This window comes from Aotus nancymaae, unplaced genomic scaffold (assembly GCF_030222135.1).
Source record: "Aotus nancymaae isolate 86718 unplaced genomic scaffold, 86718_ANA_hifiasm-v0.15.2.pri h1tg000004l, whole genome shotgun sequence".
NCBI classification, from domain to species: domain Eukaryota; kingdom Metazoa; phylum Chordata; class Mammalia; order Primates; family Aotidae; genus Aotus; species Aotus nancymaae.
This window is the reverse complement of record NW_026988415.1, coordinates 44,876,182-45,020,360: the sequence shown is the minus strand read 5'-3', so window position 1 is coordinate 45,020,360 and position 144,179 is coordinate 44,876,182. Positions and strand designations below refer to the sequence as shown.

Sequence of the window (144,179 nt, the reverse complement as noted above, 5' to 3'; positions counted from 1 at the left end):
GCCACAAAATTACTAAGCTAAAATGAAAAGTCAAACTGGGAACTTCTCAGGGCAAACTTGCCTTCCATTTTATTTAAAGTCATCGCACTACTCAGTGAGATAGATGCATATCTGATTGCCTCCTTTGGAAAAACTTATCAGAAACTCAAAAGAATGCAACCATTTGTCTCTCACCTACTTGTAACTTGGAAGCCCCCTCCCTGCTTTGAGTTTTTCCCACCTTTCTGGATGGAACCAATGTACTTCTTAACTATATTGATTGATGTCTCATGTCTCTCTAAAATATATAAAACCAAGCTGTGCCCCAACCACCTTGGTCACATGTCTTCAGGACTTCCTGAGGCTGTCATGGGAGTGCATCCTCATCTTGGCAAAATAAACTTTCTAAATTAACCGAGACCATCTCAGATATTCAGGGTTCACATTTGGTAACCATGGAGGAATTCTGAGGGGAGATGCCCTTGACCTTTCACAAATCTCTTATTGGTACTTGGTACCAGCATGAACTAACTTTATGGCTCAAACCAATAGGAAAATTTGCTGAAGTCTGAGAGCACATCCTCCAGAGAATCCCTGATCTCTCCAAATCTGGTCAATATCTGGTTTGTTTTGCTGTACATCTCCCTTTTTTTCTTGTGTTTTATTTGCTTCAAACATGAGGAAGGCAAGTTTTTCCTGCTTCCATGGTGATGGAAGGCAGGTAATTCCTTTATGGAGTTTGATCTTGCCTCCAACTGGGAAGATGAGTTTTTTTTCCTGCTTCTAGAATAGTGGAAAACAGTCTTCAGCTTCAGACCCATCCCTAGGTAAGTGACTTAATTGGGGTTTGTCTTGGCTAAAGTTAAGATTAATGACCGGCTAGTCTTAATTTGTCCTTATCATTAGAGCACTCAGTAATCATATAAGTTGTGCAATCATTTGTTTTGCTTAACTGTTTTGTTGTTGTTGTTTGTTTCTGTTTTTGTTGCTGTTTTGGTCTTTTTCTTATTGGGTTTGACCAACTCTATTTGACTTCATCAAATCTGAAGGAAAGTTCCAAATTACGGGGAACAAGGCCTCTAAAGTGGCTCAATTCCCCTACACACACACACACACACACACACACACCACACATATATACACACACAAAAAGTGGTGTGGACGGGGGAGAAAAGGCTAGCAAAAGGAAAAAATAGGAAATATTTTTGATTTTGACTACTTAAGGGACTTTATTTACATAACAAGGCCATCTTTTTTGCTAGCTAGGCCAAACTAAAAGAGCAATGGCTGTCATCCCATGCTGCAGTTCCATAGCTAAGGTCCTGCTTTTTTTTTTTTTTCATGACAACCTAGGTTTAGTTTTTTAATCAATCTCATTCTGGTTTCATACTTGGTACTTCTGAAATAGCTGCAATTTGTCCTAGCTAAAATATGGTAATGAGATGTAAAAGAATTTATTTTTAGAGGAGCTCAATGGTTAAAAGAGCTCAATTAAAAGGCTAATATCCAAGATGTGTGTGTGTGTGTGTGCACATATATGCATATTTGTATTTTAAAAAAACTTGTTTTTGTTTTTTGTTTGTTCTTCTCTCCTAAGACCTTGTCTTTTTTTTGAGCAAAAGTTTTTTCTTCTTCTCAGCTGACTGAATTCTGTTTTCATCTGAATTTTTGACTGAAATAGTTACTGCAACAGAGGCTATGCTTGAATTCTTAAGGAAGAGCATAGTTTATACACTTATAAGTGTCTTTGTTTAGGAAAAAAATGTTTTTAAGTACACTGTAAAAGCATTATGTGGTCTACCCTCATAATAATTCTCCCTTTTTAGAGACCCAGAATTTAGTGTGGGCTCTGCCCACAGTTCAGAGATTCAGATAAAAAAAGATAGTCCCTATCTAAATAAAGTTGGTCTCCTTATACAATTCTATAATAAATTTCTATAATTTTATGTTTGATTTAACATCTATCTTTAATTTCCCTCTAGCATCACCAGACTTTTTCCCACTGTACCTTGAGATTATAAATTTTGTTATCTGATTTTTCATCTAAGAGTTCTTTCCTTGAATATACAGATTTAGGGCTATTTAGTTGACAACTGATAGGATAAGGAAACTGGTTATCCAGAGTTTGCAAGTCTAAGATAGAAAAATAGGAGGTCTGAGGAATCTCTAAGATGTACTTCTATCAGCATGCCTAATAGGTCTGTGTATTTATGTGTTGTGTACACAATGTTTCACTACTGAAAATATATAAAGATATCTAATTAATTGGCTTAAAAAATAAAAGTGCTTGAATGAAATACTTTATCAAGAAAAAGGAAAAGAAAGACTAGTCAACAGCTTTTTCAAGTTTATGTAACTTAATAAAATCTTTAATAAATAAGCTAGCTCTAAAATGATTGGTAAAGTAATATTAGAAATGCCTTAAGAATTTCCAGCATACATTTTTGTTTGCATTTATTAATCAAGCAATTTTATCCTTATCCCTGCCAAATGCTACAAGGTGTCAAGATTTGGTATAGGGGCTACAAAACTATAAACAAAGCCCAAAATGGAATGATCTTTGCTCATGTAATTTTAAATAAATAAGACATTGTTACTGGTTTAATAAAAATAACTGCATCTTGAATTTAGTAAGATTGCAATAACTTCTACTCATGTGGTTTTAGACAGTCTGATCCACAGGCAGTAGAGAGGTTTGTTTTGGAAAAGGACCATTATCATTGTTGTTTCAAAAGTAAACTATAAACCAAATTCCTCCCAAAGTTAGTTCAGCCTACATCCAGAAATAAACAAAAACAGCTTGGAGTTAAAAAACAAGCAGAGTTATTTAGGTCAGATCTTTTTCACTGTCCCAGTTATATTATTTTGTAATGGTGGCTTTATAACTTTAAATGATGACTGTCACGGTTTTCAGAAATAACCTGTGTAAATAATTAAAATAAAATAATTAGGTAAATGTAATGGGATAAATACCTGTAGACAAACTTTAATAATTTAGAATATAAAGTTATATTAAATTAAATAGCAGATATTTTATTTGACTATTCCCCAATAAAATTATATGGTAGAAAAATATTCTTGCTTAAAAATGTGTGTCATTCTTTAAAAAAGTAAACAAGTTTTGTCTAATTCAAAGCTCATTTAAAGGTTATGTATAAAACTAGGTAAAGGAACCAGTAAATAAAAGAGATGTAAAGAAAGTTATAAAAATAAAGAGATTTTTATTATGGTAAGAAAGCTTAAAGAGAAAAAATTTATACAAGAAAGACTCTTGTATGGTAAATTTAGTTCTAAAATAAAATTACTGGTTGTGTAAGAAAGAGATGTTCAGGACAGACTAAAAAGTCTGAGCATGTCATGAATGGTCTGTGTAAGTCACAGTAAGATGATTTAGTTTTAAAGAAAAAAAATCTTTTATATGATCAAGTTGTTTATAATTAAAAGGAAATTATAAAGTTCTTTCTAGAGATTGGGCTTGATGTAAAAAAAGCACTTAGACACGAAATTATTGGTTAGAATAATGAAATTTTCTTAAGGGGTTGATTTACTCTTGATAAATTATAAGAGATTTTAATTTTTTTAACCCATTGTTCAGCTTTTTTTGCATCTTGCCATTTTTTGACCTTTTCTCCCCTTTTAAAAGGCATGTTTTCTTCCAACATAATATTCTGTGCACTTCAGAAAGACATGTTGTCTTCCAACATAATATTCTTTTGCCTTTTGATAACTAGCCTAAAAGATTTTATGTTTTACTGAAATAATTACTATGCTAATATTATAAAGTTTGTTTTCCTTAGGAAAAAATATATTTAAATTTGATGTCAAAGGCATGCTGATTCAAGACCAGCATATGGGCCCCTGTGTCAGATTAGCAAGGTTTTCCTGAAGCATTAACTGACTCCTTATTAAAGGCTATAAAGTTTATAAAAGGCTTATGAAAGTTATATCTTATGGTGAAGATTAAAATTTTATAGATTGCTTATAAAATTTTGAAAAACAAATTTAACTGGCTTTGTGTTGTTTTTATTAGGGCTTATTGTTTGGAAAATTAAGTCTCCTCTCTCAAATAATGAAGGTTTTTGTCTTTTTTGAAATCCTTGAGTTATCATTTTGGTTGAATGAATATTTTATGGTGACCTGTGATCCTATTTTGTGATATCAAGTGTTTTAAACCTTTGATATTTGACAAACTTTCTGAAATCAAATTATAAATTATATCTTTCTTACCTAATTAACCATTTAAGAGATTAGGTTCCCCAAAATCCAAAAGTGACATAATTTGGCTTATTTGATACAAAAATTATACAGGAGGCACTGTCTAATATAAAATGGTGTTTGGCTTTCTTTGGGCTATATTTGTATAAATATGTTATTGGTATGTGTTGCAAAATTATGAGAAACTTGTCATTCTGCTATAAACTAGTGTACATTATCAGTAATAATTATAATTGTTAAAATTATTGTGTGCTGCAGAGATAACAAATTTCCTTGTCAATTGTATATGTGACTATGGTGGCTCTGAAACGTTTTGTCATCCATGGACAATTGTTGTGTTGTTTGGGTCCTCTTTAGGAGGTGGTTTTATAATCAGTTATAGAACTCTAACCCATGCTCTTGAATGCATGTTTCTGATAACTTTGGAGATTATGACATCAGAATACTGGAAAAACTTTCAGGACACATGGAGAGATAAAATGCTCATGAATATCAGCAGAATAAGAATTAACTGCATGGTCTGAACTAATCTTTTTGACTTTATGCTTAAAACGTCGATCCTTTGTTGTGTTTTTCAGTCTTGAAAGTTTCCTTTTGATCTATTGACAGCTTTTAACAATTTGTATACTCCTATGAACAAAATCTAGAGCATATTTGTTTCTTTCTACCTGATTTCTCCAGAATTTGGAAGGCATTTGTGAATATTCTTAACTTATGACAATACAGTTATTTGCATATGTGCAATAAGAATCTGTTTTCATTTGTAATGGGACACAATTGGAGAAACTGGTTATTTTACCAAGACTTTGATTGGAATGGTGTGCTTTCCTTTAAGTAATCACACTTGACTTATAGAGCCAATAAAAGCCCTTGGAAAATCTGGTCTCATACTTTACACAGTCCCTGTACCGGATTTCTGACCTGTGGTGAGTAAAGAATGTCACTTTCTAACAGACCCAGGAGTCCCAGATTTATCTTGGAATCTCAAGAGGAGAGGAATTTCATTCAACTCATAAGTATTTGATTGCACAAATCCATGGTCAAGCTCTGCTTTCAAAAAGTCTTATCTGAGATTCCTTCTATGAAACAAAGTTTCGTCAAAACCAATTTTGAAAAGTCTATCCAAAAAATAATTATTTTCGCTGTACTTTATACAAATAATGTGGTCAAGCATAATAAAGCAAATTGGTACTACCACAATTTGTCATTAGTAAAAATGGGAAACTGGAGAGAAAAATTATGTTTCAAAAAACATGGTACACCTGTTGTTAGATTCCAGTCTTGGTCAGTGTTTTTTAATTTTTATCATTGTCTACAGTTTGGGCTGAATTCTACTTTTTCCTGGCTAAAAGTCTCCAAAATAATATTTTCAATCTTTTTCTTCTTTTTTTCCCTTTTCCCCATTTTATCCTAATTCAAAATAACCAAAAACTAAGCTGTGCTTTCTTAAAGCTCTGAGAACTGACGCTAGACAACTTAAACTTCAGAAGAAAATAACAACAACCTATTTACATATAAAAGCCACTTTCATACCTGCCTATGAATGTATGGGTTTCAGAGTCCATATATTATCATTTTCCAGGATTATCAATTTCCAGGATCATCCTTTTGCTTGTTGTTGATGTTCTCCTTTCCTCCCGCTATTTTCTCTTCATAGAACATGAGACTTCACAACCTCCTAAAAATGAGTTTTCAGGACCTACCCATCTAGGAATAAACTGTCGTAGTCATGAAAGTTCAGATAAAACCCAAGACCAAGGGCCCATTTTCTCCTAAAACTTTTTCTCTCAAAGATTTTTAAAAAGAAAAGGGGGGTAATACGAAAGAAAAATCTTGGGACCCCCAAATTACTAAGCCAAAAGGAAGTCAAGCAGGAACTGCTCAGTACAAACTTGCTTCCCATTCTATTTAGTCACCCTTCTCCTCAGTGAGATAGATGCATATTTTATTGCCTTCATTGGAAAGCCTTATCAGAAACTCAAATGAATGCAGCCATTTATCTTTCACCTATTTGTGATCTGAAAGCCCCCTCCCTGTTTCAAGTTGTTTCTGCCTTTCTGGGTGAAATCAATGTATTTTTTACATACATTGATTGATGTCTCATGTATCCCTGAAATGTACAAAACCAAGCTGTGCCCTCACCACCTTGGGCACATGTCATCAGGACTTCCTGAGGCTGTGTCATGGGTGTCCATCCTCAACCTTGGCAAAATAAATTTTCTAAATTAATTGAGACCATCTCAGATATTCGGGATTCACAAAAGCTATGTGGGGGCAGAGGGAGACAAAGGAAATGTCATACTTGTCAGCATACACACAGTGATACACTCACCCTCATACACACACATACTTTCACATATACTCATACATTCACTGAGTTATATTATCATAATACCAGAATTTTCCCAAGATGTTTTGCTCATTCAACTCACCAGTGTAAATATCCATGTAAAATGTACACTGAACAATACCCTGAACTTTAGTAGTATACAGACACTGAAAAGACGCCATCCACATAGTGTCTATAATTCAAAATATCAGAACACTTTAAATTGATTACATCATATCCATAGGATGGAGTTCTAGGCAGGCAGCCAGCAGAACAAGGTATAATGAAGCCAATGATAAGAAGTAATTTGTTGTCTATTAGATTAGCAACAATTCATATTATTTCAAATTTGTAGAAGAATAGTCACTTTCATACTTCATTGTTACGAATATCAATTAGTAATAGAATTTTGAATGCGATGTGTTAATATGGACATTTTTAGATTGTATTGTTTTGAAAAAAACACTTTCAGACACTTAATATAAAATGCTTACAAAGATATCCACATAAACATAATCAAGACTGTTAGGTATACCATTATTCAGAATAGAAGATAAGGGAAAGGAATTAAATTTCTTAAATAGAGTACTAGTGAAATAAATTTTGTAGCATCCATACAATGAAATGCCTGACCAATGTTAAAAAATAAAATAAAATTCTGTTGTAAAGTAATGTAAAATATTATCATATACATGTATTTACATGGAAAGATGATCATAATTAGGGCAAATGTAGGTTACAAAGATCATAAATGAAATAATTTAATTTTGCTTATGTATACGTCTAGCTATTTCTCCAGAAGTATCAAAGGATTTTTAAAATGATACTTTTGTTTTTCTTACATACAGCTTTCTCTTCAGCTTAGAAGGAGCCTACACTTTCTGTCTGATGACCATCAGTATCCCTGCACACTGGGAATATCCTCTTTTCCACCCAGACTTCCAGAAAGCTCTTTAGGGTGGGTGTGGGTCACAGCCCGCCCTTCCACTTTCATGCTCATTGATGTTTTTTAAGCTGCAGTTGAAGCTTCTGTCACAAGGTGGCACCAATGTACCTCCATTGTCAAACTTGTCTGCAAAGAATTGTATGCAGGAGAAATACAATCCCTCCCTTAAAGCTCTGCTTATGAATCTATGTACAGAATGATTCTAATTCTGTCTTTAAAAAACTGATAGATGTGAAAAAAAAATACTAAAAAAATATTCATAGGCCAGGCGCGGTGGCTTACGCCTGTAATCCCAGCATTTTGGGAGGCCACGGCACGCAGATCATGAAGTCAGGAGTTTGAGACCAGCCTGGCCAATATAGTGAAAGCCTGTATCTACTAAAAACAAAAAAATCAGCTGGACATGGTGGCGGGCACCTGTAATCCCAGCTACTCAAGAGGCTGAGGCAGGAGAATCATTTGAATCGGGGAGGCGGAGGTTGCAGCGAGCTGATATTGCTCCATTGCATTCCAGCCTGGGTGACAGAATGAGACTACATCTCAAAAAAAAAAAAATGTTCATAAGGGCATCCACAGGATGAAACACCAAGTATCTCTAGTGAACTTTGGCACTCGCTAGCAGTCATAGGGCAGTGCAGGGCATGTGAGAGGTGACTGAGAGAACATAGGGGTGGTATTGAAGGGTCTGGGAAGCTGTGTCCATAGTGTCCTGGAGAGAGGATGACTGAGAGGGGGTTAGGGGTCTTGGAAGCCTGTACAGGGGTGAGGTAATGGAGGGTGCATGCCTTGATGTCTAGGACAGACTGCTGTATAGTGTGGACACTTCAGCCTACACTGAATGAATGTGATGTAGATTTGGGGCCAACAGAAAATGTAACTGCTTTACTATACACTTGGATTTTCCAAACAGAATTGCTGTCTTAGTAAACAAACCATTTCTTGGCATTTGTTACTCTGGAAAAGGTGTTTCTTATTATTAAAAAAGAAAAGTGGAGAAGATACCCCTTGGTGGCCAGAGCCAGGATAGCAGCTCTGTGAGTCCTGGACCAGGAGACTCAGCCAGGGGGAGGGAAAAATAGAGGTTTGGATCTTAGGTTACTTATATCAGTCATAAATTTCTGAAATATTTCACCTACCATGAACAATCCCTTTGTGTCCCTCATTTTCTGAGATAAACGTAAGATTGGGAATTCAGTTCTGTCTGAAGTTAAGGTAAAGCTGCACTTGTAAGTGTGTGAGTGATGAGATGCTAAAACTGGAGGAGACATAGAAACACAAAATGTAAATAACACATGTTTACAAGTATTTTCTGTGTTCAATTATTAATAAAATTTTTTCCTCAATATAAAATATAAAATGATATAAAAAGTACAGTGATACATCGAAATTATCTTCCACTTCTCACTAGCCACATTCCCACCCCCAACTCAAGGGGATTTGCTGTCGCTAGGATGGTGCATACTCTCCAGACGCATCCCTGTAGGTGAGGTGCACATGAAGACGTTCACACACACACACATACACACACACATAGTCTTCTCCAAAAGTGCAATCACAGTATTCAACTTCTATTGCAACTATTCTTTTTCACTTAATATTAATTATCAGAATTTATCTTTCCTTGCATCTTATTAGTTCTTGTGTTTTTGGCATATTTTAATATGTCTATTGTTTATATATTATATGTAAATTATCTTTTGAAATTACTTTCTAATCTCTTTCTTTGTAAGTACTCCATTATAGAAGATGACTTTGCAAATGACTTCTCTCTGGTTTTCACACAATTATTAGTGCTTTTTTCTTTTAGAATGTGTTCTTAAATACCAATAATATTGTGACTTAAAATTATGCAGGCCAGAATTTTTTTAAAAAATGTTAAATAGCACCCCTGGGTGTAGTTTCAGAAGCCTCCAGGGAGATTAGACCATTCAGAGCCCAGAGGAGTGAACAGAAAATTGGGAAAACTACAATAATTCCAGAGTTAACTGTTGATCAGTGTAATATTCTGGTTACTCTTAGAGGGACAGAACCAATAGGATGTGTGTGTGTGTGTGTGTGTGTGTGTGTGTGTGTGTGTGTGTATACAGAACTTTGCCCCAGCCCTGCAAAGTATTGTCACCTAGTTGGCATTGTAATTGTGACTTCAAAAGACCATTCCACCATTCTATCAATCCAGCTGCTTAAGGATGATGGGGAGCATTGTAAAAACCAGTGAATTCCATGAACATGAGCCCACTGCTACACTTCTTTAGCTGTAAAGTGAGTGCCTTGGTCAGAGGCAATGCCATGTGGAATAACATGATGGTGGATAAAGCATTCTGTGAGTCCATGGATGGTAACCTCGGCAGAAGCATTGCATGCAGGATAGGCAAACCCATATCTGGAGTGTCTATTCCAGTGAGGACAAACCGCTGCCCTTTCCATGATGGAAGAAGTGCAATATGATCAACTTGTCACAGGTAGGTGGCTGATCACCCCAAGGAATGGTCCCATATCTAGGGCTCAGTGTTAGCCTCTGCTGCTGGCAAATTGGGCACTCAGCAGTGGCCATAGCTGGTCAGCCTTGATGAGTGGAAGTTCATGTTGCTGAGGCCATGAATAATTTCCATCCCTGCCGCCACAGTCACTTTGTTCATGGGTCCATTGGGCAACGACAGAGGTGGCTGGGAAAAGTGTCTGAGTGGTGTGCACAGAACAGATCATTCTATCCACTTGATTATTAAAATCCTCCTCTACTGAGGTCATCCCTTGGTGAACTCTCACATGGGATACAAATATCTTCGTGTTTTTTGACCATGTGGAGACATCCACCCCCATACTTCTTCCCCAGACTTCTTTGTCACCAATTTTCTGATCATGCTTCTTCCCAGTCCCTGACCATCCAGTCACAACATTGGCTTCAGCCCATTAGTCCGTACATAATCACACATCTGGCCATTTCTCCTTCCATGCAAAGTGCAAAGCCAGGTGCACTGCTTGAAGTTCTACCCACTGGGATGATATCCCTTCACCGCTGTCCTTCAGGAATGTCCTCGAAAGGGACAGTAGAGCTGCAGCTGTCTGCTTTCGGATGGTGCCAGCATATCGTGCAGAACCATCTGTGAACCAGGCCCTAGTCTTCTCTTCCTGTCAACTGATCATAGGGAACTCCCCATGAGGCCATCAGGGCAGGCTGGGGGAGAAAAGGCAGGGCACCAGTAGTGGAGACCTTGGGTATTTGAGCCACTTCCTCATGTAATTTACTTGTGCCTTCAGGACCTGCTTGAGCCCGATCACGTATATACAACTTCCAGCTGATGATGGAATACTGCTGTGCACGACCCATTTAATGGCTAGTTGGGTTAGAAAGCACTCAGTTCATGATAGGTAGTTCAGGTCGCATTATGATTTGATGACCTATGGTCAAACGTTCAGTTTCCACCAAAGCCCAATGACAGACCAAGAGCTGTCTCTCAAAAGGAGAGTAGCTATCTGCAGAAGATGGCGGGGCCTTGCTCCAAAATCCTAGAGGACTCCGCTGTGATTCACCTGTGAGAGCCTGACAAAGGTCCCAAACAGCATCCCTATCTGCCACTGACACTTCAAGCACAATTGGATCTGCTGGGTCATATGGCCCAAGTGGCAGAGCAGCTCGCACAGCAGCCTGGACCTGTTCCAGAGCCTTATCTTGTTCTGGACCCCACTCAAAATGGGCAGCCTTTCAGACCACTTGATAAATGGGCTAGAGTAACACATACAAATGAGAAATGTGTTGCCTCCAAAATCCAAATAGGCCCACTAGGCATTGTACCTCTTTCTTGGTTGTAGGAGGAGCTAAATGCAGCAACTTATCATTCACCTTAGAGGCAATCTCCACAGGTCCCACATCACTGGAACCCTAGAAATTTTACTGAGGTAGAGAGATCCTGAATTTTAGTCAGATTTATTTCCTATACTCTGGCATGCAAATGTCTTACCAATAAGCCCAGTTTTTTTGCTACTTCTTCCTCACTGGATCCAATCTGCATAATGTCATCAAATGGACCAGTGTGATATCTTACAGAAGTGAAAAGTGATCAAGGTCTCTCTGAATAAGATTATGATACAAAGCCAGAGAGTGGATATACCTTGAGGTAGGGTAGTAAAGGTACATTGCTGCCCTTTCCAGCTGAAGGCAAATTGCTTCTGGTGGGCCTTATGGACAGGAATGGAGAAAAAGGCATTTGCCAAGTCAATGGATGCATACTAGGTACCAGGAGACATGTTAATTTGCTCAAGCAATGAAACCACATCTGGTACAGCAGATGCAATTGGAGTCACCCCTTGATTAAGCTTACGATAATACACTGTCATTCTCCAAGATTCCTCTGTCTTCTGCACAGGCCATATGGGAGAGTTGAATGGGGATGTGGTGGGAATCACCACTCCTGTCTGTTTCAATACTTTGATGGTGGCACTAATCTCTGCAATTCCTCCAGGGAGGTGATATTGTTTTTGATTTCCTATTTTTCTAGGTAAAGTCAGTTCTAATGGCTTCTATTTAGCCTTTCCTACCATTATAGCCCGCATCCTACCAGTCAGGGAGCCAATGTGGGGGTTCTGCCAGCTGCTAAGTGTGTCTAAGCCAATTATGCATTCTAGCACTAGGGAAATGACCACAGAATGGGTCTGGAGATCCACTGGACTTAGTCAGACCTGAGCTAAAACCTCATTAATTACCTAACCTCCATAAGCCTCTATTTTAACTGGAGGACCATGATGACATTTTGGTTCCCCAAAAATTGACATCAGCTCAGAGCCAGTGTCCAGTAGTCCCCAAAATATCTGATTATTTCCCTTTCCCCAATGCACAGTTACCCTGGTAAAAGGCCAGAGATCTCCTTGGGGAAGGATGGGAGAAAGATTCACGGCATAAATTGTTAGTAATATAGTGGGATCCTTCCTCAAGAGGACCTGGCCTCCCCTTCATTCAAGGGGTCTGGGTCTGTAAAATGGCTCAAGTCTAGAAATTGAGGGGCCATGATTCTGTATCTATAATTTAAACTAGTCTTTTGTCCATTTGACCTAGAAGTTTTCTGTTTGTTTAATTTCAATAGGAATGCAGCAGGCTTCTTATCAATTTCACTTCTAGGAACACAGTGATTAATTAGCCAGTGCCAGAGCTCTACATGAGTCAGACTACTCTGATTGCCGCTTTACCTCTGCTGTCCATTATGGTAACTATCCCCACCTTACTTTTGACGGTTGAGTGCTGCCACTTGGCCCCTGCCACCTTGGTATTCAGTTATATTATTACTGATATTTATGTTAAAATAAGCCAGAATGGGTTTAGGAAACCCTTAGTTCTTAGTGCTGCTGTGACAAATAACAATTTTGTTGGCTTAAGATGATATGCATTAATTCTCTTACAGTTGTGGAAGTCCAAAGTCCAAAAGTAGTTTTATTGGGCTGAAGTAAAGATATTGGAAGAGCTTTGCTTCTTCTGGAGGTTCAAGGAGAGACTCTATTTTCTTACATTTTCCATCTTCTGGAATTTGCATTCCTTACCTTTCTTGGCTCATGGCCTTTTCCTTCATCTTCGAAGTCTGCAGTGTAGCATCTTGCTTCAGTTTTTACATTGCCTTCTTCTTCTGTAGTAAAATCTGTTTCCCTTTCATAAGTATACTTGTTATTACATTTAGGGTCTTCCTGGATAATCCTTGGTAATCTTCCTATCTTAAGATCCTTTACTTAATGACATCTGCAAAGTCCCCTTCTGCCATATAAGGTAAAATTCACAGGTTCCAGGCATTAAGACCTAGATATCTTTGAAGACAATTATTATGCCTGCCACAGATCTCCACTTTTTACTTCCATTTTTGCCATGGTTTTGTCTGGCAGTGTGTGAGACATCCTTATCTTATTCTGGTTCTCAAGGGGAATGATTCCAGCTTCTGCCCATTCAGTATAATGTTGGCTGTAGGTTTGTCGTAGATGGCTCTTGTTATTTTGAGGTACATTCCTTCAATATCTAGTTTATTGAGAGTTTTTAGCATGAACAGGTGTTGAATTTTATAATTTTATCCATAGCCTTTTCTGCATCTATTGAGATGATCATGTGGCTTTTGCTTTTAGTTCTGTTTATGTGATGAATCAAATTTATTGATTTGTGTATATTGAACCAAACTTGCATCCTGGAGATGGACCTTATTTGATCATTGTGTATACCTTTTTTGGTGTGCTGCTGTATTCAGTTTGCCATTATTTTGTTGAGGATTTTTGCATCCATGTTGATTAAGGATATTGGCCTGAAGTTTCCCCTTTTGTGTGTGTCTCTGCCAGGTATTGGTATCACTTAGTGGTTTTATACTGTTAATATATGTCTATATTTATTTTGCCTATGGGAATGATTCTTTAATTTTGCAATAAAAAACAAAAGGTCCCTAGTAAATGGTATGTTTAGTAATGGTTACTTTTCTAAAAAAGTGGATGACAAACATTTAACTTAAAAATATGTTTGTCAACATATACCATGCATCAAGAGAACTGTTATAATATCTTCTTCAAAACTAGTAATTACCTGAGGAACAATGTGTCAATTTAGTGTATGCAAATGCATAAAGTTGTGTTGACTTCTCATTTTCTGAACGTATTTTTAATTTACATAAAATGACATTTCTTTGAACTTAATGATACTAATTTTGAATTCCACATTTTTGTGTACATGTTTTAAAATAGGAGTAATAGTTGTTCAATATGTTGGCTACAATTAGCAAAATAACTTAGCAAGTAATTACTGATGACAGCTTAAAATCACTATCATTAGATGATTTAAACAGAAAGTTTTTAAACTATGATTTGATATTATTTTCATCAAATTCTTGAATAATTATAATTTTATGAAAGTTTATATGGAGGAAATAAAAACACATAGCCTTGAGAATTCAGAAAAAAACTCAACATTGAAGACAGAATTATTGATGATGTGGTGATAATGACCAATACACATATTGATAGAGTAAAGTATCCTAGGAAGATCAAGGTTTTACTGAATGAAGAAAGATTTGTAGCAGAAATATAATCAGAATTGGTTGTGTAACACACATAATTTATAATCGTGTAATCACATTTTGCAAATTAAAATGAAAATAGTGGTTGCTCAGATTTATGTACAAAAATGCACATTATATACACATATGTGCACACATATACACCTACACATATATGTGCATATAAATATACATATGTGTATATATACATATATATGGCACTACACTGGAGAAGCTTAAAAAAATTGGTGATTTTTAGTTTTTGTGGGTGGTGGTTTCACCAATGTGAAAGAAAAGGAAAGAAAAAAAGACGAAGGATGGGAAGGGAAGGAAATAAGAGGACAGGAAAGAAGGGAAGGAAGAGGGACAAGCAGGGATCAATGATAAGGGTGTGATGTGATCCAAGGGCTATGATAAATTTGTGCATCTGAAATTCATGTTTAAGATGTTTTAATGCTTTCTTTTCTAGCTGTCTGAGATTCTCGCTCTATGAAAACTGGTCAAACGTTGTAAGATAAGTTTCACGTGTGGAGAGAGACCAACGGAGGCAACAAGAAGGAAGCTGGTGAAATCAATTTGGGGTACACGGGCTTTGGGGTCCCTCAGGGACGCTCAAGCTCTGATGTCCCATAGACAGTTGATATGAGACACAGAGAGGGGAATAGCCTGGAGATGTAGATCTGGGAGTCATCGGTGTTTGCAGGAAATGAATGAGATCAAACAGGGAGAGACAATCTGAGGACAGAGGAGAGAGGAGGCCCAGGACAGAACCCCAGGAACACCGCCACTCAAGGTGGCAGCTCAGCTTCCTGGCAGGCACCACCACCCCAGTCTCTCTGGAGTCAGGCAGAGACGGTTTTGGAAGCGGGCTCTGGAGTTCTGGGGCTGAGCGCTCTTGGCAAAGTCGGGTATCCTCTCTGATCGGCTGTCACACCTGGCGAAAATGGGCATCAGAGAGAAATGCCCTGCGAGGATGCTTTAAGATACACCAGGTAAAGCACTTAGGGCCAGAACGCCACTCCCTACTCTTCTTCTCTGTGACCCCATTTTGCTACACAAATGCACCCCGACCCCGACCGTCCCCAGCCTCTCGGTCCCTCGGGGATGGATGGTGAGGTGGGTCAGGCAAGGGGGAGCCGAGCTCCGGTGACGCGGCGCTCACGTGATCCGCCGGGCGCCTACGTGGGCACCAGCCCCCGCGCCCTCCCTGCGGTCGGGTCCTGGCGCCCGCGCAGAACCAGCTGTCTGAGCTGCTGGGGCGGCGGGGGAGCAGACAGCGGGCTTCGGCGAGCCGGAGGAGGCACAGGCCTATCCTGAGTACCCGCAGGTCAGTGTGAAGGCGGGGCTGCCGGCGGACCATGGGACAGGGGTGCAGGTGGCTGGCAGTAGGAGTGGGAGGGGGTGGAGAAGGAATCCGAGAGAAGGGTAAGGAGGATGATGTGGAGCGGGTGGGAGCGAGGTAGGGAGAACCCCGAAGCGAGCCTGGCCCGCCTTCTCGACGCCCGCCCCCTTGCACTGAGCCCTCCACTCTATTTTAGTGCTGGAAATGGGGGTGGGGGGAGCGACCCCGCAGTGCGACAGTGAAACGCAGATATTCTGGAAATAACCCCTTCTCACAATTTGCTCCCATGGAAACACCTGACCTCCGCAAAAGCAGGGTGGCGCTGGGACAGGTTGCCTCTGGGAGAAGGGGACACAGAGAGAAACACATCTTGGAAAGCATCCTGGTTTGATGCCCAAAGCCTGGAAAGAAATGGCTGCTGGGGTGCGGGGGAGGTAGGGGAGGAAAACATTGGGTGAGCAGGGCCTGGACTCAGGAAAGGGAGTCCCTGTGAGCCCGCTGAGTGCGCAGCCCCTACCCCTGTCTCCTGTCTGTCTGCAGGTCTGCGTCTGTTGTTCCCAGCGCTCTGCGAGGCCCAAAGAGGAGGAACAACCTGTCCAGAATCCCCGCAGGTCCGTGAAAGCGGGGTGGGGAGGGGGGGGCTGCATGGACAGGGCCTCACAAGGGTTGAGTGTGGAGGGCCCGGCTATGGCCGAATTGGGGCCCCTGCCCATCCCCCACCCACATGAACACGCACCTTACCAGGCTGAACCAGTGCAGAGAAGGTGGCAGGTCCTGCCAGGCAATGGCTGGCTCATGTGTGTGGGAGTAGTGGCGGGCTACGTGGTGGGCAGAAGTCCCTCTTGGAGGCACGTCCAGTTTAGGGGAACCCTCACCAGGGATGAGATGCAACTACTGTCCAGACCTGCATTCCACCCCACACCGTCAGTCTCCCATGTCTCCTCTTTGTCTCCTCTTCCCTCCACCCCCATCCCCCAGGAGAGGAAAAGGAGGGGAAATCTCGACATGGAAAAACTCTACAATGAAAATGAAGGAATGCCTTCTAACCAAGGAAAGATGGAAAATGAAGAACAGCCGCAGGACGGGGGAACGCCAGAAGTAGCTTGTACTCTGGAAGACAAGGATAAGTTAGAAAATGAGAGAAAGGCAGAAAACAAGGGCAAGGCAGGAGATGAGGAAATGTTAAAGGATAAAGAAAAGCCAGAGAGTGAGGAAAAGGCAAAAGAAGAAGTAAAGTCAGAGAAGGAGGGAGAGGCAGAGATGGAGGGAGGATCAGAGAGAGAGAGAAAGCCAGAGAGAGGGGGAAGGTCAGAGGGTGAAGGAGAGCCAGACAGTGAGGGAGAGCCAGGGAGTGAGGGAGAGCCAGACAGTGAGGGAGAGCCAGGGAGTGAGGGAGAGCCAGACAGTGAAACAAGGGCTGCAGGAAAGCGCCCAGCTGAGGATGATGTACCCAGGAAAGCCAAAAGAAAAACCAACAAGGGGTTGGCTCATTACCTCAAGCAATATAAGGAAGCCATACATGATATGAATTTCAGCAATGAGGACATGATAAGAGAATTTGACAACATGGCTAGGGTGGAGGATAAAAGGAGAAAAAGCAAACAGAAGTTGGGGGCGTTTTTGTGGATGCAAAGAAATTTACAGGACCCCTTCTATCCTAGGGGTCCAAGGGAATTCAGGGGTGGCTGCAGGGCCCCACGAAGGGACACTGAAGACATTCCTTATGTGTAGTGTCCCTGGCAGGCATTTGTCAGGTCATATGTTTTACCTGTGGTAATACTTTGCTTTAGGTGTTCTTCCTGCTACCAGTAGCCTTTTGACCCAACTGCCAGTACTTGCTTGCTCTATGTTTCAGTAGCAGATTTTCACACATGTGCATTGCAGAGACGTTATGATTCTTGGAAAAATAAAGCAGCTTATAATATCATCTACAGAATCTGTCTGTTTTTGTTAAATACATGAAGGATTAACAGTAGTTTTCTGAGTTGTGAGATAGCAGGTTATTTCATTTCTTTGTTTTCTTTCTTTCTGCTAATCTATCTTTCCCTAGATAACACAAATCACTTTTCTTACAAAAACAGTAAAATATTTTAAGAAATCGGAACACAGTATGTAAAAAGTGATGAGAATAACTGTTCAGTGAAATTACGAAATTCAGCAGAGACACTTAAAGTTCTTGTTGTCAGAACTTAAAATGATAGGTAAAACTCACATTGCCTACCTGTGGGATTCAACTGGAGAAGTCAACATGGGGTTATTACAGATCCATTGCTCTAATGGACAGTCATGTTGTTTGTCAAATGGAGATAATGCCCTGTTTTTCAGAACTGCTGAGTGGGTTGAATGAGGTACAGAATATATGCGTTGGGTTGACATCTACCTGCTCCCCTGCACTAGAAGAAAAAATAACCCCTCAGACACTTGGAAGAGGACTAGGGTATATCTTACCTGTATCCAGGAATAAGTCTAGGAAACTGAAAGGTGGGTGCCATCCTCTCTTAGACAATGTCATGTCCACTGGGCACTGTGCTCCTTCTCATAAATCTTGCATCTTCCTAAAGCTCCCATTGATACTGATGGGCTGAAGTTCTCAAGGTAACAGGCCCAGTTGATTTCGCTGGAATCTGCAGTGAGCCAAGTCTACTCACCCTATTCCACGACAACTATGAAAATGTGGATAAAGTCCCTTTCCTCATTTTAGTTATACTTGCCCAGTAGAGTAACAACTCAGTGATGCTTCAGCCCCTGGGGAATTTCAGATTTTTAATAAAACAATTATTTCTATGCTTGTTGGTTTGTAAGTGTTTACATACAGCCATCTCTCCACCAAATTCAGATATAGAGGTTGGAGTAAAATTTGAGTGGCACACACTTATCTGTTCTCATCTGTCAGTGCCTTGTATGCTTGACTCATGTTTCCTTAGAGGAAATTCTCTTATAGGAAAGTCCTGCCAGGTCCCACCTTACCAGTTTAACACCCCTACCCACATTTGTAATTTTTAGAGCAATGCTACTCAAATAGTGGTCCATGGACGAGCTGCATCAGCATCACCTGTAAGACAGTTAGAAATGTAGAATCTCAGATTGTCATCCCAGACTTACTGAATCAGAATCTTTTCTGATTTTAACAAGATCTGCAGGTGATTCCTGTGCACCTTAAAGTTTGAGAAGCAAGGTTTATGAGGAAGTTCTTAGCCTCCCCAATTCCACCTTTTCATGATACATGTGCCTAGAAGGATATATACATGTGTTTCATAGGATGCACATCACAGAATATTAAATAGACCTGTGTTTGTCAAACTGAAGTTTCACCTTCCTACATTAGCAGAGTTTAAAACAAATTTGGTAGGTCAAGACTTGCAATATTTTTAAATGAAATCGGATATAGTAGAATCAACCAGAACCAGATAGTAAACATCAGACTGTATGGCAGGTAGGTAGGATTAAAATTGTTTTCTGAAATTTGTATTTCAGTTATGTATATATGAACAATATCTTTCTGACTCTGGGCTGAGGTTTTTTAAAATTAAGAAACATTGGACTCTGCTTGAACAAGCACAACCTGTTCTCTATCCTAGTACCCCTAATGCCTAGCACAGTGCCTGACAAGTAATAGGTTCTTAATAAATTTGTAAATAATAATATCTAAGTCAAGCATTCTTGTCTGAGATCATTCCCTGTCTATATAAATAACTGTGGACTCTATATCTCTAGCAGCATTTACTTGCAGTTCCAAAAGGAACATCATGAAAAAAGATTTGCACCACGATTTTAATCTTATCTCACTTTATTGATGCATTTTAAAGTGTGCTAGTTTGTCACATGTCAGAATCGCCATAGGACTTCATTAAAAATTTGAACTTATAATCTCCACCTCATATCCACTGAGTGGAGCTCTAGGATTTCCATCTTAAACAGGCTGCCTAGGTGACTCTGATTCATGGTAAAGGCTAATCACCACTGATTTATATACTCACTATGATCTTGGTCGTATTAACTGTAAACCATAAGATAAGCAGAAAAAAAGAATTACAGTGTATCTTTTTTGGTGGGGAATGTGAAGGCTTTTCTAAGTTATATAACAAAGGTTAAGAGTAAAAATCCATAATGGCAGGGTTTAATATGTTTATTGCATAGAACCTGAAAGTATCTTTAGAGAAAATCACACCTATAAACAAAGCAAAGTCAAAGTATATCATAGTATAGTGTATTTTTTCCTCCAGATGTCGTGATAACTGTGGCAGCTGAACAGTTCCATTTCTAAAGAAGACTCATGGGACCCCAAATGGTGATGATTGCAAATCTACAGTTTGTTGGAGAAAAATCGGATGCAACATAGCAACAGTGTTAAGGAGAAACATCATAGTCAAAAGCTGTCTCATAGTAAGGGATCTGGGGTGGCCAGGTATGAGCTTTGATTATCCTCCCTCTTTATAATAGTCCTGCAAAGACACACTTCTCTTTTCAGATCAGGAGCCATTAATTTATGCACAGAATACCTTGAAAGCAGAAAACGCAAAATAAAGTCTCAGTCCAGGTTTGGTACATTGCTGGTTATGTAAGCATATCCTTGCTGTGTAGCCAGTCTCAACAGCAGAGCCCTTGGCAATGAGGTTCACTGAGACTAGGTTTAAATGATCAATCTCACTGTTACCAATAAAGCTAACAGGCTGGTAAAAATCACCCCAAATTCCTCAGACCCATGATTATCAAACAGCAGTCTTAATTAATATGTTTTAATCCTTTACCATGGGTCAATGCCATGCAGGTATATTTCTTATTTCAATAGAAAGCTCAGGCAAATTTCAGCCCTGCTGGAGCTCACACTTACAAGACAATATGCTTTTAATCCTCCTCCTTACAATATGCATAAAGCTGCAGGCACGATTTTTAGTGAGTACTATTAGCATGACCCTCTCTCTTTTGTGGATATCTCCCCATCTTCCCATCCCAATTCACTCTCCACTCTTCTTTACCATGCTCTGTCTTTCAAGGGAATCTGTCCTATATGGACCACATCAAAGGGCCCCCTCTTCTTCTGGAAGCCAGCAGTGATGAGTGCAGTCAGGAAATTTTTCTCCCAGCTTGTTGCCTGCAGAGTTGTCAAATGCTGATGAAGTCCCTTCTCCCAGTGTTCCTAGAAGGTGGCCCTCTCCACATAGGCTCTGTATCTCTAACTTTTAGTTACCTCTCTTTCCCTCTGTCTCTCAGGCCTACTTAATTCCACCTTTAGTAGCCATGGTGCATTGCACTATTCATTTTGGTTCTCTAATACCCTTCCTGTACCTTTGTCTATTCTTTTTTATTAAGAACTGCCCTCACATTTTCCACTGCAAATGTACCCCCTATTTCCTGCAAAGCACTTTTCAGGTACATTAACAGATACAGGAAGTCACCCCAGGAATTGGGTTCCTTGTTAATTTGAGGAAGAAAAGAATAACCTAGTGACAATAGGGTTGAGAGCAGTAGGGGGAAGGTGTTAGGAGAAGTTCATAGGTACACGGCGTGTAGTAGTGTCATGATAATTCATACACCACCGGTGGCATGGAATGAAGTGCAAGTGGAATCCAAAGCTTTGAGAAATCAAGTGGCTATGTTACCTAAGTATTAAAACAAAAATAATTACCAAAAAGTTTCTGGAGTCATCTGTGTTCATCTGACAACCCTAGAGAGTATGCATAGAAAAAAGAGGACATTGGAAGCTATGAAAATAGAGCAGAACACATATGTACAGCACCAGAAAGCCTCTAAGATAGGTTTGAAGGAGTCCTTCATCTTAGGGTAGATATAGCTGTGAACCAAGGCTAGGTCCTCATGGTGTTGCAGTTCTGCTGCCAATTAAATGCTCCAAATGCAATCACTTTTACAACAAAGTAAAGACACTAGTAGAGAAGGAGTAAAACTCTGATACATAGGATAGGGGCATTCGTGCAGACATACTCTGAGGCATTAAGGAATTCATTGGTGAGAGGGTCAAGAGCATATTTGAAGATTTCTGTGGGCCCGTGCTTTGTAGGCTGGAGATGATGGTGGAGAATGCTGCAGTAGAATTATCCTACCTCAACTTATACCTCATCTTAACGTGAATTATGGAATCCCAGAGTGGTGGAAATCAGGTGACAGGGCTTAGTAATCTGAGACAAGGTGAGTGCAGCTACCACAATAAGCCACAGGAATTAAATGGTAATTAGTAAATTTTTGGCCCACAGGGATTTGTGGTGATGGCTAATTGGAGCATTCTTTTTTTTTATTGCATTTTAGGTTTTGGGGTACATGTGAAGAACATGCAAGATTGTTGAATAGGTACACACATGGCAGTGTGATTTGCTGCCTTCCTCCCCATCACCTGTATCTGGCATTTCTCCCCATGCTATCTCTCCCCAACTCCCCACCCCTCGCTGTCCCTTCCTTATTTCCCCCCAACAGATCCCAGTGTGTGATGCTTCCCTCCCTGTGTCCATGTGTTCTCATTGTTCAACACCCGCCCATGAGTGAGAATATGTGGTGTTTGATTTTCTGTTCTTGTGTCAGTTTGCTGAGAATGATGGTTTCCAGATTCATCCATGTCCCTACAAAGGACACGAACTCATCATTTTTGATGGATGCACAATACTTTAAAAGGGAATAATTGAGCAGCCTATTGGATGCTGCCTGACACATTCAGGCTGAAAAAAATTCTAGGTCTACTAAAAGTCTAACTCCAGATGCTATGGAATGTTTTTTAAACTTCTTACCCAACTGAGGGGAAGGAAGCGTACCTCTAAGGTATGATCTTGCAGACACTGGTGTATACTGTGAATCTTACATCAAACTTTCCCCAGTGGGACCTACAGACACTTTTCAGAGTTATTGTGCACTAAGGAAAATAAAATACCAAAATATTTTGGGAGTTATTAGCTAAAGGCTCTGAACTGAGGCTAATTTCTGGAGACCTCGAACTGTATCATAATAAATAATCAGATTGGGGAGTTCGTGAGATGATTTGATAGAGGAAATAAGTCAACAACTATTCTATATTTGGAAAGTAGCTCCGGGGTGCTGGCTGGTACCCAGCATCTGACTACGGAATTCCAAGTAACTATGCACCTCGAAATGTTATCATCAACTAGGCACTGTTTAATTCATCAAACCACATAACTAGAAATGCACAGCGGAATTCTATTTTAAGATGAGAATTATATGTAACTGACTGAACTTAAACATGACTGAAAGGCACAAGAAAACTACACAAGCAAGAAGTTCAGACTCTCAAGGTACTGTCTCCTATTGCTTGGCCACCTCTCTACCAACACACATTTGTGACCTAATGGAAAATTTCCGGTAACCAGAGAATAGAACACTGTGGGTCTGGTTTATAGATGAATGTGCATGGCATTCTGGAACCTACTGGAAGAGAAAGGCTGCTATACTACCATCTCACTCAGGAAATACAGCAACAGAGAGAAATCTTCCTAATGGGCAGAAATTTCAATGATATAACTTGTTGTTCACTTGGCATGGAAAGAGAGACAGCCTGATTCATGAGCACATGGGTTGGCTGACTTCTCAGGGACTTGGAAAGAACAAACTTGGAAAATTAGTGATGAGGAGGTTTAGAGGAGAGGTATGTGCATGAAGTGTTCACAAGGTGGACAGAGTGTCAAAACATTGGTTTTTCAATGAAGTCATCACTAAAGGGCATCTATTATGGAATAAGTTCTTTATTAGGAGGACAAGAAAAGTAAGGTTTTCAGCAATGGTAGATTACCTTGTTTCAGAGCAAATTCTCCCATAAAGAACTACTAGAAAAGCTGAACAGAAAACAATCTGTTTTAAAACATTGGGAAGATAACAAAGCACTGGAGACTTGTGTGACCAAATTTTTAAAGAGAAAAGAATTCCGCAGATGTGAAACTTAGACTTGGTAGAACTTTTTGCTTTGAGACATTTGCTGATAGGAAAGTTGAGGATATTAGGCTGATAAATGGTGAAGTTTTCAGCAGTTTCAAGGGGCTGGTACACAGAAATTGAAGTTCAGGTTCCAAGTGAAGTTGGGTCCTGGTATATGTCCTTGATTTTCAGTTGGGACCAGGTAAGGTTATGCTCTAGAAATAAAGATGAATGGAAAATAAACCTGTTTTCACAATTTTTAAAGCCTAGCTTTAAATAAGATCAATCACAACTTGAATTAAGATTTTCTGTTTCTGTCCTAACTGGAGACCTCAGACCTACAGTACATTGACTTAGAAATGACACAATTTGTAAATTTGGAAAGGAGATTTTATTTTTTATAAAGAGTTACAGCCTGCAAGGTGGACATTCTGACAGTCTGGGAAGCATAGCCTCTGGAAGAACCTGGAAACAGGCACTTTGAGGGAGGAAGGGGTAAGACAGGAATTTATGCTGGTTGGGTTGGCTAAGCACACATATTCAACAGGTTATGGGAGGATATATGAATATCATTAAGTGAGTCCTAATGCATGTCTACTGAATAAACATGCATGTTATATATGAACCTCGTTCACCTTGGGGTGGAAACTTAACATTTAAATGTATTACAATAAGTCTCTATAAGTCGAAAGATAAAGCAGGGACATGAAGGTGCTCAAGTTCCGGCCTCTGTAAACTGGCCCAGAACCAGTCCATGGTCAGTGGTCTTATCAGGAGAAAGTTACTGAAATCAGTCTCTTGTCCAATAAAAGCTGTAGTTATGGCTTGTGGAACAGGGAGTCAGTTAGTCAGCATCTGGTAGTGAGATACAATTGTTTTAATATCGCTTATCTCAAGGCCAGTGCTTGTGTAGCTGCTAGAGAAAAAGAAAAACCTTGTAGCAGTTAAAACATAGTTTATTCTTTAAGTGTAGGCATGCATGACTTAAGCCTTACCTGCCATGACCTTAGGTCCTGTTTGTAATTTCATATCTTATTGCCACAGAAATTCCATTCTATTAGCATTATATATATATATACACACATACACACACACATTTATGGTGGTCAGTTGTTTTCTCTAAATTGTAAAAGGGAGGGGGTATAATGAGGAGTGTCTGATCTAGCATCCTGTGACAGCCAGGAACTCAGGTTTTAAGGTTTCTCTGCAGTCCCCTTGGCTAAGAATTGGTCTGTTCAGTCGGTGGGGGACTTGAGACTTTCTTTTTAGTTTACAAGTACAAGAAACTAAGTTTTGCCAAGAGTAATTAGTTTGGTAGTACATTATTTTTTGTCAAGACCCCCACATATGAACTCAGTTTAGCTGACACCTTGATTTTAGCTTTGTGAAACCCTGATCAAGGAATTCAGTTATGAATTCCAAAGTTCTGACCTATAGAACTGTCAGACAATAAGTAGGTATTGTTTGAAGGTGTTACATTTGGTGATATGTTACACAGTAACAGAATATTAATAAAGATTTTGGTACTGAAAGTAGCAAATGCCTAAATATATGAGAGTGGCTGGGGAAACCAGCAGTTGATGGAGGCTGGGAGAATTTTGAGGAACATGATTATCTTTATCTAACTGTAAGTAAAAACATACACCTTAAAGATTCTGCTGGTGAGGGACCAACAGTATGTGAGGAGTATGTTACTAGACACTGGAGGAAAGAAGATCCTTATATGTAGTAGCATGAAAATTAGAGACATAGTTTCCAATAGTTATGTGGAAAGCAGAACTTGCAAGTGATGCACTGGGACATTTAGCTGTGATTATTTCCAAGCAATGTTTTGAAGTGTAGTCTGGTTAGTTCCTGATGCTTATGGCAAAAGATGACGAGAGAGATATATTGAAAGAATAGCTGTTATTTAAAAAGGAACTAAAACTTGAGGACTGGAAAATACTCATCCTATCCAAATGACAAAATATACTAAAATTAAGATATTCCTTCTGAAAGTATGACACAGAGAAAAAGCTGAGGATGTAGTTGTTACAGTCTTTCTCTGAAACCTTAGAAAAATAAGAAAGAGCACTCAGCCACACAAAGGTCATTTTCAAGAGATTGAAAGTATGACTCAAATATTCTCTCAACTAAACTAGAAGAGTCGAGCTTAGATGTCGGAGACAGAGAAATCAGAGATTAAAAACATAAAAAGGATTCCTTGTGCTGCTGCTGCCTTAAAGCTGGAGGGTACCATGTGGCAAGGAATGCACATAGCCTTTAGGAACTGAAAGCAGCCACACTCAGCTATACCAGCAAGAAACAAAAATAGAGAAAGATGATCTCAAAAATATCTGTCAGTGTGAATTTTCTTCAATGGAGTGAAACCTAGTGTAATTTATGCAAGACTCACCTCACAAGGTTTTAAAGAAAACAATTCTGAAAACGACATGAAAGAACTTGAATGCAAATTTTCCCTCAGCGCCTCCAGTGAGAACTCAGTCTGGATGAAATTTTAAATCCTCCTTAAGACATCTAGGACATCTAAAATCTTCATCAGTAATTGTCCAACTAATTCTCTCCATGTCGCTGACCAGACAGTATTTTAGTCATTGCTCATGAGGCAGGGTAGATCCATATCTCCAATCATTAAGTGTTCTATGCAAAATGGACAACCATATGATTCACACAAAATCCTACCCTGAATCCTAGCATGTCTTTTTTCTACTGTTCTGGGTTATCCCTGAGTAGGACTGTAGTGAGGCAGCCATCCACTTACACCTACAATCAATATACCAAGAAGATACATCCAGGAACTGATACATTGTTTTATATCTCTTTTTTTAACTGGTCACAAGGATGAAGAACTCTCCAAAATGCCATATGTGATATATGTTGGTTGAGAGAGAGTCAGTGAGTCTGATCAAACTGCACATGAAATTTACTTGTGGCTTCTTGGCTTACTCAGCTCGGATCTTATAAAGCCATTTGTAATTAATGGTTGAAAGCTGATGTCCACACAAAACTTTATTTTTCAACAGAGTAGACAGCAACACATTCATTAAGAGTAGCTTGTTAGTATGGAAAACTAATACTTCATGGTCAGATGTTAAGTCTCTACTAGTTTTGATAGCAAGCCAGGAGCAGATTCTCAAATGTAGATTAGTTGCCAAGAAAAGAGGGAATGGTTTTGCTTAAAAAACCCTAGAAGCCTATACTTTAATTCTACTATTGGGGCTTTCTAAAACTTTATAGAGTCTCTCTTTCTAGCACAGACACAATACAGTTAAATCTGCAGGATCATGAGGCTCAAGTGTCAGAGAAGCTCCCACTACAGTCTGGAACTACTGTAGATCTTTCTCATGCTCTGGATACCACTTAAAACTGGAAACCATGTGGAGTCCAAGAACAAAATCAGTATGATGTATATTGTCTCTAAAATCTAAGGTCTTAATTCCTTCAAACTAAGTCTAGTAAGATCATCTGCAGGTATGTACTTAACTGCTACTCATCCAGGGCAGCTTACCACTCATGATTTCCCACTCTGGCAGGCATTCTTCTGTTCCTTTGTGAAGCTGTGCTCCCATGGCATATACAGAGCTCTCCAGTGCATCTTCTTCTTTTTTTTTTTTGGTAGAGTCTCGCTCTGTCCAGGCTGGAGTGAAATGGCATGATCTCGGCCCACTGCAACCTCCACCTCCGGGGTTCAAGCAATTCTCCTGCCTCCGCCTCCCAAGTAGCTGGAATTACAGGTGCCAACCACCACGTTCAGCTAACTTTTTGTATTTTTAATAGAGATGAGGTTTCACTGTGTTGGCCAGGGTGGTCTCAAACTCCTGGCCTCAGGTGATCCACCCGCCTCGGCCTCCCAAAGTGCTGGGATTATAGATGTGAGCCAGTTCATCCGGCCCTGGGTCTTTTTATAGCACAGATTCTACAGTTGTTTAGTTTCACTTTCCAGGGGCTGAGAAGTTCCACCCCTTACAGCGCGGGAGCTCTCCTTGGTGCTGCTGAATATGTGTAAGGGAAGCTTTGACTGTGAACTATATATAGTGAACTAATAATCTCTACTGATATTCTACTATATATAGCAGGCCTTGTATAGCCTGTGAAGCTCATAGCTCCCCAGTACTTTCGAGGGTATACGTAAACCCTGTTAGACAATTTAAGTTATTTGTCCAGAGTTATTTAGGTAGACAGGGGCTAAACTTGGAGACTCAGTCATTATTATTTACATTTTTATTAAGTAGTTACTACTTGTCAGTTACTTGTGTAGGCACTAGAAATACAAATATAAAATGGACAGGCTATGCTTTGAGATGCAGAATCCAGTGCAGTCTTTCTCAATTTTCTTACTGCAGCCCACAGTCAGAAATTTATTTTTGTCATAACTCATGGTGCACACACATACACACATAACTGAAACACAAATTTCACAAAAAAAATCACTCTGCTTACAATGCAGTTTGATATTTTCTGTTTGTATTCAACTCTATTCTATCCTATTTCATTTTTCAAAAATTGCCTGTCTTGACTCATTGCATTGATTTCAAGATCTACTTTTCATGGGGGAAGGACAACTTCATTTTGAAAAACATGGGCTTATTTAATAATCTGTGATGTGTGTCTTATATGGCACATATGTTTATCTTTTTAGGCACATATTTTATGTAAAGGTGAGAGTTGGAAGCCTGAAGAGTCTCTTTCTAAGGCGGTGCTTTTCAAACTTCAATGTCATAGGAATCATCTTGGGATCTTGTTAAAATGAAGATTCTAACTCAGTAGGTCTGAGGCAGGACCTGAGAGTCTGCATATCTAATTAGTTCCCAGGTTATCATTACGCAGCTGGTTCATGGACCACAACATGTTCATTACAAAGGATTTAAAATTCAAATGTATTGATGGGTCTGTTGAACTGCCAAAGTGTTACCTGACAAATTTCCTGAGAGTGAACTCAATAGAGAAAAGGGAGTCTGCAGACAAGATACTAACCCATGAGAACAGCACAGTCACTATCGTGCAGGTACTTTTTCCTGGCCTAGCCTGCAATATCTGAGTTTTGTGAGGAGAATACTTACGTATGCAAAACAAATAAGAAATACACATAAATGATCATGTTGCCAAAAAAGAATTTGGAAAGTATTAATAAGAGACCCAAGCAGCACCAAGGTGATATCCATGTGTACCTGGTTACTATAAGTATAAACTGGAGAGAGGGCTTTATCCACTTCTACAAGGGTAAAGGGTTGGTGGACATTGCTCACCAGTGACTCCAGAGAAAATGACTGGGCTTTTACACCATAAATCCTCTATCAGTAAAGGATGTAGGACCTAGGGAAAAAGGGCACAGTGCCCAGCACACATGGCAATATCTAAGAAACAGTGGCATCTACTTCTTAGCTGCCTGGACATATTCCTAGACACGGTGATAATTCCTTCAGCCCTCCCCCGATGTGCCCGATTCCATCAACTTTCCTGCCACTGTATGGGAATAGTGTAGGGGCCATTCCTCCCCTGAGTGCCTGGTGGGGACCAGGTCACAACACAGTTCACATACTCAATACCTCATCTGATCCACCAGACAGTCCTGCGAGGCAAGTATTACTCTTAATTTAGAAATGACAAGCTTGACTCCTACAGCAATAGATCTGTTAGAATTTCCAGGTTTATTCCTCTAGCTTTTAGTCCCAGAGACAATATGAATTTTACCTGTCATCTTGTGTTATGATAACATGAACTTTAAGTGTCTTTATTGCCTTCATAAGCTCACTGAACAGTTCAGTTTCTTATTATGTATTGTTTTCAGCTTTTATTTTTTAGTATGAAAAATATAATCCATATCCTTTAGTAAAGAAAAAGTAGAGATGAGTGAGTAAAGCAAAGAAAAAGAGTCACACATGGGGGTTACATTAGCATTATAGAGGACCCAGGAACATGAGCAACAGTGCCCACTGACCTGGACACACCTAGGGAATACATAGGGATATGCACAGCAGCAGAGGAATGTCATAGAGGTACATATAAAAGAGGTGGTAGGAATCATTTTTGAATACAGGTTAGACCTATTCTTGGCTACCTTTCAGGAATAATCATTGCCTACTTTCTAGTGTGCATGCTTTCAGAGTTTTCTTTGTGCATAAATGCATTATACGAACACTAACGTTTTTATAAAAATGGGCTGATATTGTATATGCGGTTCTGCAAACTGTTTGCTCTTTATTTATTTATTTTACAATGTGTCATGAACTTTTTTTCCATGCACATGGGTGAAAATCCTCTACTAAAATATAGAGCGTTGTAGTTGGGTTAAAGGCTGCTCGTAACGAGATTGACATCTAAGCAAAAGTATCAGCTTAAGGTTAAAGTACTGGGCCTGGCAAATACCTACCAGGGAAAGCAGGGCCGGCAATATTCCCATAAGAGAAGTCAGAATGGAAGGCCAAAGGCATTAAAGATATGAGATATCGTGTAAGCCCCTCTGGCCCCTACCTCCACCCCTCATTCCCCTGACACCCCGTTGGCCCCTTGGGGCGAATGGATCCTGTACATCTCTTTGCATCCAATGAAAACCACCCATTTTCTGTTTCTTCCTTAGCTCCTCCTGAACCCTTGACACATCTCCACATTCTCTCATCATCTCCTCACTGCTCAGATGCCTTCCCTGAAAGTCCTCCTGAGAGTTCTTGTGAGAATCGTCCGTCCCCCTGTCCGTTTTTCTTTTTGCTTTCCGGGGCACATAATCTTCAGCCGGGCGCTTTTCGGCGGCCCGCGGCTGGCTCTCTGGCTTTGCCTGGGAGGCTGGTTTGCCCTCGCCTTGTGGCTTGCCCTCACCTTCGGACTTGCCCTGCTTTTCCTGGCTTCCCTCATCTTCCAGTTGTCCCTCATCACCTGGCTCTCCCTCATCCTCTCGCTTTCCCTCACATTCTGTCTTCCCCTCCACGTCCGGCTTTTCTTCCTCGTCTGACTTTCCTTCATCATCAGGCTCTACTTCATCTTCTGGCTTTCCCTCGTTTTCCAGGTTTCCTTCATTCTTATTGTAGAGTTTTTCCATGTCAAGATTTCTCCTTTTCCTGTCCTGGGAGATGGGAGTGGAGGGAAGAAGAGACAAAGAAGAGACATGGGAGACTGACGGTGTGGGGTGGAATGCAGGTCTGGATAGTACTTGCATCTCACCCGTAGTGAGGGTTCCACTAAGCTGGCTGGGCCTCCAAGAGGGCCTTCTGCCCACCACGTAGCCCGCCACTCCTCCCACACAAGTGAGCCAGCCATTGCCTGGCAGGCCCTGCCACCTTCTCTGCACTGGTTCAGCCTGGTAAGGTGCGTGTTCATGTGGGTAGGGGGATGGGCAGGGGCCCCAATTCGGTCCTGGCCGGGCCCTCCACATTCTCAACCCTTGTGGGCCCCTGTCCATGAACCGCCCCCCGCCCCGCCCCCACGCTTTCACGGACCTGCGGGGATTCTGGACAGGTTCCTCCTTTTCAGTCCTTGCAGAGTGCTGGGAACAACAGACGCGCAGACCTGCGGACAGACAGGAGACAGGGGTAGGGACTGCGCGCTCAGCGGGCTCACAGGGACTCGGATCCCTTTCCTGAGTCCAGGCCCTGCTCACCCAACGTTTTCCTCCCCTACCTCCCCTGCACCCCAGCCGCCATTTCTTTCCAGGCCTCAGGCACCAAACCCGCATGCTTTCCAAACTGCGTTTGTCTCTGTGTCTCCTTCTCCCAGAGGCAACCTGTCCCAGTGCCACCCTGCTTTTGCGGAGGTCAGATGTGTCCACGGGAGCAGATTGTGAGAGGGGGTTATTTCCAGAATATCTGCGTTTCACTGTCGCACTGCGGGGTCGCTCCCTCTAACCCCCATTTCCAGCACTAAAATGGATGGAGGGCTCAGTGCAGGGGGTCGTCCAGAAGGCGGGCCAGGCTCCCTCGCCCCCGCCAGCTCCGCATCACTCTCCTCACCCATCTCCCGGATCCCTTCTCCACCTCCTCCCCACTACTACTGCCAGCCACCTCCACCATTTCCCTGGGTCCGCAGGCACCGCCCACCTTCACACTGACCTGCCTGGACCCCCGGACAGGCCTGTGCCTCCTCTAGCTCGCTCAAGCCGGCTCGCTGCTCCTCCGCCGCCCGGGCAGCTCAGACAGTTGGTTCTGCGCGGGCGCTGGGACTGGACCGCAGGGCGGGCGGGCCGGCGCGGAGGCTGGTGCCCACGTAGGCGCCTGGTCACTCACGTGAGCGCCGCGTCACCGGAGCTCGGCCACCACCACCCCCTTCCCATCCACCTCACCATCTATCCCTTAGGGACCAGGAGGCTGCGGAAGGTGGGAGAGGGTGTGTGTAACAAAGGATGGGGGGGGGGGGCATCAGGAAGAAGAGGAGGAGGGGGTGGCGTTCTGACCCCAAGTACTTTACCTGGCGCATCTCACAGCATCCTCGCAGAGCATCTCTCCTCTCTCTGGTGCCCATTATCGCCAGGTGTGACAGCCGATCAGAGAGGGTACCCGACTTTGCCAAGAGCGCTCAGCCCCAGAACTCCAGAGCCCGCTTTCAAGACAATCTCTGCCTGACTCCAGAGGCTGGGGTGGTGGTGCCTGCCAGGAAGCTGAGCTGCCACCTTGAGTGGCGGTGTTCCTGGGGTTCTGTCCTGGGCCTCCTCTCTCCTCAGTCCTCAAATTGTCTCTCCCTGTTTGATCTCATTCATTTCCTGTAAACACCGATGATTCCCAGATCTACATCTCCAGGCTATTCCCTTCTCCGTGTCTCATATCACCTTTGCCAACTGTCTATCGGACATCGTTGACTGAGGGACCCTGAGGGACACGGTACCCCAAGGCCCTGTACCCCAAATTGATTTCAAAAGCCCCTGCACCCCAAATTGATTTCACCAACTTCCTTCTTGTCATGTCCATTGGCCTCTCCCCACGCTTGAAAGTTACCTTCCAACAGTTGACCAGTTTTCACAGAAAGAGAATGTCAGACAGATAGAAAAGAAAGCATTAAAACATTTTTAATATGAATTTCAGATCCACAAATTCATCATAGTCTTTGGTTCACAACATGCTCTTCTCACTTACTACTGCTCCATCCCCTCCTTTCCCCTCTTCTCTCCTCCCCCACTGTTTATTTTCTTTCGTGGTTTTTCTTTTTCACATTTGTGAAACCACCACTGAACCCAAAGAACTAGAAAATTGCTAATATTCTTGTCACTATAGTATAGTATCATATATTTGGCAAATGATTAAAAATATTTTCTAGTTATTCTAATACATGGATTTCTTCATGGATAGTTTCTAATTATGTCTTTCCTGTGTATGGGCTATGCTTTCTTATTTCCTTACATGCCTCACAAAGTTTTATTGAGATCTGTATATTTTGATTATAATGTATTGACTCTGGAAATTAGATTCTCCCTCTTGGTTGGGTTTTGTTGTTGCTCTCTCATGGGTTATTGTTTACTTGTTTAGTGATTTTTTTAAACCATTTTAGCAAGTTATGTATTCTTTGTCATGTGTGGCCATAAAGTGTGTTTTATTAGTTTATTAGTCAACTGGTGTTTGGATGCTGTTATTTTAAATATCTAAAGCCAACAAAAGAAAACCAATGGGTAAAAACCATATTTTCCCAGTCTTTGCAGATGAGCTCTGAGTTGGAGTACTTTTTTAATGCCTTACACTTTTTTTATGCAGAGCCTGAAACTCAGGCTAAGGTGAATGCTTGCATTTTCTGTGGTCTTTTCTGAATATGTGTCCCACCCTCGGCATACACATGGTCTTCTTGATTTTCCAGTATATATAAAAGTTTTTTTTTTAATGCTCGTTCTTCCACATATCTTGTTTCCCAAACTCTTCCTTCTCAGACTTCTCAGGCTGTTCATTGCTTGTTCTGAGTGTTGTCTTTTGCTGCAGACTTCTGTGGCCAATATCTGTGATTTTAAATGCTGCTGGCAAAAGCCAACTGGAGAGCCAATGCAGCCCAAGACCTGGGAGTGTTCCCAGTCTGGTGTAATAAAAGAAGCCTTAGTGATGAAAGTGCTGCCAGGCAGGCTGAGCGCCATACCACATTTCTGTGAGAATACCGTACAAATCCCTACCACTGGCACTATCTAAACCAGGATAGTGGGCTGTCATCAACAAATCACTACCAATCTGGGGCATAAAGAATGAGAGATAGGCAATTGAAAATTTCTTTCTTATCACAAAGTAGCAGCTTTTATTCCTCACCAAATTTCCCTCTCATTGTTATAATGTTTTGACTAGATTCCAGAGTTCTGAGAAAGTTGGTGGTAACAGTTTTTGCCAGCTCACTAATTGCTCATTATGGAGTCCCAGAGTTCTATACTCCGCCATTTTTAATGATGTTACTTGTGTTTCTATTTCTTTTTAAGTCAGCTGGGTAGGTTGTGTCTTTTTTAGAATTTGTGCTGTTCATCTACTTTGTCTCATTTGTTGTAATGCAGTTGTTAATAGTATTATCTTATAATCTTTTTTTATATCTGTAGAGTTATTAATGATGACCCCTTTTTTATTTCTGATTTTGATAGTTTAAGTTTTCATCTTTTTTTCTTGGTCAGTGTAGCTAAATTTTTTTCAGATTGTTTTTATACATATTTTCAAATAACCAACTTTTAGTTTCATTGATATTCTATTCTGTATTTCATTTATTTCCACTCTAATAGTTACTATTTCCTACCTTTTGATTTCTTTGATTTAAGTTACTCTTCTTTCTCTAGGTTTTTAAGATGAAACTTTACTGATATGGGATTTTTATCCTTTCAAAGTAAACACTTACAGTTACACATTTCTATCTAAATGTTGTTAACTATACCCCATAACTTTTAATGTGTTACTTTTTAAAAAAAAAAAAGTATTTTCTAATTTCTCTCATGATTCCTTCAGGTTGAATGGAAGCATATTGTTTAGTTTCCACATATTTGCAGGATTTTCATATTTCCTTATGTTGTTGATTATGAATTTAATTCCATTATGATCAGGGAATATTATTTTTATAATTTCAATACTTGTAAGTGTATATAGGATTTTATTATGTAGTCTCTTCAGGAGAATGTTTCATGGGTGCTTGACAAGAGTGGGTATGCTTATGTTCTTTGGAGTGTCGTTTACATGTCTGTTATTCTAGTTGGTTTTGTAGTTTGGTTTAAGTCTTCTACCTTGCTGATATTCTTATTTGTTCCATTAATTTTGAATGTGTGGTTTTGAAGTCTCCAATTACTATGTTAGATTGTCTTTATTTTATTCTATTTTTTTCCTACTGTTCTGTAAGTTTTTGCTTTGTGTATTTTGGAAATCTGTTTTATGTTCATATATGTTTATAATTCGTATATCATCCTGATGGATTGGACTGGTTGTTATATAACACGTTTTTTTAATTCTACAATAACTTTTTTGTCTTAATGTCTTTTTCATCGACTCTTTTGGTTATTCTTTACATAGTATATATTTTCCATCGTTTCACATTAATTTTATTTGCTTATTTAAATATATTCTCTTATAGATAGTATATAGTTGGATCATGCCTTTTTTATCTACTCTGCTACTTTCTTCCTTTTGAATGAAGTGGTTAATCAAATTATATTTAATGCAATAATGAATAAGGTAATATTTACACCTGCCATTTTGCTGTTTTCAATTTGTTCTGTATTTTTGTTCCTCTGTTTCTCCACTATTAAATTACTTTTAAAAGGATATTTTCAGTGTACCATTTTAATTATCCTTTTTCTTTACAAAGCTTTAAAATTATTTTCTTAGTGTAGTTGACCTAGGGATTAAAATTAGTATCTTAATTTAAAACAAGTGAATTTGTATCAATTCTAACAATTTTAATGGGATGTAAAACTTTGCTATAATAAATCTTCATTTCCTCTTTCCTCCTTTGTGCTCTAGGAGGAGAAATAGGATGTCATAGAAATTACATCTTAGCCATTACATCTGTAGTGAATATAAGCCCACAACAAACACTGTTTTGTTATCATTGTTTTATGAAGTTTTCTTTCTAATTAAATAAGATAAAAAAAGCTACAGACAAATATATATTTATAACTATTTGTATTAATTTCCTATTGTTGCTGTAACAATTACCACAAACTTAGAGGCTTAAAATAGAAAAAACTTATTATCTTACAATGCTAGAAGTAAGAAATTAAAATACCTCAATGGAATATTAACCAGAGTCAGCAGATATCCACTTCCTCGCTTTTTTTCAACTTCTAGAGCTGAATTTCTTGCATTCCTTGGCTTATGTCCCCCTCATTCAACTTAAAAGCCAGCAGCATGGTATCTTCAAATGTCCCTCTGCATCCATCATCACGTTCTTTTCTTTCTCCTTTGTGTCAAATTTCCCTGTGTCTCCTTATGAGAACACTTGTTCTTCCATTTAGGGCCCACCTAGATAATTTAGGATAATTAAGACACTTAAACATCTCAGGATACATAATGACATCTTTAAAGTCTATTTTTGGCATAAAAGGTGATATTCATAGGTTCCAGGAGTTTGGACATGCATAACTTTTGGAAACCCACTATTCTGCCTACCACACTGTCTTTTATATATATATATATTTGTATATATATATGATACCTATAATATATATGTATATTTTAAGTTTTGGGGTACATCTGCAGATATTGCAGGATTGTTACATAGGTATACACATGCCGTGGTGGTTTGCTGCATCCAACCCCCACTCATCTACATTAGATATTTCTCTTAATGTTATCCCTCCCCAATCCCCCCACACCCTGCTATCCCTCCCCTAGTCCCCCAATCCCCAACAGGCCCCAATGTGTGATGTTCCCCTCCCTGTGTCCATGTGTTCTTATTGTTCAATACCCACTTATGAGTGAGAACATGTGGTGCTTTGTTTTCTGTTCTTGTGTCAGTTTGCTGAGAATGATGGTTTCTGGCTTCATACATGTCCTTGCAAAGCACATGAACTCATCCCTTTTTATGGCTGCATAGTATTCCATGGTGTATATGTGTCACGTTTTCTTTATCCAGTCTATCATTGATGGGCATTTGGGTTGGTTCCAGGTCTTTTCTATAGTAAACAGTGCCACAATGAACATACGTGTGCATGTAGTTTTATAATAAAACAATTTATAATCCTTTGGGCATATACTCAGTAATGGAATTGCTGGGTCAAATGGTATTTCTATTTGTAGGTCCTTGAGGAATTGCCACACTGTCTTCCACAATGGTTGAACTAATTTACACTCCCACCAACAGTGTAAAAGTGTTCCTATTTCTCCACATCCTCTCCAGCATCTGCTGTCTCCAGATTTTTTAATGATTGCCATTCTAACTGGCATGAGATGGTATCTCAATGTGGTTTTGATTTGCATTTCTTTAATGACCAGTGATGATGAACATTTTTTCATATGTTTGTTGGCCTCATATATGTTGATCTTCAATCTCTGATATACTTCCTTCTGCTTAATAGATTCAGCTATTGAAACTTGTGTATGCTTCTCGTGCTGTGTTTTTCAGCTCCATCAAGTCGTTTATGTTCTGCTCTAAGCTTTTTATTCTAGTTAGCATTTCGTCTAATCTTTTTTCAAGGTTGTTAGTTTCTTTGCATTGGGTTAGAATATGTTCCTTTAGTTTAGAGAAGTTTATTATCCACCTTTTGAAGCCTGCTTCTGTCAATTCGTCAAACTCATTCTTTATCCAGTTTTGTTCCCTTGCTGGTGAGGAGTTGTGATCCCTTGGAAGAGAAGAGGCGTTTTGGATTTTGGTGATTTCAGCCTTTTTGCACTGAGTTTCTTCCCATCTTCATGGATTTATCTACCTTTGGTCTTTGAAGTTGGTGAATTTCAGATGGGGTTTCTGAGTGGACATCTTTTCTGTTGACTTTGAAGCTATTTCTTTCTGTTTTTTAGTTTTCATTCTAACAGTCAGGCCCCCCTGCAGCAGAGTCGCTGGAGGTCCAGTCCAGACCGTGCTTGCCTGGGAATCACCCATGAGGGCCGCAGAACAGCAAGGGTTACTGCCTGTTCCTTACTCTGGCAGCTTCCTCCCAGAAGGGTACCCACCAGATGTCAGCCAGAGCTCTCCTGTGTGAGGTGTCTCTCAGGATATACAGGGATCAAGGAGCCACTTGAGGAGGTAATCTGTCCCTTATCAGAGCTCAAGTACTGTGCTGGGAGCTCCATTGCTGCAGAGCTGCTGGGCAGGGACGTTTTAAGTCTGCTGAACTGGAACTCACAACCGCCCCCCTTTTCCCAGGTGCTCTGACCCAGGAAGGTGGAGCTTTATTTTTAAGTCCTTGATGTGCTACTGTCTTCTTTCAGAGATGCCCTGCCCAGCAAGGAGGGAGTCTAGTCACAGTCTGCCCGCAGAGGCCTTGCTGAGCTGCTGCAGGCTCCGCCCAGCTGCTGTGTAAACTTCCTTGCAATTTTGTTTATACAGGCAAGGTTAGAACTGCCTCGGTAATGGTGGACACCCCTCCACCCACTGAGTTCAACTGTCCCAGGTTGAGCTCAAACTTGTGTGCTGGCTGTGAAAATCACAAACCAGCGTGTCTCAGTTTGCTGGTCTTTGTAGGGGTGGGACCTGCAGAGCCAGATCACTTGGCTCCCTGCCTTGAGCACCCTCTTCTTCAGGGGAATGGGTGGTTCTGTCTTGCAGGCATTCCAGATGCTGGCTAAAACGGCCACCCAGTTTTGTGCTGCAAACCCACAGATCTGGTGTTGTCAGCACCAGCAGGAATATCCTGGTCTCTGGGCTGTAAAGACTGTGGGAAAAGCACAGTATCTGAGCCAGAGTGCCAGAGTGTTCAGAAAAGAACCTGATAGCCTTCCTTGGGTAGGAGAGGGAGTTCTCCCATCCCTTGCACTTCCTGGGTGAGGCAGTACCCCACCCTGCCTCAGTTTGCTGTCCTTGGGCTACACCCACTGTCCAATCAGTCCCATTGAGATGAACCTGGTACCTCAGTTGTAGATGCGGAGATCACTCACCTTCTGTGTCACTCTCACTGGGAACTGTGCTCTGGAGCTGTTCCTGTTTGGACATCTTCGGCATCTTCACACTGTCTTTTATATTTACCTATTTAGTTACCTTACCAGTGTTCTTTATTTCTTCATGTGGATTAATGTTACCATCTAGTGTTTTCTAATTTCAGCATGAAGGACACATTGATATTTCTTGTAGGATAGTGCTGCTAGTTAAAAATTGCTCCCTGTTTGTTATTTGGGAGTGTCTTAATTTATCCTTAAAGTTTTAAGGAGCATTTTTTGACTAAAAAGTGTTAGTTAACAGTCTTTTCCCTTCAACTTTCTGAAGCTGTCATCTTACTCTCTTCTTGCCTCCACGATTTCTGATAAGATGTCAGGTGTAGATTCGTGTTTTTCATCAAGTTCAAAAAATATTTTGTCATTATTTCTTCAAATATATTATCCTGCAACTTTTCTTTTTCATCTCTTTATGGAATTCCCTTTGTAGCTATTCTGGTATGCTTCATGGTATACCATGGTTCTCTATGTCTCTATATTTTTCTTTGTTTTTTGTTCCTTATAATCTTCATTTACCTATCCTCAAGCTCACTATCTTTCTTCATTCACTTCAAACCCATTATTGAACTGCTCTAACAAATTTTTGATTCCAGTTACTTTCTATTCAATGGGGAAAAGGTAGTCTTTTCCACAAATGGTATTGGATATTCTCATGCAAAAGAATGAAGTTGTACTATTATCTCACATCGTTTATAAAAAATTAACTAAAAGTGAATCAAAGACCTTAATGTAAAATCTAAAAATATGAAAACATTGGAAGAAACATAGGAGAAAGGTTAATGACACTGGCCTTGGCTGTTGCTTCTTCAATATGACACACAAAGTATAGGCAGCAAAACAGTAGAAATTGATCAATATTTAATACTTTTGTGCATCACAGGACAGTGTCAAGAGAATGAAAAGGCAACTTACAGGACAAAAGAAAATATTTGCAGATTTGTATCTGATGAGGGATTAAAATACACGTAGAACCTAATTTAAAAATGGGCAAAGAAATTGAATCCACATTTCTCCACAGATATACAAATGGCCAATGAGCACATGAAAAGATACCCAACATCACTAATCAATAAGGAAATGTAAATCAAGAGCACAGTGAGATACTACTTCATGACCATTAGGATCACTGTTATCAAAAAAAAAACAAAACAATAAGTGTTGGTGAGTGCTGTGGTCTAAGTTTGTTCCCACCAAAATATATGGTGATATTTCATCCCCATTGTGGTGGTGTTGGGACATGAGGCCTAGTGGTAGATATCTGGATAATGGGGATGGAACTCTCATGAATGGCTTGGTGCTACTCTGGAGGTAGTGAGTTCACACTCTGATGAGACTGGATTAGTTATCACTGGAACAGGTTAGTTCCATAGAAAGTGGGTTGTTATAAAGCCAGGACGCCCTTTGTGGTTTATCTCTTTGTGTATCTCAGCTTTCCCTTTGAACTTTCCTGCAATATTTTGACCTAGTACATGGCCTGCAATAGAGGAAGAGCAGATGTGGGTGCCATGCTTCTTGTATTTCCCAGCCCACAGAACCATGAGCTAAATAAACCTCTTTTCTTTATAAGTTACCCATCCTCAGGTATTCTGGTTTAGCAACACAAAATGGACTAAAGCAAGGAGAGTGTGGAGAAATTAGAACCCTTGCACACTGCTGGTGGGAATGTAAAATTATACAACCACTATGGAAAACGTTATGTCCTTTCTTAAAAAAATCAACATAAAATCACCATATTTTACATCTGGGTATATGCCCAAAATAATTGAAAGCAGGCTCTGGAACAGATATTTACACATCTATGTTCCTAGCAGCATTATCAACAGTAGCTAAAAGGTGGAAGCAACTCAAATACATCAAGAGATGAAGGGGTAAACAATATGTTATATATACAAAAGAATACTAGTCAGCTTTAGAAAGGAATAAAATTCTGCTACATGCTAAAAAATTAGTGAACCTTGAAAACATTATACTCAGTGAAAGAAGCCAGACACCAAAGGGCACATACTGTATGATTCCACTTATATGAGATACCTAGAAAAGTCAAATTCGTATAGACAGAAAATAGAACAGTGGTTACCAGGGGATATAGGGAGAGGAAAATGGGAAATAGGAAGTTATTGTTTAATGGGTACAGAGTTTCAGTTTGTAATGACAAAAAATTTCTGGAGATGAATACCGGTGGTGATTCTAAAACAGAATGAATGCAGTTAATATCAATAAATTGTACATTTACAAATGGCTAAAATGTAAATTGTATAATATATATATTTTTCTACAATGAAAAATATCCAAAAACTTAAGTATTTTAAAGTGAGCAATACAATAACATTTAGTATCTTCACAATGTTTTGCAACTATCACCTCTATCTAGTTCCAAACCATTTTCATCACCCAGATTAAAACCCCTCACCCACAAAGCAGTTTTTGATTATTACTGTCTCCCCTAGTCCTTAATAATTATCAACATGTGTCATATCTTTTATCAATCTACTAGGACTCCCATAACAAAATGCCACACACTGGGTAGTTTAAATAGTAGAAATTTATTTTTCACAGTTCTGGAGGCTGGAAGTTCAAGATCATGGTGTCAGCAGGCTTGGTTTCTCCTGAGTGATTTCTTTTTGGCTTGCTGATGGCTGCCTTCGCTCTTCATGTCTCATCTTCTATTTTAATTTATATTTTTAGTTGAGAATAAATATTGTACATATTTATGGTACACAAAATGATGTTTTGATATCTTTACACATTGTGGAAGGACTGAATCAAGCAATGTAACACATGCATTAACTCATATACTAATCAGTTTTTGTGGTGAAAACACTTAATGTCTATTCTCCTAGCAATTTTCAAGCAGACAATATTATGTTATTAACTATAGTCACCATGGTATAATTGATTTAGTGAACATATTCCTTTGTAACTGAACATATTCCTTTGTAACTGAACTTCTTTAAAGTTCCTTGAACTTTATTTACAGTCTTACTTTACTTTGCAGAAGATTTAATATTTTTTCACAAACTGAATGTTAATCTTTCCCTTTATGATTTAATGTTTTAAAATTTTTATTTTAGTTTTTAAATTAGTTTTGGTGCCCATATACATCTTCTCCTTGTTGTTCCTTTCCCTGAATTTGGGTGAACATTTATATTTTATTATTTTATTTTATTTTACTGGTTTGTTTTTAATATAATCTAGATAAAAATGTATGCACAAGTGATCCTTAAACTCTAGTGTTTAAGGATCAGAACCACCTGAAAGATTGCTAACAATGTAGTTACCTGAGCACCATTGCCAAAAAGTGGATTTTGGATAGCGGCCAAAATTACGTATTTTAAACAAGCTCCAAGTGGAATTCTGAAGTGTTTGATAGGATAGTAAAGATGGACGAACACTGGCAAACATTTTCTTAAAAGGATGTCATGGTGATTTGGGAGTATAATTCCTTCTTATGGTATTTCTTTTGCAAGATATAAATTCTACGTAAATGAATTAACCTCGTTAGGGTAACATAGTCAATCAGGGGTAGTACATAGAAAATAAATCAAAGATATTTTAGCCACAAATTTCACTTAGATCTCAGCTCTACATCAGAATCACCACATGATCTTTCACACTGTAAAGATCTGTTGGTCCCACTTTTAATGAGTCTGATTCAACTGGTTGGAATTGGGTCCTGAGCTCCACTTTAAAGTATCCTCAGGTATTTCAAATCTGAAACGAAGATTGAGAACTTATGTACTAAAGACAACAGCATTAAAAAATAAAAAGTAATTTTCTCTTTAAGAAGGGCACCATCTAATAGTGAAATAATGCCTGATGTATAAATTAAGTTCCATGTAGTGTTTTCACAGGTCTCAGATCTGTCTACCAATCAACCAACCACTCAATTCTATGTAATATAGAATGGGGAGAGGGGTGTCTAAGATTAAACTAAAGCTGGGGCCTCCACTTTAATTTATGTAAGTCCAGAGATGTCTGATTAACTAGGGTATGGTGGGTATAGAGTGAAATACATTTTTTCTAAATTTTTAGGCAGTTCTTCAGGCAATTTTGATGTAGCTAGTCTATACAGCACATGTTGATAAACACTGACATATATAATATTATGATAAGCACATTTTTTAAAATTGGTGCATAATTCTTCTTCTGCTGTGTTCCTTTTTAATTGCAAGCTATGGTCTGTAGGGAAAATAAGTACTTGCCCAAAAATGATCAGAAGCAACCCTGGGTACAGATCGCAGGATTCAACTCAGCTATAATTAACTGTTGTGTCCTACAATTTATCAGGCCCTGTACTAAACACTAAGGGTGCCAGGATAAATGAGACAAAATATTTACTGTGACAAGGGCATAGACTAGTGGGGAACAGTGATGACTATAACGATGTTTTAAGACTGAGATTCACCTACCAGATCTCCAGTTCCTGCCATTATTTCCCATCAATCTTTAGTTACAGGTTTATTTGACACAGCAAATCTCAAAGCAAAGGAAGAGGGAAACTTATCTGGATCTATGTAAGTTAGTGTAGACTACTGGGGACTCCTAAGATCAGGGTGCTGTGGACCAAAACAGTCTTGAGAACATAAAATTATCCCTAAAACTCCTGTGTATGTGCAGAATGAAACCTGTAGCAATGTCTGCACAGAAAATGGATAGTCAAGGAGACTGGGCTATATTCTTCAGAGGATGGAAGAGATAATACAATTCTGAGCACACTATCATGAGTGCCACTCAAATTTGTCGGGAAAGGGGATGAAGAAGGAAGTATGAGAAAACCATAAAGGGTTGTTTGCATCTATATGCAGTGTTGGTGAAGTATCCACCTGGTTTAAGTATAACTCTAAAGCAGGGAGGAACATTCCATACATTTTTGAAAAGGCAAAATGGGGATTCGAACCACTGAAGGGTCCACAAAGACCCAAAATTGGTGGGTCTTTGTCATCTTCAGGAGTCCAGTATGTCTGCAGTGGTAGAAGCCAGTGGAGGGAGCAAGACCCAGCAGAAGAGGAAGATGTGCCTAATAGTCATGGCATTATGCAGAAAAGAAAGCCAGAATAGCAGATGAATAGAAAGCATTTACAGTTGAGCATTGCTAATCCAAAAATCCAAAATCTGAAGTGCTCCAAAATCCAAGCCTTTTTGAACATATGATGCTACAAGTGGAAAAATTCCACACCTGACTTCATATATGCAAAGTTTGTTTCACACACAAAATTATTTAAAATACTGTATAAAATTACCTTCAGGCTATGTGTTTGAGGTATATATAAAATTAAATAAATTTCATGTTTAGAGTTGGGTTTCATCCTCAAGATACCTCTATGTACATGAAAATATTTCAAAAACTGAAAAAAAAACTCAGAAATCTGAAATACTTCTAGTCCCAAGCATTTCAGATTTTGAACCTGTACTCACCTATAAATCAATTGGATTCCTGATTGGTACACTCTTTGGAATCTTCCCTAAAAATGAAGGGCACCTGGAGGGCTGGAGCCTTGCATGTGTAAATAGAGCAAGACACAGAGCTCAGTCATTATCTTATTTGATTCCCACAGCAGCTCTCTAAGGCATTTATAATGTAATGTATCTGTAATTATCATATACGTGTTTCTAAATGAGAGAGATCCACAGGTAATATAAGATTTATATGTCTTTAAATCATATTTCAAGTGTTTATTAATTGTCCCCATTCCCTGTATAAGCTGATTGGCAAGTTTGTTGCTTCTTTTTTTTTTTCCTGATACATACAAAACATATGTATTCATTTTGAAAAAGTGAGGAAAAAAACCAGCTAACCAATAAAAAAAAATAAAGAAATTTAAAAGTACCAGTAACTATACGACATAGAAAAAGCACATTCTGGTTTTCATATATATATATATTTCACATAAATTATATATTTTATATATAGTGTGCATACATATGCCTCTAAATGAAATAGCATATCTATAGATGACTTTTAAATTGCTTTATTAACTTTACAGTGTACAATAAACATCTTTCCATGAAAGTTGATGAAAATCCTCTTCTGACAGAAAAACTTACAGACTAGGTCTAAACACACTCTCTAATCAGAAAATGGCAGAAGAATGCCAAAAGGTTCACATTAAAGGTACACCAGGAAAAAATGCGAATTTGGAAAACAGGGATTTTATGATTATTAACCTCAAGATTCAAGGCATAAGGCAAAACTCATCATGATGATCATGCTGAGGGGAGTCTCCTATAAGAATGCGCAGACTGTACCTCAACTGAAGTTCCCTAATTTTCCTCCTTAGCTCTCTCATCTCCTCCATGAACCGTTCCATATCATCTGCATCTCCATCTATCATATCAATGTTATCGACAAGCCTATTGGGCACATCCTCTCCAAAATCCTGGGCACGTGGAGCCTGAACCCCTCTAATATTTCCTTCAGGCTCCTGGTCTTCACCACCTCCTAAAGTGGGAGCTTCATTCTGCACTGGGGCCTTCTCCACAACTTTGTTTTCCTTGGGGACATTTTCCATGTTGAGTTTTTTTTTTTTTTTTCCTGTTTTTTCTTCCTAGAAGATCAAAAGCAAGAAGAGGGAATGAATGCTTGGTAGGATTCAGAGTTCTGTTTGAGAAAAGTTTTCCCATCTGAGAAACTTTGTGAGCCCTGTAGGGGACGCCCCAGACCCAGCGCTGCCCCAAAGCCCACCATTTTCCCTGAAAATCCCTTGCCCAGGCCACTCCTGCCACCAAAATGCGGGACGAGTTGGGGGAGGGGGACAACCATAGAAAGACCAGACTTCATTCAGCTCCCTGGGATCCTAATAAGCTCTCCAGGAGCGCCCCTTTACTCCCTTCTTCCCTCATCAGACACAGGCTTGCCGTTTTTGAAGACTCTCCTAAGTTTCTCCTGCACTTAACTCGGGCAGGAAGGGCTGTGAGTCACCAACATTCTGCTCTGATCCTTGATACCCCTACACCAGAGGGTCCCAGGCAACCTACCTGCAGGAATGAGGCAGTCTTTCTCTCTTAGTCTTGAAATCTGCTGCACGAACGAACGTACTAAAGACCTGAAGACAAATGCGGCAATTACCAGGCCTGATCATTTGATCAAGGGACTGGTACTGGGAGTTGATTTAAGGTTCTCCTAATATTAGCACCCTCTGTTTCTCCTCCATCCTGTCTCACGGCTTCTCTTCCCAACCTGTGATAGGCTATCCCACCATCGAGAAACAGGCATCAAAGATGATTATTTCCAAAACATTTTAACCTCTTCTTTAGGCTCCCATCCCTACTATTTCCTCCTACCTGTCACCAAATTACAATTTCTGGAATGCAGACATCTTGCCTAGCAGAGGAGTTAGAAGAGCTTGCTGAACGGATACGTGGTTTATTCACAAAGAATTTCAGTCTAGGTATCCGTCAGGCCCTCTCTCTAGCCGACCCCCACTCCTTTGCCCACCATTTTATGCATCAAGATGGACGATAAGTGAAGAGGTATGTGGGCACTGCAAACTACGACCTGCTGCGGTCTCTGCGCTTTGTCATTCTCACTCCAGGATCTACCAGCAGCGCCCACGCTTACACCGACCGACTTGCTGGGACCAAAAACAGTTTCTCGCTCCTCGCCTCTGTCCCTCAGTCAGAAGCTTGCTCGCTCAACTGCCTCAGTAGGGACCTGCTTTCCAGACCTAATCTCTGTCCCCGTCCTCTGCAGCAATTCCTCTCCTCGGCCCCTGTAGCCTATCATTTCCAGCTCTAAATGGGTAGAGGATGAAGAAAAGGTACCTAGAACATAGGCCTAAAACCTTGGTAGGGTCCGCGCTCCCCACCCCTTGGTTGCCTGCTGCACCTCCCTCCGGCGGCCCTGCAGGAAGCCGGCCATTTCCTGGCAGTCTCCTCCACCGGCCGGACTCCATCAGACATTGCCTGATCGTCGGCCTCCTAGGAGATCTCAAATGGTATCCATTTTCAATCCGGGCCCCTTGGGAGATCCCCTCCCCAACCGATCCATTTCTCACACTAAGCTGCTGCGTATCTGGAAAGGGGTCGATAATCCAGTCCCGGACCCGCTCTGGTGTTTGCCTTCTGCCGCCCCCACACCGGTCAGCGCCCACCAACCTGCTAGGGCTCCTCTGGAGTCGGCTTCTACCACTTTCCTCTTTTCCTGGGCAGCTGGTTCGCCTGCCTTCAGAGCAACAGCGAGCAGTCCTTCTGCCACCGACGACTACCAGACCACAACTAGAAGGAGAGACTAATCCAAGCGTTGGCTCAGGGTCTCCTAAGGGCCACGTCACTGTGAGCTCAGATTTCCAATTACCATTCATCCCGCAGTGCGGCAGGAGGGTGGGGGCGGGACTGTGGGCGGGGCCACCTTTTTCCTCATTCTTGCTTTCTCCACCACCACCCATCCCTCTATTTTTTAATTTAGCGATTCCCAAGACCAAACGGGTCATAATATATTGTAGTTTGTATCTGGCTTTCTCTGTTTTCTGCTGGAGCTTTTAAATAATCGCTTCCTCCTCTTCTATACCCCTAAACACACACTTCTCTCACCTTCACATCCCAGAAAATAAAGCCTTAACAGTTTTGTAGGCCTTTGTCCTAGATTGGAACCCGGAGAAGGGGTGGAGAGCACGAGGCTAGGAAGTCTGGAAAATAGGTAGGAAGTGGCATTCAAAAAATTTTTCACTTCAATTACTTTCCTTTTTGTTTATTTGGGAAGGTGGTTCCTTTTGTTTTTCGTCAGCATGCATTCATTTTGTTGTTTTTATTACTAGACAATACAATTATTTTCAGTTGAAAAAACAGGATTCGAGTTGTAAAAACATGACAATCTGTTTCGGCTGCTGAATCATATTATAAATATAGACCCTCCAGAAAGCACTCCCCTACCTCCTTTAAGGACTTTGACATATAAGGGTGGTTTCTCTTGTGAAGGATCTCTATCTGCACGTCTTTCCATGAAGTGATGCATTGAGTCTAATAGAGCCTTGCTGGTGGATTTTAATATCTTGAGAACCTGTGACAAACTGACGATCACCTCTAAATTGTGTTAGTGTAACTTCACCTTACAATAATACCTAGCCTTGACAATTCAGGACAATAATTTGGGGAAGCCACCCTGACAGATGAAAATGTACTAAGATGGACACATAGAGGGGAAAAACAAACACTGGGGCCTACAGGAAGGTAGAGGGTGGGAGGAGGGAGAGGATCAGTTTACCTATGTAACAAAACTGCACATGTACTCCTGAACTTAAAAGTTAAAAAATGTATTGTGAAATTACAATGTTAAAATAATATTCTACTGGAATAAATATAGAACGAATGAGAAAAGAAAGCCGATTATCAAACCCAAATATGGAAAAATGCTATTAAATTGATTGAAATATTTTGAATCAGTGGGGAAAGGTTAGACTGAAGAAATTGTGCTAGGATAATTGGTTATTTTGAAAAACAATGAAGTGCCTTATTATTCTCATACACTTAAAAATAAACACTAGATGTTTGCACAAAAAGACATAAAAGCATTAAAAATAGAACTTAGCATGTTATTTTGTATATAATCTTAGGATGGAAAAGTATTTTAAAATACAGCACCAGATACTGACAAGACCAAAAGACAATTGGCTCAATTCTGCTGGGACCCTCCAAGTCTCAGAAACAATTTAGAGTGCTCCTCAGAATTATACTAACTAGTGAAGAGAAGTTGGATATTTTTCTACAGACTTGGCTCCTTTATTGGCGGATGTTACCCTGAGGATGTTAAAATCTGTGGCACTTCTAGGTTGTCCTACACCTGGGCTGAGCAAGTTCCCAAGGTACCAGAAAAAGCCCTCAGCAAAATTAGAAAACACAGGTACAGTAGAAGGATAATATCAGTTTTATCCCCACTCTAAGAAATATACTATTCACATTTTACTCTAAATCAGTCAAAATATCTCCCTTCAAAAGCAAAGATAATACACACATATTCATTTTCTTTTTTTATTATTATACTCTAAGTTCTGGGATACATGTGCAGCATGTGCAGGTTTGTAACATAAGTATACATGTGGTAACATTGTTAGAGTAAATTAACAAAGCCTAACTATGTGGTATGTAGCCTTTGATATGGTAAATGTATTCTTTTGCATTTACTTGAAAAGGGGATCAGAATATTTACTTTCACATGGAAGAGATAACATATCCATTTCTAGTTTTCCTTCAGGGCAAACAAAATATACACTTCCACAGGGCATCACATTGACCCATTATATCCATGATATGCTGACTGGACAGGAAGAGAAAAATGTGGTTATTACACTAGAGGCCTTTGTAAGACATGGGCTATGGAGGGTGGAAGATATGCCCATTACTTTACAGATATTTTAATAGGTTCAATGGCTGTAAGAATGCCAGGATATCTCCTCCAGAGTAAAAGAAAAGTTACTGCGTCTTGTATCACCTCCCACAAAGAAGGAAGTGCAGCACTTGGGAGGCCTCCTTGGGTGTTTGAAGCAACACATTTTATACCCTTTAAGTTATAAAGTAAGATGAATCCAGCAGTAGCCCATTATAAGGTGGAAACAGAATATCGTTGATTAAGTCCAAGGAAAACCAGAGGACATAGGTTAAGTATATGAGCAGATAGCCCAGATCCCCATGCTACCCACCACAGTTGCACCAGTGCCTCTCCTTTGGTTTGAACCATATGAAAGTATGCATCAAAAAGTGGGCAAAGGATATGAACAGACACTTTTCAAAAGACGACATTTATGTAGCCAACAAACATATGAAAAAATGCTCATCATCACTGGTCATTACAGAAATGCAAATCAAAACCACATTGAGATATCACCTCACACCAGTTAGAATGTGATCATTAAAAAATCTGGAGACAACAGATGCTGGAGAGGATGTGGAGAAATAGGAACACTTTTACACTGTTGGTGGGAGTGTAAATTAGTTCAACCACTGTGGAAGACAGTGTGGCAATTCCTCAAGGACCTAGAAATAGAAATTCCATTTGAGCCAGCAATCCTATTACTGGGTATATACCCAAAGGATTATAAATCGTTCTACTATAAGGACACATGCACACGAATGTTTATTGCAGCACAGTTTACAATAGCAAATACCTGGAACCAACCCAAATGCCCATCGATGATAGACTGGACAGGAAAAATGTGGCACATATACACCATGGAATATTATGCAGCCATCAAAAACGATGAGTTCGCGTCCTTTGTAGGGACATGGATGAACCTGGAAACCACCATTCTCAGCAAACTGACACAAGAACAGAAAACCAAACACCGCATGTTCTCACTCATAAATGGGTGTTGAACAGTGAGAACACATGGACACAGGGAGGGGAACATCACAAACTGAGGCCTGGGGAACATCACACACTGGGAGGGCTAAGGGAGGAATAGAAGGAGGTAGGGGGATTGGGGAGTGATAGCATTAGGAGAAATACCTAATGTAGATGACTGGGCGATGGATGCAGTAAACTACTACCATGACACATGCATACCTATGTATCAAATCTGCACAGTCTGCACATGAACCCCTGAACTTAAAGTATAATTATAAATAAATAAATAGAAAAGAAAGTATGTGGTTCCATATAACCAGTTGAAGGAGGAGGGGAAAGCTCAAGCTTGGTTTACTGGATGAGCTTGGCATGTGAAAGTAAGTCAAAATACATGGTGACTGTATTACACACACATTTAGAGGTGGTCCTGAAAGCCAGCAGAAAGGGAGAACATCTTCCCAGTGGGTAGGACTGCAAGCAGTGTACCTGATAATCCACTTTTTGTGGAAGAAGAAGTGGTCCATGATGGTAATATATATGCATTATTGGACAGTAGCCAAAGGTCTGGTGATCTGGTCAGGAGCTTGAAAGGAAAAGATCAGGAAAGGGAAGTCTAGAGTAGAGGCATGTGGATGGACATATTGGAAGTGGCATGAAATAGAAAGATTTCTGTATCAATCCTGTTTTAATGTTCACAAGAAAGCATCAATTATGAAAGAGTAACTGAAGAACTAAACAGACAAAGCGACTTTGGCCATTGACATTAACCAGCATTCATTTCGGTCTTCTCAGGACTGGTTTGATGGGCATCTGAACGAACTAGCCATGGTGGCAGAAATAGAGGTGATATATGGGCCCAATATCATAGACTTCTATGTACCAAGACAATTTAGCTGCTTCCCTGTATGAATATCTAAACTGCAGCAACAGAGACCAAGGCTCTTTCTCAAATATGACACTATTTATAAAGACCACTTAGCAGTAAATTGACTATGTTGGACGCTTTTCATCCTGGAAGGGTCAGTGGTTCATGCTCACAGGAATATATACCTATTCTGGGCATGGATTTGCACCTGCACAGCCTCAATAAGCATCTGGGGGATTTGGGGGTTCCTGATCTATAGTCTTGGAATCCCACACAACAGAGCATCTGAACAAGGTAGTCACTTCATCGTAAATCATGGGTACAAATGGATCCAGAACAAGATGATCCACTTATCATATTAAATATTGCACCATCCAGAAGGAGCTGACCTCACAGAACACTTCTGAAGGCAAACGTAAAACACCAATAAACATAAACCCTGGAGTAATTGGGTGGCGTCCTCCAGGATGCAGTATATGCATTAAATCACAGACCTCTATGTTAGACTTTAGATCTAATTGGAAGAATGGGATTAAGAATAAGGGGTGAATGCAGGAGAGTCCCTACTCCTCATCATAGTGGCCCACAATCATCACAGCAGTGGTTTGAACAAGCATTGGACTTCTGATGTCCAGGAACCAGCAGCCAAGAAGAGGAATCCACATGTGACAGGAGTGATTGACTCTGAACTGTAGGAGGGTGTAAGGCTGCTTTAGTAAAATGAGTAAGAAAGGAATATGTATGAAACCAGGTGATCTACTTGAGTGCCTCCTGATATTCTCTTGCCCCATTTAACTGTGAATGAATAATGTCATTGAAAAGAGTTTGGACACCTCCACAATGAAGGTTTGGTTCACACGACTAGGTGAGCTTCCAAGACCAGTCAAGATTACAACTGTGTGTGAGGGAAATTTCAAATGAGTAGTGGAAAAGGAAGAGAATAATTACCAGTTCTGGCCCAGAAACTAAATGCAGCAATACAGGCTGTAGTGTGTCCCACTATTGTCCCTCTTCAAAGTTTCCCTTCATAAAGAGAAGCCCAAAGGAATAAGGAAGGAACTGTTCTATGCAGCTGAATGGAGAAATAGATCTGTGCTGTACAAAGGCAAACTGTGGTAACCATGAAAATGTGCTACTCAGATCCCCAGCTATAGGGAGCATAGTTGCTTGATGGCCTCAACTGCTGCCCCTTGGGACCAACCATTGCATTTTCATCAAAGCCGTGCTTCCCTCAGACTTCTCCCAGATAATCACTGAGTGGGAAATAGTAGTGCAGGTCAATTCTTTAGAGATGAGGAACTCCTCTTACAGGCAACTTTGTCTCATGGTATCCCTATCAACCTGCCAGAAACCTTAGAACTGTGGGACAGTCTGAAAGTATTTCTACCCATCTTTATTTTCTCCTTCCTCTTCTCTCTTCACAAACATCATTTCAGCATTATGATCGGGAGGCTCTTCCTGCCTTCTGCTCCCTCCCCTTCTCCCCCTTTTCCCATAATTAATCTCTTTCACAGGAGTCTTATCTTGGTGTCTGCTTCTCAGGGAACCTGAACTAACATGTGTACTAATAAAAGTATTGTTTAGAATCACATGATTATATACTGGGAAACATCGCATCCAAAGCAAATTCACCAAATATCATAGCTATATCAAAAATAAAGCAGTAATAGTTGTTTATTTTATTTAAAAGTTTACTGAATATAGGCCAGGCATAGTCGCTCGTGCCTATAAACCCAGCATTATGGGAGGCCGAGCCCAGTGAATCACTTGAGCATAGGAGTTCAAGACCAGTCTGGGCAGCATGATGAAACTATGTCTCTGTAAAAAATACAAAAATTAACTGGGCGTGATGGTGTGCATCTGTAGTTCCAGCTACTCAGAAGGCTGAGGTGGGAGGATCACCCGAGGCCAGTAGCAAATATCACAGTCCAGCATTGGCAACAGAGTGATACCTTGTCTCAGGAAAAACAGCAACAAAAAAAAGTTACTGACTAAATTTTTTTTTTTCATTTTCCTTCTTTAATTTTTTTTATTCTAATTTCAGGGGTACATGTGCAGGTTTGTTATATATTTAAACATATTTCATGGGGGTTTGTGGCACACATTATTTCCTTACCCAGGTATTAAGCCTAGTGTCCATTAATTTTTTTTCCTGATCCTCTCCCTCCTGCCAACCTCCACCCTCTAATAGGCCCCAGTGTGTGTTGTTCCCCTCTATGTGTCCATGTGTTCTTATCATTTAGCTCTCAGTTATAAGTCAGAACATGTGATATTTGATTTTCTGTTCCTGCATTAGTTTGGCTAAGGATAGTGGCCTCCAGCTCCATCCAAGTTTCTGCAAACGACATGGTTGTGTTCTTTTTGTGGCTGCACAGTATTCCATGGTGTGTATGTACCACATTTTATTTATCCAGTCTATTATTGATGGCTATTTAGGCTGATTTCATGTCTTTGCTATTGTGAATAGTGCTGAAATAAACATACGTGTGTATGTGCCTTTATGACAGAACAATTTATATTCCTTTGAGTATATATCAAGTAATGAGATTGCTGGGAAAAACGGTAGTTCTGTTTTTTGGTCTTTGAGGAATCTCCACCTTGTCTTCCACAATAGTTGAAGTAACTTACACTCCTCAGCAACAGTGTATAAGTATTGCTTCCCCACCCCCCACGCCCACAGCCTCACTGGCACGTTATTTTTTGACTTTTTAATGATAGCCATCCTGACTGGGATGAGATGCTATCTCATTGTGGTTTTGATGTGCATTTCTCTAATGATCCGTGATGTTTAGCTTTTTCTCATGATTGTTGGTCTGCATGTATATCTACTTTTGAAAAGTGTCTGTCCATCTACTTTGCCAACTTTTTAACAGGTTGTTTGTTTTTTCTTGTAAATTTAAGCTCCTTATAGATGCTGGATATTAGACTTTGTCAGATGCACAGTTTGCAAAAACTTTCTCCCACTCTGTAGGTTTTCTGTTCTGTTGATAGTTTCTTTTGCTGTGCAGAAGCTCTTTAGTTTAACTAGATCTCATTTGCCAATTTTTGTTTTTGTTGCAATCACTTTTGGCATCATCATCATGAAATCTTAGCCCGTTCCTATGTCCAGAACGCTATTGCCTAGATTAGGTTCCAGAGTTTTTATAGTTTGAGGTTTTACATTTAAGTCTTTAATCCATCTTGAGTTGATATTTGTATATGATGTAAGGATGGGATCCAGTTTCAATCTTCTGCATATGGCTAGCCAGTTCTCCCAGCATCATTTATTAAACAGAGAATCCTTTTCATGTAGCTTGGTCTTGTCAGCTATTCAGAAGAGCAGATATTTGTAGGTGTGTAGCCTTATTTCTGGGTTCTTTATTATGTTCCATTGTTCTGTTTGTCTGTTTTGATATCAGTACCATGCTGTTTTGTTTACTGTAGCCCTGCAGTATAATTTGAAGTCAGGTACCATGATGTATCCAGCTTTGTTCTTTTTGCCTAGGATTGCATTGGCTATTTGAGCTCTTTTTTGGTTCTGTATGAATTTTAATATAGTTTTTTTCTAGCTCTGTGCACAATGTCAATGGTACTTTAATAGGAATAACATTAACATTGACTTTATAAATTGCTTTGGGCAGTATGGCCATTTTAATGACACTGATTCTTCCTATCCATAAGCATGGATCTTTCAAAAAATTTGTTTGTGTCATCTCTGATTTCTTTGAGCAGTGTTTTGTAGTTCTATGTGTAGAGCTCTTTCACCTCCCTGGTTAGCTCTACTCTTAGGTATTTTAATTTTTTTGGTAGCAATTGTGAATGGGATTGCATTCCTGATTTGGATTTCTGCTTGACTGTTGTTTGTGTATAGGAATGTTAGTGATTTCTGCACAGTGATTTTGTATCCTGAGAATTTGCTGAAGTTGTTTATCAGCTTAAGAAGATTTGGGACTGAGACTATGGGGTTTTCTAGATATAGGATCATGTCATCTGGAAACAGGAATAGGCTGACATCCTGTCTGCCTAGTTAGATGCTCTTTATTTCTTTTTCTTGCTTAATTGCCTGGCCAAGACTTCCAATATTATGTTGAATATAAGTGGTGAGAGAGGTCATTCTTGTCTTGTGCCAGTTTTCAAGGGGAATGTTTCCAGCTTTTGCCCATTCAGTATGATGAAGGCTGTTGGTTTGTCATAGGTGACACTTATTATTTTGAGGTATGTTCCTTCAGTGCGTGGTTTATTGAGAGTTTTTAATATGAAGGGGTGTTGAATTTTGTTGAAAGCCTTTTATGCATGTATTGAGATGATCATGTGGTTTTTGTCTTGAGCTCTATGTGATTTTTCATAATTATTGACTTGTATATGTTGAACCAACCAGGGATCCCGGGATAACACCTGTTTGATTGTGGTGGATGAGCTTTTTGACCTGCTGCTGGATTTAGTTTTCCAGTATTGTGCTGAGGATTTCTGCATCAATATTCATCAAGGATATACAAGCCTAAGATTTTTTGTTGTTTTTGTTGTGTTTCTGCCAGGTTTTGGTATCAGGATGATGCTGGCCTCATAGAATGAGCTAGGGAGGAGTCCCTCCACCTTAATTTTTTGGAATAGTTTCAGCAGGAATGGTACCAGCTCTTCTTCATGTATCTGATAGAATTCAACCATGAATCCTTCTGGTCCTGGGCTTCTTTTGCTTGGTAGGCTATATTTTTACTGACTCAATTTTAGCTTGTTATTGGTCTGTTCAGGAATTTAATTTCTTCCTGGTTCAGTCCTGGGATGTGTATGTGTTCAGGAATCTATTTATATCTTCCAGATTTTCTAGTTCATAATGTGCACAATGGTGTTCATAATATTTATTCTCTGATGGTTATTTGTATTTCTGTGGGGTCAGTAGTAATATCTCCTTTGCTGTTTCTGATTGTGTTTATTTGAATCTTCTCTTTTTTCTTCTTTGTTAGTCTAACTAGTGGCCTATTTTATTAATGTTTTTCAAAAACACCTCCTGGATTGATTTTTGAATGGATTTTTGTGTCTTAGTCACCAGTTCAACTCTAATTTTGGTTATTTTTTGTCTTCTGTTAGCTTTGGGATTAGTATGCTTTTGAGTCTCTAGTTCTTTTAGTTATGATATTAGATTGTTAACTTGAGATCTTTCTAATTTTTTGAGGTGGACATTTTCCTAAATTTCCCTATTAATACTATCTTAGCTGTGTCCCAGAGATTCTAGTATGACATATCTTTGTTCTCATTAGATTCAAAGAAATTCTTGATGCCTGTCTTAATTTTGTCATTTACCCAAACTCATTCAAGAGCAGGTTATTCAATTTCCATTTAATTGTATGGTTTTGAGTGAATTTTTCAGTCTTAGTTTCAATTTTGATTGCACTGTGGTTCACGAGATTGTTTGTTACGATTTTTAGTTCTTGCTGAGAAGTGTTTTACTTTCAATTATGTGATTGATTTTAGAGTAAGTGCCCTGTGGAGATGAGAATAATGTATATTCTGTTAGTTTTGTATAGAGAATTCTGTAATGTCTATCAAGTCCATTTGATACAGTGATGAATTCAGGTCCTGAATATCTTTGTTAATTTTCTAACTCAATGATCTGTCTAATGATGTCAGTGTGGTGTTAAAGTCTCCGACTATTATTGGGAGGCACCTATTTCCCTTTGAAGGTCTCTAAGAACTTGCTTTATGAATCTGGGTGCTCCTGTGTTGAGTGCATATATATTTAGAGTAGTTAGATCTTCCTGTTTAATTGAACTCTTTACCATTACGTAATATGCTTCATTGCTTGGTTTTGTTTTTATCTTCGTTGTCTGAAGGAGACAGTTTTGGGCTTGCTGAAGGTAAAGTGTCTCAAAACACTTTCAAGTATTATCAAGAGGTAAAATCCTTTCCTAGATTTCAGGTCTGAAGGAAATAGCATCTGGTCCAAAGGTTTAAGTGCATGGCAGTGGAAACTAAGTCACATATCCAGGCTAGATGCAGAACTAGGGTTAGAAGTTGGGGCCTCAACTCCTAGTTTATGGTTCTTCCTGCTGCAGGAAGAGAGCATCTCTGGAACCATGAGTTACTCTTCTGAGAGAATGTAGCCAGTGCTTTTCCGTCTGAGACTAACTTCAGTTTATTCAGCCCTTCTCAAGGCTAAACATAGGTCCTCCTAGCCTGTCAGTGTAATGGTCTTTCATAATTTTAAATGCTGCTTGGGAGATTATGATCCTGTATCAATTCTCTAGGTAAAGAGAAATCTGCTCATTTAAACCTTCTTACAGTGCGGAAGGCAGGTTTGCAGAGGCAACGTGCAATGCTTTTTGGAACCATCTGAAAGAACAGCTATTGAGTACTCCTCCTGACTTTACCTGTGCTCTTAGGCTTCTAAAAGAAATTAAGGAGGTGAGTAACCAACCTCCCATTCGTGGATGGGAAGTTCCTGGGCATCTCAAAACCTTGGAGTGTCAATGGCTATTAATATCTTAAGTAGCATACTTTTTAATGTGGCCTACTACTTAAACAGATAGGATGGGACAGCTTCCATTTTATTTGTTTAAGGTGAAACTTGCCAATTGAGTGATTACTGTAACAATATATAATTCAATTAAACAAATTCTTACTGAAACCCCACTATGGTCTATGTGTTTCAGAAACGCAGAGATGAATAGGAAAGCCCTTGCCCACAAGAAACTTACACTTTTGAGTCAAAAGTCTATTTCAATTTTATCCTCACACTTTGGAGTAAAACAATCTAAAAATGTCCTTATCCTTTATTAAGAATACCTCATCTCCTTGTGGTGGTGTGTATTTCATATTTCTTGTATCCCACACATTTAAAGTCACATTCTTGTTTTTATTTATATTTTTTAACCTCATTCTACCTAAAAAATAATAGTGACTACTACTATAACTGATCCCAGTGAAACCTTGAATGGTAATTGTCCTCTAAACAGAAAGAAGTAATACTCTCTAGGAAACATAGAGACTCAGTTTTCTGACCCCCAGAAGACATAATCTGGGATGGCTTTGGCCTAAGAGCACAGTTCATTGGAGAAAGTTTGGGGTTCTAAACAGAACTTGGCTCCTTTGATTTCCTTTGTTGGGCAGATCTTGCTGTCACCGCTATTAACCACGGCAGAACTGCCTAAGAAACGAGATAGAAGAAGCTCTGGACACAGATCTTCTCAAGCAGGAAGCAGAACATGGGGCCCTGGATGTCCCTCGTCTTTCTAACTACATTCTCAATTTGATGGCCCTGCTATGTGCACCAGTTCGAGATGAAGCAGTACAGAAACTAGAGACCATAACAGATCCAGTGCGGTTACTGAGGTGAGAGTCTAGATGTGCTGTCCCTCAAATCTGCCTTAGACACTGTGCTAGAGAACTCTGAGCCAGATACTGTGATATAGTCTCCGTCTTATCTGGCTCTTGTGTACTGACGACCTGACTGGCACCTTCTCTCTTTTCTGGATTATTGGCTTTTATTTTCTAAGGATAGCCTCTCAGGGTTCCTTTGATGATCTTTGGATCAGTTGGGCCTCCTTTATGTCAAGATGTTGTTAAGACATTAAGGTACAGTAATTCTTTCTCCTATAGATTGCAAATTGCCTTTTCCCAGATGTTCTCCTGTTCATCCCAACTGAAACCCTGTGAGGGGACAGGACAGAGGATTATCCGTGTTTCACAGCTAGAAGAACCAGGACCTGCAAAAGTAAAATGATCTGCTGAATGAGTTAGAAATTCAGTCATCCACATCCCAACTACCCACATAGTAATTGTTGACGCCTTGGTGATTTCCTTCCACTGACTACTGTTTTTTCAAGGTGACAGAATGACTGCAGGGGAAAGAGCTCTAATCCGGTAGTTAAAGTGTCAGGAGGTATAACTGTCCTTGGTTTTGCCATCAACTCACTCTATGGCCTAGGGTCACTGGCCACAGTACCATCATTCATAAGTTGAAGTAGGACTGTTTGTTTTTAAGGCTTCTTCTAACTCTCAAATACTCTGCTTTTATAGCTCCTTGCTTGCATTCCACCCTTTCACACCAGATTTCCTTTAACAGTGTAAATGTTCTGTTTCTCCCTATGGCAGGGGCACCTTCTGTGTTCTGGGCCTAATGAAAATGGACATGGTGAACTATACCCTTAAGAGTTTTCGACCCTACCTGCAGGAGCATTCCATCCGGTATGAATGAGCTAAATTCCAGGAACTCCTTGATGAGCGGCCCAGTATGTTTAAAATCTAAGGGCAGGAGAGGGGAGATTTGACCTTGGGTCTGCCTTCCTATAGCAGTAGAGACCATTTTCTATTTTTTGAATAGAATGTTTCTTCCTTGGACAAGGGGTAGGGAGAAGGAGTGTCTCTCTAAGACAGGAAGACCTACAAAAACACTTCTTTATTGACCAAGAATATGTCTCAAAGCCTTTGTCTTTAAGCCTTGGGATTTTAAGATGCATATTCCCTTCTCTGTCGTAGGTCTCCTCAATTATACCACAAAATGGCTAACCAAAGCAGCCACAGACATCACTACACTATGTCCGAGTTCTCCTGACTCACCTGGCTCCTCCTGCAGCACGGCGTGTTCACTTCCAAACCGGGCAGCTTACAACTCCAAGCCGCCCAGTCCAACAATGGTGCTATACCAAGGCTACCTCAACCTCCTCTGCTGGGATCCTGAAAACGAAGAATTCCCTGAGGTAGGGATGTGTGTTGGGGCATTGCCTTATTCTATTGTATTCGGTGCCTGCATTTGAACCCTCCTCTTCTGATGGGCTGCCCTTCGCTCCCACACCAGACTCTGCTGATGGACAGGATCCGGCTTCAGGATGTGGCATTCCAGTTGCAGCAGCTAACCATTCTGGACTCAGTCTTGCTAGTGGTCAGAAGTTTCTCTGGTGAAGTTTTATTCAGCTCACCTGAATTTGTGGATAGACTGAAATGCATCACCAAGGCCCTGACTGAGGAATTTATCTCCAGGTAAGATTCACAGATCTCTGTTAAAGAGGAAAATGTGTGGTATTTGGGACATAGGCAGGTAATGTTAATAGTTAATACTATTATTGCTTATTCTTCATCACAAACCACACAAAGGCCCTTGGGAACCATCTCCAAGTATTTTGGTGTCTTTGATAAGTTGTACTGAGGCTTGGGATACAAAAAGAAAACTTATTTTTCCAGAGAAGAGTGTGGAAGCCAGTTTGCCACAAATATTCCTTATGTGCTTGCTCTAAGTGAGTCATTATATCCTTGATTGAATGACAGTGGATTTGTGCTATGTGTATCCAGAAGTCGGTCAGTGATATTGACCATTCACTGCCTGTAGGGGCAGGGATACTGTAACAAGGTAAAAGGAGGAGTTGGAAGTCAAGGCATTTCAATATATTTGCAATTTAATCGGTGGAGTAGGAGAAAAACCATGAAAAAATACCCAATAGGATCTTCAAACAATATTTAAATAAAGTTGATAGGAGTGGAGAATGCTGAGTGGATCCAAGGATGGCACTGAACCCTTGCCCAATTTACTTTGTTTTGTTTGAAGTGGCATATGGTACTGTATGCTTGGATCAGGTGGTACCTTGTGGGTAACAATGAGTATATTTCACTTGCCCAGTGGCTAATGCTGTCTTCTGGTGGCAGAGAGCTGGAATTCTTCCTGGGATAGGTCTGGCTTCTGTTATGAGGCTCTCTGGGCTTTGCCCCTCTGCCAGGCCCACTCTGCCTTCTATCCTTCATTATCTAGGCCCGAAGAGGCTATGCTGAGTGTGAGTGAACAGGTGTCTCAGGAAATCCATCAAGGCCTCAAGGACGTGGGCCTCACTACTCTGAGCAGTGAAAATACAGCAGCTCTTCTAGGCCAACTCCAGGGCATCGCCAAGAAAGAGAACTGCATTCGTAGCATCGTTGGTAAGAATCCCCATGGTCGTGGTGCAGAAAAGTGGCAAGAATGTGGGGGGTGGGCAGGGAGACCTTACCCTGAAAGTGAGTTACCTACCCATTTAAAAATGAAAAGGCATGATCATTTGGAAAGTTTTTTTAGCTTTAGTTTCCTTGTCTATAATGTGCACGATTCTAATAGATCTTCAGTTTGAAGAATGCGTATGTGGTTTGAAGGTGGCTCTGCACCCAAGGTCTGTGACTCACAGGGGTGGGATACTGTTGCACTAACCCCACGGAGTCATTCCTGGTCATTTTCTAACTGTCAGCCAAGATATATGGAGAAGCCCTTTCTCTATCCTATGCTTTAAGCTACCACGTGGGCCCCTACTCCTCTCCATGGAAGCGATGCTGAGTTAGGCCGTAGGACATGCTCCATGCTGGAATGGAAGCAGTGAATTTGGCCACCTGCTTTGAAGTTTAGCATCTGGTCATAGTCTGGATTGGGTGTATGGGCCTGAACTTGGTGCACTGGCTGCAACATGTGTTGCTACTTTCAGGTACCGGGCCTACGGTCCTCTTGTTAAGTTAAATGTGCACTCGGATCCCATGTACAGCTATATAAAGTAATCTTACAAACCGCCAGAAATTTACTAGCTCGGCCTCTTTTGATCACACACTGTCCTTTGGGAGCTTGATGACATTCCCTTCCCCCAGACAAACAAAAATCTCATGTATATGGTTTACCCAAATGAGTGAAGAGGTCAGTGAATAACTCGGTTAACATAAAACTTTGGTGAGCAGATAGTGCAAAGGCATTGTGAATTTATTCTGAACCTTCTTTGTTCCTCTCTTCACTGTTTCCCTCTGCTCATAGATCAGCGGATCCGTTTGTTTCTCAAATTCTGTTTGCTGCATGGCATGAAGGAGTCTCTGCTACACTTTCCTAGAGGCCTCATTCTCATTGAAAGAGAGTCGGCGGAACTGGGCTGGAAGTTTGTCAGTCTGATGCATCATAATCAGCAGGTATTTAGCCCATACTATGCTGAGATCCTAAAAAAACATCATTGTGGGGATCATTCCAGCGTAGAGACCCCTAATAGTGTCTCCGCCATAATGGAGTTTGAGCCCAGACACGTTTCTCGCCCCCTGGAGGCAGTCGAGCTAAGGGAAAGAAGGAATTGAAAGAAGTTTGATTTTGCAGAAGGCTATTTCTGGTTCACTGACCTAACACTATGGCTGGGTGAAGGCTGTGTGGTTTTACTAGACATTGTTTTTCTTGAAGTTCCTGTTCTGGGCTAGTTTTATGACTCTGTTACCAGGTACTCACTGAACCTTGTGACTATTCACATGACATTTGAAATTGTTACCTTTAAGATTTATAGCTTGCTTTGACCGTTGTTAAATGTGATCTTGTTTCTGTGTTTTTGATTATCAGATGAGTAGAAAAGGTCACCTGTTTGTTTTATGACTTCTTGATCAATCTTTATGACAGTTGATTGCATGCTTCTCCTTTTACCAGATTTATCTTGAACCCCAGGCTTGCAATGTTGTAACTCTCCCTTCTCCTTTGTTGTAGTAACCTCACTAGGAGACTTGACGTCAGCCACTTCAGGCTGAAGGGTATATAATGAGACCCTGTGCACAAAATGAACTGCTGAATTGGGCATTGCCTATTCAGTCCTCCAGACCCCATCTGTCTGTCTCTCTTTTCTTCCGCGCACTCTCTCTTCCAGGTATTGGGACCCTCTTGCAGGTCAAGAGACCCCGGCAGACGTGCCGTTCTCACAGACCCCAACACATCGTCCCTCCAGCTCGAGCACAAAAAACAGATATGGAGCCTATCTGATAGTGCTGGACCCCAGCCACGGCAAAGGGGACCCAGGAGAGAGAGGTCAGCATGTTTCTGCTATGACATCACCTGCAGCTAGTGAAACAATCAGCCCTCTTCCTCGCTACAGCCAGGACACTGGGGTGCAGGAGTCAAGCATATAAACACCATCTGGCCCAATCCCCCTGACTAATCAACTTCTGAGCTGCAAGTAAATTTCAGTTCCTCCTGTGCTCTAGCTGAAGCCTGGTTTTGCACCCTCATCCGCCAACTAGCTGAGTGAGAATCCAGTGGGCCCTCCGTTTTCCCTTTGCCGGTTGATCATTCTTCGGTATTCTGACCTGAGCCAGAATCAGGGCATCAGGTACTGATAAAGGAAAAACCTGGGACTGTATACAATAATGCCCCCACCCCGCCCCGCCCCCAAAAATAGGAAGGAGCTAAAAGACCAAAGAGTGACCTGGACAAGTCCAGCTTGATAAGCAGATGAATTGATTGGGACTTACGTATAGGGCATTCCTGGGTGGCAGCAGGACAGCTCTGGGGATCTGCACTGCCACTCATCTGCAAGCAGCTTTTAAGCTAATTTTCTGGCTCTTTGCCTTCCATATGCAATGAGACTCTTTTTCTTGGTATGTTTCCCGGTACCCTCCGGGATGTTTTGGTTTTCGGGGACACATCATCTCCTCAGCTGGGCACCATGCATGGCCTTGGATCACCACCTGGCCTTCAGGGTTCAGGCAGCAGACATACAGCCTTAGGTAGTCTGGTGGGGGAGAGGAGTAACTCATTACCCTACAGCTACCAGCATTATTTTCTCCAGTGAAAAATCATTCCCTTGAGGGCTGGGAAACCTCTTTGTGGGATTATCCAGAGAATGAATATAAGGGCTTCTGGAAGTCAGAAATTCACTGAATTCCAGATGAAGAGAAGACGTAGAACTCCCATTTATAGCACCACATTTCCTTATAATTTTCAAGGATACAGCAATAGTAAGAGTTCCCAACTACTGTTCTAGTGTGTGGTCTGAAGCAGTATGAAAACTGGGGATTGGTTGAAACTTTATATTGTCTGACAACAAGCATTCAGCTAAGGACAGGTCTCAGCTTCCACGGGACTTCTCTTTCCTTCCAGTGATTCTAGGAGTCTGGCTTGGAATCTCTGATAATGACAGTAAACCCAAGCAATTAGGTCAGTGAGTGTCATATCAAGTTCACCCCTGGTCCTATTTCTACAGCTGAATGAATCTTCTCTTTCCACATCTCTAGGCTTAGAACATCTCGTTCTTCTTGACAGAATCGATGTGAGTATTCAAGTGTGGGGCAGCTGCCATGCTTTTTCCCGCTCCTAGTCTGGGACTCCAACTTCCAGGTTATGAATATCAGCTGACTTAGCATCACAAATGATAAATGTTCTTGGTCCACAAGGACTTGGACTTGTTTTTAGAGATTGCAGCAGTTTATGCCATCATTCTCAGGCCAAGTGCAGCAGACAAGCGGCAATCTAGAAAATTAGGGGAAAAAATTAGGTTTCGATCTGGACTAGGTTTGGATTTAGAATGGACAGGGGAATATAGCGACTTACTTATGGGATAGACCCAAACCGGGTGAAAAAAAAATAGCGTCCGCATTATTCTGGGGGAGGAAGGCACTGAGTGCAATTTACTCAGTCCAAGAAAATTAACAGATGAGATTGGAGTTCCATGAGTCCCAGGGGAACCACCTAATTGATTTCCTAGAGGGCGGATACTAGACAGGTGACATAGCTGGGTAAACAGAGTGCTATTTTTACCTTGGCTGGAGATGAGGCACACAGGCAAGCTGTGGAGGGGATCATTCAGGTGTTCTAATCTTGTGACTAGATAGTCTCAGGACAGAGACCATGGCAGATGAAAGTTTCATGTTTAATAAATTGCCAGTGAGCCTTGCCTTGTTAAATTTTCTGATCTGACTGGACAGTGTTAATACAATTTTTTAAAAAAATATTAATTCTGGAAGGCAGATTATCTTGCAGACAAATGTGTTCTGAAGGGGTCCCTATGGAGACGACTTTGGGCTGCAGTGAAACTTTGCTTTATACTTTATAATTGCAATCTGATTTGTCTTGATTTCTTAGCGATTTTGAGTTTATTGGTTCTCTTGTGCTTCCACATGGAGGAAATGGGAATCCTGGTCCTAAGCAAGGAAAGATAGCTCCACTCAATTCTGTTCACCCTTTAGGGATGGGTGGATGGACAGTTAGATAGATAGATGGAACATGCACATGGTTAAAAGCGACATACAGCACAGAGAAAATTCAGTTTCTTTCCCACCTTTGTATCTCATGTCTCCTACTGAGAGGAAACTATTACCAGATTTTTGCGTATACTTGTAGAGATATTCTGTGCATATGCAAGTACATATTACAATTATAACTAATTTTTGTGAGTGCGTATGTGCCAGGCAGTCTTTTAAGCACCCTACATATATTATTTCATTTATTCCTTGACAATTTATTTCCAATCTACTTTTCCAATTCTAGAACAATGTGGTAGAAAATGCCCTAAATGAGGGTAAGAACCTGTGTTTGTTTGTTTGTTTATATATTTATTTATCTGGTCTTCTTTGAGTGAGTAAGGAAAAATCATTTCACTTTCTTAGGCTTTTTCTTTGTCTTCATCTATAGGATTCCATACCTGACTAACTTACTGACTTTGTTGTTCAATTCTATAGAGTCATTTTTCAAAAAAATGCAGTCTTTTCAGAAGGCCACGAATAAGAGAGATCAAAGCTAGGCAGCTTGAGTTGAAGTAGAACTGGAAGAAGGAGTTTTGGGGACTGTTTCAAAACCACTGGACTAGATGATATCTAAAGGTTCCTGTATTATTTTCTTCTTTTCTTATGGATGCTGTAACAAATTACTCCCTGAACTTTGTGGCTTAAAGTAACATGCATTTATTCTCATATAGTCCTGAGTGTCAGAAGACCAAAACCAGTTTCCGTGGGTCAAAATCAGGGAGTCAGTAGGGCCAGGCTCCCTCTGGAAGTTCTAAGGGACAATCCGTTGCCTTCCCCTTTTTAGCTTCTGGAGCTGTATTCTTTATTCCTTGGCAAGGCAATGGATTCTTCCCTGGAGCTTCCAGAGCTCCCATTCCTTCGTCATCCAAACCAGCATTATAGCACCTTGTGTCAGTCATCACATTGCCTCCTTCTATGTGAAATGTCCCTCTCCTTCCCTCTTAATGAGGAAACGTTCTTACATTTAGGGCCTGGCAGGATAATCCCCCCGTCTCAAGATGCTTAGTCACATTTGTAAAGTCCCTTTTGCCACATGAGGTGACAGTCAGAGGTTCCAGAGACTACAACATGGATATCTTTGGAGGCCATTATTTAGCTTAACACAGTCTCCTCTCTAACTCCCCAAAATTCATGTTCCTTCTACATGCAAATTATGTTTGCCTCACCTCAATATCCCCAGAAGTCTTAACACATGACACACCAACTCGAGTCGAAAATCTCATCTGTAAATAATCTAAGCTAGGTATGAGACAGACTCTGGGTGTGATCCTTCATGAGGCAAAATTTCTCTTCATCGGTGGCCGTGCGAACTAGAAAAAGAAGTTACCTCTTTTTGATTATAGTGGTGACTCGGACATAGGATGATAGTTATAGACAGTCACCCTCCCAATGGGAAAAACTGAAAGCAAGCAAAAAGTTACCAGTTCCAGGCCAACTTGAAATCTAATCAGGTAAACTCCCTTAGGTTTCAAGGCCTGGGAATATTCCTCTGTGGCTAGAGGCTCTGCCCTCTATGCCTGAGGCTCCACCCTTTAAGTGGACAGAGCCAGGCTCTGTCCTCAGAGTCATCTTTTTGTTTTGAAGAGTAATACATGTTTGCAGCAGAGTACTTTCATCAGCCTGTTTCTTGCCTGTGGAATTTTGGAAGTCCAACAGCCTTCTTTCATTTCATCCTCTGTCACTTCAGTTCAAGTTGGCAGTGTTTCTGCTGGCACGGCATTCTTTAAAAAACTCACGTGTTAAGGATTCTCTCCATTGGACAAGAGGATCCTTCACAGATCTTTCCTGGATAATCTCATCTATATTCCTAGACTCCGTTGAGATGATCATTTAACCCTGTGAATATTCTGATCTTTTTATTCTTTCAAAGCTTTTGCAAAAGATTCTCCAGCCGTATCCTTGGCTTTCTCCTTAGTGCATGTTTTCCTGAAAGTAAATCTCCTAACTTTAGCATTTTGTGCAGTCTGAATAGGCTGAGAATTTCCCACATCTTAAAGTCTTGGATCCTTTTTGCTTAATAGATCTCATCCCTCAATTTGTCTCCTTATTCTTGTATTATACTATAGGCACCACTAAGAAACCAGGCCACAGCTTCAACACGTTACTGGAAAATCTACTCAAATAAATACTCAGGTTCATCCCTTTTAAGTTCTGCTTTCCGCACAAATGTAAGGCACGATTGAGCTGAGCTTTCTGCCACCATGCGACAAGAATGCCCTGTCTTCCAGTTCCAAAAACGTGTTTCTTACTTCTTTCTGAGCCCTCAGCAGCAGTGCCTTTATCACCCATATTTCTACCAACAGTCTGTGATAATTTAGGTGTTCTCTGAGACAATAAAGGCTTTCTTTGCTGCACGAATCCCTCCCTTCTGCCACATTCTTTATTGAGATAGAATTCACACAACAAAAAGTTTCCTGTTTTAAAAGATACAATTCAGTTTTTTTTTTTCAGTGCACTCACTGTGTCGTGCGATGTTCCCAATAATCTATTTTGATAACATTTCCATCATCCTAATAAGAAATCCTGTACCTATCAGCCGTCAGATTCCTGCCCCAACCCCCAGTGGTTACTAATCTACATTACCAGAAGATCCCCTGTGAGTGGTATTCCTTGTGGCCTCACAGTGGCTTAACCCTGGGATGAGTCCAGCAAGGGAGGTTAGCAAAGCAATGCACTGTGGCTGACCACTGTCTACCTGGTGCTAAAGTGGCGGCTGCCCTCCCAAGGCGAAGACCTTGGCAGCAGAGAAAGTAGTTAAGAAGGAAGTTTTTTTTCTGAGAGGCAAAGTCTCTAGAAGTGTGGGAAGATCTCTCTGCAGGCGGTACCACGTAAGGACCTCAAATCCCAAGTCTAGAGAGGAGGTGGAGAGCCTCGGTGGCTGGAATCTACGTATTGCCAATTTCCTCATGCCAACTTGAGGCTTAAAGAGTGGTTGGGGAGGTTTTGTTTCGATTTCCCAGCTGCAGAATCTTCCATCCGCCTGGCTTCTGGGCCTTTAGGGCTAGCTGATCGGCCACCTTATATGCCCGCCCCAAGGTCAGGATGGTCTCCTGAGTCAGATCCTGGGAGGAAACACATCACAACCGAAGTAATTTGGGGGTTTAGAGGCTGTTTCTTCCCTTTCTGATGCCTGTCCTGTGTCACCATGCCCCTATGCAGAGCGCAGGCACGGGCATAATCTGGACCAGAGAGATTATTACACTGGCATTGTGAGCTACAGTTACGCCATCTGTAATTAAATTGCCCCATTTAGTCTTCAAAAGAAGCCCTTGAGATCGGTTGCATTATATGCCAGTTTTTACAGCTGAGGAATTAGGCACAGTCAAAGTTGTACAAGATCATACAGCTAGTGAGTGACTAGGCCTAGAATCAAATGGAGGCAGTCCGTTGCCAGAGCCTCTACTCCTAAACACCCCACTGCCATCAGGCAGGTGGTAAGTTTGGGACACACATAAGGTCCCAGTGACATTGGGGGTGCCAAGAGTTGTCTGGGTTCCAGAGCCACAGATCTTTTGGAAAACACCATTTTCCCTGACACTAAACAGCAGCATGCACCCTAGTTACTGAGAGGGCAGCAGGGAGCTCTGTGAAAGGTGGATTACAAGGTGGATTAGCTTGCTGGGGCTTCCGTGATAAAGTGTACAAACTGGGTGGCTTAAACAACAAACACGTATTTTCTCACAGTTGTGGAGGCTAGACATCTGAAATCAAGGTGTCAGCAGCACTGATTCCTTCTGAGAGCTGTGAGGGAACGATCTGTTTCAGACCTCTCTTCTTGGCTCAGAGATGGCCGTGTTCTCCCCATGTCCGTTCACATTACTTTCACTTTGTGCATGTCTTGTACAAATTTCCCCCCTTTTATACGGACACCAGTATGACCTCATCTTAATTAATTACAACTGCGACAACTCAATTTTCTAATAAAGTAACATTCTGAGGTACTGAAGGCTAGCTCTTCAACATACAAAACGTTGTGGGGGGCACAATTCAACATGTAAACAGACAGCATCCTCACTTCATGGGCTCCGTCATTATCTCTCTTCCATCTCACTGTGGACAGTGTATGTAAGGATATGCTCCCTCTTCAGAGGTCAGTGGCACCCATAAACAAACTGGAGCAGAAACTTGAGGAAAGAAAATCTATTGCCTGGGAGAGTATAGGTACCCCAAAGAAGAAAATTGGAAGGACGTCACATAAAGTATCGGACTGAAGGTTTGGTAAATAGGGCGTCCGTGTTGGCAAACGAGGACGTTATCTCCTAGGTCAGGCAAGGCCTGGGCAAAATCCAGGCCTTGCCTGACCTAGGAGATAACAGTCTAGAAGCTGTAAAACCTGCCACTGAAGTGGTGGGCAAGCCCCTTCCTTGCTCTGTGCTTTAATGTCACCGATTGTTACGTACTGAATTGTGGTCCGCCAAAATTCATACATCGAAAGCTTAACCCCCAGTGCTTCACGATGTGGCTGTATTTGAAGGTAGGACATTTAACAAGGTAGTTTGGTTAAAAGGAGGCCATTAGTGTGTGCTTTCATTCAATCTACCTGTTGTCCTTGTAGAAAGAGGCAGTTAGGACATATAGTATTAGAGATAGTAGGGATGCACCCACACATAGGGACTACCACGTGAAGAGGCGGCAAAACGGCAGGCAGCCGTCTGCAAGTGAAGGTGAGAGGCCGCAGAAGAAACCAAAGCTACCGGTACCGTGTCTTGGAATTCTGGCCTCTGGAACTGTGAGAAAATTAGTTTCTGTTGTTTAAGCCATCCAGTCTGTGCTACTTTGTTATGGCACTCCCAGAAAACTAATACACTGCGAATTACAGTGATACAGACTGAGTGATAGCTAAGACTTCATGTGTGCACCAAGCAATTGCTAAGTGCCAGCAAGGTGCTGGCAGAGCGCTGGTGATGAGTCTAGCCTGCAGATACCCTGCTCAACAGTGACATTCTCCTGGGGGCAAGCAGTGTCCTGGGATTCCCTGACTACTGGTTTCCCTAAGGGCATGCCTTTATCGCCTCCCTCCTCAACCCTTAGAAATTGCGCCCTCCCACCGTTAAATCACCACCTTTCCATGATGCAGGTTAGGATGCTAAGAACACCCAGACACCACTTCTTCCCACTTTAGTTTATTTTGATGGGGTTGAGGAACAGTGTCTAACCTTGCGTGATCCAAGTTTGAAGTTCCTGCTCTTGGATGTGGCCACTGAAGGGGTGAAGGGTTTATATCCAACCACTGGCCTTGTTTAACATGGAGGTTACAGGAAGGTGGGATCATAAGGAGTGCTGCATGGAGGGGAATTCTGAGAACATTAAGGGAAGGATGCCATTAAAGCCTCACGAGCAGACCACTAGGACAAATGGAATCCGTATTTGCAAAGATCAGCAGCAATTATGCACTAGGGCTGAGGGCAGGAGTTATTGGCAGGAACCCCAGGGGTAAGGGGGTCAGTTCAGAGGCAAGTTCTGGGACAAGCTGTTAGGAGTGCAGAGTATTACACAGGACCCAGAGGTATTCTGAGGGAAGGCACAAAAGTTAGTTGGAGATGAGGGATGGAAGAGGGCCTGAAGGCTACTCTCCCCCGCAGTTCCTATAGCTGCTTCTGGGCTCATTCCCCACAGAGGCTCCTTGTGAGAAGCACCCCTTGTTGGAGGTGTTTATGAGCTTGATGCCTTCGTACATGATGGGCAGGAAGAGAAGCAACATACAGGGAATGATGCCTCCTCCCAGAGCTAAGCCCTCACAAATTCCATAGTCTCAGCCTCCCTGCCACCATATCCCTAAGCAGAGTGCGCCAGGCCCTGGGGAAATGAGCAGAGAAGCTGTAGCTGGAGCCTCCTGGCTGTGGCTGCCATTTGCTGCCCTGCGTCCTAATCAGCCCTTACTTACACCTCACACTCCTCACCATTCCACAGATAATCTACCTGCAGCTTGGTATAGGCATCTACAGTGGACGTTGTCCCTCACAGAATTTTTTGACCAGCATGGAGCCCAGATACTGTGGAAACAAGGAGTGACGAGGCTTAGGAAGCTCTGCATGGCCACCCCTGGGTGACCAGCCAGTTTTGGACCATGCCACTGGCAGTGTTCTCTAGCCAAAAGATCACCAGGAGCACACCTGGAGGCAAACATACTTGGGCTTTTGACTCATTGCAGTGAGGAAGAATGTAAACCAGGGAGACCCATGGGGGTCTCCCAATAAGAGGATGTTAGAGATGACCTATTTTAGGATTTTGGCTTCTGTTAACTCATTTATGTGGAGGGTTCAAGGAAGTCAAGATTTGCTCTGGATTGGACTGCTCTTAGGAAGTGGGGATAAATGTAGAAAAACGAGTAGAAATGACCGCGTGCAACTTTAGAGACTGGCCATGGCCCACCACTCTCGCTCTTGCTCACCCCCTGTTCTGGGGGCTTTAGCTGCCATGTTGTAAGGACACTCAAGCAGGTTTTGGCGGGGCCTATGTGGCAAGGAACATAGGTCACATATTTCAAAGTCAGAGTAAGTCTGAACTATGCTTCTGTTAGTTGTTTGTTTCAATTCCCTAAGTATTCAGACAGATCTTTCCTGAAAGGCTTTATTGTAAGTCTATCAGCTAAATTCCCTTCAATTTTTCACAATCAAATGGCACCTGCATCTTCAGGCAGAAGAGCCAGTGGCTCACTCTTTCCAGAATTCAAGGTAGAGCATTTGGAAATGTTAACAGCTTTAACAAACCTCATCATCCAAAGTGCCAGGCCATAGTCTAAAGTGCCAGCACTGGCCTAATTTCCCAGCCCACTCTTCTCGCCTGAGCCCCAAACTCTTCTTTACAGCTCTATGTGGCACAGGGTGAGTGTTAGTACCCATCACCCCATGCAGGCTGTGATCTGTGAAATGTATGACGACTAGGGCCCTCCAACACGTATATGGACCACTATTAATACACCTCCATCTTCACCAAGCATGAACTCCCTTGTCTCTCATGTCTGCCTCTCTATCTGTGACTTTGTGTGTCTGCAGGGGAGGCATAAACTAAGCAGCCTAGTGCAGTGACAGGAGCTTTAGTTTCAGCGAGTTCAGAGCAGAGTCAAGATGCACACAAGGAGATAAGGCTGCGGCCATTGCTGACTACAAACTCCACTGGGGCCCTAAGTGTGGAGTAAACTGCAAATTCAGAAAAATCACCAGGGAAGAGGTTTGTGAGGCCAGAGGCTGTGGTGTAAAGGAATATATAAGTATGGAGCCATGTCGGCATGTCTGAGGATCAGCCTCTGTGTGGGAACTTCCACACAGAATTTCTCATCAGCACACTGGGAAAATGTTTAACCCCTAACCCTTAGCAGCAGGGTCAATGGGTTGGGGGGTGGGGGCAGGGATATTGACCATAGGGAGAAATTCAAAAGGGGCCCATATTATGCTGGGCCCTCATCAGCTCCCTGGTGCTTTCTCTACGACAAGGGCGTAAACATTTTAAATTTCATACGAATGGTATAAACATCTTAAACTTTAAGGGATTCTGCCAAGTGAAAGTTAAAATTATAAAAATTTGACATGAAAACCCACAGTGCACGAGAAGAACCTGTTTCCTAACACCCTTCCCATAGGAAAAAAAAAAAAAAAAAAAAAGTCTATTCGGTGTCCCAGCCTTTGCACTCTGAAAATTTATCTTTTCATTGAATACGTTATCTCAAGTTTTGCATTACAACTTCTGTAGTTACTGTAACTTGGAATATTTTCATGGCATTTTATTTGGCATATTTGTTGCTCTTCATGAGAATTCCAGGTTGACATCATTTTCTTATTCTTCTGTAAAGTTATTTGTGTATCAAGGATGTCAATCTCTCATCTGAGATATATTTGCCAAGCTGTCTTCCCAATTTTTTTCATATGTCTTTTACTTTTTTTTGCAATCATTTATTTTTTAATTATAATAGATTTTTATGATTAAAGAAGTAATATGGTTTCATGTCTTAAGAGTTAATGAAGAATGCCTGGAGGTCTTAGAACTCCAGTCTCTGGATTGATCAGTGTTAAAGGGCAGCCCCAGCAGTGGCGGCTCCAGGAGCCAGTACAAAACAGCTTGGACTTTAGGGTAAGTCCAGTATTTAAGTCTCTGCTCTCTCTGCTTTCTCTCTCTCTTCTCTCCTCTCTCTCTCTCTCTCTCTCTCTCTCTCTCTCTCTCTCTCTCCCCCCCCCCTCCTCTATCTCTCTCTCTCTCTCCTCTCTCTCTCTTTCCTAGTATCGTGCCCTATGGCAAATTAGTGATCAGCTCTAACTTTTCCCCTCCTTGTAGGTAGGACAGTGGTAATACCGATTGTGAAAGGTTTCACAAAGATGGAAGGAGATCACATAACAAGTTTTATTCACACAGAAGCAGGCTGGTGACTTTATATATGTCCCTTGGCTCTTCCACAAGCTTTTCCCTGCACACTTGAGCTTGTCCCTGCACACTACAGCTTCTCAGGAACCAGCCACATGGTGATTATTGCTGAGTAGGGTATTGATCTTGACTTTTCTTACGTATAATTCATTTAGTTCCAGACTACAGAAAATATTTCACTATCTCAATTAAAATTACATTTGTGCCATCTTTGCAGTGACCCTAACCCTGTAATGGCCACTAGCCCCCTCAGCAGAGTGTGTAAGGGAGGGGAGGCACAAACTAAGTGTCTTAGTGCAGTGACAGGAGCTTTAGTTTCAGCGAGTGCAGAGCAGGGTCACTATCATAGTCATCTGTGACACAATAAAGAAGAGAATTCCTGAGTAAGGAGAATTTATCGTGATTGCACTTTACATTCTTTCAGCATTTGTGAAAAAAGAACCCATTTGTTTATCCAGTCTATCACTGATGGGCATTTGGGTCGGTTCCAAGTCTTCGCTATTGTAAACAGTGCCTCAGTGAACATACGTGTGTGCCTGTGTCTTTATAATAGAACGATTTAAAAATCCTTTGGGCATATGCCCAGTAATGGGATTGCTGGGTCAAATGGTATTTCTATTTCTAGGTCCTTGAGGAATCGCCACACTGTCTTCCGCAATGGTTGAGGTAATTTACACTCCCACCAACAGTGCAAACGTGTTCCTATTTCTCCACATCCTCTCCAACATCTATTGCATCCTGATTTCTTAATGGTCGCCATTCTAACTGGCGTGAGGTGGTATCTCAATGTGGTTTTGATTTCCATTTCTCTAATGACCAGGGATGATGAGCATTTTTTCGTATGTTTGTTAGCTGCATAAGTGCTTTCTTTTGAAAAGTGTCTGCTCATATACTTTGCCCACTCTTTGGTGGGTTTTAAAAAATTTTTTTCTTGTGGATTTGTTTAAGTTCTTTGTAGATTCTGGATATTAGCCCTTTGTCAGATGGGTAGATTGCAAAAATTTTTTCCCATTCTGTTGGTTGCCGGTTCGCTCTAGTGATAGTTTCTTTTGCTGTGCAGAAGCTCTTAACTTTAATTACATCCCATTTGTCTATTATGGCCTTTTTTTCATCGCTTTTGGTGTTTTAGTCATGAAGTCCTTGCCTATGCCTATGTCCTGAGTGGCATTGCCTAGGATTTCTTCTATTTGTAACATATTTAAAAAGCTTTTCCAGGGCTACAGGTCTAGTTTTAAGTACCCTGGTGTCTACATCATGCCCGAAAGTTACACATAAATCTCCCTCACTTGATGGTAAAGATCAAGGTGGAGATGAAATCCTGCCCGCTAGGTCCAGAGGCTTGGATATAGGGACACATGGATTGGTGGTGTGTGGAGTTCAGGCAGGAGCAAAGGAAAAAATGACCTCCAAGGAGGGAAGGAAATTAACATTTACCGAATTACCTTAAGCTAGAGGCACTAGACATGGTATCACTTTTAAGCCAAACACGCATTCAATTAACCCCATTATGCACAAGTGTAGAATTAGATCTAAAGCTTTTTTTTTCCATTGTGTTCTGAAGCCTTCAAGGCTTTGAAGGCTGGAATCTCCAGTGGTTGAGTAGTTGGTACAACACCAGTACTCAGTTTTATGTTTTCCACCACGAGTTGCCTTATTTTTTAATTTAAAAAAATCAATGAATAAATTAAAACAATTTTTGCACTGCCAGAAGAAAATAAATTTAAAAGTGTGAAAAGCCATGAGTAAATATTTGTAAACAGCATTACCCACTTAGATCATAATACGCTTCACCACAAAGGACTTAACGCTAATCAGTGGAGAATGGGACAAAAGATGTCAACAAATATTTTGCCTATAAAGCAAAATGCTTTTCTAATCAACCTCTGGACACATGCCAAACTGTCCCCGAACCAAACCGAGGGTCGGGCTGCTTATTCTTGAGGCCCAATGAGGAGATGCAAATGAACTGGGAGAAAAGGGAGTTTTTATTCCTGTAATTGTTTACGGGGAGAAGGCCTGGAAGTTATTGCCAGACCAACTCAGAATTACAAAGTTTTCCGGAGTTTATATACCTCCTAAGTTGTATGTCTACGTGTAAGTGTGCATTCATCAAAAGACCTAAGTGATTAGCTTCTTCTAATGTGTAACTGAGATCTTCCTCTGGAGCGTCAGGACATTTACTTAATCTAAATGGGTCCCCGTTCTGGGGTGATTACCTTTATCTTGTCTCCTGATAAGCCATGGAGGTTTGGGGAGTTCCCTTGGTCCCCAATGAAGCTTGTTTGTGGAAACCTGGCGAGTTTCTTCAGACCCCTCTCATGAAACTTGTTTAATCCTGAACGGGTCCTGTTAACAATTTCTTCATTATCTTGTCATGCTTTAAGGCCCAGGAAGGCCTAGGCAAAATTCTTGGTGGACCTTTGTTACATTCCAGCCTTTGTATAAGGGCACTGGCTGTTTTAGCTTTGAGTACTTAACTTCACCACTGAGTCAGAACTGAAACAGTTGATATGGGGCCTGCGTTAGTGAGACTTGGCCTGTGACAAAACCACAGTTCAATCGAAGAAATGAAAATATGATGTCCAAATAAGTAACGAAGCGAATTTGAAGTAAATTATTTATGTGATTGCAAATTTTAAAAAGAGCCTACAAACAAATACTCACAAAAATGTGTAAGGTAGTGCTATGCTTTGAATATGTCCTTCAAAGTTCGTGTGTTGGAAACTTAATTGCTGTCATAACAATGGTGAGAGGTAGCACCTTTCAGAACAGATTAGGTCGTGAGGGCTCTGCCCTCATGAACGGATTAATGCCATTGTTGTGAGAGTGTGTTAGTTATCATGGGAGTGGGTTCCTGATGAAAAGCTAAGTGAGAACCCCATTTTCTGTCTGTCTCACACACTCTGTCACCATGTAATGCCTTCAATGGACCTGGCCAGATACCGGTGCCATGCTCTTGAGACTTCCCAGCCACCAGAACACTGAGCCAAATAAAATTGTCTTCTTTATAAATTTCCCAGTTTGTGCATTCTGTTACAGCAGTAGAACACAGACTACGGCAGGCAAGTAAACATATTACCCAAAAAGAAACACATCTGAAAATATACAGCAGTCTTTTTACATTGAATATGTATGGGTCATAGTGATGAGGTCATACAGACGGAAGATGTAGAATGATTTCATCTTGTAAATATACATTTATAATGCTTAGTGTTTTTTAATTAGGAAAATTTCTTGAGAGAAACACTTGAAAATATGTAACAGCAAATTTACAAAGAAATCACATATATATTTTTATTTTAAAAAGTGTTCATTCTATGTTGTGTTTTTTTTTTTTAAAGAAAGATTGTAACTCTTGACTTGAGAGTTACACCTATCTGTGTAGGTGTGTGATTTGTATATTACACTTCCATCACTTAGAATGCTCAAACTCTCTTGTGCAGATTTATCTTCTGCTGCCTCAGGGGTTGGTTGTCCTCTCTCGGGGCATAGGGACACAAGAAGGGATTGCTGTCAAGCGATGGACAGTTACAGAAATTTCTGGTTGATGCACTGCATATCAGTCCTTTTTATCACTCCCTCCTCCTTGCAAACTGAGCTGTCCTGGGACTTTTGATGTTAGAAGTCTGACTCTGACAAACAGATAGCATCTATGTACATTCAATATTTTAAAAGGCAAAGGTGTGATTATTTTTTTCTACTCTCATTCCAGTGACCACTAAATCATGTTTCCTATTTCCTTTATACTTCCCATGTCTGTCTCTAATATGCTCTCTCTGAGATGGACTGAACATTTTTTTCTGTCATTCAGTTACTTTCAGGTATTTCTGTAACTTTGTCCTTCCTTAAGAATATGTGATGAGCAAGAGTTTATTAAAACTATGTATAGTGAAATCGTGCCCATCCAATAGAGCTCCGTTCCAATGATGGCAGCTTCTTGTAGCGTCTGAATGAACCCTGACAAGCTTCTACAACTCATTACATCTCAGCCATCTAAGACAGGCCAAGAAGCTGGTAATTCTGCATATCAGAATCCTGTTTGAGGAGCACATGAAGGAAAAAATGTAATGCAATGCAACAAACACAGAGCTTGGCAAGCAGCAGGCCCTCAGAGTTCCCCCATGTCTGTAGCTACAAGCACCTGGGTTCCAGGTCTGCTGACTATCGTTTGCTCTGCCGGGGTGACTCAATTGGAAACAGCTCCCTGGGTGTTGGTAGCAAACTCAGGGGGCATGAAGAATGGGAAGTAGAGTCTCTTCTGACTCCTAGGGCTCTCCTCCCTATGCCCTTCAGGAAAGGAGTTATTTTGAAAACTCCACCTTGCTCATGTGACCCTGACAATGTGGTCTGTGGCCTACTCTTGCCTTGTTTGACAGATCCCCTCAGTTTTCTCTGAACCCCAGCTCCAAATCTCACATATTCTCCTCACAAACACCATGTGAAGACAGTGGTGACAGGTCACTTCCGACATGCCAATCCACAGGCAAATAGGCCGGTGCCTATCCTTGGCCTCAGGACCTCACAGGGCATGAAGGGTTCTGAGACCCTCTCCCACTTCAACCCACAGGACACCCAGCAGGCTCACTCTCAGTTAGAGGTGGTAGGTGGCGAGGGCCCAGGCTGACTGTTTTCCGTTGTTCTGAGGATAAGGGCCAAGTGAATCCTGAGATACCTGTCTTAGTCCATTTTCTGCTGCTGTAGGAGAATACCCAAGACTCGCTATATTAGTCCGTTCTCACACTGCTATAAAAATACTACCTGAGACTGGGTAATTTATAAACAGAAGAGGTTCAATTGACTCACAGTTCCGCATGGCTGGGGAGGCCTCAGGAAACCAAGTATCATGCCAGAAGGCAAAGGAGAAGCAAGGCATCTCTTACCTGGCAGCAGTCGAGAGAGAGAGAGAGAGACAGAGACAGAGAGAGAGAGAGAGATACAGAGAGACAGAGAGACAGAGAGACAGAGCGAGGAAGCGCCACACTTTAAAACCATCAGCTCTTGCAAGAACCCCGTCACTATCATGGGAAGAGCATGTGGAAAACCTCCCGCATAATCCAGTCACTTCCCACCAGGTCCCTCCCTCCACACGTGAGGATTATGATTCAAGATGAGACTTGGGCGGGGGCACAGAGCCAAACTGTATCACTGGGTGATTTATAAAGAACAGCAATTTATATCTCACGGTTCTGGAGGCTGGGAAGTTCAAGGAAGGGTCTTGCATCTGATGAGAGCCTTCTTGCTGTGTCATCCAATAACAGAAGGTGGGAAGGTTAGGGAGCACAAGTGAGAGAGAGCATGAGATCAAACTCATAGACTCAAGCCCTTTTATAATTGGCATTAATCCATTCATGAGGGTGCAACCCTCATAACCTAAACACCTGCCATTAGGCCCAGCCTCTCAACAGTGTTGCGCTGGGGATTAAGTTTCCAACACGTGGTTTTTCAGGGACACATTCAAACCAACCATTGCGTCCTGCCCCTGGGCCCCAAATTGATGTCCTTATCACATGCAAAATCCATTCATTCCATCCCAGTAGCCCCAAAGTCTTAACTCACTCCAGCACCCAAAGTCCAGAGTCTCATCTACATCAGAGATGGGTGAGACTCAAGGCAGGATCCAGAGTGAGGTATATTTCCCCTAGCTGTGAGTCTGTGAAATCAGAACAAGTTGTCTATTCCCAAAATACAATGGCGGGACAGGCATAGGATAGATAGTCTCATTCCAAGAGGGAGAGATAGGCGTAACTGGTGCTAAGAAAGTCCAAAAGCCGTCAGAGCAAACAACATTAAATTTTGAGGCTTGAGAATAATGTTTCTTAGCTCCAAGTTCTGCCTTCTGGGCACACTGAGGCAGGGATTGAGCCCCCAAATTCTCAGGCAGCCATGCCTCTGTGGCTTTGCTGGGCTCAGTCCACCCAGCAGCTCTCACAGGTTGGAGTCCTGTTCCTCCAGCTCTCCCAGTGTAGCATTAAATGCCGGTAGCGGTACAATTCTGGGATCTTGGTATCAGTCCAGCTCCCACGCCTCTACTAGACGTGACCCGAATTGGGACTCCCTGTGACTGACTTGTTCCCACAGCCCTATCAGGTACTGGTCTGGTTGGGGCTCTCTCTGGCAGCTGTGCCCCTGTGTCAGGTCTCTACATGGGCCCTCAGGCTGTCTGCAACATTCTGTGAAATCTAGGTGGAGGCTGTCACAGACCCATAGTTTGTGAACGCTGTGTACCTGCAGAGTTAGCACCATCTGGATGCTGCCTAGGTCCACCACTTGAGCCTTCCAGACCGGCAGCCTGTTCAGCACCTGGGCCCCCTTGAACTATGGCTGGGACAGCTGAGGAGTGCTGCATGAAGGTGCGGGGAGCAGGCACTAAACGCAGCACCGGGCAGCAGATGTTGAGGTCTTGTGGGTGCCTCTCCGGAAACTTTGCCTTTGGGCTCTGTTCTGAGCATGTGAGTGGAGGAGCAGCCTGGAAAAACTCTGAATTGCCGTCAGGGCCTTTCTCCAGTGGTCTTTGTCTTACTCAGCGGCACCTGTTCCCCTTCTATCCCTGGTAATCTCATTAGCCAAGTGGTCACTTGGCCATGCCTTTAGTTTGCACTCCTAAACATGCCTTTTCATTCTTTACATGGCTAGAGTGAAATTTTTCAAAATAGTTACCTTCTTCCTCTCTTTTAATTTACACATTCCATCTTTAAAGCATTTCTCTTTTCTCTCATTTTTGTCTAAGTGGCCGAACAAAGTCACGCAGCACCTTGAATGTTTTGCTGTTTAGTTATTTTTACTGCCAGATGGCCTAGTTCCTTACCCTTAAGTTCTTTTAACTATTTTTCATTTTTACTTTTTTGTGAGTACATAGTAGGTGTATATATTTATGGGGCATAGGAGATATGTTGGTACAGGCATGTAACATGTATTAATCACATCACATCCCCTCAAGAATTTGTCATGTGCATTACAAACAATCTAATTATATCCTTTTCGGTACTTTAAAATGTACAATTCAACTATTATTGGCTTTAGGCAACATGCTGTGATATCAGATACTAGACCGTATTCATTCTTTCTATTTTTTTTTTTTAATCCATTAATCATCCCCACCTGTCCCCTGCCCCCACACTACCCTTCCCAGCCTCTGGTAACCATCTTTCTACTTTCTGTGTCCACGAGACCAATTGTTTTGATTTTCAGGTCCTACAAATAAGCGAGAACATGCAATGTTTGTCTCTCTGTGCCTGGCTTATTTCACTCAACATAAAGATCTCCGGTTCCATCCATGTTGTTGCAGATGACTGGATCTCATTCTTTTTATGACTGGTACTCCATTGGGCATATGTGCCACATTTTCTTTACCCATTCATCTGTTGATGGACACTTAGGTTGCTTCCAAATGTTGCTATTGTAAACAGCACTGCAACAAACAGGAGTTCAGATACCTCTTCCATATACTGATTTCCTTTCTTTTGGGTATATACTCAGCAGTTGGATTGGTGGATCATAAGGTAGCTCAAATTGTATTCTTTTTAGGAACTGGCAAAGTGTTCTCCATAGTGGTTGTACTAATTTACATTCCCACCAACAGTGTACAGTTCCCTTTTCTTCACACACCCTCACCAGAATTTCTTATTGCCAGTCTTTTGGATATAAGCCGCTTTAACTGGGTTAAGAAGACATCTCATTGTGGTTGTGATTTGCATTGCTCTGAAGATCAGTGATACTGAGTACCTCTTCATCTGCTCATTTGCCATTTGCACGTCTTCTTTTGAGAAATGTGTATTCAAATCTTTTTCCCATTCTTTAATCAGATCATTAGATTTTCTCCAATTGAGTTGTTTGAGCTCCGTATCTATTATACTGGTTATTAACCCCTTGTCAGATGGGTAGTTTGCACATATTCTTTCCCTTTTTGTGGGTTGTGTCTTCACTTTGGTGATTGTTTCCTTTGCTGTGCAGAAGCTTGTTAACTAGTCACGTTCCCATTTGTCCGATTTTGCTTTGGGTGCTAGTGCTTCTCGTGTATTACTCCAGAAATTTTTGCCGAGAACAATGTCCTGGAGCGTTTTCCCAGTGTTTTCTTGTAGTACTTTCATAGGCTGACATCGCAGATATACGCCTTTAATCCATTCTGCTTTGACTTTTATATAAGACGAAAGATACGGGTCAAGTTTCATTCTTCTCCATAAGGACATCCAGTTTTCCCAGCACCATTTATTAAAGAGACTGTCCTTTTCCCAATGTATGTTCTTGGCACCTTTGTCGAAAAAGAGTTCACTGCAGGTGTGTGGATTTGTTCCTGGGTTCTCTGTTCTGTCCCACTTGTCTGTGGTTCTGTTTTAATGCCAGTTCCATGCTGATTTGGGTGCTGTAGCTCTGTAGTATAATTTGAAGTCAGGAAATGTGATTCCTCCAGTGTTGTTCTTTTTTGCTCGGGACAGCCTTGGCTACTCTGGGTCTTTTGTGCTACTAGATACGTTTTAGGATTGCTTTTGCTATTTCTGTAAAGAACGTCACTGGTGTTCTTGTGGGATTTGTAGATTGCTTTGGGTATTACAGACATCTAAACAACATTGATTCCCCCAATCCATGAATGTGGAATAACTTTCCATTATTGTGTCCTCTTTGATTTCTTTCATGAATGTTTTGTAATTTTCCTTGTGGAGATCTTTCACTTCTTTGGTTAATTCTGAGGTATTTAATTTTACTTTTGTCTATTGTGAGATTAATTTTGATTTCTTTTTCAGAGTGTTCCCTGTTGGCATATAGAAATGCTACTAATTTTGTAGGTTGCTTTTGTGTCCTGCAACTTTACTGAATTGTTTGATCAATTCTAATAGTTTTCTGGTGGAGTCTTAAGGTTTTTCTAAATATAAGATCATAATCATCAGCAAAGATAGTTTGGCTTCTTCCTTTCCAGTGTGGATGCCCTTTACTTCTTTCTCTTATCTGATTGCTCTAGCAAAGACTTCCTGTATTATATTGAGTAACAGTGGTGAATGTGGGTATCCTTGTCATGTTCCAGATCTTAGAGGAAAGGCTTTCACTTTCTCCCCGTTCAGTATGATACTAACTGTGAGTCTGTTGTATATGGCTTTTATTATGTTGAGGTATGTTCTTTCTATACCCAGTTTGTTGAGGCTTTTTATCAGGAAGGAATGTTGAATTTTATCAAATGGGTTTTCAGCATCAATTGAAATAATGATATTGCTTTTATCTTTCATTCTGCTGATGTGATGTGTCACACTGATCGAGTTGCATAAGTTGAACTGTCCTCGCATCCCAGGGATAAATCCCACCTGGTCATGATGAATGGTCTTTCTGATGTATTGCTGAGTTGGGTTTGCTAGTATTTTATTGAGGATTTTTGCATCGATATTCATCAGAGATATTGGCCTGTAGTGAGAAGTCATTGTAAGAAGATGCCTGAGAATGGATACTTGGTCAGTGTAACGGTTTTAATATGCGCCTTCCCTATTCTTCAGAAAATCGTCTCCTTTCTCATTTACTTTAGAATGTCGCGACCCCCAACCTATGGAATGAATTAAACAGAGAAACACTTCCAATACACTATTTCACATTCAGAAGGGTTCACAGTCTTTCACTCTCAAACCTTGTTAGCAAAGCCAGGACAACGGACTCAGAGTGGACAAAAAGTTTACCAGTATCTTCCACAGGGATGTTATTTTCATTCATAGATTCCATCCTCAAGTCAGGCCAGACATTTCAGACTCTGACTTGTGAAAAAATCTTGTGTAAGGAAAACATCAGTTTGCAACTAGCGTTTGGTCACTGCTGAGATAAACAAATATTTAAAAAAATAAATAAATATGTCTCAGAGAGTTAAATAGGCATACTTGGAAACACAAAAGCCTAGAAAATCAATTTAATACTGCAGATTTTATTGAGAATGCATCATGAGTCATAGGAGTTCAGAAATCAGGAAGTTCTGGGAGAAGCAAAATATCATAAAGGCAAGTTTATTGCTATATTTACTAATCAAGGGACTGCTTGCTCTCTCCAACCCAATAGATGATCAAGAGATGGGCAGATCTTGGTAGGGCCACCAGAGATGTCAAAATAAAATTCTCAAAAATAAACATCCTAGAGACCTCCAGCTCTGGCCAAGCTAGAGTTTGCCCTTTCCTCCCACAAGGTCCCTCTACACCAGAACACCCTGAATATAACAGCAAACCAGCAAAGGGAGCTCTGAAACGTGGAAAGGAGAAAGCAGACTGACTCGTGCTCTCAGGACTCGAGCAAGAACACAGGCAGCTCATTCTCTTGGTTTTTCTGTTTCCACGCCGTGTCACAGAGAGGGTACCACAGACGCCTCCAGTCCAGAACCACTGACAATGGCAGACACAAAGCAACCAGGAAAAGCCTATTTCCTCAGCCAAAGGACCAGAGAAGACATGATCTAAAATCTGAAGTAACCTTTGTGACAAATTCCCCTCCCCTACGCTAGAGGAGCAACAATGGAAAAACCTTACCTCCCCCACCCCCCCAGGGTTTCAGGGAACAAGGAGGAAACTTGTCTTCTATCCTGCCTCTCTGAAGAAGATGGTGACGATCCCATTCACCTGTCAGGGTAGTGTCAGGGGTGTCCAGCAGCAAGATGAGCCTTCACCTTCACCTGACATCAATAACACTGAACAAGGCAGTCCACGCTGGGACTAGTAAGCATTCCATCGATCCCCATGTCTGGTGTCAGTGATGTCCAGTGGAAACGTGAACATTTACATGCATCCAAACTCAATCAAATGGTGTGAGGTGGGGCTAATTGACACTCTGCTTTCCCCCGCTGGCCTCCTGTGCCAGCTAGGCCTTACGGAGAGCTATGCCTCCTCTTCCACCCATCCTCAAGTTGGAATCAGGTGGTGGAAGGCAGGATTTGTTGGCACTCTCTTTTCTCACTCCTTCCCCTGATGTTCTCAGAGACCAGTTGGGGGGCTAGGCTTCTGCCCCACCACACTGCAGCAACAAAATATTGAGTCAGCCGTCCAGTTGCCCTTTCCCTGAAGCCTAGCAAATAACTGTGCCTACCCTCTCCCACCCCACCTCTGAGGTAACAAAGCGCTGTGAATTGGTGCCCCCTTTTGTATTGGAAATGTGTCAGTGGGGCTAGGGTAAAAGTTCAGCTCCCACCACAGCCATCTGTAAAGAGGCAAGGTGAACCAGCAATCTTGTGTGCTAGGATGGTGTCAGAACAGGACTCTGAACATATAACCTTATAATATGATGGGACCACCATCATATATGTGGTATTTCATTGACCAAAAAGTCATTATGTGGTGCATAACTGTATATGAACTACCTTAATGAAACGCCATCAACAGCCTTATGAGCTTGAATTTATTACTATTCCCAGTTTAAAGATGGGTAATAAAACCTTGGAAGAGTTTACCTGGCCAAGGTTATTTAGCTACAGAGTGGCAACGCCATGGATTCAATCCTAAGACAGCTGATGCGCATTACCACGTCTACTGAAAGATGACACTGTACTGCAAAAATTAAAACAGACACAGCTGATCTGCGTCTCTACCTGTAATTAGAGTAATAGAAAACAACAAAACATAAAAACAACACGGTGACACGCTGACTGTCATGAAGAAAAGTACCACATGTCTGATAATGTGATCAGAGATGTACACTAAGTAAGCAAGGTCGCTATAGGGATACCTTAGGCCAGGCTGTTACAGGAAAACACAGAGTGGTATGGGAGTGTGCTTGCCGAGAGAGTGTTTGTTAGAGCAATAAAAAGGAGGCTAGTGTGGCTGGAGAAAAATTCATTTATTTATTAATTCATTTATTCATTCAAATTATCCAGTGAAGCAGGCATTGTTAGAGGAACTTAGGATACATTAATGAGCAATAGACAAAGATATTCGCCCTTCTGGAATTTGTATTTTTCCACTATGGGAGACAGACAATGAAAAACAAAAACAGCATATGAGTAAAATAGATCGTATTCCAAAGGATGACTGTGAGGAAAAGAAAATCAAATAGGCAAGAAATGGAATCAGGAGTGTGGGCTGAGGGCTGGACATGCAAACAAATATTGGCTGCCTTGTAATTGATAGCATTGTCAGATGGGTGGAAGTTTTCTCCTTTGTGCCGCCTTTGTCAGGTGTCAGTGTAGATGCTATATTGGCTTCACTGCAGAAGACAAACACAGTTTTCCTATCTTTGGTCAGGACTCAGTTCTTTCTTTAATATATCAGAGAACCAGGGACACTAATATCTGACAGCCTTTTGCCATCAAGTGGCCACGCAGTTTTTAAGTAAACATCCCCTGCTGCATGTCCACTAACTTTGGACTTTTCTCTTTTTTTGAGACGAAGTCTTGCTCTGTCACCAGGCTGCTGGATGGAGTGCAGTGGCACAATCTCGGCTCACTGCAACCTCCGCCTCCCGGGTTCCAGCGACTCTCCTGTTGCAGCCTCCCGAGTAGCTGGGACTACAGGCACGCGCCACCATGCCCAGCTAATTTTTGTATTTTTAGTAGAGATGGGGTTTCACCATGTTGGCCGGGATGGTCTCGATCTCTTGACCTCGTGATCCACCCGCCTCGGCCTCCCAAAGTGCTGGGATTACAGGCGTGGGCCCCCACGCCCGGCCTAAATTTGGACTTTTAGCTGTCTGTGTTGAGGCGTGGACTGGTAGACACCCTCTCTGGGACCGGAGACGGTGGGGCGTGTGGCTCACGCCCGTAATCCCAGCACGTTGGGAGGCCGAGACGGGCAGATCACATGAGGTCCGGAGTTTGAGACTAGCCTGGCTAATATGGTGAAACCCCATCTCTACTGAAAATACAGAAATCAGTAGGGCATGGTGGCAGGTGCCTTTAATGCTAGCTACTAGGGAGGCTGAGGCAGGAGAATTGCTTTAACCCCGGAGGCTGAGATTGCAGTGAGCCTGGATCCCGCCAATGCACTCCAGTCTGGGAGACAGAGTGAGACTCCATTAAAAAAAAGAAAAAAAGGAAAAAGGAAAAGAAAAGGAAAGAAACCCTGGCTGGACAGTGCCGGGGGTCATATGCAATGGCATTGTGGCTCACTTTTCACCTAAGATGATCTCAGCAGGTGGGGCAGGCTTATAATCAGAACACCCTCCCTTTCCACCTCACACGCTCCCACCCCTCTGTCCCACCACCCTTCCAGCCCCTCACCCTCCCCACCCTTGCCTTCTCTCCCCTCCTTCCCTGTTCCCCCTCCCCCCAGCTCCAGGAGGGGGAGGGGCAGGAATCTAGCCTCATCCCCCACCCATGGAGCTGATAAGTCAAAGGAGATCACCTGACCAAGCTGAGCCAATTGAAGTTCTCTCCCCACTGCTTTGAGAAGGAACTGTTAAGACGCTGGGCCCCACCCACAAGACTGGGTCTTGTCTATGGCAGGATTTTTAAAGGAAGTGTAGCTCCCAAGATGTTTCCAAGTCTTCTTCCAACTAGGTGAATTACACCAGTATCTTTTCTACAAATTTTCTATGAATTAGGCCTACTTTGGCCTACATTACCCAGGGTCAAGGCTTAGGGATTAACAGGAAAGGCAGATCCAGCTGGATTGCTCAGTGGTCCGGAGTTTGAGACTAGGGACCACTCCACTCTCTATGTATCCCTTATCCGCAGGTGTGATTAGCTTCAACTGTATGGCTAATCACTTCATGCTCTCTCTTTACAATTCTTCAGGCAGGTTTTCTCTTCTTCTTCATAAAGTTGTATTTCTCTTTTGCATCTTAGTTTTGTTTATGGTTAATTTGGATATGTCGGGCTTTGAATCATAAATATTGGATTGTATAGATGTTTTCCTTTCTAATTGTATTTCATTCCTTTTGTATTATACTTTAAGTTTTGGGGTACATGTGCAGAACGTGCAGGTTTGTTACATACGTATACACGTGCCATGGTGGCTTGTTGCACCCATCAACCTGTCCTCTGCGTTAGGTATTTCTCTTAATGCTAGCCCTCCCCTAGCCCCCTACCCCCCTGACAGGCCCTGGTGTGTGATGTGATGTTCCCCTCCCTGTGTCCATGTGTTGTCATTGTTCAACTCCCACTTATGAGTGAGAACATGTGGTGTTTGGTTTTCCGTTCTTGTGTCAGTTTGCTGAGAATGATGGTTTCCAGCTTCATCCATGTCCCTGCAAAGGATGTGAACTCATCTTCTTTTCATGGCTGCATAGTATTCCATGGTGTATATGTGCCTCATTTTCTTTATCCAGTCTATCATTGATGGGCATTTGGGTTGGGCCCAAGTCTTTGCTACTGTGAACAGTGCCACAATAAACATATGTGTGCATGTGTCTTTATACTAGAATGATTTATAATCCTTTGGGTATATACCCGGTAATGGGATTGCTGGGTCAAATGGTATTTCTAGGTGAAATGGTATTTCTAGTTCTAGATCCTTGAGGAATCACCACACTGTTTTTCACAATCGTTGAACTAATATACACTCCCACCAACAGTATAAAACCGTTCCTGTTTCTCCACATCCTCTCCAGCATCTGTTGTTTCCTGACTTTTTAATGATCGCCATTCTAACTGGCATGAGGTGGTATCTCATTGTGGTTTTGATTTGCATTTCTCTAATGATCAGTGATGATGAGCTTTTTTTTCATATGTTTGTTGGCTGCCTAAAGGTCTTCTTTTGAAAAGTGTCTCTTTGTATCCTTTGCCCAGTTTTTGAAGTTTTTTTTTTTTTTTTTTTTTTTTTTTCCTTGTAGATTTGTTTAAGTTCTTTGTGGATTCTGGATATTAGCCCTTTGTCAGATGGGTAGATTCCAAAACTTTTCTCTCATTCTGTAGATTGCCTGTTCGTTCTGATGATAGTTTCCTTTGCTGTGCAGAAGCTCTTTAGTTTAATTAGATCCCATTTGTCAATTTGGGCTTTTGTTGCCATTGCTTTTGGTGTTTTAGCCATGAAGTCTTTGCCCATGCCTATGTCCTGAATGGTATCGGCTAGATTTTCTTCTAGGGTATTTATAGTTTTACGTCTTATGTTTAAGTCTCTAATCCATATGGAGTTAATTTTAGTATAAGGTGTAAGGAAGGGGTCCAGTTTAAGCTTTCTGCATATGGCTAGCCACTTTTCACAACATCATTTATTAAATAGGGAATCCTTTCCCCGTTGCTAGTTTGTGTCAGGTTTGTCAAACATCAGATGGTTGTAGATGTGGGGTGCTATATCTGAGGCCTCTGTTCTGTTCCACTGGTCTGTATATCTGTTTTGATACCAGTACCACGCTGTTTGGATTACCGTAGCCTTGTAGTATCATTTGAAATCATGTAGTGTGATGCCGTCAGCTTTGTTCTTTCTGTTTTGGATTGTCTTGACTATGCGGGCTCTGTTTTGGTTCCATATGAAATTTAAGGTTTTTGTGTGTGTGTTTTTGTTTTTTCCGATTCTGTGAAGAAAGTCAATGGTAGCTTGATGGGGATAGCATTGAATCTATAAATTACTTTGGACAGTATGGTCATTTTCATGATATTGCTTCTTCCTAACCATGAGCATGGAATGTTTTTTTCCATCTGTTTGTGTCCTCTCTTATTTCCTTGAGCAGTGGTTTGTAGTTCTCCTTGAAGAGGTCCTTCACATCCCTTGTTAGTTGTATCCCAGGTAATTTTATTCTCTTTGTAGCAATTGTGAATGGGAGTTCACTCATGATTTGGCTCTCTGTTTGTCTGTTATTGGTGTGTAGGAATACGTGTGATTTTTGCACATTGATTTTGTATCCTGAGACTTTGCTGAAGTTGCTTAACAGCTTACGGAGATTTGGGGCTGGGACAATGAGGTCTTCTAAATATACAATCATGTCATCTGCAAATAGAAACAATTTTACTTCCTCTTTTCCTAATTGAGTATCCTTTATTTCTTTCTCTTGCCTGATTGCCGTGGCCAGAACTTCCAATACTATGTTGATTAGGGGTGGTGTGAGAGGATCTCCTTGTGTTGTGCTGGTTTTCAAAGGGAATGCTTTCAGTTTTTGCCCATTCTGCATAATATTGGCTGTGGGTTTGTCATAAATACCTCTTATTATTTTGAGATGTATTCCATCTGTACGTAATTTATTGAGAATTTTTCACATAAAGGGCTGTTGAATTTTGTCGAAGGCCTTCTCTGCGTCTACTGAGATAATCGTGTGTTTTTTGCCTTTGGTTCTGTTTACGTGATGGATTACGTTTATAGATTTGCATATGTTGAACCTGCCTTGCATCCCAGGGATGAAGCCTACTTGATCGTGAGGATAAGCTTTTTGATGTGCTGTTGGATTTGGTTTGCCAGCATTTCATTGGCAGAAGACAAGAAACAGCTTAGACCAGAGTAGAACCGAAGGAGATAGAGACACAAAAAACCTTCAAAAACTCAATGAATCCAGGAACTGGTTTCTTGAAAAGATCAAGAAAATATATAGACTGCCATCCAGACTAATAAAAAGAAGAAAATGGAGAAGAACCAAATAGATGCAATAAAAAAATGATAAAGGTGGTATCACCACTGATCCCACAGAAATACAAACTACCATCAGAGAACACTATAAACACCTCTATGCAAAGAAACCAGTAAATCTAGAAGAAATTGATAACTTCCTGGACACTTACCCTCTCCCAAGACTAAACCAGGAAGAAGTGGAATCTCTTTATAGACCAATAACAACAAGGCCTGAAATTGAGGCAGCAATTAATAGCCTACCAAGCAAAAAAAGTCCAGGACCAGACGGGTTCACAGCCGAATTCTACCAGAGGTACAAAGAAGAGCTGGTACCATACCTTCTGAAACTTTTCCAAACAATAGAAAAAGGGCATCCTCCCTAACTCATTTTATGAGACCAACATCATCCTGATACCAAAACCTGGCAGAGACACAACTAAAAAACAAAATTTCAGGCCAATATCCATGATGAACGTTGATGCGAAAATCCTCGATAGAATACTTAGTGACTTCTTTTACTGTTTCAGTTGATTTATCATTGTTTCCACAGGGTTTTTCAGGTATACTATAATATCACCTGCACATAGAGATGGCTTTACTTCTTTTATAAAATGTAAGTTTTATTGTGTAGATCTAACGTATGCAACATGATGTTATGGGACACATATAAATAGTAAAACAATCATTATAGTGGAGCAAATTAGCATACCCATTATGTCACATAGTTACCCATTTTTGGTTTCGGTAGCAGGGGGTGCTAAAATCTATTCATTTAGCAGAAATGCCGCATCATATTTAATAGTACAATTGTATTAACTGTATTCTGTATGTTGTACACTAGATCTCTAGCCTCTTTCATCCTACATATCTGCTACTTTGTATCCTCTGACCTACATCTCCCCCTTTCCTCCTCCCACTCCTTCTGCCCCACCCTGACCCTGGTAATCACGGCTTTATTCTCGGCCTCTGTGTATTTGAGTTTTATTTTACTTTTATTTTTTAAGATTCCACATATAAGTGAGATCATGCAATATTTCTCTTTCTGTATCTGGCTTATTTCACTTAGCATAATGTCCTCCAGGTTCATCCATGTTTTGGCAAGTGGCAAGATCTCCTTTTAAAAGTGTGAATATACAACACATTTTCTGTATCCATCCGTCCCTTTGTGGACGCCTAGGTTGTTTCCATATCTTGGCTTGTGATTAATTCTGCAGTGAACAGGGGAGTTCAGGTACCTTTAAAAGATCAACTACGTTTAAAAGGTGGTTATTTTATTTCCTTTGAGTAGATACCCAGAAAAGGAGTTGCTGAGTCATACAATAGTTCTATTTTTCACAACCTTATTTTTTTTTTTTTCTAAAATAGAAACATGTAGGACTACCATTTTATTTCTAAAACAGAAAAAAAAAACATCTATTTCTTTAGGTACCTCCATACTGTTTTCCGTAATGGTTGCCCCAATCTGTATTCCCATCAGCAGTGTACGAGGGTTCCCTTTTCTCCACACCCTCAGCAATGTGTGTTGTCTCTTGGCTTTTTGATGATCGCTATCCTAATGGTTGTAAGGTGTTGCCTCATAGTCGCATTTTCCTGATGATTAATGATGTTGAGTTCCTTTTCATATACCTGTTAGTCATTTTGTATGTCTTCTTCGGAGAAATATCTATTCAGGCCCTCTGCCCATTGTTTAAATTGGATTGTTTTTCTGCTATAGAGTTGTATGATTTCCTTATAAAATTTGGATATTAACCCCTTATTCATATATACGGTTCGCAATTATTTTTTCCCATGTGAAAGTTGCCATTTCACGTTGTTGATTCTTTCCTTTGCTGTGCTTTTTAGTTCTTGAAATTCATTCCTATGAGAATGATTGATTTCTCTAGTCAATTGACTATAAGACTTGTAATACAAGATTGAATAGGTGCAAGGTAGTAGGCACACATTCCTTGTTCCTGATCCCCGGGGAAAACTTTGAGTGCCCCCCGCCCCACCACATTAAATAAGTTACTAGCATTCAGACTTAGGTATGTATGCTTTTTCATGTTAAGAAAGCATCCTGTGATCCCTATTTTCTTGAGGCTTTTCTATTTTTTAACATAAAGAGGTGTTTAATTTTCCAAAGGCTTTCTCAGCGTCTCTGGTGATAACCATATGATATTTGCCTTTAATTGTATTAATATGGTGGATGATATCAAGGTACTTTCTAATATCTAACCAACCTGCATTGATGGGATAAATCCTACTTTGCCAAAGTATATTATGATTTTTTAAATGTGTTGTTGGATGTTGTTCACTAATATTTCATCTAGCGTTTTTGCATCTACACTTATCTCCCCATGTCACACTTGCTTCATCAAGGGAGTTATGAAAATTTCCTTTTTAAGGCTGTTGAATAATTTATAGAGCATTGGTACTCTGGTATACTATCTGACCTCTGAAGTTTATTAGAATTCACCTGTGATAGCATGTGAGCCAGGTGCTCCGTGGGAGTCATTCCTTAATAAATTTTTCTATGAAAATTGGCCAATTTAAGCCTTCCAGCATTAGAGTGAAAATGTTGATAATCTGTTTTTCCTAGGAAATTATCAACTTCATGTGTATTTTAAAATTTATTTGCATACAGGCTTCAAAAGTAACCTCATTTTTTTTCTGTTTAAATGATTATCATTTGTCATTTACTATTGTGTGTATTTGTGCTCTCTCCCTTTCTTCTTTCATTAATCTAGCTAGTGAGTTTGTCCATTAAAATGAAACAGGATTTTGATCTAATAAATGTACACATACTGATTTCCTGCTATGTATCTTATCAATTTCAGCTCGTTCGTTCATTCATTCATTCATTCATTCATTCATTCATTGATTTTAGTGACCGAGTCTCCCTGGATCACTCAGTCTGGAGTACAGCGGCGTGATCATAGCTCACTGCAGCCTCCAGCTCTTGGTCTCAGGCTATCTTCCCACCTCCGCCTCCTGAGTAAGTAGGACTACAGGCATGTTCCATCACACCCAGCTAATGAATTATCATTATTATTATTATTTTTGTAGAGGCAGGGTCTCCTTATGTTGCCCAGGCTGGTGTCAATCTCCTGGCCTCAAGTGATCCTGCCACCTCAGCCTCTCAAAGTGATGGGATTACAGGTGTGAGCCACCAAGACTGGCAATTTCTGCTTTTATATTATTTATTTATTTGTGTTTCTTTTGGATTCCCTGGTTGTTCTTCTATTAGATTTTTGAGGCAATGCTTTAATTTATTTAATTTTATTCTTTCATTTTTACTGATCAGAGTATTTAGCGGTCTGAATCTGCGGCCAATCACTGCTTTAAATATCTTCTACAGATTCTCATACGTGAGCGCTCATTGTCACTCTTCTTAAATATTTCTGTAACTTCAGTTTGTATCTCCTTTTTGTCTCAACATTTGCTTAATAGAAGGCTTAAACATTTTTTTTTTCCAGGTAGAGGACTCTTTCTGATTTCAGTTTCTGTTAATAAGTTCTACTTTTGTTTCATCACGATTGCCAAGGGTTGGGTGTAATATTTCTACTTCATGGAAATTAATGAGGTCTTCACTGTGGGATAATTATAATCGTGTTTCATTAACGTGCCATCAGCTTCTCTCAATTTACTTGCACTATTTCTTTTTTCCAAAATATAAAATAAATGCACATTAGTCGTTTTCCTTGCTCCACCTTCATATTAGTATTAGGTACCAAAAGCTCACCCTCAGATGTTTTAGGGAAGATTTTCCTGTCATTACCTGTGGAATGACGATCCCAGTTTACCCTTTAGAATATAGGTTAGCAAACGTTTTCTGTAAAGAGCCATATAGTAAATATTCCAACCAGTGGGTCATAGTTTGTAGACCCTTGCTCTAATGGAGTCCTCAGGAAGGGCTGATGGGTACATAATTTCCTAAGTTCCTGTCTGATTTTCTATAAACCGTGATATTTGTGAAGGATCAGCTGAGCTGGATATCAAGTCATTACTTCAGACTTTTTTTTAAGTCCGTTTCTGAGTTTAGAGCTTTAAATTATATTCTAAATCAAGGCAGGTTTTATAATCTCAAATGCTTGTTTGAATGGAATTAATTCTGTTTGGAGGGTTGATTTACCGTTTTTTTTTTTCTGTTTCATGGTTGTTTAATATGTGTGAACTTTTGTCTTCTGCTCTTTTTCTCTTTCTGGAATGATTTGTAAGGAATTCTCCTTCCTTTTGTTCATGTATATGATATTGGATTGTTTTACTAGATTCCTATTTTAATGGTGCTATTTTCTGTCAGTGTAGAAAAATTCAGGCCTTTAATTTACTGATTTCGTTTGTTTCGGCAGTGGACAAAGAAGTGATGAGTGCTCTGATTCTGTGACTCTCCTGTGTGTTGCAAGATTCTTCATTTTCCCCTTTTGTTTCTTTTCCCCATCATTACCAAAGTGCCAAAAGCGTGCTTCTCCCTTTCTGTCTGCCTTTACTCTTCCCCAGAAGCTGTGCATTTCAAAGAGTACTTTTTTTTCTTTTCTTGAGACAGAGTCTCTCTCTGTTGCTCTAGCTGGAGTGCAGTGGTGTGATCTCGACTCACTGCAACATCTGCTTCCTGAGCTCCAGCGATCCTCCCACCTCAGCCTCCCGAGTAGCTGGGACCACAGGCACACACCACCACACTGGGCTAATGTTTTAAGGTTTTCTAGAGACGGGGTCTCACTATGTTGCCTAGGCTGATCTGAAACTCCTGGGCTCAGTGATCCTCCTGCCTCGGGCCTTTCAAAGTGATGGGATTACAGACGTGAGCAACTGCACCCAACCCAAAGACTACATTCTAAGATCATCTCTACCTCTTTACATTACACCTATTTTAGAGGCCCTTCCCTATAGTCCCTGCTCTCATTATCTGGGACGCCTTTTTGGTATTTTTTAGACTTAGTATGGGCCCAGTCATTTTAACTGTAGTTTCAGACCAACTTGCCTCTTCCTTCCTCTGTATCTCTTGCAGCTTTTCTTGGTCTGTCTTTGCTTGCCACAAAGCCTAGTGATGGGAGCATGACAGATCATGTGCTGGGATTTCATGCTTTTTATCTTTTTACTCTCTACTAAAGATTTGGCATTATCCGTTTCTAAGTAATGATGAGGATGTGGCTTCTGTATAGATTTACATCATCTTCCTTTGTGATTGGTTTTTATTCTTTTCACGGGAAACACTGGGAGGCAGGTGTCTGGGTGGTTAGACACTGCCTTCTGCTGACTTACAGCTGATTTCGGATGGCATTTTATCTTATCTAAATGTATATGTGTGTGTATACAAACACACACACACACACACGCACACAAACAGAGACATTTATACACACATACAAGTCTATTTCTATTCTAGTATAGTTCTCTTGAAGTGGCTGTTGGATTCACCATAGATTTGTTCAATGCGTATTTCATTCATTGCTATCCTTGGTGGCAGTCAAGAGACTGTGGAAATCTTCTCAGGATTTGTTAATGTTCCTCACCCTAAAGCAGGTTCATGAAGATGGACCAAAAGGCGCCAGCCACACTGCTAGAGCTTGCTGCATGGGGTCTGCTGAGCGAAGAGCTTGCAGCTATCCATGCTCTTGAGGAGCTCCCGTGGGGCCTCTATGTTCCCTTGTTTATCATTGCCTTCTTGGGAGGGCAGAAGATGAAACTGAAGGCCATGGTGAGGATTTGGCCTTCCCGTTGTCTCCGTGTTGGACCACTGAGTGTACAGAGTCACACTACGAAATCTTGGGAGCCACGACTGACGGTCTGCATATCTTCCCTGCCCAGAACTCTTCCTCTTGGTAACCCTATGTACACTAGAGACATAGTGAGTCATCAGGAGGGCATGCTGGAGCCTGAGGCAGGGGATGGCCTAACAGTCTCCTAAAGGTAGTTGATGGTGAATGCTGAGGATCTCTGTGAGGTTGTTGGTCCAACACTTGAGGTCACCTTAAGGACTCTAATGTCTTACAGAGGTGATTATGGAATAGAGGTGATTGAGAACGCTATTGATGGATTTACCTACTGGGTATGATTACATAGAAGAACAACATGGGCATTGAGACTGGGGAGGATCAGAGGAGAAGGAAGGATGGGGAAAATAATGAAAGATGTTGAGTTTGTACGGAAAAAAAAAAATTTGTTGGTAGATTGTACGTGGAGTGAAGAGCGAAGATAAAGGGTTTGTCCCCGATTCTCCTCGTTGATCTTGCTGGGTTAGATTAAAATCAGCTACCTTTCATGTTCTGTCTTCCTCTCTCTACAGGGGGCCAAAACGGAGGGCGCTAGGTTTAAGGCAGGACCCAGACAGCAGAACCACATGCTCTTAGATCAGGAGCACATTTCCATTTTGTTTTCAGTCTTGTGTTTACTCTCAGAACTGTATCCTGAAAAGAGAAGAAGCCAAGCGCAGTGTTAGGTGCCTGGAAATTGTACATTTAGAGTCTGAGTCTCAGCCCAACCAAGGAATGCATGGGATTGTTAGTGGACCTTTCCCTTGAGAAAGGACCTTTTCCCCTGAGAAGAAGGCAACTCTTTTCTTTCCTTTTGAGTAAAGTTGAGCAGAGCCTTGGGTCCTTGCACCTTTGCTGCAGAGATTTGCAAATTGATCAAGTGTCTGCCCATAAAAGCATCCTGCAGTTCCTGGAACTGGGATGCACTGATCACCTGGAAGGAGATCAGGTTTATTTGGGTGAAGTCAACACCCTTTTGGCACCGAGGATCCACCTGGACAGATTTAGTCTGTCTAAAATCACTTTAAAATCCTGTAAGCAGAGAAACTTCTCAACTTTTCTCACTCATCTTGAGCAGATGAACAACCTCCAGGAACTCAGCTTGTCTTTCTTCTGCCTCACGGATCGGCTGGACAAAATTTCTGGATGAGGGGCTGGGGAGGGACCTGGGTTCTCTGAATGCCCCATTATGAACAAAGGAGTGCGACTAGTCATAGATATTCTTAAAACACCTTGTAACCTATTTCTCCTTCCACATCAGCACGGGCACTGCTGGGTGTCTGAAACTGGCCAAGCTAGAGAGTGTAGTCCCTCTTGCTGAGGAGAAAGGATTAGAAAAGTCAGCTGTGCCCGGTCAGTCAGTCAGTCCGTCAGTCAGTTAACCATGTGCAGACATGGTTGATGAAAAAGAAAACAGTCCTTCTTTTACTGGAGTTTACAGCCTTCTAGAGAAGAAGGGGAGGCGTTCAGTTGGAGAAATAACTTATGCTGTAGCACTGATGCAAATCCCCGTGTAGTGGTCGCAATAGGTAATACTGCCACATCATTTTGTTCCTGTAGTTTTCCCGAGGCTTAGGACTTGAATGGAGAACTTGTCATTTGGAAATTCGTCAAAGGTAAGTCTCAGTCGGCTGCTTTCCCAGACCCATCCCCATCAAATAAGTGAACTAGATACACTGCTAATTATACTGTAGGCACTAAGCTAAATTCTTTTTCACTGAATCTTTCCCACAACCCTGTATAATAATTGCTATTGTACACATTTGAAAGACTAAAAAACTGTATCTCAGAGTGGAAAAGTAACTTTCTTAGGGTCACAAATCTATTAAGTCTGACTCTAAAGCCCACAATGTTAACTGCTGTTACAATGGACATACAGATTACTTTATTCTAGAGTCATAAGCATCTATAATTCAGAACTGCTTGCTCTAGTCCAACCCTCATTCTTCAGAAATACCTTCCTTTTTTCCCTCTACAGAGTCCTGCTATCTCATTTGTATCCACCGTATGTGTCTCTCTGTGGACTTTCTACCAGAGACATCACTGTCCTATCCCAGAGCTCTCAGGTTACCCACCTAAAACTGTTGAGTCTGAGTAACAATCAGAAGTCCTGGGAAGTTTCTGGGCCATTCCTGGCTCTGCTGGAGAAGGTCTCAGGGACCCTGCAGCATCTGGAGATAGACAACTGCCTGATAACTGATTTTACTTTCTCTGTTGTCACCCCAGCCCTGAGCCACTGTTCCCACCTCTGTGTCCCTAGCTTTGTCTTCAACCCCATTACAATGCCTGTGCTCACAAGTCTTCTGCAGCACTTAACAGCCTGGATGGAGCTGAAGTATGTGATTTATCCTGTTCCTGTCCATGGCTATGAACAATGGCGTTGTTGTGGCAGTTTGGACATAAAAGCTTGCTGAACTGCAGGCCCAATTGAAGGTGATGCTGCAGGCAGTACAACAGAACAACATGAACTAGAACACCCATCCTGAGTGATTTTCACGGGACAAGGAGCTGTTTCATCACTGATGTGTGGCCACTAAAACAGAGTGTTCTTGCCTGAAGCCCAGTTTTTAAAGACACATAATGTAAAATTCTGCTATTCCAGGAAACTGGTGTTAGGAAGATTGGGTGTGTAACAGACCTCTATAAGAGAAAAGCCCTAAGAAGGAAACAGCAGACATTGAGAAGTGCTGTGGGTCTGTAGCCCATTGTCCTCTACATCCTCCATCTCGTTACTGACCACAGTGTTGGGTATGTGACGTGGGCTGACCCAGTCATGGCACACCATTTCCCCGTCCACACTGGTCGGTTCACTTATGGGTACTTGACACCAGTCAGGACAATTGAAACCTTTCCTGGATGTTTTTCTGGAGTAGGTGCTGGTTACTGAAGCCAATAATATTACTCACTGAATTTCTTTGATCTTCTTGTATTCATGATTGCCTCAGGCCGCTTATGAGAAGCCATTGGCAATTAAAATGATAAACAACAACAATAAACAAACTATGCCCACTAGCTACTGGTGTCTTTATCAGTATATTGCTATCTCCTTTCCTGGGTCTCAGAAGCCTGGGGCTCAGTTTGCCCTTATTTCACATAGATTCACCAAAAGTCTGCTATTAATTAGGTACTGTTCCTGGTGCTAAGAATGAATAGGCAAATAAGAACCTACACCAAGTCACTCACAGTACAGATCGTCCTATGATTTGTCTGTTTCCCCACTCGTTTCTCTGGGGATATGGGAAAGCTATTTGACCCATCTATATGCCAGATTTATTTGTTTGTTTCTTTGTTTGTTTGTTTTTTGCTTTGCCCCTTGCAGACTCTGCTCAATCCACATTGGCCTCTATATGCTGTTGGATAGCTCATCGAGACGCAGGCCATAGCTTAAATGTTACCTCCTCCGAGAGGTTTTTCTCTTACTTCCCTCTGCTTACTTACCCCACTTCTCTCCCCTTACTTTACCATACTGTTTTTTAATGTACCATGTGCATTTTCTGCAGGATACACATCATTCTGTATGTATTTGCTCCCTCTGCTCTTCTCCTAGAGTTGCACTGTTCAGCATGGTAGACACTAGCCACATGTGGCTACTGAGCACTAGAAATTTGACTACTACGATTTTGATGGAAAGGATTAAGATATACCAGTGAAAGTGACACGTGCAAAAAAGTTTACACTACAGGATTCCTTGGAGATATTCATGACATAGAAAGAACAAAGAATAAAATGATGGAAGCTGATCAACACTTAAAACTGAGAAACAAAATTTGCCAAGTCACGGGAAAAAAATATGTCTACTCCATATCACAATTCATAAGATGAGACGAAAGCAAGAACTGTTCATATTACTCTTGCTTTTTTTTTTTTCATGAGAAATTCTGGATTTAGTTTTATTTGGAATGTCACCACCTTCTCCGGTATAATATATGGTATAATTAAGTTTAGAATGTGAATGCTTTGTTAATATTTGAAGATATTTTTATGTTTTGAGCACTTTTCTGAAAGAATAGCTTCTATTTTAGTGAATAGTAGTGGACAAAGCCAGAATTGATGTTTTCTGTAACATTAAACTGGTATTCGTAGAAGCAGTTAAATTCAAGTCCCTTGACTCTGGTCGCAAGACTTTCTCTAAATTACTGTGACTTTGTAAAATATTCTTAATTTGAATTTTCTTGTTAAACCAATAGTCATATACACTGATCTTAAGTAAAATTTGTATGCGGTGGTCAGACACGGTGGCTCACACCTGTAATCCCAGCACTTTGGAAGGCTGAGGCGGGTGGATCACTTGAGATCAGGAGTTCGAGACCAGCCTGGTCAACATGGTGAAACTCCGTCTCTACCAAAAAAAAAAAAAAAAAAAAAAAAAAAAAAAAAAAAAAAAAAAAAAACACCATCCTGGTCAACATGGTGAAACCCCGTCTCTACTAATACAAAAAACTAGCTGGGCATGGTGGCGCGTGCCTGTAATCCCAGCTACTCAGGTGGCTGAGGCAGGAGAATTGCCTGAACCCAGGAGGCGGAGGTTGCGGTGAGCCGAGATCGCACCATTGCACTCCAGCCTGGGTAACAAGAGTGAAACTCCGTCTCAAAAAAAAAAAAAAAAAAATTAGTCAGGTGTGGTGGCGGGCACCCGTAGTCCCAGCTACTTGGGAGGCTGAGGCAGGACAATTGCTTGATCCCGGGAGGTGGAGGTTGCAGTAAGCCAAGATCGTACCATTGCACTCCAGCCTGGGGGGCAAAGTGAAACTCTGTCTCCAAAAAAAAAATTGTATGTGGCTAGTTATTAATTGTTCATTTCACTTTCATTGACATTTCTACTTTCACTTCACAGTGCTTTAAAAATGTGACCTGTTGGATTTCTACTTTCATGAAGTTAATGGTTAATGTCATTTTTAGACCTAAAACTTTTTCTTTATTAAAAATCTTCATATGTTTTTAAAGTTTAAGTTCCGGGATACATGTGCCCGACATGTAGGTTTGTTACATAGGTAAACGCGTGTCACATGGTGGTTTGCTGCACCTATCGGCCCATCACCTAGGTATTAAGCCCCACATGCATTAGCTATTTATTCTGATGCTCTCCCTTCCTCCCGCCCCCCTGAAAGGCCCCATTGTATGTTGTCCATGTGTTCTCATTGTTCAGCTCCCCCTTTTAAGTGAGAACACGTGGTGGTTGATTTTCTGTTCCTGTGTTACTTTGCTGAGGATAACGGCTTCCAGATCCATCCATGTCCCTGTAAAGGACATGCTCTTGTTCCTTTTGTGGCTACATAGTATTCTCTGGTGTAGATGTACCACATTTTCTTTATCCAGTCTATTATTGATGGCCATTTGGGTTGATTCATTGTCTTTGGTATTCTGAATAGGGCAGCAATGAACATACGTGTGCATGTATCTTTATAATAGTATGATTTATATTTCTTTGAGTAGACACCCAGTAATGAGATTGCTGGGTCAAATGGTATTTCTGATACTATGTCTTTGAGGAATTGCCACACTGTCTTCCACAATGGTTGGACTAATTTGCACTTCCACCAACAGTGTAAAAGCAATCCCATTTCTCCACAGCCTCGCCAGCATCTGTTGTTTCATGACTTTATAAAAAAAATCACCATTCTGACTGGCATGAGATAGTATCTCATACTGGTTTTGACTTTCATTTCTCTAATGAACAGTAATGTTGAGCTTTTTTTCATATGTTTGTTGGCCGCATAAATGTAAGTGTCTGTTCATTTCCTTTGCCCACTATTTAATGGGGTTGTTTGTTTTTTCTTGTAAATATCTTTAAGTTCCTTGTAGATTCTGGATATTAGACCTTTGTCAGATGGATAGATTGCAAACATTTCCTCCCAGTCTGTAGGTCGTCTGTTCTCTCTAATGATAGTTTCTTACACTGTGCAGAAGCCCTCTAGTTTAACTAGATCCCCTTTGTCAATTTTTGCTTTTGTTGCAATTGCTTTTGATGTTTTTGTCATGAAGTCTTTGCCCGCGCCTATGTCCTGAATGGCACTGGCTAGATTTTCTTCTAGGGTTTTTATAGTTTCAGGTTTTACATTTAAGTCTTTAATCCCTCTTGAATTAATTTTTGTATAAGGTGTAAGTAAGGGGTCCGGTTTCAGTTTTCTACCTGTGGCTAGCCAGTTCTCCCAGCACTATTTAGTAAATGGGGAATCCTTACCTCATTGCTTCTTTCTGTCATGTTTGTCAAAGATCAGATGGCTGTAGATGTGCGGTCTTATTTATGAGATCTCTATTCTGTTCCATTGGTCTATGTGTCTGTTTTTGTACTCGTACCATGCTGTTTCAATGTCAAGTGCTGCAAAAAGAACAAAAGGGACTGTCGCTCATTGTTGGTGGAAATATAAAATGGCTCAGACACTTTGATAAACAATTTGGCAGTTTTGCATAAAATTAAAGATACACTTACACAGCGATCCCACTCCAGGGTATTTACCCAAGAGGAATGAAAACCTTTTTCCCAGAAAAACCTGCAAGCAAATCTTTCTTAGTTTGCTAAAAACTGGAAACATCCCAAATGCGCGTTAACTGGGGAATGGATGAACAAACTGTGGTGTGTACACACAATGAAACACTACTGGAAAGCAAGACAAGTTCTAAGTACTGATAACATAATATGCGTGCCACAGAATGGATGGCTCTCAAATACATTATGCTGAGTGAAAGAAGACATACTCAAAAGTCTACATACAATGCCACTTATCTGGCTTTATAGAAAAGGGAAAACCAGAGAGAGAGAACAAATCAGTCAGTGGTTCTCCTGGGCTGTAGAAGATCATCTTCAAAAGGGCATGAGGGCACTTTATGGAGGTTTGGACATGTCCAAGATCTTAATTCTTGGGTTGATCACGTGGTCGCATGCTTTTGTCAACAGGCACAGAATCATGTCCTGAAAAAGGGAAACCGTTGCACCGTATCTCAAAGCTCTGCACCTTGTTACTTTGTGACAATTTTGTCTACAGCTAAATAGAAAGCTGAGACTAAGAAAGGTCAAGTATCATGAAGTAAAAGAGAGGTTCTATTAGTAATAGCAAAGAGTTGGACTTCAAGCTCTGTGTTCCTTTCATTTGTTTTTAAATTTTATTTATTCATTTTTTAATTTGACCAAAAATTGTGTATATTTATGGGGTACAATATGATACTTTGAAAAGTGTACATATACATTTAGAAAGATTAACTCAAACTAATTAATATGTCCATCATCTCACCTACTTATCACATTTTATTCTGAGAATATCTAAAACCTACTTTTAAAGCAATTGATACATACGATACGCTATTACTAACTCTTCTCACTATGCTGTGCAATCGATCCCCAAAACATTCCTGCTGTCTAAGTGTGCTCCAGTCCCAAATCCCCAGCAGTAAATGCCCCTGTCTCTCCTCGGTGAAACACTCTTGAGTCATAAAGTAGTCTTAGTGTAGTCCTATCTGGGGCTTAGTTGTCCCACATCTTTCCTGCCATCCACCAGAACCTCTCGGCCCATAGAGAGTATTCTGAACTTGAGAAGCGGCAGGATTATGAAAGCCCAGCATGTCATACGCCTGCTTGCTCATTGCCCCTTCTCTCACCTTGGCCCTCCTGTCTTTCATAGCAATGCCATCTCAACATTGGGCATCATGAACATAACTCTTCTGGCCTGTCACAGAAGTGAAGCAAACGAAGTGATGGTTAAAAAATATATATATAAATACCAGACATCAGTGAAACCATTTAAACTGTTACTTTTGTATTAGTGTCAGACAAAAAAGGCGTTAAGACAACAACTATTATTTGGAATAAAGAAGGCCACCATGTTGTCATGATAGAACTTTTATCAAAGAGCCAAAAAGGCTGAACATACACGCACTCAAAAACATAGCCGAGAAATATATAAAACACGATGTTCAGAGTTATACGAAAGTTGCCTCAATAAAATATAAAAGTGCACTATTTTAGAGTGGGGGCAGTTCCAAGAAGTAGCAAGATCCAGGGAGTGGCCATGAGCATGGCAGTCAAATGAGAGTCAAAGTCAAGTTGACAGGACCATTAAAATAGAAGAGGTCTTGCAACCACGAGGCTTGGAATCAGACTGGTTTTCTACACGAACATTGAAATCATCCAGGATTGTGACAAGATTAGGTGTAGAAACTCTGAATGAGACGTAAAAGCCTTTGGCCAAAAGACCAATACATTGTTTTTATTTTAGAAAGCCACCTTTGTAAGATGTCCAGAATGGCCATAAAGTTGTATGTGTATTGGTCGGGGATATTTAAACGACAACTAACAGAAAGTGCAAGTCTCACTGGCTTATCCAATAAGGAAAGACATTTGTTTATATAACTGAGAGTTCTGAGGCAGGGTGGGTTTCGTGGTTAACTGAGCCAGTAATTGAAAGATGTAAAGATCCAGGCTAAATCTTGACCCAACCACTGTTGGATTGGACATTGGATTATTGGATTAGATTAGACTAATTCCAGGCACACTCTTGGAGCTAAGAAAGTGGCCATATATCCCCAAGCACATGACTGTATTGGGAGGAGATACACTTATGGAGGCCCGAGCCCTATCAGGAAGGTGAAGAAAGTATATTGTGTAGGTAAACAAAAATATGTCACCTGCAGGCATAGAGTCAAATCATATATACCACTATGAGCGTAGTAACCACAGTATTCAAGTCCTTCTTGTTTCCAAATAGAGTAACTCTCTGGATAACAAAGACAGATACTTTTGTTCAGGAGCTACCTATATTGAACTCATGAATAGGCAGTTACAAAGCATGAGAGTTCTCCCCTGTGCAGTGTATGTTTTGGAAGAACCTCCAGAGGCATCCATTGTGGGATTCTTAAATCCCATATTCATTCTTTTTCAACTCGTCAGCAAAGTTTTCTATTCAGTGTTGTCCTGAGATGATGCTTTGTCAGGATAATTTGACTAGCAGTAAATGATTTCTTCATACTTACTGTTAAGTTTTATCTTTCTGTAAACACTGGCACAGACTCCATAAAGATATTGAAGATCCTCGGATTTCAGTATGGAACAATCTTAAGAATTGTGAGATTTAAGAATCCCATAATGGATGCCTCTTGAGGTTTCCTGGGTCTTTAGAAGAAAGTCAGACCTGGCCGGGCGTGGTGGCTCACACCTGTAATCCCAGCACTTTGGGGGGCTGAGGCGGGTGGATCACGAGGTCGGGAGATCGAGATCATCCTGGCTAACATGGTGAAAACCCGTCTCTACTAAAAATACAGAAAATTAGCCAGGTGTGGTGAGACACACCTGTAGTCCCTGCTACTTGGAAGGCTGAGGCAGGAGAATCGCTTGAACCGGGAGGCAGAGGTTGCAGTGAGCAGAGATTGCGCCACTTCGCTCCAGGCTGGGCGGCAGAGTGAGACTCCATCTCACCAAAACAACAACAACAAAGAAAACGTGGCCTCGATCACGTCAGGGTCACCACCTGAGACTTCGGTCACCGCCTGCAGAAGTCTGACCTGCAGACCCTGACTCAACGACGGATGAATGAATGCACTCTCACACCATTACAGTGATACAAGTGGGCTAGGGATGGCCGTTGGCTGCTTTCAAAGAGTGAAATGCAACCAATCAACCCAGACCCTGTGTCCATTCACACTTTTATTCCCTCAAGATTTTACAACAGAGGTTCTAAGTTAACACACTTGTGGATAACTAACATGGCTAAAATCGTGGTTATACAAATGATACAAGCTTCAGGTTCCGGGGCCCAGAGTAAACACTGTTAACATGTAATTCCCCTTTGATCTCCCACTGAGAGGGCTGTCTAGCACAAAGTTAACAGGAGTAAACAGAGTGGAGACAAACGGGTGTGGGGTAAAGCCTTTGATCACTGTCTATCTCTTTCCTATGCTAATGTTAATGAGGTGGCTGCCTTCAGCCTGCCTCAGTAAAACCTTTTGGCCTTCCAAAAGGTTTGAAACTACAATCTATAACTTTCCCTAAATAGTTTCCATAATATTTTGCCGCCACCCTGAGTCAATAGCAACAGAAAAGAATTAAGTCAGACTCATATAATGTACCAAAATTAAAGAACAACCTTTTCCTCCAATACATGCATTTATTCGTGCTTTAAAAAGAATGTTTCCATTACAATAAACATGCATATGAAAAGAAAATTAAAAATAAGATAATCACCCAATCTGCAAATATGCAGATTTGAAAATTAATTATCCATCTATAAATGGAAGCTCTTAATAAAGACGTTGTAGTATCACATAGATAACGTATGTAATGTGCTTTTTGCTCATGTTTTGCCTTAGCCTTCACCTACACTGTCAAACGAGCTTAATCGTGTTCATTGGTTCGTTATTTGCTAACTCCTCGATTGATTTAGCTAATTCAGCAATCTGGCCAGTGAGTCATTCTATAACTGTTGATAAACTATGTGATGTTTAAAATCCAAGGATTAAAAAAATAAAACAAACATTAAATATTCTGCATTTTTCCACAGGATCTAATCACCGATAATAATTCATCAGTGATAAGCTGATCACAAGAAACAAAGGCTAAACTTTTGATACACCAAAAAGAAAACAATGTGGCTGACTATATTTTTTAAATGATCTGACAATATTTTCCAAGAGAGTATCTAGAACTATTTCTTGAATTGCAAAATATGGTTGCCTTGAGCAGATAACAAGAAGCAATCTGGGAGATTTAAACTTCTCTCCTTTTAATACATTAGAAATCTTTGAATCATAATTCCTCTTTTTGTTTTTTAATGGTCTTCACAGTGGAGGGGGTTTCCACATTGCACCAGAGAGCTGCATCATCAAGAATGGCACTGCTCTTGAGTAAACACCCTCTATGGAATCACTCCTCTCCATCCTTTGCCTGAAAAAAGTTTTCACTGTAGATGTAATTTTGTATTTGTATGTTGTGGTAGTCCTCAAAACGTGAGCCTATTACCTAGAGCTGTTGAATTTTACCTTGCATTGAGGGGTTGGCATATTGAGCAATTTGCCAGCGAGCACTATCTGCAACTGCTTCTCTTTTTTTCCCATTGCTTGGCACTGACATAAAGTTACTTCTAGCGACGTTAACGAATTTCACAAAGGAACACAGAATAATATATGTTGAATCCAATGCCCATAACGACAGAGTCCCAGCTTATGCTTTCCCTTGCATGCTGTTGCTAGGTGAGTCATTTTACTTTCTGAAAGTTAATTTACATAGGACATCTAGTTCAGGTGTATGTACCTGTGTTCAAACCAAAAACATTAGAGTATTTATGTTTAATTTAACAACGTCACAACCGTTCTGATACTTAGGGGAGTTCTAAGTAAGTAAGTTCTAGAAAGGGAGTTCCGGTACTCCCCTTTCTCTCTTTTCTGTGTTAGGTAAAGCTACTCCTCCTAAAGCTACTAGCACAGATCTCCAAAATGTCCACCACAGAACAAAAAGGTAAAAGAAGAGAAAGTTGTTCCTGCTAAATCTTGCCATATCACATGCAAAAAATGGCTTCTCAACCTGCCTCACCTAAGTAAACACGGCGCCTAATAAATTCAGTGCCTAAACTGGACCCCAGACATATGAATCTTTGTCCATAGAGTTACCTTCCCCCACTGTCTGTGTATACTAGAGCGCCTACAGACTTCCATTGGTGTAACTTAAAAAAAAAAAAAAAAAATCCGAACAAACTCCTGATAATCATCTCAGAGGAAGCGTTAATGATATGAGTATCAAGTCTGATGGGAGCAAAATATGACTTAAAGTAAGAGTTATAATTAGGATTTGTCTTTTGGTGAAAGAATTTGACCATAATCACCATCAATACTGAGTAAGTTCCAGTTGAGCATAGGTGGGCTAGATAAAATTCTGCTGTGCCTTTTACTGGTGATCTGTTCATCTGTATGTAATGATAGGAACTGGGGTCGGGGCAGATACCAGGTCTTCAAGTAGGCTTCCATCCCGCGACTGTGTATAGATACTTCCTAAATCCAACTTGAAATTTCGTCGTAGGTTCCTTCATAAATATGTGGCCCCATTTTATATCCTTTATTTACATGTGTCCCATAAGTAATTTTCCAGAATTATCCGAGACCCACTGATTTGCACTTCCTAGTCCTTCCTTCCAAACGTCGTCATTTCCTTTGATAACGTTAGAACCACAAACACAGCCTGTTGTCCTCAGTAGTATATTCCACTTTAAGTGTGGTGGAAAATTTGGTCTGTTGAGTTTTCTTCTGCTTATTTATGTAGCCAGGCCACACGGTGGGAACCTAGCAGAGTAATCCCAACGCTTGGATAGCACTGTTTGCCTCTGCAAGCAAACCAGAAAGACTCCACTCCACCAAATTTATTTTGGATATGCTGATGAAGCTGCAGTTTCCCACACAAATCAACAAAAATGGGGTTCGTGAAATTGCGATTAACAACCACCACCACCACCACTGCAATGTGTACTCGCCTTCTCTTTTCTCTGTCCTTTCTGGGAAGACACAGGCAGAATAATGAAACGGTAAAATCTAATTATAATTCAGACTCCACGAATTCAAAATTGTTGTAGTTCAGGCAAGAGCCAGGTATGACGTTTTAAACGTGCTGATACTTCTCTTTTCAGTGATTTTTATAAGAAGGGAATGTTTTCAACTAACCTCAAGCATTTTATACTGTCTTTTATATACACATATTTTGTATATTAATAGTAGGTTTATATGTATACATTTAACTGCGTCTCCTGAGGTCCTTAATTAGATTCAGCATTGACTGGTGCTATTTACTAATAATACTTGAAATTACTTAGTTGGCATTTCAAAGAGAACATCCAAGATCTCAACGCTTCAGTAACTGGGTCTGGCTTCCAGTTTGTGTGAATTAATAAGGCTGAACTAAAATTAATTTCGTTTGGAAAACCCGGGGGCAGTCAGAACAGTCTAGTGCCATACTGCCTGGGGGAGGCAGCTGGCTTGCCACCTACAATGTCTGTGACCTCTTAGGCAAGTGATTTAATGCCTCTGTGCTTCAATTTCCTCGTCCGTAAAATTCTGTTATAGTACCTACTCCATAGAGTTAGCACTCTTAAATGCGTTAACCTTTGGAGTGTGGGGCGCATCCTAATCACTATACACATTTTCTTTTTCAAATGGACAACTCAAATTCATTAGGTTTGCCTTAATTTCCTTTGCACCTGTATGAAATTAAGTCAACAGTGCTGACCTGTACGGACGGCTTAGGCTCTTGCAGTAGTGTCTACGATTATGGTTTTAGTGAGGATCTTTTTCACTGTAAAGTATTAAATTTCATGTTTGTTAGAAACAAAACACATAAAATATATTATGGAAGGATAGAGGGACCGGACACGGTGTCTCATGCCTGTAATCCCAGCACTTTGGCAGGCCAAGGTGGAGGATCACCTGAGGTCAGGAGTTCCAGACCAACCTGGCCAACATGGTGAAACCCTGTCTCTACTGAAAAAAAAAAAAAAAAAGTGCAAAAATTAGCCAGGCGTGGTGGTCGGTGCCCGCAATCCCAGCTACTCGGGAGGCTGAGGCAGGAGAATCACTTGAACCCGGGAGGCAGAGGTTGCAGTGAGCCAGGATTGCACCATTGCACTCAAGCCTGGGCGACAAGAGTGAAACTCTGTTTCAAACAAACAACAAACAAACAAACAAAAAGGGATGGGTGTAGAGAAAGCTCAAGTTTGTCTGCTGTGGAAGGTTATCTGGAGGTACCACCATCTCAGAAACGTGAGCATTATCAGAGCTCTGGGATTCATGAACTTAATGGTCTCCTGAAACATGCAGATCAGGAGAGCTCTACAGTGGTTGCAGTCTACTGTCAGGCAGTTGACCCAAGCTGACCCACCGCTCCTAGGTACTTGAGCCTTGCCACATCCTAACGCTGCAGGTCGCGTAGATGCCGCCATCATGCGAATACTACAATTATGAGCCCTACTGGTAGAGCCCTCCTGGTCATATCAGCACCAAGGTCTCTAAAACTTCGAGGTTTCTCGAAGTGAATGTGGTCTCTCTTGTCATGTTGCTGCTACGGTCATGCGGTGGGTCCAGCTCTTCCAGTCACTAGAGTATGGTGGGCTCCCGAACCCTGTTGCTCACATGGATTCTTCCCTCACGGGGCCGTTACTGGCTACCACCATGTGGAAGTCTCAGCCCTCGAAGTCATGTAGATGACCTACTGTTCAGGGGCATGTGGATGCTATGGTCATGTACACTGTTCCCACCCACTCCTCCCCACGGCCACAGAGTCAGGCTCATTCCTCTCTGTCAGGGGAAGATCGTGAGCTGCCAAACTCTGCAGATCCGTGTGTGGGCAGCCAAGTGGCTCCTATCATCACGTGGCAGGGAAAACCCTTGTGGTCACGTGAGCACCGCAACTAACCAATGTCTGTTGTACACGTGGCTCCTGCGGTCACGTGAGATTCCACGCCCTCCCAGTGGCGGGAAGATTGAACTCTCGTGAGTTCTGTCAGAGAGGTACTTCCGGCGCCTGTGTGACCTGTGACCTCTCCTCTCGTCACGTCACGTCACGTACAGGCACCCGCCCTTCCAGTGCAGGGAAGGTCTCCTTTCCTGAGGAGTCAGAAGTACTTTCTGAGGAGTCAGAAGTACTCCTGAGGTAGACGACCGTTAGAACTGTGCTCCACGCCCTGACTCAGGCGGAAGTTTTATCGGACTGCGGCTCAAGCTGTCCGGCAACTTTGATATCCTGCCGCGGTGGAGGGAAGTCTGGTATTACGGGAACCAGCCGTTACCAGAAGTTCACTGAGAATTGGGCTTTAAGGGGCGGCTGAGCAATCTTCAAATAACAGATGAGGTTTGGGGGGGCTTAAGGGGGCGGGTGGGTGAGGGGGTTGGGTGGAGGTAGGCAGAGGACTTTCTTAATGTGGTCAAACTTGCATGCACTTGGCAGAGAAACCGTGTGTGTGTGTGTGTGTATGTGTGCGTGTGTGCGTGCTCTCACGCGCTTATGCATCTATGTCTGCCATCCGCCTTGATCCTGGATTCACAGGAGCTGTCGTTGGTAGAGAGTGAAGTGAAGGAGGAGAAAGCTCTGGGGCAGAATGTGGGCCTAAGATGTGAGAGGTGGGGTGGGTAGCGGGGCGGCGGGAGTTCACGAACTTCTAAGTCGTCTGTCAGGGTTAGGGCTGTGGAAGCCCCCACACTGGAATCCCTACCCTTTCCGGTCACCCTGCCTGATTCACTGTCTGTGCCAGGTGATTCTCTCCTCTGCCCCTCCTCGGACCATGCTGTTGTTAAGGACATTCGAGACTTCCTAGATGCCAGTTTGTATAGGCGATTCCAGACCCAATCTTAATTTCTGTCTTTTATTTGATTATGTAAAGATTCTCTTTGTTTCCGTGATTTATTTTTCTACTAAACATTCTAAACATGGGCTCAGAGGGGTGGGTGAAAGGGAGAGAGGAGAAGCGGTATTTTTTTTTTTTTTAAAGGGAATTTGATATTTCAATGAAAGTGTCCAAGTCGTCATGATGTGAAGATTCAGAATTTACTTGTTATACTTTATTTGAACTTCCATTGGCTTTACAAAGTACATTTGGGAGTGGGGTGACAAATTTTATTTTGTGCTTAGGATCCCTCAGTGGCTTATAGTAGTATAGCTTGACACTCTTTTGTTTCTGATTCTTCCCCTATCACCCCCCAATTTTGTGATTGCTTCTTAGATTGCTTCCTGAAAACTCTCCTTTTCTTCCTGTGGGAAAGTATAGTGAATGGATTTAAGGTACAATCATGGGTGATAACATTTGGTACGTTATGAAAGTGGTATTGGGTGGATGAAGTTGAGCTAATTAGCAAGATAGTGCTTAAACTTACGGGGTTTTAAGTATTGCTCGGCAGATGGCTAGAGAATATTGTGACTTGTGATATTTGATATCTCATGTAGCTCGAACAATCGATTTTTCTCTCATTTCAGCATTTCCAAGTCTGTTCTGTGAGACACTAGGGCCAGGACAAAGCAACAACAAAATGTGCTCTACTCTGAGGAAGTGTGGGACATACAGAACTGAAGGTAAACGAATACTGTAGGAATTTGTTAGATGATCTGCTAATATACAACATTGAGTCTGAAAGGGAGGGCTACTCTCCCCAACTTATATGGGCATGGCACAGTTTTTCCATAGAGCATTTGAGGTACCAGTGTTCTTCAGAAAATATTTGGGGAAACCCTGTTCAGACTACATCTTCTAACACTTTAAAACCTTGTGCCTTTGTTTACTCAGAACAGCGGAGTATGGGTTTGTAGTAGTTGTAATCTATTCTGCTCATTAAGAAATTGGTTATTGCTCTTTAATTCATTTTATTTTATGTCATTAGTCAGTCTCTCCTGCTTGAAGCTTTCCACATTTTTACTCTTCAGAGATACCGTCAAGCATGCGTCTGATACCTTGGTGGTGGCAAACAATACGTGCATAAATGCAAGTGATTAGGAAGTGTTACCTGTGGCAGCAAATAAAGTGCCCCACTCTTGAAAACAGGATACAACTTACCTGTCAAGACAAGCAGACGCAGTACTGCTCATTTTATAAAAAAAAAACACACACACACACTTCTTCAGAACCATTTTGTTATTACTTAATAATCACAGCTGCCATAGTTTGAGCCCCTGTTATATGTCAAGCACTGTGATAACCTTGGCCATCATGCAAGTTACTGCATTTAACCCTCAGGAAAATCCTGAGAAGGTGTTATTTTAATTGATAGATGAGCTATATGAGTCGGGAGAGGCTGAGTGTAACGCTGTGCTTATTGGCAGCCCCCAAACCTCAGTGGCTTATTTCTCAGTCCTGCTACATGTTTATGGCAGGTGCACATCCTTCATGGGATGGGGGATGTTTGGGTACTGAGCGATTCTTATTGGAATGACCCAGAGACCCAAACTAATGGAGCAGCCACCATCTAGAAAAGGGTTAGTCACTGCGTCAGAGTAGGAGAGAGCCCTAGGGGATCTCAAACCAACAACCAAACGTTCTGGCCCAGAAATAACCCATTTCACTGGTCACTCACAACCCACGGGCCAGAGCTAGTCGCATGCACAACCCTGCCCCAAGGAAGGCAGTCAGGACAGGCAGTTCTACCAGGTGCCTGGGACAGGGGAGAATGTAAACACTTGGTAAGTGGCAGCACTGACTACCACATGAAGGAATCGAAGCTGGGAGGGATTAAGTACTTGCCTAACACCACCACATCGGCTGTAAGTGTCAGAATCGGGATTTGAATCCACCCTGGTGTGATTTCAAAGTCGACATCCTTTCTGCTGCTTTCTACGCTGTCTGCTCTTCTCTTACGGGAAGTTTATAGTAAAAGTTCTTTTACATCAACGACGCAATTTCCTCTTCCTTAATCATCTGATCATTTAATTGAATAGACACGATGGCACTGGTTAAAAAGACCAGCATTGATAAGCCAGAGGTCTTTTCCAAACGAGGGAATGTATTGGATATTTGAATATCCATTGTATTCTATTATAAAAATAAAATCAGGTGGTAGATGAAAGGACAGTTCGTTGATCATTTACTTAATAAAGAATAATCTCCACGCCTTTCCACTCTGTTAAGGAAAAATGATAAAAATTAGAGCCCGCCTTGATGAAACTGAAAACAGATGTGACAGAGTTGAACAAAATTGCTAGATGTCAGTGTTTCAGAAACACAAGATAATGATAAAATCTCTGGCCACATGGGCAGAGAAAGTTAGCGAGATGGTGCAGGTAAGCCACTTTTGGAATGAAGATAGTGTCACACTTACAGTGACAGAAAAGATGGAAAAGATCACATTATGAAAAAGATGTGATAATTTGAAAATTTAGATTAAATAGATGAATTCCAGGGGAAAAATATAACTTTCCATACTGAAGGAATAGAACATCTTAGTTTGCTCAATATATTCTTGACAAGGAATACACGCAAAGGCAAAATTACTAGCCGATCTGAATTAGTCACACAAGCGCAAATAATATAAATCAATCAATGGCAAACTAAACCCAACAGTGGGTAAAACAGATAATACAGCATGACAAAGTTGTGTTTAATCCCAAGCATGCAAGCTTTGTTTGACATTTTAAGAGATCCGTAATGTAATTTAACACATTAGCTGAATAAAGGGAGGAGGACAGGACACATACCACAAAGACCATTAACAAAAAAAAAGGTATGCAATAAATTAACCTGCCGGAATTGAACAACAAGAATGACAGTAATTCTCAGCGGATCGGTAATATAGAAAGCTATCTCTTTAAATTGACAGTGGGTATCGAAACAATACACCACACCAGACACCACCCTTGGTAGTAAAACATTAGAAGTATTCTCCTTACAATCAGAAAAGGGATAAAGATGACTGGTATGACAAATTCTGTTCAATGTCATACTGAATCTAGTGCAGTAAGCCTTATATCATATTAGGGAGTGCGGTAAGCTGTGATGCATGCATGCCTACGTACATAAATGAATATATGTATAAAAGTGAAAATAAATTTATAGCTGTCAATGTGCCTATCTTCATATGAAACTCAAGAGAAGCTACAGAAAATTAAAATTAATAATGAAGATTAACAAGTTTGTTGGATATAAGACGAATATACACAAACCATTGTAACAAATGGAAAATACCATCTCTATTGTAAATATACCATTTACAATAGAAAAAAAAATGTCTTGTGAAATATACGATGAATCTGCGTACTTGGCAGCTATTCCAACACTCTTGAACATTCTTATATGCTTTCCTGTACCGTAGAGACTAGAAAGTTGGAACACGAAAGGAAACACACATGCACACCACCACGTGCATGGGTGCACACTCTCTCTTTCTCTCTCTCTCCTTATCGCTCTGGCTCTCTCTCTCTCTCTCTCTCTCTCTCACACACACACACACACACACACACACACACACGAACACACAATTTACCAGAGCCCCTTGCTGTTAGGGTCCCAAATGGGATATCTATCATATGAAGCATATGTGCCAACATGAGACTCAGAGGTGGAACTGAATAACATGGGAGCCATATGTGGAGTGATCTACCTGTGATGAGGGAGGTCTCCGGGTTTTATAGGGCAGCCATTGCAGAGTTTCTAGAATTCGGTCTCTGTCATGCATGTCAATTAATGGGCAGGCAACAGTGGTATTTCAGCTGTGGCGGTTTCATAATGTGAGTGGACTTCTCCCGGCTGTGCAGCATCCAGGCCTGCTTTTCTGTCCCTCACAGAGTTTTCGTAAGCTATGTAATATATTTTATTTCAGATATCTTGTTTGTATAAAACAGCTACAGTGAATTCTGGCATAGGCAGGTTGGGACCTTGATTAACACACTACTTGGCAGCAAAATTGGTTACAAGCAAAAGACCTTGAAGGAAATGGGGATTTGGGATAGATTTGGCCCACAGGCCATAGTTGCTGACCGCCGCTCTAAGCTAATAGACTCATTGGGTCCCCAAAACAGTGCTGAGCGGGAAGTCAGCAAAATGAGGAGGCAGCTATTCCTAGGATCCTCTGGCAAGCATAAGCCAAAGCTGAGGCTTTAACACAGTTGTTTTCAACCTTGGTTGCACACTGCAATTCACGTGGAGAGTTTAAAAATGTGGTTGCCCGGATCTAACCCCGGTTCTGCTTTGATTGTTCTGGGTGTGTCCTGGTGCTAGTGAATTGTCTCAACGTCTCCAAGTGGCTCTAATGTAATCATGGTTGAGAACTGCTTGAGCAATTTAAATGATAAGAGTGCAAGTATTTTACCATATATATAACCTTTAAAATGTTATAATTGTGGCTTCAGAATGACAATGTTACAATATATGATAAATACAGAGTTACACTGGAAAATATGAAATAAAGATTCCCGTGTAAGATATCGAGGAGAACGTCTTTTTCAAACAGAAAGGAAATGAGGAAACTGGTAAAGGAGGGGCCACCACAGCTTGTGTCCGGGTTGAAGCTAGACTGCCGGCAAGGCCAGGGCAGGGTATGGATTAAAGCAAAGTGTCCATGAGCCCAGGGCTGATTCAGCAGTGGAGGTTCCTCTGCAGAAGACAGCCACAACCCAGGGTCAACATGGAAGGGATGGCACATACTCAACAAATCCAACAATTGGCACTGGGGGAATAGAAAAAATGGAAGCGACTGAAACAGACATTAAGATAATATTTCCCCAGAGAGACAAAGGAGTGATAAAGGATGAAATTATGTCCGTTATAAAAGAATAGAAGGCTGTCCAAGAAAGATGGCTAATTGAACGCATGTTTCTCCTTTCACTTCCTCCTGAAACTTCATTAAAACAACATCAAAGGTGAGCAAATTGTGGTATGTCCGTCAAGGGGCTACTACTCAGCAAGGAAAAGTCAAGAACATGGATGGGTCACAGAAACATGCCGAGTTAAAGAAGCCAGACACAAAGGGGTACAGGGTGTTTGATTCCATTTCTATGAAATCCTAGCATAGGAAAACGAATATATACTAACGGAAAGCAGATCAGTGTTTGCATGGGGCCAAGGGATGAAGAGGAGATCAACTGGGAACCTCTTGGGGTGTGTTATATGTTCTATATCTTGATTGATATGGTAGCTAGCCCTAATCCCTGGTTTTTACGTATAAGGAACCTGGGATCAGGAGAAGTTGAATGAGTCGTCAAAAGTGAGGTTAGCTTATTAATCAGAGGGAAGATATTCACACCCGATTGTCAATAATAAACGGTTTCCATTATGCTGCATATGGGTCAATAGGAAAAGTGCTTCTTCCCAAGCACTTGACAAAATGCTGACCCAGCCATAAACATCCACTTATACCAGTATAAAGCGTAGGTGTGAAAGTATAACCATTCTGCATTCCAGCCACCTGCCTCTACACATGGTTGACATTCTCACGTGTCCCTTTACCCTGACTTGTTTGTGTTCATATTTACAAATGAAAACAGAATTTTTCGTTGATATTTTCTTCTGAGGAATCATACTATAATATACAGTTTTATAACCTGACATTTTTTTTCTTTCCCTTTGTATCACATGGTGTGACGAACCTTCTGCCTGGCTGCTTGTAGTGTGCCACTTAAACCTTTCTTGCATCATAATACACTTTGTTTCCTCAAAGATTGGAAATGGGCATTTAAGTCCCCTACTGAATCCTTCCACATAACCTGTTTCATGCTCTGAGCATATTATTTTGGTTCCCTTCATCCATATGTCACATGATTCCCCACTGGGGCCGGGGCTGCCCTGCTTTACTACTGCCGCTTTGTGAAAATACGGCTGACATGGCAACCGGATCTGACTCACTCATCTCTCTTTCTTGTCATTTCCAGGAGGACTAATGACAGCGAATACAACTAACACACATTTCTCCCTCAGTAAATGCCAGATGTTGTACTAGGTTCTGGACATAGCAATAGACAACTTATTTATAGTGCTTGTTAGGTCACAGGCATTTCTCCAGGTGCTTTTCATGTATTTCCGTGTGTTAACTCACTTAATTTTTACAGTAGCCCACAAGGTTGAAACTGTTACTATCTTTGAGTGGGGGGAAAAGGAGCAAAAAGAACTTGAGTCACAGCGAGTTACTTGCCTTGGATCATAGAGTTTAGCACCAGGATTGAAATCCTGATGGATCTGATTTCAAATCCTGTGCCCATAACCAATCCTGTGCGACTCTGTGTCAAGGCTGAAATGAGTGGTGCGAGAGGGCCTACTCAGAGTCTGGTGGGCAATGATGGGTGTGGTGTCTGGAACCAGTGACCCCTGACTCCAGGCTTCTGGGCAAGAAACTCATCGTTGCACATTGTTGCCCTGTACCATGTCTCCTTTTTTGGACTGTGTGGGAACTGTTTCTCTGGTGTTCAACTTGAAGTGAAGTAACAGGGACAGACAAGATGTACATGGACAGGAAGGAAGGAGGGCTTCCGGAGGGGAGCGTATCGCCAGGATGAATTCAGTTCTCTACGGGCTCTTTCAATGTGTGTTTCGTTGTCTTCTCTGTATTCACTTCACCCTCTCCTTTCTGACCCACACATCCATCCCTTGGACTTTTCACTCTGTATGTCACGCCCCTTCCTTGCCATGTCTACTTGATTCCAAGGACAGTCATTTCTACTTTTCCCAGGACAATATCAGCCACTCTGTGGTCCCGTCATCCTTCTGTCCCAAGGCACCTGTAAGGCCCAGCCATATAATTATATGTATATATTTAGACAGAGAGCGATTTATGTAATAAATTCAAAAAGTGAAATGTCTGGATCAAAGTGTAAGAATGACTTCTGAATGGTTAGGCGTATCGCAGAAAATTAGACCCACACACGGTTACTGGAAGGGTATGTTGGTGTAAATCTCATGGAAAATACCACTTTACGCTTAAAAGTATTCACGTGCTTCTCCTGGGAAAGGTAGATCAGGGACTCAAAATCTTACACCCACTTTGAAGCCCTGGCTGTGTTCCAGTGGGTTTTTTTGGTCTCCCACACTGGGGGCGCTCTGTAACCCTGGTCAACCCGTGGATATTGTTCCATTACTTTTGTGTGCAGAGAACTCTATTACTTTCTTATTTTAAAACTATCAATTCAAATATTAAAACACTGAGAGGTTAAAAAAAAATAAAAGAAAAAAGCATATCCTGAACAAGAAACAAAATTTGGCCATATATAATACATGAAACATGAAAAGAAATGTGCAGTGGGCTCCAGTATTGTGTGGCAATGCGTTTCCCAACGTGACTTGGAGTCATGCCTATCTGTAACCTAATTCCAGAAGCGTGTAATACAAAATACAAACATTTGCTTGCATGGGCTCCACGGACACACAGACCCACACTCTTCCCTTTCCCTGAGACAGGGATGGTACTTCCTGTCTGTCGGAAGGCTGAGTGAACACAACATGCCTGTAGGTCCAGAACATTCTTCCTACAGAGACCACATGTCCAGAAAGCTCTGTCTGCTGGATTCAGGGAACACCTCTCCTCATTTCCATCACTACTGTTTGCAGAAGCCTCCTTCTCTGAGATCCTCAAAGCTGCCGTTCTAGCCTTAGCCTGCAGGGAGGTACTTGGTTCTATTTCTAAGGATACATTAATGAAAAAATATTAATGTTGCAGAAGAAAAAAGTAGTTCGTTCTACTTTTGCAAGCAGGTTATGAAATAGTTCTGCAGCCCGAATAGGTCTGGAATAAATACAAATAGACGTCGGTAGAAATGGTTGAGATGGATGTATTGTCAAAAGTGGTTTTGCCGATGATCCCAAACCTATATCACATGCATTCTTTTAACAAATATTAACGAGGCCCTTCTTCTGTGCCAGACACCACCCGCCCAAAGTGATCACCCGCCCAGAGTAATCTGAAAACCCGTGGCCCAAGCAGATTTCACCCATCTGGTCGAAGACAGAGATCTCCACCTTGTCCAAGGCACCTGGTTCCCACCCCAACAGGAGTGACTAACACAAAACATCATCCCTGGCCTGCTCACCAAAGTCTGTCCTTGAGACCTGAAAGCTTGCCACTTAAGGGAGACCCCGTGCAGTCGCTGGAGGAGCACTCAGGTTGTAGAGGCAGACCAATATAGGTGACGACATAATTCGGCGTAGAGGCAGACCAATATAGGTGACGACATAATTCGGTGTAGAGGCAGACCAGTATAGGTGACGACATAATTCCTGTTCTGCCGCTTACTTGGCTGGGAAATGTACGCGACGTCTGTGAGCCTCATATCCATGATCTGAAGAGAGACTGTGGATACGATTGTCATGGGATTTCTGTGAGGAGGTCAAGAGAAACCTAGTGAGTCTGCCCAACACGGAGCAACTGTTGGTTGCCACTGGGCAAGTGTTGGTTTTCTTCTTACCCCATTCTTTCCGTGCCATAGCAGGGATGCTGATGCACTCAGTGGCATGGCAGTGATGTAGGCAGAATTCCAAAATGACACAGGAAGTACCAGTAGGAATGCACGTGATGTCATAAAGGATACTCACTACTATGTCTGTGTGGGAGGATCAGCCAGTACATGGTGGGGCCCGAGGGGAAGCCCAGGCGGTCTCGGTGAGAAGCACTAGCTGCTTTATAGTACTCTTGAGATCGCCTGTAATTCTGGCAGCGCAACTGCGAGACAGGGATTGTGCTGAGATGCCAGAGTTCAGCAAGTGGATGTGTGCCTGTGTGTGTTTTGTCTTCAGCATCTGTCTCTGTCGCGTCCCTCTGTGGCTTTTTATTATCTGTGCTCTCTTCCAACACAAAGCCTTGCCTGAGGCTGTAGCTGTAGCTGTCGGATAGCTCACTTTTACACCTTCTTCCCCTCAGTGACATTATTTCTGAAGTAATGCTGGTTCTCAAAAATGACGCCGACTCTTCCTGTGCTCCATATATTCACCACGTGCCCTTAACCTTCACTTTAATCTTTGATTTTTTTCCCTTTCATTTATGGACTTTGGTGAAAATGAGTTGGTTTCCGGGCATCCTCCAAATGTCAGCAATAGGGGTCTTTGTTGTTGTTGTTGCTGTTGTCACTGTAGCTGCGTATTGTTATGGACTCATAGCTTTTTAACATACCGATGGGCCCCAAACTCCGGTTAAAGGATTTTGAGTAGAGGAATGACAAGATTTGGCTTAGGCATTAAAAAGGTCCCTCTGCCTGCTGTGTTGAAAATAGATGGTAAGGGAGCCAAGGGCAAAAGCGGAAGGACAAATTGGAAGGCAGCATAATGCAGGAGACAGATGTTGGTGACCTGGCCAGGGTAGGTAGCAATGGAGGTGGTGAGAAGTGGCCAGACTCTGGATGTATTTTAAAGGTAGAGCCAAGAGAAGATACATCCATCCCGATCGGTTGGATGTAGAGTGTGAGAGAAAGTGAGCACTCCAGGTCCACCTCCAAGTTGTGGGGACCGAGCATCCGGAATGTCTAGGTCAAACGCTCTGCCTACACTTAATATCCCTTCTAGTGGCACACAGGGAAAGTCCCAAAACAGCCGAGAGGAGCAGAACTGTCCTGACAGTGGGTCACACACAGTGGAAGCAATGACCCGCCTTCCCCAGCCCCCACCGAAGTTCCTCTGAGGCCTGGCCGTAATCAGTAGTACATTGCAGAGAGATCGGCAGTGACCGAAATTTTATTCATACGGGTACCCCGAGACGACGTGTACATTTTGAAATTGGTTGAGGTCTGTTTGATGGCCCAGGAGATGGTCTACCTTCATGAATGCTACAAGACGGTAGAGGGGGCAAGAAAAAGCATGCTCTGCTTTCGTTGCTGGGCACAGTGTTTTACTTATGTCCTTTAGATCCTGCTACTCTAGTGGTTTTCTTTTTTTTATTTTATTTTATTTATTTATTTATTTATTTTTAAAGAAAAAAGAAGAAAGAAAGAAAAAAGAAAGAAAGAAAGAAAAAGAATGAAGAAGAGGAAGAGAAAGAGGGAGAGAGAACGGGAATATTGCTTTATTGCCCAGGCTAGAATGCAGTCTAAAAATGGGAATTGAAAACCTCTTTTATGCCAATAATTGTGCTTAACAGTGGAGACAGGAAGGAATAAGGAAAGAAAATAACAAACAAGCGGCCAACCAATATTTCATTTAAACCTATGAAATGCTATGCGATTACTGAGGAGTGATTTACTTCCAATTACGTAGTCACTTTTGGAATAGGTGTGATATGGTACTGATAAGAATGTATGTTTTGTGTATTTGAAGTGGAGAGTTCTATAAATGTTTATTAAGTTTACTTGTTCCGGGCCTGAGTTCAAGTCCTGGATGTCCTTGTTAATTTTCTATCTCATTGATCAGTCTAATATTGACAATGTGATGTTACAGTCTCCCACTGTTATTGTGTGGGAGGCTAAGTCTCTTTATAAGTCATTAAGAACTTGTCTTATGTATCTGGGTGCTCCTGTATTGGGTGCGTGTATATATAGAATGGTTAGCTCTTCTTGTTGCATTGATCCTCTTGCCATTATGTAATGTCCTTCTTTGCCTCTTTTGATCTTTGTTGCTTTAAGGTCTATTTTATCAGAGGTGAGAATTGCAACTCCTGCTTTTTATTTATTTATTTATGTTTGCTCTCCATTTGGTTGGTAAATCTTCCTCTGTCCCTTTGAGTCTTTGTGTATCGTTGCATGTGAGATGGGTCTGGATACAGCGTACCGATGGGTTTTGGCTTTCTATCCAGTTAATAATATATATGAGTTTCATACTGCCATTTGATGCTAGCTGGATATATTTTTGGAAAGGCTAATACTGGTTGTTCATTTATATGTGTAGTGCTTCTTTCAGAAGCTTCTGCAAAGCAGGCCTGGCGATGGTAAAATCTCTAAGTACTTGCTGGTTTGCAAAAGATTTTATTTTTCCTTCGCTTTTGAAGCTCAGTTTGGCTGGATATGAAATTCTGGGTTGAAAGTTCTTTTCTTTAAGGATGTTGAATATTGGCCCCCACTCTTTTCTGGCTTGTAGGGTTTCTGCTGAGATGAGGAACTGTGATCACCTGTAGAGGGAGAGGCATTCTGATTTTGGGTATTCTCAGCCTTTTTACGCTGGTTTCTTCCCATCATTGTAAATTTATCCACCTGTCATCTTTGTGATTTCCGACTTTCAAATTAGGTTTCTGAGTGGACGTCGAACTTGTTGATTCCCAGCGCCGAAATCTGAGCAATCCACTGCGCCGGCCAAAACAGCGGTGCTAAGATTGATGGTGCTTTTCTGCCCGGGAATCGGCCAAAAGGGGAGCCAGTCCCGCTCACTCGGCACCAAGAACTGCCGCGCTGAGGCACCAGCAAAACTGCCGCGCCGGCCGCAAGAGTCGCGCTAGCGACCCGTGGGGCTCCTCCGCTGGGAATCTCCTGTTCCGTGAGCAACAAAAATTCATCTGAAAGTGTGGCGTCCTCTCGTTCTCTGCACTTTCACTAGGAGCTACTATCCCGAGCTGCTAGTGGACAGCCATCTTGGGTCTCTCTCCCACTCTAGTGGTTTTCAATATCTTTGCTGATTTTCTTTCTTTCTGGGAATTCTGTCACTTGCTTGGGAAGAGTTGTCTCTTGGGCTGAAAGCATTTCAGGCTGGACAAAAAGAAAGCCTGCTCTGGATATTTCCAACTGAGTATTGTTGAGGGCAAGGCTGGAGGTAGGGGGACAGCTTCAGAAGCTGTTACATCAGTCTCACCAGTCATTAAAGCCTGTGCTACACCAGCAAAGAAGTACAGCTTGCCGATTGTTCACAGAATGCATTTGGGGGACTGGATTTGGGAGGTGCGAGAGAGGTTGTCTCCCAGGTGTTGGTGTGGTGGTGTGTTAGATTGGAGAAGCCCGAGAGAAGGCAAGATCAGGACCCCCTCCAGGTGTGCGTCTGGTATCTACTCTAACCCATGGACACACGCACCTCTGTTCTGTATAATTCCTGCTCCATTTCTTTTAAGAGGTTCAACACAGTTGCTTCCTCTCCCAAGATTCCGCCCCTGATTGTGCCACCTGTGAGATAAGGCCCTTGTATCTGAACAGGCAGAGGAGTTTGTTTTCTGGGGCTTGTGTGATTGGTCCCTTGGGGCAGGTTGGCGCTCTGCTTACCCTACCATGGAGTTAGCCCACGGCATGGTACGTGGTAAGTGGACCATTGACGTGTCTTCGAACTTGTCTTCTTGCTCCCAGTTGCAGGACACCATGACCATGGTAGCACTTTTCAAGGAAGAAAGAAAGATGGGAATCCTTTCCAGGATAATTTTGACAAGAGGAACCCTCGTTATGAACACGGTGGGCGTGAGCTTCCGCCTTCAGGGTGCCAGGAGAATGATGGAAGCGTGGAGATGGGGGATGTCCACAAGGACCGCCAACTAAGACAGTAAGTGACCAGGCAGCCTGGTTTGCAAGTAGCAGTCCCCCGGGACTGTGCAACCCTTTTATTCTCCGTGGTCTTCCTTTTTTTCTCTCATGAGACAACTGAGGAATGCTGGAAGCGGAATAACGGCTAAGCAATCCTAACTGTAGCCCTGGCAACAGTGAGGGGAGCGTGTATAGAAGACTTTCTTAGATTTAATGGCTACCCGCCTTCTCGCCTCTTCCCCACAGCACTCCTTATAGCGTCGAACACAACAAGAAGCTAGTGAAATGGCATAGTGAAGTCCGAATCCATACTACCACGTGGAGAAACAGAAAATGTCCAGAGAGAAAAATGATGGAGGACACGCAAGATAGAAAAACGAGCGCCTGGTTCAAGGTCACAGTGAGTATCTTGGTGAGGTCTGCATTAGGTAGACTACTCTGGAACCTGATAGAAGGAAGACCACTTAAAACACCCTAAGTCGATTATTTGGAGGAGAGCTTTGGAATGGGGGGAAAGGGAGTTTAGGGAATCCATATTTGGCACGCAAATAAGTAAGAAATCATGTCAGCGGTCGCTTCTTTAGAAGTCCAAGCTAAGCAGAAGGTTGGAATAAAGAAGAAAGAAAAAAGAGCTGGTTGGTTCTGTTCTCTATCATTTGTTCCGTGTTGTCTCTCCCTTCTCTCCTATGTCTTCTTTTTACCCTCAGATTCCTTACGGGGAAAAGTATGACAAGGCATGGCTAATAAATTCAATCCAGAGCCATTGCAGTGTCCCCTTCACTCCGCTTGACGTAAGAGAGCATGGTGAAGCCAGATGAGTGGGCACGGGGTACGGGGAGAGGCCTGGCTCAGCAGGGGCCATTGGCCTCTGACACCGTTGCTCTTGCCTTCACTCCCTGTAGTTCCACTACTTCCAAAATCGGGCACACTTCTTTGTGCAAGGTGCTAGTACTGCCTCCGCATTGAACAATGTCAACTATATGATTTGCGATGACCAGAACCGGAAGGTGTGTGCGGAGGGCGTTCCCTGTCCTTAGTCTCTGGGCAGGAGGACAGGCCAGGAGGCCGGTCATCCTCATTGGGATTAGAGGTCCTAGTACTTACCCCGCCTCTCCTTCCTGCAGATATGTATATTTGTCAATCATTCTAGCGCGCCCTTCTCTGTGAAGAATAGGTTGAAGCCAAGCCAAATGGAGTTGCTAAAGGTAATACAGACTCCGGGATCATTGCATGCCCACTTCCTGGACGCACCTCTTCTTCCCCTGGCCATCGCCACTGCCGCCACCACCACCACCACAACCACCACAACCACCAGGGCCTCAGAGTCTCTGTCTTCATCTCTATCTCTGCAGCTGACCATGGACAAACGATATGATGTCTCCCGGCAAGCTCTTGATCTCCAACGTCTCCGCTTTGACCCAGGTATGGCTGACAGCAGCAATTCTAAGGTAAGTGGGGGCAGAGCAGTCTGCCTGGGAGGGAGACCTAGGGATGGCAATTTAGGGAGGGTTTGGTGCTGGCTCTGGTCCAGCCAGGGCCCTCCCAGACTTCTGATTCCGTTCTCTTGGCTTCCTGAAGACCTGACGGGCAGTGATGTGGATATAATCCTGAATCGAAGAAACTGCATGGCTGCCACCCTGAAGATCATTGAATCGAATTTCCCTGAGGTGAAGCCTTAGGCCAAGTGCTGGTTTTTAGTTAGAGGGGGTGGAAGAGAAAAGGTGGAGGGCAGATTTGTCTCCGAGGCCCAAGGTAGTAGCCGCCACACTAACTCTTCTTGACCTAAAGCTGCTGTCTTTGAACTTGTGCAACAACAAACTGTACCAGCTGGATGGCCTGTCTGACATTACAGAGAAGGCCCCCAAAGTCAAGATCCTGAACCTCTCCAAAAATGAGGTGAGAAGCGGGAGCCAGATCAACTTTGGGGGGAGGATGGATGGCGGTACACATCAGGATGTTGGCAACAGGCAGGCAGAGGTGTCTGGTGTCTGTAGGTGACTGTGAGGGCCGGGGGAATTTGGGGCCCAGGGTCCCGGGTGTCTGTCTTTCCCTGGCCCTCCTTCTCCAGTTTCCTCCCCATCTTTCTTAGCTGATGTCGGTGTGGGAGTTGGGCAAGGTGAAAGGGCTGAAGCTCGAAGAGCTGTGGCTAGAAGGGAACCCCTTGTGCAGCACCTTCTTTGACGAGTCCGCCTATGTGAGGTCAGTGGCAACCCCTGTCGCCCTTCCTGGGCGCCTTTGCTCCCTGGATGACTGAGCTGTATCTGAAAGTGCCCCTGTGCAGGAAGAGGCAGCCTTGGTCCTCTGGGAGGACCACAGATCTCCTCCCCTCCTACACACACACACACACACACACACACACACACACACACACACTCTCTCTCTCTCTCTCTCTCTCTCTCTCTCTCTCTCCTGTCTCGGCGTCACTCACTCATCTGTGCTTAGCTGTCTCCTTTCCTTCCTCTGACATGCTTCCCTTTTCACCTGCTCTGGGGTGCCTTTCCCTCCTGTCTCTGCCCGGCCTCCTCCAGCATGTCTTCTGTGAGTTTGCTCCAGGAAATGGGGCTCCCCCACCTCCCGATGACCAGCAGTATTCAGATGCTGGTTGCCCTGGACCGAGAAGAGTCCTGTGGCCCTGGGCCTCATGCTGAGACAGGCCTTCCTGCCTCCATGGTGAGATGGGACTCCCCTCCACTCTCCCGAGAGGGGTTCTCCTTCTCTTGCTCCAGAAAGGTCCCCGCACCTGTCCTGAGCTGGCGTGGGGGCTTCCCTGCCCCGTGCTGGGGGCCGAGGCCCTGGGTGGCTGCTGTCCTGCCATCTCTTCCTCTGGCCCAATGCCAGAAGCTGGGCCCTCCTTGAGTAGAAACCTGGCTTTAACGAGTCAGGGAACCAGAAGTGGGCCACATTCCTGAGTCAGGAGTGGAAGGCACTGGGCAGAGGAGGTTGAGGAGACAGAAAGACAGACCTCTCAAGCCACTGCCCCTCCTTCCTTCCACACCTCACATTGTCTTGCCTGGGCCCTCAGAGGAGCCCTGGGTAGCCAGAGACGGGTAGCCTTCCTCGGTTAAGGTGCCAGCACATTGGGGCGCAGGCGCCGGGGACCATCAGAAGAGAATGCAGTGGCCGGGAGAGGGGGTCCCCAGACTCTGAATCCCATGCTGAGCTGGGGCCTGACCCTTCACTCCTCCTGGAAGAAGGTCTCCTGTCCCCGTGGATGCTCTGTTTCCCATGCCCAGCTCAGACTGAGCTCACACAGGTGAGAAAGGCTCCAGCTGCATCCAGTGGGCCCCAGCCCAACAGGTACATGTTTTCCTTTCCTGCCTTGGTCCCCAGGGCCAGCCAGGGGGCGGTGAGGGAAAGGGCTGCAGCAGGGGAGCCCTTTTCTCCTCTCTTCCTCCCTGAAGTCCACCCCCCACAGTAGAGCATCTTTCCCTTCCCTTTGCTTTGCATCCTGCTTCTCCTTTGTCTCTCATCTCCTATGTCTCCCCCGTCCCTCCCACCCCTACCTTGGCCCCATTTCTACTGTCATCCCCCCCGCCTTCCCCTTCCTGCCTCCTGAGCCCGGCCTCACTCACCTCCCTGTCCCAGCACCCTGGGCCATCCCTAAGGGCTTACCTGCTCTTGACCAGGTTGGTGGGCAGCAGCCAGTGAGGTAGCAGAGCCCTGGGTTCCCACCCCATTTCCTGCTCCCTGCAGAGCCTTCCATGTTGGCTTGGAAAAAGACGAGGAAGAGAGGGAGGGGAAGAAAGCCCTGGAGCCTGGGCTCCCAATGCTGCTGCTTGTGGCACTGGAGAAAAGGGAGTCAGGGCAGTTTAGGTGGAAGCTAACCAGGAGAAAGGAGAGGGAGAGAGGCCACACAACCCTGAACTGTCAGTCACTTCATTCTATTTTTGGTTTCGGGCAGTGCCATCCAGGATTGTTTCCCCAAGTTGCTACGCCTGGTAAGTATCTATCATACCGTCAGTCTCCTCCTACTCAAGAACATGACCTCCACGCCTGCCCTCAAGTCCTTTGGGTCTGGCCTAGACTACATGCTTGTATCAGACCCTCATCCATTTTAGAGACATGGATTCCTGAAAAGGACAAGAATATTCTGCCTGGAAAAATGTGTCCTTAAACACACACGCACACAAACACCCATGCTGGCATGTAATTGTAGAGATGTCCGGCACCTCATGAGAAAGCCGCCCACTGGGAATTCCAGGGCCATTTCCCACCGGGCCTCTGATGCTTTTTCTCCCCGGGCATGTTCATCTGACCGGTCATCCAGTTCCACCTCCTTGGTCTCCACTGCTGACTTCCTCTTTCCTTCTCCAGGACGGCCGAGAGTTATCCCCAGCAGTGACTGTTGACATTGACAGCTCTGAGTTCATGAAACCGTGTGAGGTGAGGAAGAAGGACCAAGCAAGATTTGGAGTGTTGTAAGGGAGGCTTTGTCCACTGCATAGGTCCAAATTGTCTTTTGATTTCAGGAAAGCTGTAATGGATTTGAGACCCTAAAGCATATAGTCCTGCAGTTCCTGCAGCAGTGAGTATCCCTGGGACCATGAGGAAGTGGAGGGCTGAGGCACACTGGGCCACCCATGAACAGATCAGTTCACGGGAGTTTTCCAGTCTCATTTGGGGCCCAGGCCACAGAGATAGCCTATCCTCACTGCTTCCCCACAGGTATTACTCGATCTATGACTCCGGAGAGAGACGGGGTCTCCTTGGTGCTTACCATGAGGAGGCCTGCTTCTCCATGACTATTCCCTTCAACCCCGAGGACTCAGCCCCGTGAGTATCAGGGCTCAGACCCTGCTCCGTGGCTGTGTGTCTCCCCAGCAGACACAGGCCAGCTCCTGGAAATGTCCGCACTGGCCGGACCACCCACTCCTGGTCCTCTTTCTCTCCTAGGAAGAGCTTGAGCCAGTACTTTGGGGAGAGCAGGAATATAAAAGCAGTCAAGGACCCCGGTAAGTGTGTGAGGGGGAAGAGTGGGCAAGGTAAGGGGGTGTGGCGGGAACAATCACAGAGGCCACAGATCAGAGTGTGGCAGCCCCCGCCCCCCCTTTCCTTCCTTCTCCTCTCCTCTATAGACCTTCGGGGGCAGCTGCTGAGACACACAAAACGTGACATTGTGGACTTCCTCGGTGCGTTGCCCAAGACTCAGCATGACCTCAGCTCCTTCCTGGTGGACACGTGGTACCAGACGGTGAGCGCCTGCTTCCTCCCTCGGGCGGGCCCAGAGAGCCAGAGGTGGGTAAGGAGGTTAAGGAGGATCCTGAGCACTTGAGCTCTTCCCTTTCAGAAGCGGATGCTCTGCTTTTCTGTCAACGGGGTGTTCAAGGAAGGTGAGTGTCTGTAGAGTCCCCTCCCCAGATCCCCACTGCTTCCTCCCCCTGGCTGGGCTCCCTCTCAGAACTCTCCCAGCTTCCCTGATTTTGTCCCTTTCCCTCCTGTTCGTCCCTCCGTGTTTTCCCACCCCCACTGCGCCCGCAAACCACCCTGGTCTGAACTAGGTCCATGCCTGTCTGCCCTGCACAGCTCAGGCGTGCTTTAAGGACACAGACTGTGGAGTTTGACAGCTCTCATCCCAGGTTCTTACTCTGTGAACTTATGCCGGTTACTTAACCCTTCAGTTTCCTCATTTGCAAAATCGGGCCAACAATAACCCGTCTCTTGGGCTACTGTGAAATAGGAATCAAGTGAACTTGTGGTTTTCACGGGGCCCCACACATGATTGGGGCCCTATCACTGGGAGTGGATTGTTCCCGTTGTTGCCCTCCCCATTCCTGCCACATTCTCCTGACTCCATGTGAACAATTGTCCTGGTCTACCCCCATTCTGTGTGAGTGTCAAGCGAGACTCTGACTGGGGATCACCGTGTGAGCACGTAAAGCCTGTACAACTCTAAGGTGGTGGTGTTTGTTGTCTTTGAAGTGGAAGGACAGTCTCAGGGTTCTGTTCTCGCCTTCACCCGGACCTTCATCGCTACCCGTGGTAGCAATTCCAGGTTAGTGCTGTGCTGTGGGTGGGAGCACCCATCCCAGCCTGGGGCCAGTGGTGTGGGAATGTGGTGGGTGCAGTCCTCGGGGTGTGCTCAATATTGTGGAAGGCCAACAGGTAGATCCAGGGAGCAGTCTCGCCTAGTGTTTAAGAGTGTGGGCCCTGGAGTTGGAGTAGGGTTCTCTTCCTCACCGCAGCACTCACAAACTGTGTGACCTTCATCAACTTAGCCAAACTCTCTGTGATTCATTGCCTTTCTCTGAAAACCGGAATAAGGCTATCCACTTCCTTGGGCTCTTACACAGGGTAAACGTGTTGGGCTTAGATCTGAAAATCTAGTGAAGCTGGTAGACAGTCTCTCCAAAAGTGGACTCCGTGGGAGGGTCAGAGGGTACCAGCCAAAAAAATCTGGGCGGCGGGCACAGTAGGGATATGGAAGGAATTTGGTTGCTGAGTGGCAGTGGTTAAGAAGGATCCTGTTGTCGGGGGTGTGGAGTTGTCTACCTGTCCAGTTTGAGGGTGCATTTTTCTTTCCTCCAGTCTGTGCATCGTGAATGACGAGCTGTTTGTGAGGGACGTCAGCCCCCCAGAGACTCAGAGTGCCTTCTCCATCCCAGTGTCCACACCCTCCTCCAGCTCTGAGCCCTCCCTCTCCCAGGAGCAGCAGGAAATGGTGCAGGCGTTCTCTGCCCAGTCTGGGATGAAGCTGGAATGGTCTCAGAAGTGAGTGCTGGGAGTACATGGGGATGAGGGGAGTTGGGACATCAGAGGAGTGAGCAGTGGAGACTCACGTGCAATTTGGAAAAATAACATCTTGGATATTTTGCTTTGGAAAAAAAGTGGGCCCATGAGAAAGGTATCATGCTTTTAAACTGGTATAGGTAAACAAGTGTTCAAATGGCACGATGCCCAAATGACATTACCTTCCGTATGCAAAATCTGCAAGAATCCAGCACAACAAACTACTAATAAACCAGTTCAGCAAGGTTGCAAGATACAATATACAGAAATCATTCACACTTCTATGTAGTTGCAATGGACAATCCAGAAAATGAAATTAAGGAAAGAAGTCCATTTACAGTAGCATTGAAAAAAATAAAATAAGTAGGAACAGACTTAAGCAGCGCAAAACTTATACTCTGAAATCTGCAAAACACTGCTGAGAAAAAACAAAAGAAGATTTAAATAAATGGAAAGACATCCCACGTTCATCGATTGGAAGGCTTAATATCATTAAAGACGCCAGTACTGCCCAGAACAGCCTACAGATTGATTGCGGTCCCTGCCAGAATCCCAAGTGGCTTCTTCGCAGAAATTGACAAGGTAATCCCAAAATTCATGTGGAAATGCAGTGGATCCAAAACAGCCAAAACCATCTTGAAAGAGAGGAACAACGTTAGAAAACTCACACTTGCCGATTTCAGAACTTGCTACAAAACTACATTAATCAAGAGTGCATGGTCCCGACATAAGAACAGACGTGGGAATCAATGGAATAGAATTGACAGTCTGCAGATAATCCGACTCATTTATGTCCAGTTGATTATCATTCAGGGTGCTGAAAAAAATCCAGTGGAGGAAAAAATAGTTCCAGTGGAGGAAAAAATAGTCTTCTTTACAGATGTTGCTGGGACAAGTGGATATCCACTTGCAAAATAATTACTTTTGGCCCCTAACTCACATCATGTGCAAACACTGACCGAAAATGGATCAAGGACCTAAAAGTAAGAGCTAGAACTGTAAAACACTGTAAGTGTACATCTTCATGACCTTGAATTAGGCAACCATTTCTTACATATGAAACCAAAAGCACAAGCAACCAAAGGGGAAAAAAAAGGTAAATTGGACTTCATCTAAATTAAAAGCTTTGGTGCATCAACAGACACTGTCAAGAAAGTGGAAAACCGACTCGGTGGAACAGGGGAAAATATTTGCAAATCACATTGCTGACAAGAAGAACCCTTGCAACTCAACAAGAAACAGACAAGCCACCCAGTTAGAAAATGGGGAGATGATTTGAATAGATGTTTCTCCAAAGAAGACCAACAAGCACGTGCAAAACTACAACATGACCAACAGCACGTGCAAAACTTCTCAACATTATTAGTCGTTAGGGAAATGCGTATCAAAACCACACTGAGTTACCACTTCGTACCCACTAGGATAGCTTTAATCAATGAAAGAAAACATTACAAATGTCGGGGAGAATGCAGAGAAATTAGAAATCTCAGGTATCACTGCTGGGGACATAAGATGGAGCGGTCGCTGGGGAAAAGATTTTGGCAGTTCTTCAGAATCTTAAATACGGAGTTAACACATGACCCAGTAATCCCACGCCTAAGTGTATACCAAAGGAAATGAAAATATATGCCCATTCAACAAACTTGCACATGAATTTTCATGGTGGTATTATTCGAAATAGCCAAAAAATAGAAACACATCGAGTGACCTTTAGCTGATGAATGGATAGATTAATGTGGTGCATCCATACGGTGGAATACTATTGCACTATTATTCATTCATACAAAAGAATGTAGTTGTGATATATACTATGACATGGGTGAACCTTGAAAACATTGTGTGCTAAGTGAGAGCAGCCAGTCAGAAAAGGCCACATAATTACATGATTCCATTCACATGAAGCGTTCAGAACGGGCAGATCCCTAGAAACGGAGAGCAGAGTAGTGGTTGCCAAGATCCGGGGAAGAGGGAGAATGGGGAGTGATCTCTAACAGTTAAGGAGTTTCTTTTTGAGGTAATCAAAATAGTTTGGAATTAGATAGCTGTGATGGTTGCACACTCTTGTGAATATACGTAAAAGCACTGAATTGTGCACCTTAAAATGGTGTGACTGCTACAGTATGTGCGTTATATCTCAATAGAAAAGAAACATACTATTGAATTTCCACTTGTTATTTCTTGAACATCTTTCTTTACTGGTATGTATTAAGCTCCCTTGTTCATCTGAATACCCCTATTTTTCTGATTTGGATTCTAGTGGGCATGAATGTCAGGGATAGGCGTTTTGGTTTTCCCTAGGCCTTTTTTCATGGTTACAAGAGTGCTCATATTGATACGTGTGTCCCAGAAAAAAGGTAGCATAGAGTAAGTGTGGCATTGCACGGTCAGCATGCCTGTCCTGGGGCAGTAATGGAGAGCACCTGTTCTTCTCCCACCCCAGGTGTCTTCAGGACAATGAGTGGAACTACACCAGAGCTGGTCAGGTCTTCACTATGTTCCAGGTGAGGTCTGGGAATCAGGTGGGCAAAAGACGGCTGTCTCTGGGCCGTCAGGAGGGCCAAGAAGATGGAGGCCGGGTAGTGTGGGAATGGAACTCAGGGCACCCGGCTCTACTAACATCCCAACTCTTCCTTTTCTTTACTTCCTTTAGACCGAGGGCAAGATCCCAGCGGAGGCCTTCAAGCAGATCCCCTGAAAGGAGCCCTTTCATGTCTTCTCTGTCTTCGTTCACATCCTCTTTGTTTCCTCTTTTCACCAGCCTAAGGCCATGCCCAGGAGCGGCGTTGGAGGCCTGGCCGATCAGGAAGCCAAAGTTAACTGGCAGGCTGCATGCCATAACCACCCGAAGAGCCGCTTACTTGCTCTGTGTATTTGCCCCACTCATGATCACTGTTTATTTTCATAATAAAGACTGATGTTGCATGTTGTACGTTGTGTGCCCTGGATTGCTCTTCTCCTGCCCCAACCATGCGCCAGTGGGGCCAGGACTGAAAGCCCTGCATACCTGTTCGCCCCTGGCTGGCCTTAGCAGATACATCGATCTGGCTTCCCTTCATAGGTAATTTTGTCAATAAACCCTGATGAGAAAGGACACACGCTCCTTCCAGAGATTGACCTTGAGAGACAGTGGGACCCTGTCAGATGCTCGACCTGGAGGCCCACAGAAGCAGGCATGGTACCTTGGCACACCAGGAGCTTTCATCCACCGTCTCGACCCTTCCCTTTCCCGAAGGTACACTATTCGAGGAGGAGTCTCAGGTCAGCACCTGCAGGGGGAGGAAGACTCAACCCGTCGGCCCAGCGCACTCCTCAGAGAGCTGACATTGGGTGCCCCGTGTCCATGTTCTCGACGGTGTTCAGCCATTTATTTTCACTTCTGAACAAACAGCAGTAGCACAGAATCTCACCTTATGGCCAGTTCTCAACGACTGGCATTTAGCAGTTGTTGAGAACTGACCATAAGGTGGTCAGTTCCAAATCGCAGGCAAGAGTTGAGTGGGACATTTGCACAATTTATTGCCCACACTTCTGTGATGCTTGCACATTAGACAATCAGCAGGCATACTTTTCAAAATTAAAATAATAGCAGTATGACGTTGTCAAGTCATAGTCCTATAAATGATGACATAGGAGAGGTACCACCAGTTTACAAATCATGCCTCCGCTTTCGTGTTTGGCATACATTATTTCCTACCACTTGCACTTTTCAGTTCTTTATGTACGTGTACATTAGGGAGCCATATGTTGGAGTGTGAATTTCTTAAAACTAGGAACTAAGGGGATAGTTGTCCTTACAAAAAGAATAACGCCCATCTTGTTCTTCCCTGTAGTGCCTCAACAGTCAAAGGCAAGCTCCTGTACCTCTCTAAGCCTTGGATTAAATGGATCATTGCATTGAAAGCACTCAGAGCAAAGCTGTATTAGTGCATTTTCACATCGCTATAAAGTACTACCCAAGACTGGGCAATTTAGAAAGGAAAGTGGTTTAACTAACAGTTCTGCAGGCTGTACAGGATGTATGGCTGGGGAGACCTCAGGAAACTTACAATCATGACAGAAGTCAAAGGGCAGGCAAGGCACATCTTACATGGTGGCAGGAGAGAGAGAGAGAGAGAGAGAGAGAGACGGAGAAAGTGCCACACTTTTAAACCATCAGATCTTATGAGAACTTACTCACTATCACGAGAACAGCAAGGGTTAATCTGCTACCTTGATCCAATCACCTCCCACCAGTCCCCACCTCTGACACTTGGGGATTATAACTTAACATGAGATTTGTGTGGGGACATGGAGACAAACCATACCAAACGCCCAGCATCTTCTAGTGATGAATATGCATTTGCGTCATTCATTGTATTTATTGTTACTCTTCCCCACCATCCAAAAGGAGAGCCGTGTGAATGGGGTTTGCACTGCCAGGCAATGTAATTGTTCTGTGGTGCTGCACCTTCATCTTTGTTTGGAACAGACTGGTTGGCATACAGTTTAAAGGAAGACTATGAAAAGCCCAGGAGCAGTCCCAGATTTGTAACATTATTTAATATAAAGCAGATTTGGCATTTCCAATCCGTGCGTTCAGATGCATTGTTCTAGAAATGAGACAGGTGCATCTATAGACGGTTCGATAAAAATCAAACTTCAATACTTTCCCCATAGCAAAATATTTAATATTAATTAAAACATTAACAAAACAATAAAGCACAAAACTGTGTATATATCACAGTTCTATGAAATGTCAACACAATATACATGCAATATATTTGCACGAATGCAAGCAAACAAAAAATAAGGGAATGAAACGCAGGAAAATGTTAACAGTTCTCTTTCCAGCCATGATGGGTTGCTGGTTATTGATATTTTCATCTCTATAATTAGCTGTATTTTAGTCATTTGGTAACATGAGTATACATTTATGACAGACTAAACCTTCAGCTTCTAAAATTTTTGTTACTAATCCAACATATCAAATATGCAAAATGTTATAGAGAGCCATGAAGTGAACACTTGTGTATCCACTACCCAGATTAAGTAATAAACTTGACAAATGTTTGAGCCCATCCCCTCATTTCCGTTGTCCTTCCTTTACTCCTCAAATGTAACTCATAACCAGAACGTGGTGTTTATATTCTCCATAAATTGCCTCATAATTTTGCCGTGAATAAAAGCATTCTTAAGCAAGGATTATGTGAAAACAGAGTTGTTTCTCTCTCTGGAAGGTGGCCTGCAAAAAGATTATTGATGTTTTCACGAGGATTTTAATCAGTAGGTACTTTATCTAATTTAATCCTTACAGCTATTCCAGTTACTGTTCATTGTTGATATTATTCAGCTCAGGGTACAGGAGTTATGAGAAGTTAAGCAACTTTCCCTGGAGAAACAAACTTGTAAATTAGTGTCCAGGAACTCAAAACCTATAATTACACAGAGTACCATTATTTTTCTTCTCTGTTGTCTGGGAAGTCAATCAATGAACCTAAGTATTTTGTTTAGGGTTCCTCTTTAACAATGAGAATTACTGCTTCTCTCTCTCTCTCTCTTTCCACACAATGTTTCAGTTAACGATGGACCACATATATGACAGTGGTTCTACCAGATTATAATGGAGCTGCCCTATACAGGTAACTATTTTTTATCTTTTATATACTATTTTTATTGTACCTCTTCTATGTTTAGATACACAAATACTTACCATTGTGTTACCATTGCTTAAAGTATCCAGTACAGTAACACACTGTACTGATTTGCAGCCTAGGAGGAATAGGTTATAGCATATAGCGTAGGTGTGTAGTGGGCTATACCATCTAGTTTTGTGTAAGTACACACTATGATGTTCATACTGTTACGGGATCTTTGGGGTGTCACTTTTCTGGCTAGAAACCTCTGTGGCTGGTGGCCCCTTTGCTTGAGTTTTTCTCGGGCCCACTGTGCTCATTCCACCCACTCGACCTGGCAGACTGCACTTGTCTCATGCTACCGGCCTGTGTCACACGCCTGCCATGGGAGACTGCATGGAGCAGGGAAGGGTGTGTGAGCGAGTGTGTGGTCCAAGCACTGTGCAGTCAGAAATGGCCACTGCTGCAGGCAGGGTGGGGAGCTCCAGGTGCCAGCATGTGTCAGCTCTCCACTAAGCTGCAGCTAGACCAGGTGCACCAGAGCTTCCACAGTTGGCACTGGGGGCCACAGTGGTGCCTGGAAGCTAGGAGACGCCAGGAACTTCACTGACTCAGAGACAGAGTCACAGCCCTGGCTCAGTGAGCTCCTCAGTCTGGGTTCCCCAGATGGCCGCAGCTCTTCTTTCCTTCTCTTCACCTGCAACATGGTGAGCAAGGGGCATGTCTCAGCCCTGTTTGTGTTACAGCTTCTTTACCCTCATTCGACGGGACCTGAGTTCTTTTCTTGTGCCCAGGAAGAATAAGGTATGCAGACAAGTACAGGGTGAGCAAGACGAAGAGGAGCTTTATTGAGCAATAGAACAGCTCAGAGGAAATCCACAGGGGACATCTCATTTCTACAGCCAGGGTGTTCCAATGAGTGTTCCTCTCCTAGCATAGAGGGTAGCTCCTCTCTGCTAGGCAAGTCATCCCAACAAGTGTTCAGCTGTCAGCAGAGAGGGTAGCTCCTGTCTGCCGCTGGTCCTTCCATCATCTGCACAGCTCTCAGCAGAGAAGACCCTAGAGTGGGTGGCTCCTTTCCACAGGCAGGACATTCCGTCATCCCCCATCATCTCTCCATACATAGTCTCTGCAGCTCTCAATAGAGAGCAAGCCCTAGTGTGGGCTGCTCCTCTCTGCAGCTGGTTGTCCCGAGGTCTGCTCAGCTCTGGCGTTGCCAGTGGCTTTTTTAAACGGGTCTCAGATGGGACAAAGTGCATGCCAATTTGTCCATGGGTGGCCACGGGCATGCCCAGAAAGGGCACCACAAGTTCCCACTCAAGTCCAGCAGACTGGCAGCCCGATCCCAGCCCAAGTCTGGGCTGCCAGTCCCCAAAAAGGGCACCACAAGTTCCCAGTCTTGTCCACGGGACTGACAACCCAGACTTTGGATACCAGCAAGCATAGGAGGGAAGCCAAGGGGTGGCTGAGGGTAGTTCCATGCTGGCCTGCAGGTGCCCCTTGGCACCTACAGCCTGGGCAGCATGAATGGCAGAGGAAGCAAACAGGTTCATGGACAGAAACTGTTAAGGTCCCCGGTGAGGGACTACAGATTTATCTGAGTTTTAGGCATTCCACATGTAACCAGGCAAAAAGCCATAAAAGCAGGCATCCCGAAACATTTCTTCTTCCAAATGTCAACTTCTCTCCAATCTCTACTTGCTTTCAATCTTTCTCAAGTGCTTTAAAATAATGAACAATAAATGTTAATTTTTCTGTGACACAGATACAGAAAATAAACACTCTTAAATGTTAGTGTGAAGCAACAAGAATGCAGAAATGTCATTATTAAGGTACAAAAATGTATACATGATATAGTACTCTAAAAATACCACGATATGAAAATACGTACCATGATGCTCTCATAAATGTTCTAAGGAGACAAACAGGTACTACAGAGAAAGTTTTTTTAAAAAATGTTTTATTGACACATAATCATTACACACATATACTGGTACATGTGATATTTTGGTACATATGTATAATGTGTAATGATCTAATTAGGGTATTTGAAATATTCATTGCCTTGAAAATTTATAATTTCTTTGTATTGAGAATATTTCAAATCTTCTCTTCTAGCTATTTTGAAATATAAAATAAATTGTTAACCATAGTCAGCCTACTGTGCTGTCAAAGCAGTATGGAGGTTTCTCAAAAAACAAAACGTAGAACTGCCATATGATCCAGCAATCACACTACCGGGCATTCATTCAAAGGAAAGGAAATTGGTATGACAAAGGGATACCTGCACCTCTTTATGTTTATTGCAGCACTATTCACAATAGCCAAGATAGGGAATCAACTTAAGTGCCCACCAACGGATGGATGGATAAAGAAAATGTGGTATATATACAGAAAGGAATACCATTCAGCCATACAAAATAATGAAATCCTGTCATTTTCAGCAACATGGATGGAACTGGAAGTCATTATATTAAATGAAATAAGCCAGGCACAGAAAGATGAATGCCACATGTTCTCATTTGTAGGAGTTATAAAATTTGACTTTATGGAGAGAGACAGTAGAATGGTAGTTAGCCAAGGCTGGGGAGGGTTGGGGGAATGAGGAGAGATGGTTAATGGGTACAAGCATACAGTTAGATAGAAGGAATAAGTTCTCATATCCTCAAGTGCTTTTAGATACTTATTTTAATTTTTTTTCCCCAGAGTTTATAGTTGCTACCTATAGGAGGTTTGGTTCAATGGGACTTACTTTGCCATTACTGGAACTGAAACATGTACTCTGCCTTTAATTATGAAAAGGATGAACCATTGACTTTCTTGCCTGAAAAGGTTGAATGCAATTTAGTTGTGAAAGTGAGGTCTGTCTACTTCAGTCGACATAGAGAATACAATTAGGGATGAATTCTTTAGTTACCATAGGCAAAAAAGGTTTAATACATAGGTGTATGTATTTAGAAAACTGAAACATTAATTTAAATAAATCATGTTTTTACCAGAATGCCTTGATTCGAAATATGTGAATGCTTATAACAAATTGTTGGAATTGACTGTCCTCCATAGCATTCAGTGTCTTAAACCATAACATGTTCCCTTCAGCCACATTCTCAGCTGAAATAACTTTGCTTGTGTGTCTATACATACATATGTATGTATGAGGTATAAACATGTAATAAATATATAGAGATATATTTTCAAAGGAAAATTTAATCTTATAACATCTCTTTGCAACATGCCTTTTTCATACAACAGCATATTTTCCAAGTAATAGAACACATTTCTAACGTGTGATTTTTTTGGTTTGCTTCACAAACAGGCTTATCCTGTGTTTTCATTATTTTGTTTACTTTCCCTAATTATAAAATTAATGTATTTTTTTACCAAAACAAGTAATATACATACATATATATACACACACACACACACACACACACACACACACACATATATATTCCTTATATACATGTATAAGGAAAGAAAATATTTCTAAATTTTAACTTCATTTATCAGTAGTTGTTATCAACCCTAAACAGTCGCTAATCTCCTTTCTGTCTCTATGTCTATGCTTATTCTGGACATGTCATACAAATGGAATCATACAGTATGTGACCTTTTGCATCTGACTTATTTCAGTTAGCATCATGTTTTTAAGGTTCATCCATGTTGTAGCATGGGCCAGTACTTTTTTATGGCTGAATAATATTCTATTGTACAGATGTACCACATTTCACGTGCACATTTATCAATTGATGGGCATTGGATTGTTTCCATCTTTTGGCTACTGTTAATAATGTTGCTGTAAACATTCATGTAAAAGTTTTTGCTTGAACATTTGTTTTCAATTCTCTCATGCTTACACCTAAGTGTGGAATTACAGGCCATATGTTCATTTTTAAACAAAGCTAATAATATTTGTGCAAAATCGATGGAAGCAAATAGACAAAAATAAACGAACCTATTTATGGTTTTACCAAATGGCTGCATAGGAGCAAGGGCCATCAGGGAATATGGACGAATAAAATGCTTGAACCTTTGAGAGAGGATATTTACCAGTTAGTGATTTTCTGTGGTTACAAATAAATATCACAAACGCAGAAGGCAGCAGGAGTTGCTTCTGCTACCGGAAATCCAAATCCCTTAAATACATTCTCTAGGCTTTTAGGCACTTAGAGTTATGTTGACTATTTGTGATACAGCTCTTATAAAGGCATAAAGCATACCATTCTGAAAACAGACAAAGACTGTTCAGACAAATATCTACGTCTAATGTGAGCTGGTTCAATTGAAATGCTGTTCCCACATCACTCATTGGGTCAGTTGAAAATATCATGGCCAGAGACAACTTGGCACAGAACTGAATTGATCCAAGATGTATTATTCTTGAATACCCCATTGTAACCTGCCTGCTGGAGGTGACATAAGAAACTATGACAGTACTAAATATGGCAAACAAAAGTTTATTATATCCTATCAATGATTTTTCTAATGTGGTGTTTGAAAGTTTCTTCAAATATGCATTTCCTTTATTTGTTTAGAAATGGAAAAATGTGCATATTTATCATATTCATTTCAGAAGGGCTATGTGGCACAACAGTGGTAGGATGTAGAAAACTTTTAACTTCAGGAAACCCAAACTCAAAGGCCTATGGGGTCTAGTTGATAATGTAGATAATATAAGAAGGGGTATATAAAAATAACAAGAACTTTTGCTACCACAAGTTATTACTCTCTTTCCAGTTTTACTGAAATGAACAGTATTCTAATTTTTTTTTCACCCACGTTTCACAATTTTTATTTTTTAGCTGGGCATGATGGGATGTGCCTATAGTCCCATCTTACTTCAGGAGGCTGAAGTGTGAGAATTCCTTTATCTCAGGAGTTTGAGACTACCCTGAGCAACACAGTGAGACCCTGTCTCTAAAACAATAAATACATAAAATGTTATTTTTAAAGAGAAGTAATAATTGTATTATTTATGAGGTACAATGTGGTGTTTTGAGATACATATATATACACCCACACAAACATACACAGATTGTGGAATGATTAAATCAAGTAAATTAACATATCCACCACTTAACCTAATTATCATTTATTTGTAGTTAGAATATTTAAAATCTACTCCTTTAACAAAAAATATTTCACTTTTCTCTTTACTGTAATAAAAGCAACAGCTATAATAGTACAGTAAAAACTAACATTCTGTGTATGTGTGGGGATAGGAAGTGACAGGACCCACGGTGACTGGGGACAGGGAAGTTGCTACTCAGCTCCAGCCAGTTGTTTCCTTAAGGGCATGCAGGAATGTAGGCCCTGTGTGGCAAAACCTTCTCATTTTTCAAGATAAGCCAAGGAGCTGTATTTATATATGAAATCTTCCAAGTTTTAGATGTTGGCAACTGTTTAAAAATGAATTGTTACGTGGATAAAATTGTATTCCGCAAATCATCAATTTTTACGCTCCGTTGTAAATTAATATTAATTGAAGGAATATGACATCTAAAACCAGGTAAGCTAAATTCAAAAGATTAAAGACAGCAATGATTAATGTTTTACAATTAACTTTATATAAACAAAAAGTCCACTTAAAGAATTAGAAAAAGAAAGGCAATACAATTAGGAGCAGACACACAAAGAAGCTTACATTACTTGCTTTGTCCAGACGTAAGGAGTTGAGAAGAGTTTGTTATTGCCAGGGTTATTAGGGAGGTTAATGAAAATGTTTACCCAAAAGTTGGAACTATCAAGGATGAATATAATATTCATAAGAAAAATGAGGACACTATGATCAGTTCCCAAGAGCCTTTCTAAAATTATAACAGCTCTCATTTTCAGCCTGCCATGCTAATATCACTGCCTTGTGTTTTACAGGGATTTTCGGTTTATATGGACTCTTGTTTGGATGGCCACAGTACCCCTTTTGGCAAAGAGTAATGATCTGCATTTCATAGATCAGGAAATCAAGGGCATAAAATATGTTGCTGAAAAAAGACTAGGAATAAAAAACCTTTTATTCATGCAAATCTCAGTTGCAAATTCACATGGTGGAGGCGGAAATGTCAACCGGATGTCTAGAATATAGAAAGAACTAGTCTTTGCTGAGCCTCGAATACTATTTTTAAAGTCCTATTAATGTGAAAGACTGAGGACTCCTTGTAACCTTATTTAAAAAGTTTTATCTGCTAATCCATGGACAGTGTTTGCTGAGAGAAATATATTTGTCATTTGACTCTAAAAAAATCACCTATGCAAAAATCTCATTGTCAAAAGTAGGCAGACAGCACAAAAAAAAACAACATAATTTTCCAATCATTGACATAAGACTGAATGACAATATATTTACTTATGAGTAATATAAAGTGAAACTACACAAATTGAGAACAAAATTAAGTTGCCTTGATAATTATTCAAAAAGTGTTTGACCAAAACAGACCCCTGTCCCAGCCTAAATGCTCTCTATGAAATTCTCAAAATAAATATGACTGACTACAAAGAAATCCTTATTATGCTTTTGAGATGACCCATTTTCATGCTCTGGGAAAAGAAATGATTTTGGTGAAGACATGAGAATGGTGTGTTATTTTAAAGTGAAGATGTGAATGTCTATATGGAAAGACAAGATGAATTTGGACATTAAACAATAAACTGAGAATTCTGATTTGGTTCCCTTTTAGCACAGCGCTGCCGAAGCACTGCCAAGTGCACCTTGCACTCGGATGTGTAACGTAGCTCTATAACTGGTCTGATCATCCTCATGGCTCCATCTACACCTGCACTTTCTGGCTCTCCTTTTGAGAATGCTCACAATCTCTCAGGTTCGCCTTGCCTTATGCCCAGCCATTTTCCATCATAAGGTTTTGGGCACAAGGGTGGTCGTGGGATGGGGAGGCAAGAGGCAGTGGTAGCTTGCTTGTCCCTGTGGTACTAAGTTGTTCCCTGCACTGGTGACCGTTAAGGTGTGATGAATCTTGTTCATGACCTTTCTGCTTTGTTCTCAGCCCTTTCATGAGCACTGTGTTTTTATAGATAGCCAATAAATTGATCTTTACTTTCATATATGCACATGCATATATTATCATACAAACAAATAAATGGTAAATAATTAAAAAAGAAATAGATTATTGTGAAGTAGCAAAAATTCTGCCTAATAAGATTTTTAAAAGTAAAACAAGATAAACTATAGACAGTGTCTGATGATATGATTGGTTGCCTGTAAAACCCCATAGTCTCTGTACAAAAGGTCCTTGATCTGATATACAACTTAGGCAAAATTTCAGGATACAAAATCAGTGCACAAAAATTAATAACATTTCTGTATACTAATAACATCCAAGCTGAGACCCAAATCAAGGACACAATCACATTCAGAATAGCCAAGAAAAGAATAAAATACCTGTTAAAAATGCGTGCTTTGAATGAAGAGACTCCCCAAACAGGCTTTGTGTGAGCAACATGGCTGTTCATTCACCTGGGTACAGGTGGGCTAAGGCTGAAAAGGGCATTAGTGAAGGGCAATGGTACAGGAGTTGGTTTTATAGGTTGGGGCATATCTTTTGGGGAGGAGGCAGGGGTGTTACAGAGTAAGATCACCTACAGTGGTAGGGGTAGGGGCAAGGAGTATACATTACCATAAGTTCAGTTACAATGGCAGGTGGGGTAAGAGTAGTTAAGATGGTAGGGTGGGGTGAGGGGTATTTACATTATCGTAAGAACAGTTAAGATGGCAGGGTGGGGTGAGGAGTATTCACACTATCATAATAACAGTTAAGATGGCAAGGTGGGTTTAGAAGCTTAATGTCCGGGGGATCAGGGATAATGGCAAATGCAGGCAGGGGTTGGGGGGAGATCAGCCGAGTCAGGCAGGACTTCAGACTTTCTGAGTCCGGGCTTGCACATGGAGGCCTGACAATACCTAGGAATACAGCTAACCAGGAAGGTGAAAGATCTGTACAATGAAAATTACAAAACACTGCCCAAAGAGTTCAGAGATGGCACAAAAAAATGGAAAAACATTCCATGCTCATGGATAGGAAGAATCAATATGTCCATTGACATATTGATTATGTTAAAATGTCCATACTGCCCAAAGCAATTTACAGATTCAATGCTATTCCTATCAAGCTACCAATGACATGCATCACAGAATTAGAAAAAACTATTTTAAAATTCATATGGAACCATAAAAGAGCCCAAATAGCCAAGCAATCCTAACGGAAAAGATGGAGACATCACATTACCTGTCTTCAAACTAGGCTACAGTAACCAAAGTTCAAACAAAGCTACAGTAACCAAAACAGCATGGTGCTCATACAAAAACAGACACATAGACCAAGGGAACAGAATTGAGAGCCTAGAAACAATGCCACACACCTACAACCATCTGATCTTCAACAAAATCAACAAAAACAAGCAATGGGGGAAGAATGCCCTATTAAATAAACGGTGCTGAGATAACTGGCTAGCCATACAGAGAAAACTGAAACTGGACCCCATTCTTACACTGTATAGAAAAATCAACTCAAAATGGATTAAAGACTTCAATGTAAAACCTAAAACTATAAAAAATCTGGAAGATCGCCTAGGAAAATGCCATTGTGGATATAGGTCATGGAAAATATTTCATGATGAAGTTGCCAAAAGCAATTTCAATCAAAATTAAAATTGACAAATGGGACCTGATTAAAGAACTTCTGCACAGCAAAATAAACTGTCAACAGAGTAAACAGACAACTCACAGAATGGGAGAAAATATTTGCAAACTATG

General features: G+C 41.8%; 5 protein-coding genes across 5 annotated transcripts; 3 read left to right on the top strand and 2 right to left on the bottom strand.

The window, feature by feature from the left end:
• The first annotated feature begins 15,714 nt into the window (after positions 1 to 15,714).
• Positions 15,715 to 17,745, top strand: TCEAL2 (transcription elongation factor A like 2). Its single transcript, XM_012438925.2, has 3 exons — positions 15,715 to 15,803; positions 16,359 to 16,429; positions 16,797 to 17,745. The coding sequence occupies exon 3, from the start codon at positions 16,824 to 16,826 to the stop codon at positions 17,547 to 17,549; it is 726 nt and encodes a 241-aa protein (XP_012294348.2). The 5' UTR covers positions 15,715 to 15,803; positions 16,359 to 16,429; positions 16,797 to 16,823; the 3' UTR covers positions 17,550 to 17,745.
• A 12,407-nt stretch (positions 17,746 to 30,152) lies between these two features.
• TCEAL6 (transcription elongation factor A like 6) lies at positions 30,153 to 31,816 on the bottom strand. Its single transcript, XM_064362319.1, is given in 4 exon segments — positions 30,153 to 30,197; positions 30,199 to 30,744; positions 31,118 to 31,187; positions 31,727 to 31,816. Coding segments are annotated over 2 exon segments (552 nt in total). The 5' UTR covers positions 30,721 to 30,744; positions 31,118 to 31,187; positions 31,727 to 31,816; the 3' UTR covers positions 30,153 to 30,167.
• Positions 31,817 to 44,353: 12,537 nt separating this feature from the next.
• Positions 44,354 to 46,996, bottom strand: BEX5 (brain expressed X-linked 5). Its single transcript, XM_012438928.2, has 3 exons — positions 46,790 to 46,996; positions 45,671 to 45,738; positions 44,354 to 45,240 (listed from the first exon to the last, which is right to left on the bottom strand). The coding sequence occupies exon 3, from the start codon at positions 45,202 to 45,204 to the stop codon at positions 44,869 to 44,871; it is 336 nt and encodes a 111-aa protein (XP_012294351.1). The 5' UTR covers positions 45,205 to 45,240; positions 45,671 to 45,738; positions 46,790 to 46,996; the 3' UTR covers positions 44,354 to 44,868.
• Positions 46,997 to 48,763: 1,767 nt separating this feature from the next.
• On the top strand, positions 48,764 to 62,714 carry TCP11X1 (t-complex 11 family, X-linked 1). The gene is given in 11 exon segments (XM_064383946.1): positions 48,764 to 48,787; positions 55,193 to 55,263; positions 57,063 to 57,213; positions 57,919 to 57,939; positions 57,941 to 58,140; positions 58,903 to 59,039; positions 59,287 to 59,507; positions 59,606 to 59,787; positions 60,551 to 60,714; positions 61,562 to 61,710; positions 62,421 to 62,714. Coding segments are annotated over 11 exon segments (1,515 nt in total). The 3' UTR covers positions 62,616 to 62,714.
• On the top strand, positions 61,621 to 132,729 carry LOC135269002 (nuclear RNA export factor 2-like). Its single transcript, XM_064362306.1, has 22 exons — positions 61,621 to 61,710; positions 111,228 to 111,323; positions 122,907 to 123,096; positions 123,324 to 123,477; positions 123,785 to 123,868; positions 123,980 to 124,084; positions 124,202 to 124,282; positions 124,430 to 124,499; positions 124,656 to 124,744; positions 124,866 to 124,973; positions 125,167 to 125,276; positions 126,979 to 127,015; positions 127,392 to 127,460; positions 127,547 to 127,602; positions 127,743 to 127,850; positions 127,971 to 128,029; positions 128,153 to 128,268; positions 128,365 to 128,407; positions 128,997 to 129,069; positions 129,603 to 129,785; positions 132,244 to 132,304; positions 132,454 to 132,729. The coding sequence occupies exons 2-22, from the start codon at positions 111,281 to 111,283 to the stop codon at positions 132,496 to 132,498; spliced, it is 1,884 nt and encodes a 627-aa protein (XP_064218376.1). The 5' UTR covers positions 61,621 to 61,710; positions 111,228 to 111,280; the 3' UTR covers positions 132,499 to 132,729.
• The last annotated feature ends 11,450 nt before the right edge of the window (positions 132,730 to 144,179 follow it).

What these genes read in the sequence shown, in the direction of transcription:
- LOC135269002 (XM_064362306.1), top strand. Translation starts at nt 111,281, where the DNA reads ATGTGCTCTACTCTGAGGAAGTGTGGGACATACAGAACTGAAG. An exon ending in TCCCCTTCACTCCGCTTGAC is followed by an intron (nt 123,869 to 123,979) that starts GTAAGAGAGCAT and finishes CACTCCCTGTAG; the next exon opens with TTCCACTACTTCCAAAATCG. An exon ending in CAACGGGGTGTTCAAGGAAG is followed by an intron (nt 128,408 to 128,996) that starts GTGAGTGTCTGT and finishes TTGTCTTTGAAG; the next exon opens with TGGAAGGACAGTCTCAGGGT.
- TCEAL2 (XM_012438925.2), top strand. Translation starts at nt 16,824, where the DNA reads ATGGAAAAACTCTACAATGAAAATGAAGGAATGCCTTCTAACCAAGGA.
- BEX5 (XM_012438928.2), bottom strand. Translation starts at nt 45,204, where the DNA reads ATGGAAAATGTCCCCAAGGAAAACAAAGTTGTGGAGAAGGCCCCAGTG.